This window comes from Euleptes europaea, chromosome 14 (genome assembly GCF_029931775.1).
Source record: "Euleptes europaea isolate rEulEur1 chromosome 14, rEulEur1.hap1, whole genome shotgun sequence".
Lineage (NCBI taxonomy): Eukaryota > Metazoa > Chordata > Lepidosauria > Squamata > Sphaerodactylidae > Euleptes > Euleptes europaea.
Window position 1 is genome coordinate 2,299,056 of NC_079325.1, and position 127,180 is coordinate 2,426,235.

The following is a 127,180-nucleotide window of genomic DNA, read 5'->3' on the forward strand; positions in this document are numbered from 1 at the left end:
GGGGCAGGAAGGCACACTTCCTCCCCTTCTGAGCCCATTTAGGCTCTGCTGTAATTTTTTTAACAGTTGTTCTCTGCAGCAGTTGTGTTTACCTGCAGTATTCAGGCAAATAAAGCAGATTTTATTGCAGGAGGGCAAACAGCTGTGGAAATGAGACAAGGTACCCTTTTATGGACTGTGTAAAAGGTGGGACACACAGGAGGGACGAGGAAATTGCTGAAAGAAGACACAAAAGAGATGGAGCAGTGAGTGAACCCCCCCCCCTCGCAACCCTAATTCAGCTACCTAAAACTTCCCCTAATGCACCTACCTTAATCTTGTTTTTTTTAATTTCCTTTAGGGTCAAAATAACACACATGTCCCATCTCACAAGGGGCAGCAATGCGTCCTGACCTGGTGTGACCCAATGAAATGTGCACAGAAGCTCTGCAGTTTGGAATTTTTATAGTACTTAGCACAGTGGAGAGCGTGGACAGGGGGAGGAGTTTTTCTCCCTCTCTCATAATAGTAGAAAGCGGGGCCATCTGCTGGAGGCTGAGAGGTTGAAAACTGATAAAAGGAAGTATTTCTTCACACAACGCATAGTTAAATTGTGGAATTCCCTGCCCCAGGATGTGGTGATGGCTGCCAACTTGGAAGGCTTTAAGAGGGGAGAGGACATGTTCATGGAGGAGAGGGCTATTCATGGCTGCTAGTCCAAATGGATACTAGTCATGATGCATACCTATTCTCTCCAGGATCAGAGGAGTATGTCTGTTATCTTAGGTGCTGCAGAACACAGGCAGGATGGTGCTGCTGCAGTCGTCTTGTTTGTGGGCTTCCTAGAGGCACCTGGTTGGCCACTGTGTGAACAGACTGCTGGATTTGAAGGACCTTGGTCTGATCCAGCAGGGCCTTTCTTTAGGGTTGCCAACCTCCAGGTACTAAAGTCAAAAGAATCAACCTATGCTGCTATGCTGAATACTAAATCAAAAAACAGCACAAAGGCTCAAACAGCAATATGATTACTTTATGTAGGAACCTGTAGGAATGAGTCAAGATATTTAGCGATAGGTTCCAGGAGGACATTGACTAATACCTTTCCAGTGGACTTGCCATCAATAACCAACAAGTTGAAGAAGCTTACAACGAAACATGTATACCATCTAGAGGACACATACTTATTGGTGTTGCCTATGGAACATTTTGGCCAGTGGAACATTTTGGTATATGCACTCATATATATCCATTTGGATGCACTTTGATAACCTTATTGTGTGTGATAGTCCCTTGGGGCTTTTGGAGTTTGTATTGTATTTCATAGAGTATTAGAATATATGTTGTGTATATACAGGTATAGAGTGCATAGATTTAGATACAAGGATATAAATATACATAAAGTAATCATATTGCTATTTGAGCCTTCGTGCTGTTTTTTGATTTAGTAACCTCCAGGTACTAACTGGAGATCTCCTACTATTACAACTGATCTCCAGCCAATAGAGATCAGTTCACCTGGAGAAAATGGCTGCTTTGGCAATTGGACTCTATGGCATTGAAGTCCCTCCCCTCCCCCAAACCCCATCCTCCTCAGGCTCCACCCCAAAAACCTCCTACCAATGGTGAAGAGGGACCTGACAACCCTACCTTTCTTATGTTCTTATGGATAGTAGTCATGATGCATACCTATTCTCTCCAGTATCAGAGGAACATGCCAAATATATGAGGTGCTTTGGGACATAGGCAGGAGAATGCTGCTGCAGTCATCTTGCTTGTGGGTTTCCTAGAGGCACCTGGTTGGCCACTGTGTGAACCGACTGCTGGACTTGATGGGCCTGGGTCTGATCCACCAGGGTCTTTCTTATGTTCTCATGTCCTCCCCTTGGCAGGGAATGAGATGCCCCTGGAGAGGGCAGCTGGCATTTTCCCACTGGATTGGCAAGGCCCATCCCAGGGCTCAGAGCTTTAGATCTTTTCTGCACACTCCAGTTACTCCTGATTTTCTTGGGAGTCGATCCACAAGCACTGGACTCAGTTTGGGCAGGGTTGTTCCACTTGACTGCCCTCCCTGTGCATTTTACAGTTGTGGAGTCAGTTTATTTTCTTCCACACGTGGCTGAAATAATGAGGATTTTCAAGGGAGAGTGCTGTCACCATCGGAGTCATTATTGGTGGCGTCACAGCACCCTCAATTTTTTTTAAAAAGCCTTAAAATATCCATGTGATTTGATTGTGGGATCCTGCATGGCGGGAGGAGGGTTGGGGTCACTGGGGATGTGGGGGAAGGTTGTTGTTAATTTCCTGCATTGTGCAGGGGGTTGGACTAGATGACCCTGGTGGTCCCTTCCAACTCTATGATTCTATGTGCTGTAATATTGTAATAATAGTTCAATCAGGTTTCCTGATTCCTAAGTTTTCATTAAACAAAAACGTAAATCTCTATCCTTTTTCCTCATGGAGATATACTTTTTTCCTTATATCTCTGTGAGGGAAGGAGCTAGAAACTAAACTTTTTAAAAAAATGAAAGCAAGGGAATTCAGGGAACCTGCTTAAACTATAATTACAACTCTACAGCAATATTTTGATATTTTAGGGCCTTAAAAAAACTTGAAATCACTCGTTTTCAGAGTGGGGGAGAAAGAGTGGTTGACAACCGTCCAATAATTGAAAAGTGGGTTGGAGGTGGGTGAGACAAAGAAAACCAATAGAAACATTACACACCAGGAAAAAGCTGAGTGAAAATCAGCATCCAGAAAAAGATTGGGGTAAAAGTGATCTCAAAAAAGTGGTAGAAAACCAGGGGGGTGGGGACGAAGTGAAGAGGCACAAAAATGTATGTGGAAATGGGATAAACTGAAGCAGTATGGGGCCAGAACCAACAAAAAATGTGAAAAAGAGAAAGAAGCAGGGTGGGCTTTTTCATATCATTACAGAAACAAGAAGCATCTTATTCCATTAAATGAATTAAGGCTGTCTCTTGTGTTTCTTTTATTTACTTCATTTATAACACTCCTTTCTCCCCAGTTGGGACCCAAATCAACTTATTTTGTTCTCCTTTCTTCCATTTTTATCCTGACAACAAACTGTGAGGTAGGTTAGGCTGAGAGTGTGGAACTAAGCCAATGTCTCCCAGTAAGCTTCAATGGCAGAGTGAGGATTCGAACCTGGGTGTCCCCCAGATCCTAGTCCTACACTCTAACCAGTACACCACTCTGGCTCTACAGCATGTTTCTAAGATGCTAGTAGAATGTGATGAGCCTCCAATGAGATGATTCAGCCAAGGAAAAAGGACAAACAGTGGGGGAAACATTAGGGAAAATTACTAAGTGCAAGAATTTTGCTACCCACTTGCACATAAGTAGGCAGCACTGATGACTGGCAATCACCCCTCTTCAGGGACATCTTAACATGCATGGGCTGTTATCACATTCACACTGTATTCTCAATTAAAGACTCTAGAAAGCACAAGGGCTTGTTGGACTTACTCAAGCTGGGCCCAGTACAAAAGCTCAGTAACATGCAATACACATATAAACACAACTCAGAATGTTCACATAATAAAAGGATGGACCTAGTACATTTTGAAAGTTAGCTACAAGGTCAATATGCCTACTATAAGAACTGGATCAAAGTCCTCAGAACCCAGTCAGTCAGGATAGGTTCAGGACTTGGTCACAGTGTTTTAGCGCCCATGAGATAAATTTTGCCACTGTTTCTGTCAGACCCCAAAATGAGATTTGATATATGGAAACTGGCACATTGGGCTGGAAAGGTTGTTATAAACAGAGCTAACATATCAGCTCACCTGGCTGGCCCAGGCTAGCCCGATCTCGGCACATTTCAGAAGCTAAGCAGAGTCACCCCAGGTTAGTACTTGGTTGGGAGACCACCAAGGAAGTCCAGGGTTGCTAGGCAGAGGAAGGCAATGACAAACCACCTCTGAACATCTCTTGTCTTGAAAACCGTCCTGGGTCACCATAAGTCATCTGCAACTTAACGGCACACTTAAATGCACACACAATCTGTAGAGTGGGCTGGAAAGGTAACCTGAAGAGTTGATTGCGTCTAAGACATTGTAACACTTCCCTAACCAGGGTGACGTGTTCATCCATGGTTTTAGAATAAATAAGAATGTCATCTAGATAAACCACCTTTATATAACAAGTCATGTAGTATCTCGTTAATGAGGTGCATGAAGACCCCCGGGGCCCCCTTCAATCCAAAAGGCATCACCAAAAATTCAAACATACCAAAGCAACTGGAAAAGGCTGTTAGAGGCTCGTCGCCTTCTCGGATTCTGATTCTGTAATAGGCTTCGACCAAGTCTAATTTGGTGAAAATGTGTCCCTCCTTTAACTGCCCCAAAAGATCTGAGATCAAAGGAATGGGCTAGGCATTGGTTTGGGTGACTGCATTGAGTTTTCGAAAGTCAATGCACAATCGCAAGTCACTGGTCTTGCGCATGAAGAAAGCAGGGGGTGAATTCGGGGCGGTAGAGGGTCGGATAAAACCTCAAGCCAGATTCTTGTCTAAGAAGTCACGAAGCACTGTTCTTTCAGAAGCGCTCATGGGATAAATCCTGCTTTGGGGCAGTTTCCCCTCCCCCACCACCTCAATAGCACAGTCTGTTCTGCAGTGGGGGGGGGGGTAGCACATCACACTCTTGTACATTAAAGACATCCGGAAAGTCCTGGTATTCAGCAGGTAGTTGGGATGACCCAGGGCATCTGAAGCCAAGGCAGGGGTTGTCAGGAGTACAGTTTTAACAGCCACCTCGTACCGATGCCGTTCGCAACTTGGGCTGGAAAATGATAAAGTCTTGGCCTCCCAGTCAATGGAGGGGCTGTGTCCCCTCAGCCAATTAATTCCCAATACCACAGCATATCGTATATTGGGAGCTATATTGAAGTCGATCTGCTTCCAATGGTGGCCTATGCCCATCGCCACACCCCAAGTGCGACGGTCAACTGGCCCACCTTTAAAGTCACTGCCATCCATCTGGGCGAAATGAACAGGGGTTGGTAGAGGTACTGATTTTACCTTGAGTGCCTTGAAAGTGGCTTCATTGATCAAAGAGTGGGCACATCCAGAGTCTATAAGAGCTTTAACTTGTACCTGGGGTCCCTTTCTATAATGTTGTAATACCACATCTACATATACAGTCTCTCCCACTTCACTCACCATTACAGGAGCCTTGGGTTTGGCAGAAACATCTGCGGAGGTCTGCGGGGCTGCTCCACTCACCGCAGACCCAGTCCGTTTTTTGACAGATTCAGGGGAGATTCTTAGTTCAGGGCAGAATCCCAGTGGCGGTCCTCATCCGACGATGCAGAACCATCCCCCAAGTCTCTGACTGAAGAGGACCCTTGACGGAGTTGTAGTAGGGCAGCCTTGGCCTTCTCCCCTTGGAACGGGTCTTCAAACCGTCATCTTAACTCTCGCATAAACTCGTTGAGAGAGCGAATGGATCGGGCCCGGGTGTCGAACTAGAGGACCATCCAATCCGCGGCCTTTCCCACCAAAAGTGAGGAAATGAACCGTACTCTGCTATTTTCCGTGGGAAAGTTGTGCCCCTGTTCCTTCATATAGCTGTCCACTTGGTGTAGAAAACAGGGCAACGTATCCATGGAGCCGTCATAAGTTACTCGTAGACGGGGCTGGTTCCACTGCACAATCGGGGCCGCCGGAGGTGGTGCCGGTGGTTGTCCAGGGAGTGGTTGGGCCTGTGGCGCCAGGGGTGGCTGGGCTGGTAGCGCTGGTGGCACTTGCGACGGCTGCGCCGGAGGTGCTTGCGGTAGTTGCGCCGGAGTTGTCTGAGTTCGTTGTAGACGGTCATATTCACGCATCAGTAAGTCCATTTGATCCTGCATACAGGCCATACGTTCCGTCAAGTCCCGGTTTTGAAACCGTAGAATATGGATCTCCTCCTCGGATCCCCCAGTACGTCGGGCTTGGCTGGCTCAGATGTTGGTATTCCAGTCGCGTTCCTCTGCATAAAGGTCCTCCTCATCTGAGTATTCCAGCACGTTGGGGGCGAAGGCTAGTCACTGCCTTCGCGCCACCTCTCGAGGCAGGCCACAATCCGGGGAAAACGACCATTCCAGTCTCCTGCCCACCTTTGGTCGCACATCGGCTTTTGCCGTTGTCCGCGCCCGAGCAGCAGCCGCGTCGGCCAACAGTTCCTCCGCCCGCTTCTGGTCAGTGAGAGCCTGATCCTTTTCGAGTTGGACGGCAGCAGCCGCTGTCACGATCGGTAAGGCCTCTTGCTGCAAGAGCAGCTCGATTTCCTTAGGTTGGCCCAACAGCGGTTGGACCCGAGGAGCCAGATCTGCCGAGGCCGAGCCGAACTCGGAGGTCAGCAGTTTCTTGACATTGGCCGCCATCGCCGTCGCCGGTGGCAAGTCCAGAAGAACCATGACCGTCCAGGCTGCCACGTTCTGTGCCTCCCGTTGGCACAGGGTGGGATCTGGAATGGATTGCGGGACAGTTCCCCCCAAAGCTTCCGCCATGGTCAAACAATCGCCTGATTCCTGGATAGGGGCCACTGGTGCCGGTTGTGTCTTGCGGAGCGTCAGTTCTGCCAACAAACAAGTCAATGTCGCCAAGTCCTCTTCCGCCAGCCGGACCTCTTCCAGCAGCACGTCCAGTTGCAGGAGGTCATCCTGGGCACGTTGATCAGCATCCAGAGTCTCCCAGGGGACCACCGCAGCCAGGCGCCGCCACTGGTCACCTACAAACCTAATTAGCCGGGAGGCTTCTGTGACCATTCACAGTGTTTCTTCCAAAACGTCCTGCAACAAATCGGAATCCTCGCCTTGTACCTCAAGCTAGGGAGACGAGTGTCCAGGCAAACCCTCCAGGGCTCCAGCCACGATCTAAGCACTCGGGGAGCATGACCTCTGCTCCGCCCGAGGTCCCGGAGATCCCCTTAGGGCTCCAGCCAGAGACAGTCCACTCGTGGAGCCCGTCCTATGCTCCAACCTGAGTTCCCAGCGATCCCTCCAGGGCTCCAGCCAGGGAGTAAAATCCAGTTAAAAATGGTAAGGGTGATTAGTGCCAAAATGTAAGCACTTGTCCCGTGATAATCCCATAAACAACATCCATAGACAAGTAGTCCAAAAGAGAGTTGATTTATTGGAAAATCCACAGGTTTACAGCAGCTAAGAATCAAGTTGGCACTAATGGGAACTAAAAGCATGGTGCTGGGTATATATGAAAGAGCACAGAACAACTCAGGATGCCAAGGTAACCCCCCTCCCACCGAGGTAAGATTCCCACAAAGTTCAGAGTCAAAATACTTAGTTGGCAGTTGGCAGTTGTTAGAGCTGACCTTGGCCAGCACCTGGAGAAAGCACAACATCCTCTGTCAGACCATGCCTGGCATTCTCTGCACACAGCCCAGGCTAGGCCTGACAGTATCCTGAATAAAAGCTGCCTTTGTTTGACTGATCTTTGATCTGTGGATAACAGCTTCATATACCACAGATTCCTCCTTCTGGCAAAACAAATAGAAAGCAACTTGGGGAGGGGCCGAGAGCCAGCATGGACTGGTATAGTGGTTAAGTGTGGCGGAGGTTAATCTGGTGAACTGGGTTTGATTCCCTGCTCCTCCACATGAAGACTGCTGAGTGGCCTTGGGCAAGTTAGAGCTCTCTTAGAGCTCTCTTAGCCCCACCTACCTCACAAGGTGTCTGTTGTGGGGAGGGGAAGGAAAGGCAATTGCACGACACTTCGAAACTCCTTAAAGGTAGAGAAAAACCAGGGTATAAAAATCAACTCTTCTTCCACTTCTCTGTGAGGCAGGAGCTTCGGAAACCAACATTGTTGTTTCCAACTGGGCATCTTGAGGACATTATGACCCAAAAGCACCGAAAGAGAATCACCGTTCTGTGACTGAAGCTCTTCCATCCTTGACTTTTAGAAGGTGGAATGTCCAGCACTGAAACCTATTCCCAGTACAGGAAACCTTTCTAACAGGTACGTTCTATGATACAGAGTGAATGTGTTTACAGCATAAGATGGAGAGGGACACCCCAACATGTGTGGCTTTCTCTCTGATAGTTATTTACTTGCAATAGAGCTGTAATACGAATGTAGAACGCAGGGCTGCGACACAGGTTTTCCTCTTTCTTCCATTTCTAACAGCTAGAGCTGTTCCTCAGTGGAACAGGCTTCCTCGGAAGGTGGTGAGCTCTTCTTCCCTGGAGGTTTTTAAGAAGAGGCTAGATGGCCATTTGTCAGCAATGCTGATTCTATGACCTTAGGCAGATCATAAGAGTGAGGGCACCTGGACCATCTTCTGGGCATGGAGTAGGGGTCATTGGGGGTGTGGGGGGGAGGTTGTTTGGAATTTCTTGAATTGTGCAGGGAGTTGGACTAGATGACCCTGGTGATCCCTTCCAACTCTATGAATCTATGATTCTATGACCTGCACAATGCAGCAGATGAAAGCTTTCAGAATATCTGCTGTTGTGTGGTAAAAGAGCCAGATGGATCTCTAGCCTCAGTACGTTGACAAGCAAAGTTGGTCTGCCTTATTTGAACCCGAAGACATAGTAGGAACACACAAAGCTGCCTTAAACTGAATCAGACCCTCAGTCCACCAAGGACAGTATTGTCTACTCAGACTGGCAGCTGCTCTCTAGAGTCTCAGACAGAGGTCTTTCACATCACATACTACCTGATCTTTTTATCTGGAGATTCCAGGGATTGAACCTGGGACCTTCTGCATGCCACACTCATGCCTTATCACTGAACCACAGCCCCTCCCCATATAAGGGCAGAAACACATCCCAAAGCAACGGTGACCAAAAGGATTTGAGCTGGCTGTGAAGCAAGATCAGGGAACACTGGAGAGCTATTTGTTAATACCTGAGCTCGTTCATTGATTAAAAACTCTGCCAGAGATCTTTCTTTGGGTGTCTCTAGCTGCCTTCAGAAGGTTGGTAAGTGGTGATTGTAGAAAGGGCCTTCTTGGTGGGAGCACCCAATGGTGAAACACTCTCCCCTCCCCATGCACTCGAAGATTATGCTGGTGCTACCACTAGCATTTTTTATGCCTTGCTAAAGTCCACCCTGTTTCCTTATGCTATTATTTTCCTATTGGAGCTACTGCCTTTTGAAATAGATGGCTTTCTGACTGGTTTTCTCATTACTGGGTTGTTGTTGCTTTTTATATGGGACACGTACTGTTTTGATTGCATTCGAATTTCAGCTTCTTTGAATGTTTCAGAAACTGGAAAAGTGTGATTAAAAAGCCCCTTCAATATATAAAGACTCAGGCAAATACGCTAAAACAGAATCACCGTATCTATTCCTGACCCAAAGTTCAATGTTGCGATATTTAAAATGTGCACTTAAATTAAAACTGGGAAATGGCGGTCAGATTCTGTATGCCGTTCAGTGCCAAATGTTCCTACTCAAGAGTTCCAGGAAGATATCAAGCTCTGGGCTTGGACCCCCAGCAAAAGATAAAACCACCCTTTTAGTTGTGAGTTTTTTTCTGCTTGGCTATATGATAAGATGCATATCAAATTTGTACTAAATCAAGACATCAAAAGATTTGGTAAGGTGCAAACATCATGTGACATTTTGGAGCCTGAGATTTGAGGCTGAGCGCACGAGATTTCTGATGACCACTGTATCTCCTTTCCCAGGAGGGTCAGATCAGGATAAAGTAGCATTACTACTTGGCAGACAGGGATAAACGGAGCTCTCTTCAGGTTGCAAGGTTTGTTGCCGCCATCACGAAGATGATACATGTTGATAGAAGCACAATTTCGACCCTGGAGGTCCTTTCCAACTCTATGATTCCTTAATTGCTCTATCCTGGATTTATTAATTACCTATAGATCTGAATGGTGCATTATAATGGCTTTGGCTTGAGATGTTTTAAATGATTGCTATGCATTTTAATTTCCTTTATGAATTTTTTTTATTGTGATGGAGTCATGGTGGAATTGCTATGGCTGATTGGTTGATGCATTAATTGGTTGATGTGATTAAAGTGATGACATCAGGTATGCCACGTAGCTTAAGTAAATGCATGTGTATGCATACTGGGGAGGAGGGGGCTGTTGAGAGAAGAAGCAAGAAGAAACATTGCTTTAAAATGGATGAGCACAGAAGGACTATTTGTTCAAGAGGGGAAAGAAACCCAGTTAATAAAAAAAGGTAATCTCATCCTGAAGTGAAAAGAAACTAGGACAGTGTGTATTTTCCCCCAAATGCAAAATAAATAAGGAAGAGTAGCAGAAGCAAGAACACCGGGTAAAAACAAGCAAAGCCAGTATGAAGCAGGGCAGCTTCAGCCAAGAGATAAAATTAAGGTCTCTTTCATATGGGCTCTTTAACCCATTTAATGGGTTTTTTAAATAGGTTTCATACACCTTAAGGATAAAAAGCAACAAAGAAAAATAGTTTCAGAGGGCAGGCCATGTTGGTCTGCAGTAGGCCAGCTAGATTCAAGGTATCTGACCAGGGTTGCCAACCTCCAGGTACTAGCTGGAAATCTCCTGCTGTTACAACTGATCTCCAGCCAACAGAGATCAGTTCCCCTGGAGAAAATGGCCACTTTGGCAAGTGGAATCTATGGCATTGAGATCCGTCCCCTCCCCAAACCCTGTCCTCCTCAGGCTCAGCCCCTAAAATCCCTGGTATTTCCCAACCCAGAGCTGGCAACCCTATATCTGATGAAGGGAGCTTTAACTCTTGAAAGTTTCTACCCTGAAAATCTTGTTGGTCTGTATGGTGATCCTGGACTCCAATCTAACAAAGAAAAGAGCACTGGAGCAAAGGAGGCTTTGGAAATCCTGGATTAAAGCTTCATAAAACATGGGGGACAAAATTTTATCTATAAGGTGTGTGAAACCTTTGAAAAAATTGTTTGCCATCTTGCCAATGTTGGTTAAAGAGCCCTTATGAAAAGGAACTAACTTGGATGGAAATTCTCTTTTCCAAATATCTAATGCTATTTTTTTTTTAAAAGGCTCAAATTCTCTGTTTTCAAATTTCTATTCGGGTCCCTCCCCAGGGTCTACCCCCAAATCTCCAGGAGTTTCTCAATCTGAGTCTGGAATCCACTACCCCCACAACCAGTGGCCAGGGGGGATCTGGCAACCCGAAGGAGGAAGGAGAGCAAATGCGTTGCTTGAAAGAGCAGCAGAACTTTGTCTAGTGTTTTTTTTGGGGGGGGGGGACAATCTGGTGCCCAGGGATTTTGTCCCTGTCCTGGATCTCCTGGTCTCAGCAGCTCCGCAGATGTGCCTTGCCGATCATGTCCTTGAGGTTTTTCTAGCAAAAAGTCGCTGACTACCTTTTGCATCTCAAGTGCACAAGGCAATACATGATGTACGTTTTTCAAAACCTCTCTCAACATCCCAGGGTGCTGGGGTTATTTGTCACAGGCCTGGGAGCCCAGTCCTCAGGGACAGCTGTTGTCTCACACAAAGCCAATCGGAGCTGAACAAGCCACCCGGCTCCCTGGGCAGGGACCTTTTTTTGCTTCACAAAACTAGCATCTGTTTCTGGAGCTTAGCTAGGAGGGATTCCCCAAAGGTGTGTTTCTTGGAGAGCTGCCCTGGTTTTGTTCAAACAGCCTCAGACTATTGAGGTATCGAACTGCCTGTAGCTCGAGCTAAGAGTCCTTCTGCGACTGGTGAATGCTGGCAGTCTCTGTGTGTGTGTTAAGTGCCGTCAAGTCGCTTCCGACTCATGGTGATCCTATGAATGAAAGTCCTCCAAAATGTTCTATCTTTGACAGCCTTGCTCAAATCTTGCAAATTGAAGGCTGCGGCTTCCTTTATTGAGTCCATCCATCTCTTGTGGGTCTTCCTCTTTTCCTGCTGCCCTCAACTTTTCATAGCATGACTGTCTTTTCCAGTGACTCTTGTCGTCTCATGACTCTTGTCGTCTCATGACCAAAATAGTCATTTTAGCTTCTAGGGTCAGTTCAGGCTTGATTTGATCTATAACCCACTGATTTGTTTTTTGGCAGTCCACGGAATCCGTAACACTCTCTCCAACACCACATTTCAAAGGAATCTATTTTCTTCCTATCAGCTTTCTTCACTGTCCAGCTTTCACACCCATACATGGTAATAGGGAATACAATGGCATGAATTAATCTAGTCTTGGTGGCCAATGACACATCCTTACACTTCAAAATATTCTCTAGCTCCTTCATGGCTCCCCTTCCCAGTCTCAATCTCCTTCTGATTTCTTGGCTGCAGTCTCCCTTTTGGTTGATGGTGGAGCCAAGGAATAGAAAGTCTTGAACAATTTCAGTTTCCTCATTGTCAACCTTAAAGTTGTGTAATTCTCCTGTAGTCATTACTTTTGTTTTCTTGATGTTCAGCTGTAGTCCTGCTTTGGCACTTTCTCTTTTAACTTTCATCAGTAGTCGTTTCAAATCTTCACTATTTTCTGCCAATAATGTAGTGTCATCAGCATATCTCAAATTATTAATGTTCCTCCCTCCAATTTTCACTCCACCTTCATCTAAATCTAATCCATCTTTCCTAATTATATGTTCTGCATATAGATTGAAGAGATAGGGAGTTAAAATACATCCTTGTCTGACACCTTTGCCAATTGGAAACCATTCCGTTTCTCCAAATTCTGTTCTATCTGTGGCCTCTTGTCCAGAGTACAGGTTGCGCATTAAAATGATCAGATGTAGTGGTACACCCATTTCCTTTAAAACCAGCCATGGCTGGCTGGCAGTCTGGGGGTAAGTTTTTAGCAAGATGTATTTACAGGGTGGCATTTGTTTTGCAAAGTCCTTGTTTGAAGTAACTGCACTCGGAATTGTGTACACACAGCAAGGCTTTTCTGCCTCTCCTTCCTGCTGGAGCCCTTGTGCCATGGCTCAGTGGTAGAGCATCTGCTTGGCATGCAGAAGGCCCCAGGTTCAATCCCCGGCATCTCCAGTTAAAGGGACCAGGCAAGTAGGTGATGTGAAAGACCTCCGCCTGAGACCCTGGAGAGCCGCTGCCAGTCTGAGCAGACAATACTGACTTTGATGGACCACGGGTCTGATTCAGTATAAGGCAGCTTCATGTGTTCAAATAGAGTTGCTAACCTCCAAGTGGTGGCTGGAAATCTCCCAGAATTACAACTGGTCTCCAGACTACAGAGATCGGTTCCCCTGGAGAAAATGGCTGCTTTGGAAGGTGGATTGTATGGCATTATACCCTGCTGAGATAGGGTTGCCAGGTCCCTCTTCGCCACCGATGGGAGGTTTTGGGGGTGGAGCCTGAGGAGGGCAGGGTTTGGGGAGGGTAGGGACTTCAATGCCATAGAGTCCAATTGCCAAAGCGGCCATTTTCTCCAGGGGAACTGATCTCTTTCGGCTGGAGATCAGTTGTAATAGCAGGAGAACTCCAGCTAGTACCTGGAGGTTGGCAACCCTATGCTGAGAGCTCTCCTCTCTAAACCCTTCCCTCCCCAGGCTCCACCCCAAAGTCTCCAGATATTTCCCAACCCATAGATGGCAACCTTACAACAGCGGTCCAATGTGTTGGGGGATCTGACAGAATGGTGTGAGATGGGAGGCTGAGACTGTTAACTGCGTGGGAAGGAGGTGGCGACAGAAAAGGGGGTCCTCCACTTATGTGTGTGAAGCTCCTTAATGTCCATAAAGACAGAAGAAGAAGAAGAAGAAGAAGAAGAAGAAGAAGAAGAAGAAGAAGAAGAAGAAGAGTTGGTTTTTATATGCCGACTTTCTCTACCACTTAGGGGAAACGCAAACTGGCTTACAATCACCTTCCCTTCCCCTCCCCATAACACCCTGTGAGGTGGGTGGGGATGAGAGAACTGTGACTAGCCCCAGGTCACCCAGGTGGCTTCATGTGTAGGAGCAGGGAAACAAATCCAGTTCACCAGATTAGCCCCCACCACTCACATGGAGGAGTGGGGAATCAAACCCGGTTCTTCAGATCAAACTCCATCGCTCCAAACCACTGCTCTTAACCACTATACCACACTGGCACTACACAACACCAAGAACCATGGATGCAAAGAAAAAAATATTAAACTGTGGAGTTGAAAGGTGTTCAGCCTTCTGGACTAAATGATGGTTTTCTGTATAATTCATTACTCCTACTCTGCACTATGCAACATGTATCAGCAGAAAAATACATGATGCAGCAAAAAAAAATCTCTATTCATGTTCCCTGTTAATTAACTCTTCCCATATCTCTAAATATTTGTACATGGGGGGGTCAATATGAGAGGCCAGTCTGTGAAATTCTATACAAAGCTAAAATGCAAACTAGATCAGAATAGTGTTTGTTCACACTTGGCGGTATGACAGTGTCCTGGCTTTGCTATTCTGATTAATTTATTAACTGGCAATGTTTATATCCTGCCTTATCTCCTTAGACTCAAGGCAGTTAACAAACCGGCAACAAGTTTCATACACATTAAAACAACAGAGCATCAACAAAATAAAAACAATACACAACAATCTACTATCTGTGTGTGCATGCAAAGTGCTGTTAAGTCACAGCTGACTTTTGGCGACCCCCCCCCCCCCATAGGGTTTTCAAGGCAAGAGACGTTCAGAGGTGGTTTGCCATTGCCTTCCTCTGCACAGCAACCCTGGACTTCCTCAATGGTCTCCCATCCAAATGCTAACCATGGCTGACCCTGCTTAGCTTCTGAGATCTGATGAGATCTGGGGCCTGGGCTACCCAGAGCATAGTTTACTACAGTAGAAGAGAAATCCATAGCCTCAATTAAGACCCACATGAATCAAATTAAATTTGCTAATAAATCCTAGTTTGGCAAGTTCATAATGGCATCTGAAACTATTTTGCTGCCGATTGGTTATTTTGGGGCAATTAATTACTACCAGGAACAAGTTTCAGAGACACAACTAGATGTGGGGAGAATTTTTCCTTACCCTCCCCCTTTCTCTCGGTCCCTCGTGATTAGCTATCTCTCTGCCTGCTACTTACCAGGAGCAGAGTTCAGAGACTTTAACCTTGCACACAAGCCACTCCTAAACAGCACACACCAAACGTATAAAGTAAATCATGCAGCTTTTTTATTATACTTACAAGGAAATATAAAGCAAAGAGAGAAAGCAATAACTGAATATATATATGACAGCACACACACTGACAGACAAACAGTCAGAGATCTCTGAGGTCTTTCCAAGGAAGAGACAGAAATGGGTGTCTCTCTTAGAAGGACGGACTGGTCATCTTGAAAGCCTTTTTATAGGTTCAACTGTGTGAGAGAGGGTCTCTTTCATGGCTCTTTAATGTACTGTGTAAAAGTTTATTTCTTTATGTCCTCATATACTGTAGCCCTCAACAAACAACATGATGTGTGTTGAAATCAGTGGGCACAGATGTGGAGCAAGCACATGTGCGGGCCCCACCCTTGCCCACATATGATCACCAGCTCATAAAAATAGAGTCTACACATACAGGATGTGTTGCATGCAGCTCCTCTCTCCAAGATTGCTGATGCTGCTTTTGCAAAGCATGAGGAAGGAATCAACATGTGCATACTTCCAATGCTTGTAGTAAACTCCCTGCTCACAAGCCAGGGCCTGGGCCTGGCACATTCACACCCATTGTCCCTCTATACGTATGGATTTCAACATGCCCTGTAAATGTCTGCCCTGGAACGACCCACTGCCTATCAATGACAAAGCGGCTGCAGCCAACAAAGGTTCTGCCAGAATAATATCTGGTTAATCTTTGTAGAGCAACAAGACTCCTGCTTATTCTTACAAGCGCAAGTCTTGGTGGAATGCTTTTCAGCCATACAGTGCAAACCTCAGAAGGATTCCTCATGGGCAACTGTTTCATCTGACAGGATCCTCATTCTGCCCCCACCACTTTCCCAAAAAACAAACAAAATACAAAGTGTCTTGTGGAGGCATCTGCGACTGATCACTGTGTGTGTTTTGGTCCCTGCAGGTGGTTGTAATGGTGTCTTCAGTCACAGCAAACAGACAAAGGGCCTTTTTGGTGGTGGTGGTGGTGACCCTTACTGTGCTCAGCTACCTTCTGCACAGAACAGAGATAAAGGTAAGAGGGACTTTGGCTGTAGAGTGTCCCATGTGCTACATCCCATTTGGCATCTCTGCTGAAAACAGGTCTCCAGTAGCCGGAGATACAGGGGCAGCTGGCCCGGGGCTAAGTCTGCCTCGGGAGGTCACCCTTTCCCCTACTAATAGAATAATCCTCTTTGTAATTGCGTCATCAGTATTACAGAGGCAAGAACTTTTAGTCCAAATACTGCAGTTCTCAGAATGCTGATTTCAAAACTTTCAAACAGAATTCTTTTTGGTGTTAAAATTCCATGGAATTATAAAGAGATTCCTGACTGCTGTGCCCTAAAACATGCAGATGGGATCACTTCCTTGAATGGTCTTGGGTTATTGGTTACAGGCTAGTTCCATCCCGTGGTTTACATCTGCTCTCTGATTGTGTCCCACTGCATGCAAAAGACTTTCCAGTGGTGCATGGCCAGGGCCAGGCTAGCCCAGTCTCATCAGACTTGTACTTGGATTGGAGACCACCAAGGAAGTGCAGGGTTACTATGCAGAGGTAGGCGATGGCAAAGCCACCTCTGAGCATCTCTGGCCTTGCATGTTCTCAGAAGCCTTTTCATGTTTATTCATCCACTTCAGATACCAGGCCTGGCATTCCAAGCAGGTTCTCTGGTTCATATGAAGTCTTGTAGTCATAAATATCTAGGGACTGAAGATTAGTCATCTGTCAGTGGTGAGAATATACCCTTCAAGAAGCTGGCTCCATTTGATGGTCCTTGATCACAGTGAGTGGAAACAACAGATCCTTTTCTGTTTCCTATTGGCCAGAACTATAGAATCATAGAGTTGGAAGGGACCACCAGGGTCATCAAGTCCAAACCCCTGCACAATGAAGGAAATTCACAACTACCTCCCCCCCCCCACACCCCCAGTGACCAGAAGATGGCCAAGATGCCCTCCCTCTCATCATCTGCCTAAGGTCACAGAATCAGCATTGCTGACAGATGGCCATCTAACCTCTTCTTAAAAACCTCCATGGAAGGAGCACTTACCACCTCCCAAGGAAGCCTATCATGCGGAAAAGCCATGAGCCTTGCCAGGCCCTCTGGCATGTCCAATATGGCCCATGCATAGCACACTTCCCACTTCCCACACTGTTCAGGGCATGAGAATGATGCCCTCAGGGTAGCAAAAATAAAAAAGGCTTTCTTGGCAGCAGCCAAATAGTTTGGGAAGCCCAGTTCAAAGCCTCAAATGCAGCTAAGAATGGACGGCTCCTGCTAAAACCAGTTTGCATGCTGAGCAATAACTCCTTCCAGGCTGTTCCAGATGGCGGCTATTTCAGACTGTCTGCAGTAGAACAGCTAGATTTGAGTCCAGTAGGAAAGCTCTGGTATTTGACGAAGGGAGATTTGACTCTCGGAAGCTCATACCCCCAAAATCTTATTGGTCTCTAAGGTGCTACTGGACTCTTATTTAGCTGTCTTACCAGGCTGAAATCTTGGGGTATCTGCCTGGTGGAGTGTAGGCAGGGAAGATTACCAGACTGGATTTGAGGGGTACAGATCGTAACTTCTGTTTCTAATGATTTTTTCTTGTTACATCTTCAAAGATTACAATCTTTGGAAACCACCTGGAATTTTGCAGAAAACAGTCAGGAGAAAATGCTGATGACTTTGGCCATACATTAGCTGAAAACAGAATTTGTCAGGGGGACGAAAGTGCCCTATGTATGGCCAGGGTGCAGCAGAGAAGAAAGCAGCAAGCAGTGGAAGCGATCCTCAAGAACCTGGACCAGCAGATGCCCAGTGTCACGTTCAGGGATGTGAAAACCACCACAAGTGCCAAGAACAGCAAGGCCACCCTACTTAGCCGCAAGGGCTCTTACTGCCTTGGAGACCACTTGATGGTTCGACTGGATGTGTACGATCATTTGGGGAAGAGGAAGGAGTACGGAGGGGACTTCCTCAGAGCCAGGGTCTATTCATCCGGTCTTAAAGCTGGAGTTTCTGGACATGTAGAAGACTACCGGAATGGGACATACTTGGTGAATTTCACCCTATTTTGGGAGGGGGACATCAGAGTTTCCATCTTGCTCATCCACCCCAGTGAAGGAGTTTCTGCCATGTGGGCAGCCAGAAAGAAGGGGTATGAAAAAATAGCCTTCACTGGCAAATTTCTCAATGGAACCTCAGACGTCTTCACTGAATGTGGCTTCAACCTAACTACCAAGGCTGAGCTGTGTGAGTATCTCGATGAGAGAGACCAAGAGGCTTTCTACTGCGTTAAACCGAAGCATGTGCCATGCGAAGCTTTCACCTACCTGAAGTCCAACAACAAACCAGTGTCCTACCTCACGGCCTTGGAAAAGAGTCTTTTCAACAGGTATTCACAGCTCTGTAATTAGGGTTGCCAACTCTGAGTTGGGAACTTCCTGGAGATTTGGGGGCAGAGTAGCGTTGCCAAACTCCAGGTACTAGCTGGAGATCTCCTGCTATTACGACTGATCTCCAGCCAATACAGATCAGTTCACCTGGAGAAAATGGCTGCTTTGGCATTTGGACTCTATGGCATTGAAGTCTCTCCCCTCCCCAAACCCCGCTCTCCTCAGGCTCCATCCCTAAAACCTCCCGCCGGTGGTGAAGAGGGACCTGGCAACCCTACAGCAAAGCCTGGGGAGGTCAAAGTTTGGGGATGAGAGTGCAAAGACCTCGGTGGGGTATAGTTTCACAGAGTCCACCCTCCAAAGCAGCCACCCTTTTCCAAGGGAACTGATCTCTGTTGTCTGGACCACAGCTGACCCGAGAAGCTGGAAGGAATGTTTTTCAAAGGCTAATAGTCACACTACCCTCCCCCCGCACTTCTGTACCATCAGTCCTTTCAGTCTTTGTATTCACTAATTTAGCTTGGAAATTAAAAAAATGTTTTGGAACTAGGGTTGCCAACCTCCAGGTACTAGCTGGAGATCTCCTGCTATTACAACTGATATCCTGCTGATAGAGATCAGTTCACCTATAGAAAATGGCCGCTTTGGCAATTGAAGTCCCTCCCCTCTCCAAACCCCGCTTTCCTCAGGCCCCACCCCCAAAACCTCCCTTCGGAGGCAAAGAGGGACCTGGCAACCCTATTTGGAACATGTGAAGCTGCAATCCATGTACAGTGTGCTCTTGATTTCCCCCCTAAATACGTGCATTGAGTAATTCACATGTTAAATTCAATGCACGTACAGCTGAACTTGTGATACAAACCCCCATTCATCCAGGTAGTGGTCCACAGTTTCAATTACAAAGTGAACATGCGTTGACTCTTTCTTACAAACAGATGTACGCACTTACGGGCAGGATGCACATGTGCTTACAATAACATGTGTACAGGGCTACTGAGTCAGACCACTGTCTATCAAGATCATCATTGTCTCCTCTCAGGCAGGTGACTTTCCCATCACCTCCTACCAGATCCTTTTAACTTGAAAGTTTGGGGATGAAACCTGAGACCTTCTGCATGCAAAGCAGATACTCCACTAATGAACCTCAGTCCCCCAGGAACTGTTATGGACATAAAATTCTGGGATTGCTTCAGAAAACTTCTCAACAGCTCCTTTGCAACAGAGCTGAACCACAGTTCAGAGGTGTGCAGCAGCTAGGGTTGCTCTGTTCACTCATTGCAACCACCATGTTCACTCATTGCAACTGCATGGAGGCCTCCAGGGCCTGCCCCACTGCAACCACCTTCAGCACAAAGCTGAATTCAAAACAACGTTCTTCCTTCTCGCCATCACCACTATTACAGAAGGAAGGGGGACAGTATCTTTCCTTGCTGGAAACCTTCTTTAGACCACGGATTCCCTGGAAAGTACCCTGGTAACCAGCTGCCACCACTCAGGGAACTTCTGAAAACATCTAGACGAAGAAAACATCTCGACCCTCTGAGATGGTATCCTTCTAGAGCAGTGCAAGACCAATAACAAAGTAACTGGGTAGAAACCCTAAAAAATATGTTATAACAAACTGTGTGGCGTTCGTGCCATCTAGCTTGTAGGGAAGAGTTTAACAGTGCAATCCTATGCTGAGTTTCTCCAGTCTAAGCCCATTGTAACTCTTCTTAGGATTGTACTGTAAGAGAACTGTCCCAGAGAAGTAAACTGTACTAAGCGAAGCCAAAAAAAAGTCTTTATAAAAAGGTTTATTACAAAACAAAGAGACAGAGAGAAAGGAAATTCAAAAGGGGGCAGGAAAGGGACAAAACAGAATACAGGAGAAACCACACCAGAACACAACACACTGACTGCCAAATAAAAAGTAATACAGTTGATCTAGTTCAGCTAAGTACACATTACCTGGCTTGTAGCAGGTTCCTCAGAGATTGAGCAGAGTTCTTTGCAGTAACAAGACGTTGGAGGAGCCCTGAGCCTAGATTGAAGGCTGAAGACAAGGGAAAGTCCCAAATGTCTAGATATTTATGGCATTGGACCTAAGCCAGGCTCCTCTCTAATAGCGGCAAGCTGATTTAGCCAGTGCCAGGCAAAGCTCCATCTCTGATGCCAGAACCTACTATTACCAATTAGAAACGTACAGAAAATAGTCCCACCCTCATCAAGCATCTGGTAATGGCCCTGAACTGCCATGACAAATAGGTGTCATGGCCAAAACTGGATTGTCCTTTGTCCAAAAAGGGTTAACTCTGTCAGGATGGTCCAATGTGGAATGGAAATGAATGGATCATTCTAAAGTAGAATCATAGAATCATAGAGTTGGAAGGGACCATTTTTCTGCACAATGCAGAAAATGCACAACTACCTCCCACCTACACCCATGACTCCATGCCCAGAAGATGCCCTCCCTCTCATGATCTGCCTAAGGTAATAGAATCAGCACTGCTGACAGACAACCATCTAGCCTCTGCTTAAACCCCAGGGGTCCAAGGTCCCAGATACTCTGGGTGGCATGAACCATAGTAAAGTTGTAGGGCTCCTATTAGAACCACCACCCGCGATCAAAGAAGAGGTGCAGCATGACATTCTTGAACCCAAGCACAATCTCCATTTCAGCAACCCTACGGGGCATCAGAAACCGATCCAGCAGGGCTCGCAATCTGCCACATCCAAATGGTGATCAGTGCATCCGATTGGGTTGCAGCCAAGAGATCACAACAGATTATCTCTTGGAAGCCAGGCTTGGGTGATTAGCTGTTGCCTCAGCACCTGACATCAAGAGCTTTGGCACCAGCAACCGCAGCACCCTTTAGTAACCTGGACCGAAGCCTGGCTGGCTGTCTCTCTTCGCATGCCATCAGGATACATTCATGCCTCCTGCATCAGAGGATTAGCTGTGAGACGTGAAGGCAAAGTGGCAAAAGATTAGGCCGCCTGCCTGTTTGTTGTAGCTTATAGGTGCAGGTACATCTGCTCATGGAGAAGGGATGGAGGGACGTCTCCCATTCAATATTCCACTCTGCATCTGCCCTGTTCTCCCAGCATCATCTCCACAACAACTTTCTGTTCAAATTCCAGACCTAATGATCCATAGACAATTTGTCGTGGGTGGGGAGGAGGCGGCTTGTCCTAGCAGGAGCAGGAAAGGACAAACATCACTGCAGAGATTTCGAAATGCCGAATTCATGTAACCAAAAGCAAAATGGAAGATTTGCCAGCCATATTGAGAGCTTCGAGTGGTTGCTTATGAATTCTCCAGTTTTGTGCCTTGATTTCAGGGGTGTGAGCATGTCTCCGCTTATGCCAACAGAATGGCAAACAAGGCAGTGACTTTCAGTCATTAGGAATGGCCAGGGTTGTGTTTTAAGACAGTCTTATAGGCAGGCGTTCCTGCAACTGGCCAAAAGTCAAAATGAAATTTTGCAAAACTGGGACCATTTTTTTTCCTTTGAAACTGAAAAGATTTGAACCTCTTGAAATTTTCAACATTGATGTTTAAAATTAGATTGTGAGACAGTTTCATTGTCTGTTCAAGTACATTTTCAGATAATTTTCAGTTGCTAGATGCCAGATTTCTTTTGCACCCTCTTATAAAGTTGTTAGCGTGGATCTCCATCTGGAAGCTATCTCCCAAGCATCCTGCATTTCCTCAATTGCACCCCAAAAAGACTCAGGGATGCTGTAGCTGCACACAGTAAATTCCTTGTCTCCAACAGCTGGGCTTTGGTATTTGGTAACTATCCTAGACCAGGTCCATGCACCTGCTGAAGGGGTGTTTGGTGGGTCCAGCTGTTTGAGGAAGAGAAGAGAAAATTCAGCCCCCTTCCCTTGTTCCTTCAATAGATGATTAGAGGGGCTCAGTGGTAGGGCATCTGCTTGGCATGCAGAAGGTCCCAAGTTCAATCCCCAGCAACTCCAGTTAACAGGACCAGGCAGTAAGTGATGTGAAAGACCTCTTCCTGAGACCTTGAAGAGCTGCTGCCAGTCTGAGTAGGCAATACTGACTTTGATGCACCAATGGTCTGATTCAGCATGTGTGGATTGAAATATATCTCTTCATATGTGTACTGTCAAATCATCTCTTTAGCATGCACACATTCCATTTCTTCCATGTTCATGCACAGCCCAGGGCAAAATAAATGAACGGAACAACATATTTGCAAACAGAATTCACTGTGAGCATTGGGTTTCCAAAATTAGTTTTAACAGCAACCCCCCCTCACACACACACACACACACAGAAGTTCAGCTCATTTGATATCTCTTGCACTGCAAAGCAAGCATTGATTTTCAACCCTATGTGCACATTTACATTTTTTCTTCTTTTTTGAAAGGAACAACATAGGTGTTGAGATTCCACAGACTTTTGGGAACATTCATGTATCATCCTGCAACAGTAAGTTACCATTTTCCCCCTTCCATGAGTCCGTCCTGATGATAAATATGACTTCCCTCTTCCAAATATGTTTTTATCCCACCTTTCCTTCAAGGAGCTCTGGGTGAACAATATACTTCCTTCATTTTGTCTTCACAACAACCCTGTCAGGTGGGTGAGGCCAAGAGACAGTGAGTGGCCCAAGGTCATAGAATCATAGAGTGGGAAGGGACCACCAGGGTCATCCAGTCCAACCCCCTGCACAATGCTGGAAATTAACAGCTACCTCCCTCCCACACACACCCAGTGACCCCAACCCTCCCCCCACTATGCAAGATCCCACAATCAAAGCTCTCCAAACAGATGGCCATCTAGCCTCTACTTAGACCTCCAAAGATGGGGACTCCACCACCCTCTGAGGCAGCACATTCCACCATCGAACAGCCCTCACCGTCAGAAAGTTCTTCCTAATGTTTAGGTGGAATCGCTTTTCTATTAGTTTAATTAGGTCACCCAGTGAACTTCATGACTGAGCAGAGATTTGAACCCAGGTCTTCCCACTCTTTGTCTGACAAGTCTAACCCCTACAGCAAACTGGTTTGCATAGGTAACCATGCTTCTTAACTAGTGTGGGTGTCAATTTGTCTATTCCGCAGAATTATCTGACTCAAGTTCATTGAGCTCAGGGCATTGCTTAAGCTGGGAGTAGAAGCAGGCCCACCACCTCTTACTGTGTGTCCAAATTTCTGGCCAGAATGTTGGTTAGTTAATCAGTGGTGTTTAAGAGGGGGTTTCTGCAGCTCCAAAGGTGCAGAAAGATGAGTTGGACTAACCTTTCACGCCCATTTGAAACCTATGATTTCCCCCCCACACACACAATGCAGTAGAAAAGAGCCAGAGTCCAGTAGCACCTTAAAGACTAATAAAATTTCTGGCAGGGTATGAGCTTCCGTGAGCCACAGCTCACTTCTTCAGAAATTTTGTTAGTAGAGTTTACAATGCTTTTCTATGGAGGAGGAGGTGACCCGTTTGAGGGCCCATAAAATTGGACTCCCTGTCCCAAACTTTACCAAACTTTGGGGTTAATGCAAGGAAATCCCCTTGCAGCTACCCTGGAAATTTGGTAACTCTACCTCGAAAAATGCCCTCCCCAGAGCTCCTAAATTTTCTCATAGGAAAAAGCCTGCAGAAAGCCAAAGCCAAAAAAAGCCAAATACCCATTCAGCTTTTCCGGCGATAGGCTATCAGGCTTAGACTTGATTCCCAGTTTTAATGTTTAGCTGAAATTAAACCCAAAATAAGCCAAAAAGGCCTTTTTCAGTTTTATTTTCAGTTTGGGAAACCCGATAGGCACAGCCCTAGTGGGTTCTTGAGATCCTGCCATTACTAGCATTAATGTTTACACGGCCGGTACCAGTATTGCTGGGGAGCTACAAGCTGTTTTCTGGGGGCATTATTGCATGTTACTGGGTCAAAGCTGAACTGATGCTTCCTTTTGGTTGAAACATTCATGGCATCCAGGAGGTAGAAACTTTCTAGTGGTAATTTCCTGTACTTTCCTGTCTATGAAAATTCCTTTGTGAGAAACTCAAAAACTGGGGCTGAAGCATTCCTTCCAACCAAAGATGCAGGCCCTGATCCAAACAACTGTGCAAGTGCTCGAGTGAGATTTTCTTTGCTTTGTGTGTCTGTAACAGCAGCTCCCCAGTATGAAGGGCAACTGCCTTCACAGCAGGAGAATGAAGGCTATTCTGGATGGCGACAGTAAGTTTAATTTGTAGTTAAGCCAACTCTAAAGTCTTTGCCCAAGCCCTTGGCCCATTGGGAAGCTCTTGATGGTAGCCAGAATTCAAAAGATGCTGTAGAGATTCTAGAATAATGTAAACACAGCTAAAATAGAAGAGCTTGGAAGGAGAAGTAGAGTTGAAGGAGGGTGTCTCTAAATGCAGAAAAGACCAAGAGAGATTGAACAGTATATTTTTATTGGTTCTTGTAGGTTATGCGGGCTGTGTAACCGTGGTCTTGGTATTTTCTTTCCTGACATTTCGCCAGCAGCTGTGGCAGGCATCTTCAGAGGAGTAACACTGAAGGACAGTGTCTCTTCAGTGTTACTCCTCTGAAGATGCCTGCCACAGCTGCTGCCGAAACATCAGGAAAGAAAATACCAAGACCACGGTTACACAGCCCGGATAACCTACAAGAACCAATGAACTTTGACCGTGAAAGCCTTCGACAGTATATTTTTAATTTGTAAGATTCCTTATCCAAAACTGCTTCACCTTCTGCATGCCAGATAACTCATTTCTCCCCCACTCCCATCTCAAAGTCTAAAATTACACACATAAACACATGAAGCTGCTTTATACTGAATCAGACCATCAGTCCATCAAGGTCAGTATTGTCTCCTCAGACCAGCAGCAGATCTCCAGGGTCTCAGGTAGAGGTCTTACACATCAACTACTGCCTGCTCCTTCTAACTGGAGATGCCAGGGATTGAGCCTGGGACCTCCTGCATGCCAAGCAGAGGCTCCTCCATTGAGCCACAGCCCCTCCCTGGGGCATCATCCAAACCATCAGAGGGCCAATATGCTCAAATGTTGGAATTAGGCTTGGATTTTACCATGGCCTGAAGACTGAGGAGAGCAACAAAGGTGGTGAGGGGTCTGGAGACCAAGTCCTATGTAGAAAGGTTGAAGGACCTGGGTATGTTTAGCCTGAAGAGGAGAAGACTGAGAGGGGACACGCTTGGAGCATGAGGCTCCCCCCCTGTTCACCTGCAAACATTCCTCTCCTCCTCTTGTTTGTTAGGGAGCGAAACACGGACCCGGGAAAAATGCAGGACAGGGATGCAGTCACCCCTCCCCAGTGGCTACGTTTTGCAGAATGCTTGGAACTTGGACTTCTGCTCTCTGTCTGATTTTAGCACCTTGGACAAGATCCATGCTTGTCTGAAGAGGAAAATAATTTATCTCATGGGAGATTCGACGTTACGCCAGTGGATTTATTTCCTTAATGAGAAGGTGAAAAGTACGTTCTTCTGGGACCTTTCAGACTCACTCTAGAATATGATTATTGTTCTTCTTTGGCTTTTTGCTTCACAGTCTGCTCACAGAGTTCTTTCCCCCCACTCCATTTCATTGGCCAATCTTTTGCCTGTATGTGTACGCTTCCATTCTGCTCCATAGCTTGTAATAAAACAATACAGTAAATTCTTGATATAGTAAGGTCAATAATAAGAGCCCTTCCAGGCAACGATAAGAATCTGCTACTCTTTAAGCATATCTAAAGCCTACCCAGTTGAACCTGTTTCCACAATGGCCAACCAGTTGCCCTCAGAAGGCCCACAAGCAGACAATGAAGGCAATCTCTCTTTCCCATTTGTCAGATCTCAGGAAAGTGTACATAGTGAGAACGGCTAGCCTCACTCACAATAATGGGCATAAATTACGGGTGGAAAGGTACTGGCTGGACATTAGGAACTTTTTTTTTTTTACAGTAAGAGTAGTTCAGCAGTAGTTCAGGGATTGGCTGCCAAGGAGGTGGTGAGCTCTCCCCCCACTCCACTGACAATCTTCAAGCAACAGCTGGACAAACACTCGTCAGGGATGGCTCTAGGCTGATCCTGCATCGAGCAGGGGGTTGGACTAGACGGCCTCTATGGCCCCTTCCAACTCTATGATTCTATTCTGTGAGTCTATTCTAGGTCTCCAAATGAGTATCATGGCTGATTGAGCCAAACCTGGGTGACCCATTCTATCTTAGCATATCTTGTTTCAGACTCTCAACAGCACACATTTAGACATTGCAAAGGAATTCAAGGGCAGAACAAAAAGAGAGAGATGACGTCCACATCCATACATTTACCCTCAAGTGGGTTTGATTTGCAGGATGTGGAGCCTGCATTTCACATCTCTAGTGAAAGATGTGCTCAGTCCCTTGAACACATGAAGCTGCCTTAAACTAAATCAGATCCTTAGTTCAGTAACGTCAGGATTGTCTACTCTTGCAATCCCCAACGTGGTACCCATAGTTGCCATAAGTGCCCAATGACACTTTTCCTGGTGTCCAACAAGTGTTTTTAGAAAGTGGGGTGGGACCAGGTGGGGGTCCTGCCCAGCAGGGTGTCTGATTGGCCTTTGGAGATCTGACTGGCTGTGCAGATTAAAATAACATTTTGGTGGCATCCAGCGCAGTGCTGTTTTTATTCTCTCTTCCACTCTTCTTTCTTGGTATATTTTTAACAATCATGTCTCTTGTCCGCTGTTCTTGGGCTTATTCTTGTGTGTGTGTGTGTGTGTGTGTGTGTGTCTATCTGCCTCCCATGGTGGCCATTTTGTGGTTGAGCCCACCATTCTGTGTCAGAATTCCAAAGGAGCCAACTGGCTCCAAAAAGGTTGGGGACACCTGGTCAACTCTGACTGGTAGCCAGTGTCCAAAGTCTGTGGTAGAGATCTTTCACATCATCTACTACCTGCTTCTTGTAACTGGAGATGCTGGGGATTGAATCTGGGATCTTTTGTATGCCAACAGATGCTTATCACTGAGCCACAGCCTAACCTCCACTTGGCAGACAATCTGAATTTACTGTTGGCGCCAAGAGATGACCAAATCCTTGCTTTAAACATGACAGCCCAAAGAGTCAATCTTCCCCTTTCAAAGCTCTGCTAATTTATTTTTGCTAGCACTGAAGTTCTTGGACTGCCACGGGAGCGGGGTCTTCAGGACGCACCTGCTTATGGACCCAGAGAGGAATATTTTTGTCCAATGGAAAAAACACAGCCATCCCTTTGTGACACAGCAGTTCTACTCAATGAAAGATGATGATTACGTCCCCCGTGCAATCGACCGAGTGGCCGGGGGTGAAGACACAGTCATTGTCATTACCCTGGGCCAGCATTTCCGACCCTTTCCTATGCACATCTTTGTGAGGAGGTCGCTGAATGTTCGTGAAGCCATCCAGCGCTTACACCTGCGGAGCCCAGGCACAAAAGTCATCATCAAAGGGGAGAATATCCGGGAGATGTACATAGACCCAGAGAGACTGGCTGATGTCCACGGATACCCCCAGAACCTCGTCACAAGGGACATCTTTCGCGGACTGGACATTGGCTTCATTGACATGTGGGACATGACCATCGCCTATGGCACAAGTGACGTTCATCCACCTAATCACGTGGTCTGGAGCCAAATTGTTATGCTTTTAACATTTATTTGTTAGCTGTTTTTTACACCCCAAGGCACAAAAAGATTCAGGGCTCCGGTCCATGTTGCTCTCCCAATAAAGACCTCCATGAGCAGCAGGAAAACACGGAAGGGGAAGAGACGCTAATGGAAACAGTGATGAGGTTGGGGGGGGGGTTAAGTCTCGGTGCCCTCTAATACTTGATAGCTCAGGACAGAACTATTGGTTGAAGTCTGGGTATTCAACCTGCCCCATCCCTCAGTCCCAGGTTATGTTGAATAGAGACTCCAGCTGCAAGGAGCTGGCTGCATCTTGTCTGACTTTGTGTCAGACCTCAGCAGCACGTTGTGTTTCTTGTAAAAGGACTCCACTCCAGACGTTGCAGCGAGTTAGAAGTTTTATTGAGAAAGTCAGCGAGTTCAGCAAGCCATAAAAACTTAAAGCTAGAATACAGGCATGGGGAAAACTCGGTACATATATAGGGTAAATACAATGGGATTGATTAGGTTTGGGATACAAAGAAACATTAAGAAGTTAACTGCCAGTAACGACTTAAGACAACTCATACAGGAAATTAACGTGTGCATTAACTGGCTGATCTTCCCGAGCTCCCGACATTGATCCGCGGGACCTGGTATCAGATGAGCGATTACTCAGGCGGGTCTCCATTGAGGTGCAGATGTCGGGCGGGAGACCGAGTGCAAAACGGGGGGAAACGGAGTGCACAAAAACTCCATTCTGTCTGTGTGGGGAACCATCTTGTTTTTACCCAGGGCCGACAGAGAGCCTAGCTGACACTTTGGCATCTAACCAGGTTTGAACACGAGCCAGGTCCACCCTTCTCTATGTATGTATGTAAGTGCTGTCAAGTCATAATCAACTTCTAGCAACCCTAGCAAGGGGCTTTCAAGGCAAGCTAGTAGCAGAGGTGATTTGCTGGTACCTTCCTCAGCAGAGCCTTCTTTGGTGGTCTCCCATCCAAGGACCAACCCTGATTAGCTTCCGAGATCTGAGGCTATACCAGGCCACCTTTCCTCCCCGCCTTTGTCTAAAGATGCTCAGAAACCTACCCACTTGGGTCACTTCCTGTTTGCCAGTGGTGATCAGACAGGTAATTAATCAACAGGCTGCTGAGTTAGCAATCTATTTGTTTGGATCCACATGAAAAGCCCATTTGTAGCCATCAGAACTGGACTCTGCTTCTTTCCCAGCAGGATATCTGAAGATAGTTCACAGATGGGAGTCAACTTCTGATTGCCTGCTGGGGAAATTTTGCCCTGTCCCGAGCAGAGTTCTTTTTTTGGGGGGGGGGAGCAGGAGCCGACTTCTATTCTCTCTCCCCAGCTTGGCTGGTCAGGAGAAGAGAAACAGTCTCTTTCTCCTCTCCCTTCTGCAGTGGGGAGATAAGAAACGGATCACTTCTGAGCTGTAACTTCAACATGTAGCAATTTTTTCTGAGGGGTGGTGGTGGATCAGAACCCCATTCACAGCTTCTGATTCCCCTTAAGCTTTCCTGTGTCAAAGATCAGTTCTAGGATCAGCTGTGAGTCAACTTCAAACCAAACCGCAGTTGCAAACATGTTTGGCAGCTGTCCAAGGTACTGTCCAAACATATCACTGATTGGCCTAAAATCTGGAAGTGTGTACAGGCAATGGGTCTAGCCAGCATGGTGTAGTGGTTAAGAGTGACAGACTCTAATCTGGAGAAGCAGGTTTGATTCCCCACTCCTCCACATGAGCGGCAGACTCTAATCTAGTCAACCAGGTTGGTTTCCCCAGTCCTCCGCATGAAGCCTGCTGGGTGACCTTGGGCCAGTCACAGTTCTCTCCAAACTCTCTCAGCCCCACCTACCTCACAAGGTGCCTGTTATGGGGTGAGGAGGAGATAATGTTGCTTTGAGACTCCTTAAAGGTAGAGAAAAGCGGGGTATAAAGACCATCTCTTCTTCTTCTGTTCTCCACTCATGCTGCAATCCCTAAAACCACTGAGAGCATCTTATTGGCACAGCCCAGGCCCCAAGTGCCCACAAGGGATGGTCTGAGTGGGTGAGCCAGAAGTCTGGCATTCCCTTCTCTGGGTGACCCCCAAAAATCCAGACCCAGCTTTGGAAATGCAACAAAACCCTTTTATTCCAACTGTCTCCTGATGACCAGGATGAGGCTGGTTGGTGCTGGAGTTTTTGTCAATTGCTTGTGACAGAACCATGTTATAAAATGCACGTCTCTTTCAAAACACTGTGCTTGCTGTGGGCATCCCATGGGTTGTACCCTAGGACTCTGTTCTGCCAACACCAGAGGTTTCTTACACTGTGAAGAGGACTCCAGTATTAGCAGAATTGCCCCATATCGGGGGAGGGGGGAGCTCTTTCAGTAAATTGGTACACATAATCAGAGAAAAGATTAAAACCAGATCTAAATTTCCCTGTATATTCAGATTGCTGTTGCCTACTCCATAAATTCTTCAGAAGGACCCAGTCTTTTTTTTTTTAATCCAGCAAGTACAAAAATATACCAGAAGGTTTGTGAACCTACCAAGGCTGCCAGGAGGTTTAGTTCACTTGTGAATCCTGTAAGTATGTTTGAGGAGGGCAGCCATGTTAATTTGTAGTAGCAGAAATTTGAGTCCAGTAGCACCTTAAAACCAACAAAATTCCCCAGGGTATGAAAATAAACAAGGAGGGAAGACAGCATGGGTATAGTCCGATCTCATCTCATTTTGGAGGCTAAGCAAGATTGGCACTTGGATGGAAGACTGCTGAGGAAGACTCTGCCGAGGAAGGCAGTAGCAAACCACCTCTGTGTCTCATTTGCCTTGAAAGCCCCTTGCTGGGGAGGGGTCAGCATAAGTCGGCTGTGACTTTACACATACATAAGTGTATGCAAGTCAAAGGACACTTCATCATTGTATCTGATGGAGTCCGCTTTGACTCACAAAAGAGTTTACCCTGTGAAAAAAAAGGATGATCTTTATTGTGCTCCTGGGATCGAATTTTGTTCTACTACAACTATGTGGAGAAGTTTCATCTGGCATACACCCACCAACAGTTACTGGCCCTCCTTCTAGTGTCCTTTTTGTGTTTTTAATTATTTTATAAATTAAACTGTATTTTTATTTTTTTCATGTTTGCCGCCTTGTGGACCCTTATTGGGTAGAAAGGCTGCATAAAAATGTTTTAAATAAATAAACTCTGCCCAGGAAATTCTGCTCCACCCAGGAAATTTTGCTCTCCCTTGTGAGAATTTTCTACGATCTCTGAGTAGGCACTCACAGGGGCAAAATATAATATTAATGTAATGATTATGGGTCTAGCCAGCAACAGTCTCCTGAACTCCTGCCCCCCTTTCTCCATCTACCACTGCCATGGATCTGTGGGCGGGTGTGCCAAGTGACCTCCGGTTTCCATTGGCCACACAAATGCAGACCTGGGAACAGCCAGCAGTACCCATGTGCAGAAACACTAATCTTTCATGATCCAGCCCTCAGTGGTAACATATAAACATAAATAAGCTGAGATTCAACATGGCCTTTAAGATAGATTGTCAGTTTCTGGGCCAACAGCTCAGAACCAAGACAAATGTTTAACTTGCAACAACCCCTCAAGTCACTGCAAGGAGGAGCATCTGATAGAAGAGTGTGGTTTGTCCTCAGGCCAACTGGCACCTAGGCGAAGAATAATTTTTGGAAATGCTGTGAACAGGACAGAAAAAGTGACCTCTGTTCATTTTTCAGATTTGTCACCCTCACCATCAGCTGTGTACCCACCCAATTTGATAAGTGTCATTCCTTAGCAAACTGTAGGATTGAGCTAAAACTAGAGCATTTTGTGTATGTTTACAGCATTGTCAATAAAGAACCTCCCTTTTATGCCATCCGTTGCAACTCAATCTGTATTGTTGTTTCAACACTGTTCCTCTTGGATGAACTGTTTCCTCCTTTTCAATTTGATCTAACCAGTTGTCACAACCAATGTGATGTTTTCGATGTGGTCTGGCACGGAGACATCAGAGACGCTTGAATACAGAATCACAAGGGGGATAGCATTGAAGGGTTGCTCAGTTTTTTTCGATAGTTGGTTCGGCTGCGTCAGTTATGCTGATTTTGAGGAGAATATTGGCATGAAAGAATATCTGGCACCACCGTGCTAGTGTGGTGGTTAGGTAATTTCTCAACTGAGAGGTGCAGGGGCTGAATCCATCCTGAAAGCCCCAAATGTTGGGTGTGGAAGGACCATTTTTTGACAGATATAGATTATTCAGTAATGCTTATGAAAATAGGTTACTGCTACTTCAACCATAAAACAGAATAATAGAAATAACTGAGATTCAAAAAATCTATGCTATTCATTGTTTATCATAGTTTGTTTACAACTGATGCATCTTCATAACGGAAATATAGTTATTGTCAGCAATCAAGGTTTATGTTGGTAACAATTTATTAGTTAAGAACAATAGAAGGAGTTTAATTACTAATCAACAATAGTTATTGGAACATTAGTTAAATTTAGAATTAATATAGTAGAGATTACAACAAAGTTAAGACAGATGGTAGAGTTAGCTTGGGCATGGACCAAATAAGAACTGTGAAATTTCCCTTATCTGTCCCTTCCCCCTCTTTTTTCTGTACCCTTCATAAAAAATGAATAAAATTATATTTAAAAGAAATAAAAAGCAATGCTTTCCATAACTACACAAGTAATGGAAATAATTTCTAGAATGACAGGGGGTGGGGGTGGCTTATAATTAAGTTGCTGTTTGAACCAAACTAAGAAGCAGAATTGCAATGAAATGTATGTGAATTAGGAAAATAAAAGTCAAAAGGGCTTTTATAAAAAATGGGACTTCTGGTTCTAATGTTAGAGAACAGCACTAGTTCCATAAAAAGAGCACATATACTCACACACAACTGGGGGGGGGGGGCTGGTATGAAGTACATTGGCAGAATGCTAAGTATACAGAGAAGTGTCAAATTTACTGGTTAAAGACAAAGTTGCTCTTTATTGAATGAACCACCTTTTAGGATCGGAAAGCTGAGAGACAGGGCCTGTAGCTGTCTATCTAGCTAAGGAGGAAGAGAGGGTGTAGAGGGACTTCCGAGAAGGAGGAAATTGTCCTTAAGAGTATTAGTCTAACTCTAAGGAGAGACAAGAGGTGTTAAAAAGGGTGGAAAGGTCTCTAACCTTACAGCCCTATCTAGCTGACCGCTTGCCCGCCCCCTGCTGGGTCTTCTTCTCAGTTCCTTTGCACACTAGACATTGCAACTCTTTCAACAGTACACATTTTGAAGGAGAAGAAATAATAGCTGGGAGTCAGTTGGAGTCTGAACACCTAAAAGCTCTACACGAATGTAGCAAAGTGTCACGTTCAGGGCAATCCTTCCGTACACTTACCTGCTACAGGTAAGCTCTCAATTTAAGAGCCGCAGAACCAAAGTCTCCCTCTGTTGATCTGCTCTACAAACTGCACCTCACTGGTATTTTCTGTTTCCAGGGATCTCACCATCCATACATCTCTCGATGGATTCCACAGCTATTGACACACACACACCCCGGTAATCTTTCTAAAAGCTTGTCGCTTGTTTTCTTTGGCCAGGCAACGTGACCATGCCCAGAGGGAAATGCGCCATTGGGATGAGCTCCCCGACTCCTAGTGGCTTTGTGTGGCAGAGCCAATGGCACCCGGTTTTCTGCACCACATCCAGGCTCAACACCTTGGATCAGATTAACACTTGCTTGAACAGAAAGCTGATTTACTTCATGGGAGACTCGACGGTGCGCCAATGGATGGAGTATCTCACCAAGAGAGTGACAAGTAGGTTCTCCTCTAGGCCCAGAGAACGCCCCTAGCTCTTTGCTCAGATACACATCAGATGCTCACCCTGAGATCCTGCCTCCTTCCCCTATCAACAGCCAAGCACTTCCCTGTCAACTATCGATCTTGGGAATCTTGACGATCAAAGGAGTGGACTTCGCACCCCCCACACATTTTTTTCATGAGGGAAAGTACTCCTAGATATGCCATTACTTCATATAATTAATATTGTCATACTTCTTTTGCATTAACCTGTGTTGATTCTGTGCCTCTTTCCTTGTTAGCCCTAAAGCGCTTTGACATGAATGGCTATGGGAAGCTCCAGAACTTGTTCGCTGTGGACATGGCCAGAAACATTCAGATCCGATGGAAAAAGCACGGCCATCCCATCATCACTGTCTATGATTACACAGTGAAAGATCACAGGTACATCCCTCAGGACCTTGACATGGTGGCAGGCGACCGAGACACGGCTGTTGTCATTTCTCTGGGCCAGCACTTCCGCCCCTTCCCCATGGAGCTTTTCCTTCGACGGATGCTAAACGTTCGAGCAGCCGTCCAGCGCCTCCTCCTGAGGAGCCCGGACACAAAGGTCATTATTAAAGCAGAGAACATCCGGGAGATGAATGCAGACCCAGAGCGATTCGGTGACATCCATGGCTACACCCAATACCTGGCCCTGAGGGACATTTTTCGGGATCTCCGAGTGGGTTTTATTGACGCCTGGGACATGAGTATTGCCTATGCCGTAAACAGTGTCCACCCAGCAGAGGAAGTGGTTGGGAACCAAATTAATATGTTTTTTACTTACATCTGTTAAAATGGGAGGGGAAGTGGAATAGGGCAAAAAACAAAGTTTTAGCCCACGAATGACACGTGCCTTGAGAGTTAAATTTAAGCTGGGCTGCCCCAAAGGAGCTCTGGGCTTCCCTCTTCTGAACAGGAGCTCCTCCATGCACCCACCCACCCCATGCTGCAAAAAACTCTCTTTTGAAAATGAACAGTGAAATTTATAATAATATAATATAATATAATATAATATAATATAATATAATATAATATAATATAATATAATATAATATAATATAATATAATATAATATAATATAATATAATATAATATAGAGGCAGGTTAACTCTGAAAGAGGCTAAACATCAGACATTCCGCTGAGCACACCTAAAGTAGCTCTTTGGATCTGCTGCTCCTGAAATGCGGCTAGGGTTGCCAGGTCCCTCATCGCCACTGGTGGGAGGTTTTTTTGGCGAAGCCTGAGGAGGGAGGGGTTTGGGGAAGGACTTCAATGCCATAGAGTTCAATTGCCTAAGCGGCCATTTTCTCCAGGGGAACAGATCTCGATCGGCTGGAGATCAGATGTAATAGCAGGAGATCTCCAGCTAGCACCTGGAGGTTGGCAACCCTAAAAGTGGCTCTTACCTTTTGTGCCTAATGCTGTCAAGGGAGGGTCATTTTGCACAAAAAAACAGAACAGCTGGAAGCCACTTTGCATGGGCTCTTTGGGTGATCTTGGCCACACTCTTACTTGTCAAATCTCCAAATTGGGGATGGCAATGGGAGCCTGCCTCCCTAACTTGTCATTAGGGAAAAATATATTAAGGAGCTTAGTAAACTGCACACCAGTAGCCTCAGCTGCAGCACACACACACACACAGCTGCTGCTGGCCCACAAGTAGGGTTGCCAGGTCCTCCCTCTCCTCCGGCAGGAGGTTTTTGAGGCAGAGGAAGGAAAAGATTGCGTGGGCACGCGGCTGCACCAATGCGATCACATCACTTCTGGCTTACAACCGGAAGTGCCGCATCACAAGGGGCCTTTTACCACTCAGTGGGACTTTGAGTGGTAAACAGCCCTTGTGATGTGGCGCTTCCGGTTTACAACCAGAAGTGATGTGGCACGGTGGGCAGGCTCACGTGCCCGCGTTGCCCGCCGACCCACAGCTGGTTCGTCGGGCAGCCATGTCAATTGGCAGGGGTTTGCCCACCACCACCTGGCACTTGGCAACCCTACCCACAAGTGAAATGAAAAAGGGCACAGAAGAGCAAAAGCGAAAGAAGAAACCCTGACTGGAAGCAAGGAAGTGGCCATCGCTGTTGGGAAGAGTGGGTTTATTCTGTAGAGTAAGGGTGGGCCTAAATCCAACCAGAAGTGATTCTCCGGCCACAAACGGTTCTCCCAAAGCAAAGAACTGCAGAGGCTTCACGGGCCATAGCTCAAACACAGAACAACGGTTGTATCTGGGACTCAGTCACTCTTAACATCCTTGGGGAAGCCAGGAGGCAGGCAGAAGCCATGTTTTGGATGGGCCGGGAGGCTTTTCTTAAGGAGCTAGGAGGGCTACGAGATCAACTGGTGGAGCTCTCATTGTCACCGTTTTCCACTAGCTTCCTTTTCTTCTCATCTGTTTTCCTCTTGAAGATGCTGTTTCTGTAGAACTGAAGCTCTTTGATGCTCTCCCGGATATCGTCAAGAGCTCTAAAGAGAATTACAGAGAGGGTGTATGTATATGTACGTGTAGGTGCACATAATTAACTTCCATGTACTTATGCCACTAAAAATGGCATCTCAAAGGTGTGTCTTGGCATATTTTGGACCTGAACATCTGCTCACCTGGACTGCTCAATGTCCTTTCTGGGGTGGGGGGAGAGCCAGCGAGCAAGACACCTGGCACTAAGCTTACTATGCTTTCCTTTGTCTCTTCCAGTGTTTTGGGGGTGGGGGGTGGGGAGAGAGTTAAATTGGATTTTATTGTGCTACAGATGGTTTTAATTTAGAATTGTCAGCCATAAGGCAAAGATGTTTCAATAAATGAGTGCTTCACCATGCCCCTTACCACAGCTTTGGAGGAAAAAGGCAGAATGCCACACTACAAGAAGCATTCATTCAAACTGGCCTCGTGAAAACTGCAGGAGGCTTCTTGTAGCACCAGGTGCATCATGCACATACTGACTGCTCTAACTGGTCACATGCTACAGGGATCCAGGTAGGGAAATCTCTCCCTAACAACTTGAACTGCCGAGGCTGCAGATGGACCTGGGACTTTCTGCCGCAGAGCAGGTGGCCCCCTGTGAACTCCAGCTGAGCCCCCTTGGGGGTGGACTCTGCTTGCAGCAGAAGCCAGAGAGAGACCCATTGCTCTGTGCCGGAAAAGGTCATTTTTGTACCAGTCCAGAGAAGCAAGCACAAGAATGTGCTTACATGATAAAATCTTGGAGGAAATCATGATCACAAAGTGAAAAGTGAAAATCAAAGCCCCAACTTTTTACCATAGATAGGGATTTTTCTAAATGGAATGGATCTAACTAACAAAACACACACTTCCATTTTTCAACAGATGCATTTCCTGCAGTTATTTCTGTGTCACCACATGGTGGTGCATTTGTCAAAAAGGAGGAACCACAGAGGACAATACGCAAGTCCTTCACACTGTGGTTTTCATATTTTTAAAAAAGATCCTTTCCAGTGACCCATGTTCCACAAAGGAATGGTTCATTCATCTTTACAAATTTCATTTCTTTGAAAATAGAGGTATTCCCTAGCCTTACAAAAGGAGTCTTGTGCCTTTAAGAGAAAGCCAGGGCCCTATCTGGAAAACCTTACCTGTGAGAAGCCGCCTTCTTCGGAGCAAACTCATATTCCTCTGGGAACCAGCATCTGCACACACAGAGAGAATTTCAAATGTATTGGTCAAGTCTCAATTATCCGCACTCAACTAAGTGCCCAGTGCAGAGGACTGTGGATTTGGAGAAGGGACTGTTGCATTGCAAATATGCCCATTCAGTCCCGAAGTCCCGCAACCCCCTGCTGAAAACTTGGTACCCTTAAACTGTTGATTTTCATATGATAACAAATGAAACACAATTCCACCCTTTGAAGAATCAGCATTTATTTATTTACTTTGTCTGCAAACCGGAATTGCAGAACAAATTACACAAATGTAAGTACGTGCATAGCGATAGAATTCGCACCACTTGAGATGGCAGATTTTGAATCTATTAAAGGAAGTCTCCAGTTCTGACCATAGATGTTCTGGGAACATATCCCATAAAATGCCTGCAAAACCACCGTTATTGGGCATTCTCGGGGAAGGCCTGCCTATCTTCCCAAACTACCAACTGTGTCCTGCTGTTCTCTGCCCCCAAACCCTTCCCGCCTCACCCTTCCATACCCACAACACACATAGCATTCTAATGCTCTGCAGTCAATGGGGCTGCCCAGCCATCAGTTGGAGCAGGGAATCCCCACTCCAAACTGTTCTCCGCCACCACTCCAGTCGGAAGAGGAAAAATTAAAATAAAATAGTAAATACTCACTGATGTCACCTGTGCGATGATGTCACTTCCGAGGAATGACTGGAAACGACAGTGATCACTCTAGGGACTGCTGAAAACTCGATGATAAAGCCATAGAACTGTCAGCGATTCCTACAGCTACTGCCATTGCTTCCGGGTAGTCCCTGTAAGTGATGTCATCATGCTGGTGACCCTGCCTCCCCCCCCCCATACACACTATGTCCTTTCCTCCCCACGGGTTGCCAGCCTCATCCTGGCAAGCCTCGTTGTCACTCACCTGCACAGTTCTTTGATGGTGCTTACATCAATGATTCGGTAGTGAAGATGCTTCATGAACTGTGGCATGTGTCTGTCAAGAAACTTCTTGTCCGCATGGACTGAGTTTCCTAAAACACATGCAAACACACCAGTTCTGTACATGTGCAGTAGGACTGGATGGCAGGTAGTGGAGCTGTCACTTTGACCCCGATCGAGGGACAGCTTCTCTCTCCTACCCATGGACTCCTGGGCTTTGCCCACTATTTTATTTCATATTTCCACAGAGCTGCTGGCTCCCAAAGCCCCTTGACCCAAATTAAACCCCTTGTAGGAAAATCGGAGCAGCTGAGAGTCTGCAGATCCTGAGTATCAGCTCCTCTAAAGAGCCAAGGACATTGGTGGGGTGAAAGACCCTCAAGTTAAAAGAGAGGTGCACTGGCTGGAGGTTTTGGGCCTGGGGGTTCAGCAACGGCTTCACAGTGTTTGCTTTTGGCCACTGATACTACAAGGCCTTGGAGCTCACAGCGCTAAATGCAATGTCACACTGGCAGGCATGAACAGCAGGAGCCTCAGGGATGGTGGCCAAACACCCCAGGGCCCTGAAAGGCTGAAGGCCTCCAATGCACTGATTCACATTGCCTAAGGTTAGTAGACAAAAGGGAAGAGAAGGCAGCATGGTAAAGCCCAATTACATCAGATCTCATAAGTCAAACAGGGTCGGTACTTGGAAGGGAGACCACCAAAGAAGGCAAGGGCAAACCATTTCCCCTCCTCACTTGTCTTGAAAGCCCCTTACTGGGATTGCCATGAGTCGGCTGTGACTTGCGAGCACTTTACAGACACAGTAGACAAAAAGACTGTCCCCATGCAGCCGCTGGTCTTCGTGGCCATGGCTCGTATAGTCCAAGAGGAAGTCTACCCGCCGATCTAATGAACCCACGTTCATGGCTCTTAATGAATGTATCATCATTAACTACTACATAATAAGCAATATAATGCATTTATTACATAAATATTCCACACACTTAACTGCAGCATGTTATCTACTGGCAGCATTTGGGGGAGGATGTTGAAGAAGGGCCCCCAGACTACATTTTGCCCCAGGTGACCCCTCTCTGTGGCCTTGCTGGGCACAGAGTACAAAGCTGAGCTCTCCATGTTATCCATCCCCAGCTGGTAGCTACTGAAGGGCCGATTCGCATAGTTGGCAGCCCTAAGAGTGGGAGGCTGAGCTCCAGTGGCTGCCCCTCTCGGAGCTGCCGCTGTGTCAGGAGACAGAGAGCATAAACCTTCCCACAGATGCCAGGCTCGACCCCTTGCTTTTCCTGCCCCTTGCTCTGGCATGCTGGAGCTGGCTGAAGCGGCCAGTGTGAGGAACCCTCCAGTCAGAGGATTCACATGAACCTGCCCAGATGAAAGAAGGGAGACCACCAAAGAAGGCAAGGGCAAACCATTTCCCCTCCTCACCTGTCTTGAAAGCCCCTTACTGGGATTGCCCTGAGTCAAAAGAAGAAAGAAGCAAAATGTGTACTTCTTCGACAAAGGCACTTTCTACCATGAACTTCGGCTGCTACTAATGTAATTAACCAGGAAAAAGGCAGGGGAAAGGAAGACAGATTAGAAAGAAGAAAGGAAGCAAATAGTTGTACCCCCCCCCCGCCCCCGTTCTGCTCTGTTCAATCTGGAGCCTAGATTTTTCAGACTTCCTGTCCAATGGCAGGTTCCCATTGTGGCCCTTTTAAATATCAACTTCTATCGTTCTTATGTGATTAATTAAAACAGAAAAGTAGAGCAAAAAGGGAAAGGGGCAAAAAGTAGAAGTAGAAAATATTGTCTTCCTATTATCCCTACTTTTATATACCCTGATATTCAACACTGAAGGCTCACGTTCATTTTAGAAAAGGTTACTTAGGTCTTACGGGACAGCTGAACTTGACTCTCACTGATACAGGAAGACAATATCCCACATATACATATCAGGATGTAGTCAATCATCTATGGGAGTCTGCAAAGTAGGCTTTTCCCATTCCCCCCCACCTCCACTGCAGTACACTGAGCCCCCCAACTTGTGTTCCTTGAGGTCAACTGGTGGACGTTTCAGGAGCAGGGATGTTGGGGGGCGGGGCACAGTGGCAGCTGATTTTAGATTATTTTAGGTAGCTCTACAAATCACCAGAAACTTTACAGTAAAACTATAGAGTCTCTGGCAATTCCTAGAACTGCCTGATGTCGCTTCTCGGTTTCTGCAACCACCCCAGAAACAGCACTGGGAGGAAATGGGTGGAAATGACAATTGCATCGCTAGATACATGTCATTAAAGTTACAGCCTGTTCCTCTTGGCAGCTTTCACTGTTTTTCATAACAGTGGAGACAAGGTATGATGAAGAGCAGTCTTCTGCTTCTGCTGATAGTTCTCTCCATTAGGGCTGTTGGAAAAAAAAAATCGGTATAGTTCGGATTTGGCCGAATTCGGCCCGTCTGGATTCGGGATATGCCAAAGTCCGAACTCCCACGCTTCAGGTCATGCAATTCGGCGTGAATTCAAAGTCCAGGAAAAAAATTCGGCCGAATAAAGCCATTAAAAACACAACCGCACCTTTCCTCGGCTCTGGGGGGGGGCATTTTTGGGGTAGAGGTCCCAAACTTTCAGCGGCGCTTCAAAGGACCCTTCTTGCCAGACCCCCCAAGTTTTGTAAAGATTGGGTCAGGGGGGGCTGAGATATGGGCCCCGAAAGGGGTCCCCCAACCCTTAATGTGCATCTCTGAGCAGAGTTTGCCGCCCATGCACAAAGCTCCCAGCCCCGACAAACAGCTGAGCTGCGGGGAGCAAGGGCGGGGCAGGTGCGAAGAAGTTTGCAAAGCAACACAACTGCAAAGCAACACAACTACAAAGCAACACAGCCATGCAAAGCAACACGTTTGCAACCATGCAAAGCAACACCTGACACCTGGGAGTTTGCAAACTATGGAAAGGGACAGAGGCAGCTAGCTATGCATAATGAGCAGGAGGGGGTGGAATTTCCCCTTTTGCATCGGACTCGAGTCGGGACCAGGCAAATGCATTCTTTAAGTCACCATTTGAAAACCAGTTTTGAGCAAGCATCAAAATAGAGACTCGAGGGGGCACACACACCCCAGGCAGAACGGGCGAAAGCCCCCTTTGGCTTCCCCCACCCACCCAAAAAAATGCTCCCTCCCCACACACACACAGACTCTGATTCCCCCCCCACACACACACACACAGGAGAAAAATTATAGATTAAAGCCCCCAAAGGGGTCTTACTGTGGCTGTCTTCTGTTCCATCAGGAGGGGCTGGGAGGAGTGGGTAATCCAATTCGATTCTATTTAAGCACGGGAGGTTTTGCCTTGGATTTATTGCTCTGGAGATGCATACAGGATCGGGTGATCCATTCATCCCAATAGGGAAAAGGGGAAAGCCCATATCTCGGGACCCCCTGACCCAATGTTTACAAAACTTGGGGGGCCTCTTAAGAAGGCTCGTCTGAAGCTATGCTGAATGTTTGGGGGTTGCACCCCCCAAAATGCACCCCCTGCAGCCAAGGAAAGAGAAAAGGGGGGAGCCCATATTTCTGCCCCCACTGAACCCAGCTTTACAAAACTTGGGGGGTCTCTTAAGAAGGCTTGTCTGAATCTATGCTGGAAGTTTGGGGCTGCACCCCCAAAAAAGCGCCCCCTGCAGCCACGGAAATGGAAAAAGGGGGGAGGGAAAAGGGGTGGAGCCCATATCTCGGGACCCCCTGACCCAATGTTTACAAAACTTGGGGGGTCTCTTAAGAAGGCTCGTCTGAAGCTCTGCTGAAAGCTTGGGGTCTCTACCCCCAAAAATGCGCCCCCTGCAGCCATGGAAAGGAGCGAATGTGCACACCCACCCCCCCACGAGGATTTCTCTCTCTTTCTCTCTCCGGCCGGGCCGCGCAGCAGCTGATTCCTCCAGTACTCAATCCTGACTGATTGGCCAGAAGAAGACCCAGCTTGGCCACCGATTGGCCGGGGGAGAATGCTGCTTACTGACGGTTATGCTGCTGCACCCCAAATTTGCCAAATTTATTCGTGAATTCCCGAACTCACTGAATTCGGCTCCCCCGTTTTCCTGAAATTTTTGAGTTCGGTTTGTCCCGAACTAAAAACCGCCGAATCAGGGGAAATTCGGCTGTTTTTTGTTTCGGGCTGAACTGAATCGACAGCCCTACTCACCATATCTCAGGTGAGATAAACCACAGTTTTACATCTGAGTGTCAAAAGTAAATTTTCTGCACAATGAGGAACTAAACATGAGAAATTAATGTACCATTGGGCAATCTTGAAAGTTAATTCCAAGAGGCTGTGCAAATAAAAGATCAAGCAGTGCAGGGAAATCAAGCTTTGGAAGAAATTAAGATCAAATATAAAGAGCTATTTCATAAGGTGGAAGCGCTTCAGCTCAGTTTTAAATTTGTAGATAAAGTTTATAGAAAATAAAATTAAAGGTCAGTGACCAAGAGTTATCGATGGAGCAAATGGATGACAGAAGCAAGAGACATAGGATAAAGATTAGTTGGAAAAATTGCACAGGTACAGGTTGATCACATATTCAAAACATCAATTTGCCTCTTTCATTAGTTCTGAAACTAATAACCTGCCACTGACAAAGGTTTCACATTAATTCGTCAAAAAACTTTAACAGAGAAATCCTTATGATTTTTCAAAATTTGTATTCCAAGGATAATTCAGAATGGGATAAGTCTGAAATCACACACCGAGGGGAAGTTAATTCAATTTTGGTCTTACCTGTATCTCCTGTAACCTTGAAAAAAAGGACATAAATTTCTCAGAGCTGAGGAAAAGAGTACAGAGGGGGATCCCCTTCCAAGCTTACTTTTGAATTCAATCAAAAATTGCTTGTTATTAGCACGAAGGACATCCCCTGTCTTTTCTGAGTGAACTTGAGGTTGACACAAAATTTCCCAAATCTGGTCAAATCTTGTTTCCAGTTCACTCAGAAAGTTTCATGTTTCCTAATACTAACGACTTTGTGGCTATTAGCTCCTTCTTCAAGACTTCCAGGTAGTTTTCTCATAATCGAAATTTGCGTATAAATCCCAATTTGGCTAAATTTAAGATGATATTTAAGACCATCTAATATCTCTTTGGCAAGGAGTATTCTATTTGTCTCTCTCTGAATGTAATAAAGGTTTTAATTTTTAATGCTAAAGGCCTTAGCCACAACATTACAAAGCAAAAGATGTTCCCTTTTTTGGAAAAGCTGAGAGCCCATATTATCTAAGTGCAAGAAACTCGTTATCAAGAAAGAACATGAGAAATATTTGGTGGCAACTAAAGAGATGCTATATGCTTATCAAAATCAAGAGGCAGGGCTACTTTTATTAAATCTACCTTTCTTTATTGCTTCAGAAGGGATAATCAGCTAAGAAAAGATTTACCCTGCTAAATTTTATATTTTTTCCAAGAACTGACAGATTTTGTTGCTAGAGATAAAATATTAGGTCTCTGATGAAAGTTTATTTTTACATGTCTTCCTGCCTAAAGGAAATCAATAGTTTTAGTCAACTGATATATGGAGGTTATACAAACATACACACGCCTGTTATTCATGGCTACATAAACTTAGTTATTGATATTGTCACAGTCTCTGACATAATTATGGTATTTTGTGAACATGTGCAGAATTAATTCCATGTAGAGCTTGAACACAACATACAAACGGAACCACAAACTGAAGATTTGTGTAATGAAAAGCCTGGCAACAGCTTGCAAAATGCAAATGTCCTTAGAACAGGCTGACTGAATTCTCTCAAGGTCTGAATTCTTTCAAGAGCTAACTAACATACCCTGGTCTTGTCCTTGAAGGGAGAAGAACAGAGTTATTCTTCACTATCTGCCAGAAAGGTGTATCTGAAATTACCCTTCCTGATTCAGCTGCCAGCTGCCAGCTGCTCATATCTCAAGAGCAGAAAAGTCCTACTATCCTCGAACCTTGAGAAGATCTACTCAAAGACCTCAAGGCTATAAGTGCAGTAAGCTTCTTGCTTTCCATAACCTTGCTGAAGGCTATGTTTCCTACTGACCAGATGGTTACATGTTACAATGTGAGCAATAATTATGTTTTATGATTTTATATAGTTATATATTGTATTGTAGATTTCTAAATAGTCTCATTTAATGTGTATTGTACTGAAGATGAAAATGGTATGAAAATTGAGTATATGGAGTGATCATGGAGCTCAGAAATGATTGTTTATATTTTAAGCAAAATAAACTGAAAGGAAAGGAAGCCCATATTTGGTCATGGGGAGAAGCTAAAAACCTGAACAGCTGCAACTAAGACATTATTGCACTGCTCATGTTATCTGAAAGTGGGGAGGAAGATATCCCTCCTGAGGGTAAAATCAACACTCTTAATGAGTCTTAAACAGTATAAATACAGCCACAGTAAGCCCAGAGAATCAGAACCTTCCAAAGGCTCTCAAGAAAAGGCTGACTGGTATGTATGGCTTAAATACATTACTCTAGACTTTATGAATTAGATACTTTGAACTGAATCAGAATAATTTGACTGTTATATTTTAGAAGTTGGATTTTGAAACTGAATAGTATGTAAGACTTGCTTGCTTTTACTTCATACATTGTAAATACATACATTGTACTTTGACAAGAGTTTTTATAGAAGTGTTAAAGACTTGATAATCTGCATTTACACATATTTTACTAGAAGTATACCAATAAAAAGACTTGCTTTTTAAAAGTAGGTAAAGTTGTTGAGTCCTGCTTACTCGATGACTGGCTGAATAAGATAACTTCACTTTTCAGTAAATGATACATTCTAAAATCCTGTCATCTGAACAGCACGACCCGCTTCAATATTTCCTTGGACATGTAGTTATCAAATTATTCTCCATGTACTTTAGCTTGGAGGCTTAATTTGGCATTGATGAGTAAGCCAAAAGTTATACATTTGCCAATCCTTAGAGTTTATAGAGATTAATAACATGGGACACATATCTTGGCCAATACTTTAGGACACAGCTAAAGCTTATATTTGTGACTTATCTACCAACACATCTTCTAACTTTATAGTTGCATACAGTGTCTAAAATTAAGCTATTCCAGAACATGCAATGACTTCAAGATGATTGTTAAAAAAAATCCTCAGAAGAAACGATTTTGCTTGATATGCAATAGTCTGAAGAAGCAAGTAGATAAATCCTGATCATGAAATAAGCTAAGAAAAGTAACAATACCAACAAACCACTTGCATATAAATGAACCATAGAACAAAAAAAAGTTATTCTACAAATTTGTAAATTTAATGGAAGAAGATGCTAAAATGACCATGAAAGTGCGGGGCCACACTTTAGTATTATAATACATTACTCCCTTTTAACCAAACAGAAAATCCTTAAGTTATCCAACTAACATACAAAATATCTTAATACCCTTGGAATTCTCAAGAAATCTTATCAGTTTATCACAGCCCTGAAACCTAACAGTTATCCAGCTGAGATTTATAAAACATTCAGTTTGGTCTTATTAAAGTATTCAACTGGGCTGATTAATAATTGTTTGATTTATTTAGCTTTACCTAAAGCTTGGCACTATGACAGAGCATCACCAACATGTAAAAAAGTGAAAGATCCTTCTCAAGATATCTTGCATTGACCAATTTTCTTATTATACAATGATTATGACATCTATAAAGCTATTTTATCTAGAAGACTGAATAATTTACTGTCAATGATATTTAAAAAAAAACCGAGCAGGCTTCATATGTATCCACTACATGTCTGATAACATTAGAAAAATGACGAATCAATTATTTGATTCATCATTTTTCTAATATTTTAGAGATGTTTTTATGGTCTGCTTCTAGCCTCAGGACTGTTCAATTAATATAATTTTGGACTGCTGAGTGAGGTTTTCATGGTTTCTTACAGATAATTTTTCTGCTGTTGTGTTCATGATGTGAATTTGTGAGCTGCTTCAAGAAGGTCTCTGCAGAGATGGCACATAAATTCCCCATACAAATGTATGTTATTTGGGCATGTCTGTGTGAGCGGCATACAGTAACCCTAGCATTACCTTACAATTCCAAATTGGATTTTCTAAGCATGTGTTGAGGGACTAGACAAAGACTGCCTTCCTCTGTGCTATTTTTATTGATTTATAGTGTTTTAATGTGTTTTTATAATCATCATATTGTAAGCTGCCTTGAATTCCGCAAGGGAGAAAGGTGGCTAATAAATTAAACAAACAAATAAATAGTATCATCATCTCTATGGCAGAAAATCATTACAGACTGACTATATGCAGGGTCTAAACATGCAACTTGCTGTTAATTTTCAGTTTAGCTTTGACTGATTTTTTTAAATTAGTCATATAATGATCTGAAGAATTTAGAATGCTTTTTACAAATGTTTTTGTATTTTTATTGGTTTGATCTGTTTACTGCTTGAAGCACCTGTTATGGATCCCTCCCCCCCCCCAGTCATGTTACACTGATTTATGGTGAACCTGTAGGGTTCTTGCTGTCTTGCAATAAAGCTGTAAGAATGTAGCATGCAGGGTTGAGACACAGGTTTTCCTCTTTCTTCCATTTATACATACAACACAGCAGGTGAAAGCTTTAAGAATTAGGGCTGTCGAATCAGTTCGTCCTGAACCGAAAAACCACCGAATTTCCCCCGATTCGGCAGTTTCCGGTTCGGCACGAATTCCCCAACATTGGGGTGTTCGGAAAATAAATTCAGAGTTCGGCGCAGCCGTCAGGCTCCCCCGCCTTCACAGGGCTTCGCTGAAGGCATGGGGGGGCCTTTAAACAGATCTGCGCCTAACAGCTGTTAGGCGCAGATCTGTTTCCCCCCCACGCGCCTTCAGGGGGCTTCCCTGAAGGCCCGCGGTGGGGGAACAGATCTGCGGGAAGGCGGGCTGTGGGTTGTCAAGCCCCTCTGTGCTGCCTGCGTAGACAGCGCAGAGGGGCTTGACAACCCACAGCCCGCCTTCCCGGGACTCCCAGGAAGAGGGGCGGGGGGGTCTTTAAACCCCTCTGCGCTGCCTGCGCAGACAGCGCAGAGGGGCTTGACAACCCACCGCCCGCCTTCCCGGGACTCCCGGGAAGAGGGGCGGGGGGTCTTTAAACCCCTCTGCGCTGCCTGCGCAGACAGCGCAGAGGGGCTTTACAACCCACTGCCCTCCTTCCCGGGACTCCCGGGAAGAGGGGCGGGGTCTTTAAACCCCTCTGCCCCTCTTCCAGCTGGAAGGCGCAGATCTGTTTAAAGGCCCCCCCCCCGCAGAATTTTCCCCTGAACTCCGGATCTCGCCAGAATTTCGGGGATCCGATACGGGGGAGTTCAGACTTTGGCATGGCCCGAATTTAAAAGAGCCGAATTTTGACGAAGCCGAACTTTCCCGAGTTTTTTTTTTCAACAGCCCTAGTAAGAATATCTGCTGTTATGTGGTAAAAGAGCCGGGTGGATCTCTAGCCGCAGTATGGTTGACAAGCAAACTTGATCAGCCTGATTTGAGTCCTGTAAAGGGGGAGGGCGGAATGAGCTTTTGAGAGTCAAAGCTCCCTTTGTCAGATACCTTTGTCAGATGGCATCTGCCAAAGGGAGTTTTGACTCTTGAAAGCTCATACCCAAAATCCTTGCCTCAGTTGTAGAGTCAGATTAAATGTTTGGAGAATGTTTGGCCTCTGTGTGAACAGACTGCTGGACTTGATAGACTTTGATTTGATCCAGCAGGGCCTTTCTTATCTACTCACCCAGGGGCGCGGCGTGGGGCAGGAGAGATTAACTGTTATTATACCTGTGAATCTTCAGGTGTGTCCAAGCAGGTATTTCTTGGGCTCACTGTTCGAAGTATATTTATATATACATAACACCCATGTGTACTTAGCCATGCATGGCTTAATCTTTGAGACATGAATATGCTACTGGCAGGATCAACCAGGAAGGTTTTAAAGGGACAAACCAGCAGCACAGGTCTCCACGTAGTCAAAGTAGAAACCGGGCTAAAGCACAAAATTTTTAACTAATTATGGTTTCAGAGAGTAGTTAGAATGTTCTTTTATGCTTTCAGGCACAAACAGGCTTTTGCTGACCAGCCACTAGGTTGGGTCCTCCCTCGCACATAGGATTCCACCCACACCAGCCTGCCCTTTCCCTAGAGTCTGACTAAATGGTACCATGTCAGCTCATCACCAGAGACAGGCATAACAATTGAACAGCGTTGGCTGTAGTTACCAGTGTGTGAAACCCGTGTCTCTTCCTTGTTGGAAGAAATAAAGTAGCCTATTGTTGAAATTGCCAGGGTCTCCTACGTGCTCACTATCTGGTTAAGAAAATGGGTGTGAGAAGGGGATGGAGCCCCCACACACACACACACAATGGCAGAAGCAACTGAAGCAATTTAGGCAAACATGGAGTGGGCGTGAGGTGAGATTGCCAGGAGAATTCTTATACTATGTTGTGCAACAGTGGTAAAGACTAATCTTCGATGGTTAGACAAGTACTCATGATTCCCATTTTCCTCCTCAGTGGAACAGGGAGGTGGTGAGCTCTCCTTCCCTGGAGGTTTTTAAGCAAAGGCTAGATGGCCATCTGTCAGCAGTGCTGATTCTATGACCTTAAGCAGATGGTGAGAAGGAGGGCATCTAGGCCAACTTCTGGGCATGGAGTGGGGATCACTGGGGGTGTGGGGGAGGTAGTTGTGAATTTCCTGCATTGTGCAGGGGGTTGGACTAGATGACTAGGGTTGTCAGGTCCCTCTTTGCAACCGGCGGGAGGTTTTTGGGGTGGAGCCTGAGGAGGGTGGGGTTTGGGGAGGGGAGGGACTTCAATGCCATAGAGTCCAATGGCCAAAACGGCCATTTTCTCCAGGTGAATTGATCTCTATTGGCTCAGTAGTAGTAGTAGTAATAGCAGGAGATCTCCAGCTGGTACCTGGAGGTTGGCAACCTTATAAATGACCCTGGTGGTCCCTTTTAACTCTATGATTCTATGATCTCTGATTCCCACTTCTCAAGTGGTTTTGATAATTTGACAATTAATTTAGGGTTGCCAACTTCCAGGTAGTAAGTAATCAAAAACAGGCTACAAGTACACAGAGAAGATAAGCAATCAAAGTTATGCACTTGCAAGGCTGGAAATACAAGCACAGACTGAAGTGTAATGCAAAATGGTCTATTCAGAAGAATGACCTGTATATACAAAACACAAACGACAAAACGTGCTCAACAGAGCAACAAACAAGGACTGACCGCAGTACATTTTCAAAGTTACAAGGTACGTATAGGAGTACAATTACAATTTCCCAAAGGTAAGTCTAGGTGTCAAGAAACATCTGCAATTCAGTCAGAAATCCAACAATACAAAAATGCTGCATAGGAAATAGTCCAACATCCAAAATTGGTAAGTATCACAGGGCAACGGAGTAGTTATCAACCGCAACGGGCTTCCGGTAAAATCCCCATTTCACAATCTTTTTCAAGCTTTCAATGTTTCCGTGTGCCAATAGAACCTAAATCAAAGGAAGGAAAATGCAAAAACCTCCAATAACATTATATATACAGTTACAGTCTTAATATCAAGTTTATAAAAAATTTATAAAAAATCCTATTGCATACATACCCTTTTGGGAATAAAGCTTATAAGCTTGCAATAACGTGGACAACTTTCTGAAGAGTCTAAAGTGACTTATGCCAAGTGCTGAATATATCTTTTTTCTCTTGATTCCACAGGTGTCAGTAGTTCGCGATCTTTCATGGTATTACCGTATATTTTGGTGACAAAGCACCATTACAATTTATAGAAAACTTGAAAGATCCATAAAAGAATTTAAGCCATTTGGAATAATAGTATCAAATAAAAAAATAAAGCGAGACTCTTGTTGTGACAATATTCTATCCATGTCCTGGTTTTGAAAAGTCCTCCCTCGGTACTGCCATATAACAAAAAACTGCATTTCTGAGTCAGAATGTTTAAGAGCCTTATAATGCTCCGTGAGTGGTGCCTCCAAATTCATATTTCTAATCCTAGATCTATGCTCCCCGATACGAAGTTTGATAGCCCTCTTCGTCTTGCCCACGTACAAAAGACCACAGGGGCAACGGATTAAATAAATAACGCATTTACTGTTGCAGTTGCTGAAGTGTCTTAATGTAAATGTAAAGCCCGTTCTGATATCCTTGAATTCCTTGACAGGCAGCGCCTGCGCACAAGCACTGCAGTCACCGCATTTAAAATGGCTGGAGATCTCCTGCTATTACAACTGATCTCCAGCCGATAGAGATCAGTTCCCCTGGAGAAAATGGCTGCTTTGGCAATTGGACTCTATGGCGTTGAGGTCCCTCCCCTCCCCAAACCCCGCCCTCCTCAGGCTCCACCCCAAAAACCTCCCACTGGTGGCGAAGAGGAACCTGGCAACCCTACAGTTAATTGATAAGAGGAAGGGAGATGTGATGTATACATGTGAGTACGCCTTTAAGGGAGTCCTCCCAAATGACTTTTTCTTTTTTCCAATATGGGAGGGGCCTCACTCAGTTCTAGTTCAGAGGGTGTTGGTTATAATTGCCACTTTATGTGTGTGTCCGCTGTTGGACGGAATAAAGAAGCCTACTGAGGAAGTCGCCAGAGTCTCCTGTATGCTGACTATCTGGATAGGTAAGCTTATTCTTCCGCACTGGGCCTCAGAGGATACTACAATGCCAAAGCAGGTCAACCCAAGCAGCCCACAATGCCTACTGGCCAGCCCACCCAACCCACGCAGGTGCACCCCAAGTCACTGACCAGCTGAGTGGCTCAGGACTAATTTACCTTCCAATGCTACTAGAGAAAATGGGGGAATTGTGTCAAACCCAAAGCGATGCCACTTCCAAGTGACATTCTAGGAATCCTTGAAATCTCTATGGCAAAAGTCCATAGAGAGTTGCCCAGAAGTGGCGTCATTTCTGGGTTGGATGCGATTATCACCACTTTCTCCTGCTGCATCAGTGGACAAGTGAAGTTGGAGCTGGGAGGCTGTTGACCAGAGCATGCATGTGGCCAGTTGACCAGAGCATGACCAAGCCCCTGGCCATGGCACTGGGGCCAAGGTTGCCTCTGGTGCCCTCCACCCTCTGCTGCCCTAGGCAATAGCACCACACTACCTAGCTGGTGGGCCAGCTCTGCATAGGTTGCCAACCTCCATGTGAGGCTGAAGATCTTCTGGTACTACAATTGCTTTCAATTCCCCTGGAGAAAAGTGCAGCATTGGAGGGTGGACTCCGTGGCATTATACCCTGCTGAGCTCCCGCCCCTCCCCAAACCCCACACTCCCCAAGCACCACCCCCAAAATCTCCTGGAATTTCCAGAGTTGGCAACCTGCACTTTACTATTACTCAAAATCCAGATGTCCAAATGTGATTCTTGAACTGAGGGTGCAGGGGTGAAGGAATCCCCATTTTCCTCCCCAATTTAACCTTGACAGTATCTCTAAGAGAGTATCTCTTGCATCTGCTCAGTCTTGCCTTAGAACACAGAACTCTGAAAAGGTTTCCTGCTTTCATCATTAAACATGACTGTGGAACAGGCCTCTGAACAGCATGATTTAAACATTCTGAATATGGCCTGAAGCAGCAGTGTCGTTCCTGGATTCCAGCCCTGAAGAAGGGAGGGCAGGAGAACGCAAATTTCGAAGAGAATCAAAGAACGATCGAGTTCTCAAGTCAGAGGGGCCCTTCAAAGCTATCTTATCTAACCCTCTGCTCAAGGCAGGAAATCCGCAACTAGAGCCACGGCCAGAACCAACATACCCTCAGGTGGGGCAGCTGCCAGGGGCCAGAGTTTCTGGCAGGACACACCGCTGCTGGCCCACTCACTTGCTAGCACTGCTGCACACAGTGCCTGGTGCCATAGGGGAAAAGTCTGCAGGCATCTGCGAGCATGGCAGCGGGAGGGCTTGTGACCAGAGGAGGGAAGGACACTCGAACAAGTGGGAGGCATGCAGACAGATCAGAGGGAAGGAGGGTGTGAATGTCTGGGGGTGGCAGGGGAAGGGAGGGGGCCCTGGAATTGTCTGCCCCAGCCCCACAAAACCTGCAACCAGCCCTATCCAGAGCAGTCCTGACAGATGTTTGTGTAGCCTCATCTTGAAAAGCTCCAGCACGGGGGGCAGAACACCCACCCTCCCCCAGTTCCGCTGCTAATCCACCTTCACCCCTAACAAGTCTTTCTGAATGTTCGCTCGAAGCCTGCCTCTTGCCCCTGAAGCCCATCAGCTCTTGCTTTGCTCTCTGTAACAGAAGGGAACAGACTTTGCCTTCTGCCACGTGAGAGGAGAAGAAGAAGAGTTGGTTTTTATACCCTGCTTTTCTCTACCTTAAGGAGTCTCAAAGTGTCTTACAATCATTGGTTCTTGTAGGTTATCCGGGCTGTGTGACCGTGGTCTTGGAATTTTCTTTCCTGACGTTTCGCCAGCAGCTGTGGCAGGCATCTTCAGAGTAGTAACACTGAAGGACAGTGTCTCTCAGTGTCAAGGGTGTAGGAAGATGTAGTCAGAAAGGGGTTGGGTTTGAGTCATTGTCCTGCAAAAGTAATGTGCTAGTCATTACTAGCTTACAATCTTACAATTGTGTCTTACAATCACATTGTGAGGTAGGTGGGAGTGAAAGAGCTCTGAGAGAACTGGGACTGGCCCAAAGTCATCCAGCAGGTTTCAGGTGGAGGAGCGGAAATCGAACCTGGTTCTCCAGATTAGAGTCCACCGCTCTTAGCTACTGCACCACTCTGGCTTTTAGGTAGTCAATCAGCTTGACGGCCTCTCCCCTCTGTCTTTACTCCTCCAAGATAAGCAGACCTGGTGCCTTCAATCTTCCCTGCAGAACCTGTTCTCCTGCCTCCTGCCTATTATTCTTAGGAATTTTATTCATACAGCAGTTGGGCCTTTCATGCATGGCTGTTTCCCTCGCCATCGCCCCTCCGATGACTTCGGGTCTTTGTTTTGATTATGCATTCCGTTTCCGACCATCAGAGGTCGCCTCTCTCTCTCCCTGTGCTTCTCTGCATTTTGCCCACGTTTTCAGAGACCTGTTTTATCTTGAATTTGAAAACGTGGGCAAAACGTAGGGAAAAGCTGGGGGAGAGTGAGACGACCTCTGACGGTTGGTGTGGTCTTATCATTGATTTGTCAAGAGCAGAATGGTAGCAGCAGTTTTATTCTCTTTTCCTTGTCTAATTATGGCCAGCATGGAATCTTCTGAGCAGAGAGGAGACCCTGAGGCAAAAGCAGATGGATATGCACAAAGCTTGTGGGGATTTGTTACTTTCTTCATGCTACAGTTACTGCTGCTTGTGTTTGGTCGTTTGGACACATTAAACAAAGCTCTTCAAAAAAGTAATCTACAGTTCCATCAAGCAGAGCTTCTTCTTGCTTCTACATAGGAGAGTACAAAGCAACTGCGCAACAACTTTGAACAGTTCTGGTCACAGACAGTCATGACAGCAAAAGACTTTGATCTAGAGAATCAAGGTGCAGAAAGCCTGCATGACGTGTTGATGCTGGGTGTGATCCTCGTTAGTTTCAATCTCCTAAGGATTTCTACAAGAGATTGTTTTAATGAAGTCATTGGTAATATCTACAGCAGTTTACACAATCGCTTTTCCTCAAATGTGCCCCAACACATGAGCAAAATTGAAAAGTTTGCCATAGGAGAGGATGATAGTGCATACATTCTAAATTTTTACAAAACTGACTTGGATGCTGCCCGACTACAGCTTCATCGGGATATGTTTTTGGATACTGCAAGGGAGAGGAAAGTCAACTTTTAGCTCTTTGTGATGTGATTTGTCTATTCATCAGAGAACAAGGAAAATATCTGCAACAGCTACTACCAGAATTAGCTAAATTTATCAGAATGGCCCTTACCATACCTGTTTCCTCCTGTGCCTCAGAAAGGTCATTCTCATGCCTTATAAAATAAAGATCTTTCTACAGTCAAGCATGAGACTGTCACAGTCTCTGACATCTTACAGCTCATGAACTATGATATTGAGTTGTACATATGCAGAAATAATTCACTATAAAACTAAAACTACACATACAAACAACAAACTAAACTGCAAACTATATAGCAAAGTTTTAGTTACTTTTTAAGAAGGAAAGAAAGCCTGGAAATATTAAACCACAGGCTTATGTTTCTGAAAAATGTTTCAGGGTCAGAGCTGACTGACTTGTTAAGCTTTTCCTGATTTCCTTCCCCAGCTATTTCACAAGAGATGTTCTCCACCCTACACACTACAAGGCTATTCAATGCTAACTAATGATGACACAATACAATATAAGCATTAATTGTGTTTTATGATTTAAACATGTAAACATGATACTATTGATTCATAAATGACTGTAATGAAAGTATATTATGCTGGAGATGAGAATGATGTTAAAATTGAGTATATAGAGTTATTACAAAGCTCAAAATTGATTGTTTATAGTTTAGTAAAATAGACTGGAGGAAAGGAAGCCAATATTAGGTAATAAGAAAAAGGTTACTGAACAGCACAAAGGAAGGCTGTTGAGCAATAACATTTCTAAGAAACATTTCCAATACATGGAAAAGTTTTAAGACAACTCCTTTTTGAATGTGCTTGAAACAGTATAAATACAGGCACAGAAAGGCTAGATTTTCAGATCTCTCTCAGAGGGTCTCGAAGACGGTATTGGTATGTATGGCTTTGAATTTTATTCTAGATATTGTGAATTAGATACTTTGAACTAAATCAGACTTATTTGACTGTTATATTTTAAAAGTTGGATTTTAAATCTGAATAGTATGTAAGGCTTGCTTGCTTTACTGCATACATTGTAACTGAATACATTGTTACTGCATGCATTGTAACAGAGTGTAAAGACTTTGTAACTTGCATTTACACATATTTACTAGAAGTATATCAATAAAAAGACTTGCTTTTTAAAAGTAGGTAAAGTCGTTGAGTCCTGCTTAGTAGGGGACTATCTGAATAAGATAACATATCACTTCTCAGGAAGTGGTCCATTCTAAGAGTATAGTCACTCAAAGGCACGACCCGCTTCAAGACAGGCAAGGCTCAGTCACACGGCTCTTCTTCATGGACATAAACAGATCTCTCAGGAAATTGATCTCCATGTTATAGCTAATGAGTTCATTCAAAGAACATCAATTGGAGAAAACACATTCAGTGTCATAGAAGCATAGAAGCATAGAATCATGGAAGGGACCTCCAGGGTCATCTAGTCCAATTCCCTGCACAATGCAGGAAATTCACAACTACCTCCTCCCCACACCCCCAGTGACCCCTACTCCATGCCCTGAAGATGAAGGGGAAAAAAACCCTCCAGTATCTGTGGCCAATTTGGCCTAGAGGAAACTTGCTTCCTGACCCCAAAATGGCAATTGGCACCACCCTGGCCATGCAAGAAAGGTCCACGAGAGCCAAACACTGACGCAAACCTTCCTGCCCTCCTCTAAGGTCACAGAATCAGCATTGCTGACAGATGGCCATCTAGCCTCTGCTTAAAAACCTCCAGGGAAGGAGGGTTAAGTACAGGTTATTTTGAATTGTTACATCTTAACAAATGAGTTGTAACTCGATGAAGCAATCTGTTTAGGTTTACCACTAAGCATACCAACACATGCCAACTATTGGGGTGGGGAGGTGAAGGGAAATGAGGATGGATAGGTTGGATATGGCAAGAAAGGATGCTTGTGGGAGCAGCAGGAGCAAGTAATAGGGGATTAGGACAATATTTAATTTTACTGTAATTTTAAAAATGTGAATAAAAACAGTTTGCATTGTTAATTAAAAGTTAAAGTTCTATTTCAGCTGTCTGAAGATCATTTGTTGAAGCTCCCCTAAATTTCTGGGAAGCCCTAAGTCCCCCATGGCCCTGCCTCCATAGATAGGGCCCCTCCCTGTGATGTCACTGGCTCCTCCCTATGATGTCATAGCAATATCTCAGGTCCAGCCCCAGCCCCTCCCCACCCAGGAAACTGGAAAGTCCATGCCCCTGGCTGCAGCATGGAGACAGGAGAAATCTCCTGCCCATCAGCTTCATTGGTGGTGTTAGTTCAAAAGCAACAGGGAACCAAAGAGCTCTCTGTGGGCCAGCAAAGGCCTGAGATGCAGAGCAAGGAGAGGGTTAGCCACACATGATAACTTCATGGTATTTGCATTCCCAATTCAATGAATAGCCTTTTCTGATTAAAGTTTTGTAAATAAAAAAATCCCAACAGTAAAATTAGTGATTAGTGAATTCGCTACCACATTTCTGTCTTACTGATATACTGATGGCTTGAGCTTGCAAGAGCTCTTGGTTTAGGAGAGCCCGGCTGCCCGACCCTCGCTTGCTCCTCTCCCTTCCAGCGTTCTTGCCCATGGAATGAGTCTCATCATGCCTCTGAGTTCATTGAAGTCATTGCAGCCATACAAAGCAAGCCTCAGAAGGGTTCCTCATGTGCAATTGTTTCATCTGACAGGATCCTCATTCTGCCCCCACCACTTTCCCCAGAACAAACAGCATAAAACCAAAAAAACAAAGTGTCTTGTGGAGGCATCTGCAACAGATTACCGTGTGTGTTTTGTGTCTCCTTGCAGGTGGTTGTAATGGTGTCTTCAATCACAGCAAACAGACAAAGGGCCTTTTTGGTGGTGGTGCTGGTGGCCCTTACTATGCTCAGCTACCTTCTGCACAGAACAGAGATCAAGGTAAGAGGGACTTTGCCTGCAGAGTGCCCCCGTGCCACGTCCCACGTGGCATCTCTGCTGAAAACAGATCTCCGGTAGCCGGAGACACAGGGCAGATTGCCCGGGGCTAAGTCTGCCTAGGGAGGTCACCCTTTCCCCTGCTAATAGAATAATCCTCTTTGTAATTGTCTCATCGATATTACAGAGGCAAGAACTTTTAGTCCAAATACTGCAGTTCTCGGAATGCTGATTTCAAAGTCTGATGTTCAGTAATCCAAACAGAATTCTTTTTGGTGTCAAAATTACATGGAATTATAAAGAGATTCCTGACAGCTTTACCCTAAAACATGCAGATGGGATCACTTCCTTGAATGGTCTTGGGCTATTGGTTACAGGCAAGTTCCCTCCCGTGGTTTGCATCTGCTCTCTGATTGTGTCCCATTGCATGCAAAATATTTTCCAGTGGTTTATGGCCAGGGCCAGGCTAGCCCCATCTCCTTGTACTTGGATGGGAGACCACCAATGAAGTGCAGGGTTGCTATGCAGAGGTAGGCAATGGCAAAGCCACCTCTGAGCATCTCTGGCCTTGCATGTTCTCAGAAGCCTTGTCATGTTTATTCATCCACTTCAGATACCAGGCCTGGCATTCCAAGCAGGTTCTCTGGCTCATATGAAGTCTTGTAGTCATAAATATCTAGGGACTGAAGATTAGTCATCTGTCAGTGGTGAGAATATACCCCTCGAGAAGCTGGTTTCATTTGATGGTCCTTGATCACAGTGAGTGGAAACAACATATCCTTCTCTGTTTGCTCTTGGCCAAACAGAGTTCAGGCCACTTCCACACTGTTCAGGGCATGAGAATGATGCCCTCAAGGTAGCAAAAATAAAAAAGGCTTTCTTGGCAGCAGCCAAATAGTTTGGGAAGCCCAGTTCAAAGCCTCAAGTGCAGCTAAGAATGGACAGGTCCTGCTAAAACCAGTTTGCATGCTGAGCAATAACTCCTTCCAGGCTGTTCCAGATGGCGGCTATGTCAGACTGTCTGCAGTAGAACTGCTAGATTTCAGTCCTGTAGGAAAGCTCTGGTATCTGACGAAGGGAGATTTGACTCTCGGAAGCTCATACCCCCAAAATCTTATTGGTCTCTAAGGTGCTACAGGACACTTATTTAGCTGTCTTACCAGGCTGAAAACTTGGGGTATCTGCCTGGTAGAGTGTAGCCAGGGAAGATTACCAGACTGGATTTGAGGGCTACAGATCGTAACTTCTGTTTCTAATGATTTTTTTCTTGTTACATCTTCAAAGATTACAATCTTTGGAAACCACCTGGAATGTTGCAGAAAGCGGTCAGAAGAAAATGCTGATGACTTTGGCCATACATTAACTGAAAACAGAATTTGTCAGGGGGACGAAAGTGCCCTATGTATGGCCAGGGTGCAGCAGAGAAGAAAGCAGCAAGCAGTGGAAGCGATCCTCAAGGACCTGGACCAGCAGATGCCCAGTGTCAAGTTCAGGGATGTGAAAACCACCACAAGTGCCAAGAACAGCAAGGCCACCCTACTTAGCCGCAAGGACTCTTACTGCCTTGGAGACCACTTGATGTTTCGACTGGATGTGTACAATTATTTGGGGAAGAGGAAGGAGTACGGAGGGGACTTCCTCAGAGCCAGGGTCTATTCATCCAGTCTTAAAGCTGGAGCTTCTGGACGTGTAGAAGACTACCGGAATGGGACATACTTGGTGAATTTCACCCTATTTTGGGAGGGGGACATCAGAGTTTCCATCTTGCTCATCCATCCCAGTGAAGGGGTTTCTGCCATGTGGGCAGCAAGAAAGAAGGGGTATGAAAAAATAGCCTTCACTGGCAAATTTCTCAATGGAACCTCAGACGTCTTCACTGAATGTGGCTTCAACCTAACCACCAAGGCTGAGCTGTGTGAGTATCTCGATGAGAGAGACCAAGAGGCTTTCTACTGCGTTAAACCGAAGCATGTGCCATGCGAAGCTTTCACCTACCTGAAGTCCAACAACAAACCAGTGTCCTACCTCACGGCCTTGGAAAAGAGTCTTTTCAACAGGTATTCACAGCTCTGTAATTAGGGTTGCCAACTCTGAGTTGGGAACTTCCTGGAGATTTGGGGGCAGAGTAGGGTTGCCAAACTCCAGGTACTAGCTGGAGATCTCCTGCTATTACGACTGATCTCCAGCCAATACAGATCAGTTCACCTGGAGAAAATGGCTGCTTTGGCATTTGGACTCTATGGCATTGAAGTCTCTCCCCTCCCCAAACCCCGCTCTCCTCAGGCTCCATCCCTAAAACCTCCCGCCGGTGGTGAAGAGGGACCTGGCAACCCTACAGCAAAGCCTAGGGAGGTCAAAGTTTGGGGATGAGAGTGCAAAGACCTCGGTGGGGTATAGTTTCACAGAGTCCACCCTCCAAAGCAGCCACCCTTTTCCAGGGGAACTGATCTCTGTAGTCTGGAGATCAGTTCATAATTCTGGGAGGTTTCCAGGCCCCACCTGGAGGTTGGCAATCCTCTCTGTAATAGATCCACACCATATTTTCAGTTCTTCAGATAGGAACACACAATCAGAAAGTGCCAGGGTATTCCTTTGTGTTCTTTTGGCATGTGGAAATACTTTTAGGAAAAGAACCTTTGTTACCTTTTGTGAGCACGTGTGTGAGCATCGCCAGTCTAGGGACCACAGCTGACCCGAGAAGCTGGAAGGAATATTTTTCAAAGGCTAATAGTCACACTAACCCACACACACACACACTTCTGTACAATCAGTCCTTTCAGTCTTTGTATTCAATAATTTAGCTTGGGGAAAAAAAGTTTTGGAACTAGGGTTGCCAACCTCCAGGTACTATCCAAACAACCTCCAGGTACTAGCTGGAGATCTCCTGCTACTACAACTGATCTCCAGCCGATAGAGATCAGTTCACCTGGAGAAAATGGCCGCTTTGGCAATTGAAGTCCCTCCCCTCTCCAAACCCTGCCCTCCTCAGGCCCCGCCCCCCAAACCTCCCTCCGGAGGCAAAGAGGGACCTGGCAACCCTATTTGGAACATGTGAAGCTGCCTTAGAGTAGCCCTGCTGACAAATTACAGTGAATGCACACGCAATCCATGTACAGTGTGCTCTTGATTTTCCTCCTAAATACATGTGTTGAGTAATTCACATGTTACATTCAATGCATGTACAGCTGAACTTGTGATACAAACCCCCCCATTAATCCAGGTAGTGGTCCACAGTTTCAATTACAAAGTGAACATGCATTGACTCTTTCTTACAATCAGATGTACAAACCTACGGGCAGGATGTACGTGTGTTTACAGTAACATGTGAACAGGGCTACTGAGTCAGACCACTGTCTATCAAGATCATCATTGTCTCCTCTCAGGCAGGTGACCTTCCCATCACCCCCTACCTGATCCTTTTAACTGGAAAGTTTTGGGATGAAACCTGAGACCTTCTGCATGCAAAGCAGATACTCCACTAATGAACCTCAGTCCCCCAGGAACTGTTATGGACATAAAATTCTGGGATTGCTTCAGAAAACTTCTCAACAGCTCCTTTGCAGCACAGCTGAGCCACAATTCAGAGGTGTGCGGCAGCTAGGGTTGCTCTGTTCACTCACTGCAACCACCATGTTCACTCATTGCAAGTGCATGGAGGTCTCCAGGGCCTGCCCCACTGCAACCACCTTCAGCACAAAGCTGAATTCCAAACAACATTCTTCCTTCTCTCCATCACCACTATTACAGAAGGAAGGGGGGGACATTATCTTTCCTTGCTGGAAACCTTCTTTAGACCATGGGTTCCCTGGAAAGTACCCTGGTAACCAGCTGCCACCACTCAGGGAACTTCTGAAAACATCTAGATGAAGAAAACATCTCGACCCGCTGAGATGGTATCCTTCTAGGGCAGTGCAAGACCAATAACAAAGTAACTGGGTAGAAACCCTAAAAAATATGTTATAACAAACTGTGTAGCATCCGTGCGATCTAGCTTGTAGGGAAGAGTTTAACAGTGCAATCCTATGCTGAGTTTCTCCAGTCTAAGCCCATTGTAACTCTTTTTAGGATTGTACTGTAAGAGAACTGTCCCAGAGAAGTAAACTGTACTAAGTGAAGCCAAAAAAAGTCTTTATAAAAAGGTTCATTATAAAACAGAGAGACAAACAGAGAGAAAGGAAATTCAAAAAGGGGCAGGAAAGGGCAAAACAGAATACAGGAGAAACCACACCAGAACACAACACACTGACTTCCAAATAAAAAGTAATACAGTTGATCTAGTTCAGCTAAGTACATATTACCTGGCTTGTAGCAGGTTCCTCAGAGATTGAGCAGAGTTCTTTGCAGTAACATGATGCTGGAGGAGCCCTTAGCCCAGACTGAAGACTGAAGACAAGCGAAAGTCCCAAATGTCCAGATATTTATGGCATTGGACCTAAGCCAGGCTCCTCTCTAATAGTGGCAAGCTGATTTAGCCAGTGCCAGGCAAAGCTCCATCTCTGATGCCAGAACCTACTGTTACCAATCAGAAAAGTACAGAAAATAGTCCCACCCTCATCAAGCATCTGGTAATGGCCCTGAACTGCCGTGACAAATAGGTGGTCTGGCCAAAACCGGATTGTCCTTTGTCCAAAAAGGGTTAACTCTGTCAGGATGGTCCAATGTGGAATGGAAATGAATGGATCATTTGAAAGTAGAATCATAGAGTTGGAAGGGACCACCTTTCTGCACAATGCAGAAAATTCACAACTACCCCTACACCCCCAGTGACCCCTACTCCATGCCCAGAAGATGCCCTCCCTCTCATGATCTGCCTAAGGTAATAGAATCAGCATTGCTGACAGATGACCATGTAGCCTCTGCTTAAACCCCAGGGGTCCAAGATCCCAGATGCTCTAGGTGGCATGAACCATAGTAAAGTTGTGGGGCTCCTGTTAGAACCACCCCCCACGATCAAAGAAGAGGTGCAGCATGACATTCTTGAACCCAAGTGCCATCTCCATTTCAGCAACCCTACGGGGCATCAGAAACCGATCCAGCAGGGCTCGCGATCTGCCACAGCCAAATGGTGATCAGTGCATCCGATTGGGTTGCAGCCAAGAGATCACAACAGATTATCTCTTGGAAGCCAGGCATGGGTGATTAGCTGTTGCCTCAGCACCTGACATCAAGAGCTTTGGCACCAGCAACCGCAGCAACCTTTAGTAACCTGGACCGAAGCCTGGCTGGCTGTCTATCTTCGCATGCCATCAGAATACACATGCCTCCTGCAACAGAGGATTAGCTGTGAGACGTGAAGGCAAAGTGGCAAAAGATCAGGCCGCCTGCCTATTTGTTGTAGCTTATAGGTGCAGGTACATCTGCTCATGGAGAAGGGATGGAGGGACGTCTCCCATTCAATATTCCACTCTGCATCTGACCTGTTCTCCCAGCATCATCTCCACAACAACTTTCTGTTCATATTCTAGGCCTAATGATCCATAGACAATTTGTCGTGGGTAGGGAGGAGGCGGCTTGTCCTAGCAGGAGCAGGAAAGGACAAACATCACCGCAGAGATTTCGAAATGCCGAATTCATGTAACCAAAAGCAAAATGGAAGATTCACAAGCCATATTGAGAGCTTCGAGTGGTTGCTTATGAATTCTCCAGTTTTGTGCCTTGATTTCAGGGGTGTGAGCAGCATGTCTCCGCTTATGCCAACAGAATGGCAAACAAGGCAGTGACTTTCAGTCATTAGGAATGGCCAGGGTTGTGTTTTAAGACAGTCTTATAGGCAGGCGTTCCTGCAACTGGCCAAAAGTCAAAATGAAATTTTGCAAAACTGGGACCATTTTTTTTCCTTTGAAATTGAAAAGATTTGAATCTCTTGAAATTTTCAACATTGATGTTTAAAATTAGATTGTGAGACAGTTTCATTGTCTGTGCAAACACATTTTCAGACAATTTTCAGTTGCTAGATGCCAGATTTCATATGCACCGTCTGATAAAGTTGTTAGCGTGGATCTCCATCTGGAAGCTATCTCCCAAGCATCCTGCATTTCCTCAGTTGCACCCCAAAAAGACTCAGGGATGCTGCAGCTGCACACAATAAATTCCTTGTCTCCAACAGCTGGGCTCTGGTATTTGGTAACTATCCTAGACCAGGTCCATGCACGTGCTGAAGGGGTGCTTGGTGGGTCCAGCTGTTTGAGGAAGAGAAGGGCAAAATTCAGCCCCCCTTCCCTTGTTCCTTCAACAGATGATTAGAGGGGCTCAGTGGTAGGTCTTCTGCTTGGCATGCAGAAGGTCCCAAGTTCAATCCCCAGCACCTCCAGTTAACACGACCAGGTAGTAAGTGATGTGAATGACCTCTGCCTGAGACCTTGAAGAGCTGCTGCCAGTCTGAGTAGGCAATACTGACTTTGATGCACCAATGGTATGATTCATTATATGTGGATTGAAATATATCTCTTCATATGTGTACTGTCAAATCCTCTCTTTAGCATGCACACATTCTGTTTCTTCCATGTTCATGTGCAGCCCAGGGCAAAATAAACGAATGGAACAACATATTTGCAAACAGAATTTACTATGAACATTGGGTTTCCAAAATTAGTTTTAACAGCAACTCCCCCCCACACACACACAGACGTTTAGCTCATTTGATATCTCTTGCACTGCAAAGCAAGCATTGATTTTCAACCCTATGTGCGCATTTACATTTTTTTTCTTTTTTGAAAGGAGCAACATAGGTGTTGAGATTCCACAGACTTTTGGGAACATTCATGTATCATCCTGCAACAGTAAGTTACCATTTCCCCCCTTGTATGAGTCCATCCTGATGATGAATATGACTTCACTCTACCAATTATGTTTTTATCCCACCTTTCCTTCAAGGAGCTCTGGGTGAACAATATACTCCCTTAATTTTGTCTTCACAACAACCCTGTCAGGTGGGTGAAGCCGAGACAGTGAGTGGCCCAAGGTCACCCAGTGAACTTCATGGCTGAGCAGAGTTTTGAACCCAGGTCTTCCCACTCTTTGGCTGACAAATCTAACCCCTACACCAAACTGGTTTGCATAGGTAACCATGCTTCTTAGCTTGTGTGGGTGTCAATTTGTCTATTCCGCAGAATTATCTGACTCAAGTCCATTGAGCTCAGGGCATTGCTTAGGCCGGGAGTAGAAGCAGGCCCACCACCTCTTACTGTGTGCCCAAACTTCTGCCAGAACATTGGTTAGTTAATCAGTGGTGTTTAAGAGGGGGTTTCTGCAGCTCCCAAGGTGTAGAAAGATGAGTTGGACTGACCTTTCACGCCCATTTGAAACCTATGACCCCCCCCCCTCAATGCAGTAGAAAAGAGCCAGAGTCCAGTAGCACCAGGGGGATTATTGCATGGTACTGGGTCAAAGCAGACCTGATGCTTCCTTTTGGTTGAAACATTCATGGCATCCAGGAGGTAGAAACTTTCTAGTGGTAATTTCCTGTACTTTCCTGTCTATGGAAATTCCTTTGTGAGAAACTCAATAACTGGGGCTGAAGCATTCCTTCCAACCAAAGATGCAGGCCCTGATCCAAACAACTGTGCAAGTGCTCAAGTGAGATTTGCTTTGCTTTGTGTGTCTGAAACAGCAGCTCCCCAGTATGAAGGGCAACTGCCTTCACAGCAGGAGAATGAAGGTTATTCTGGATGGGGACAGTAAGTTTAATTTGCAGTTGAGCCCAACACTAGGACTTTCCCCAAGCCCTTGGCTCATTGGGAAGCTATTGATGGTAGCCAGAATTCTAAAGATGCTGTAGAGGTTCTAGAATAATGTCTGTAAACACAGCTAAAAGACAAGAGCTTGGAAGGAGAAGTAGAGTTAAAGGAGGGTGTCTCTAAATGCAAAAAAGACCAAGAGAGATTGAACAGTATATTTTTAATTTGTAAGATTCCTTATCTTTTCTGCCAACACCAGAGGTTTCTTACACTGTGAAGAGGACTCCAGTATTAGCAGAATTGCCCCATATCGGGGGTGGGGAGCTCTTTCAGTAAATCGGTACACACAATCAGAGAAAAGATTAAAACCAGATCTAAATTTCCCTGTATATTCAGATTGCTGTTGTCTACCCCATAAATTCTTCAGAAGGACCCAGTCTTTTTTTTAAAAATCCAGCAAGTACAAAAATATACCAGAAGGTTTGTGAACCTACCCAGGCTGCCAGGAGGTTTAGCTCACTTGTGAATCCTGTAAGTATGTTTGAGGAGGGCAGCCATGTTAATTTGTAGTAGTAGAAATTTGAGTCCAGTAGCACCTTAAAACCAACAAAATTCTCCAGGGTATGAGAATAAACAAGGAGGGAAGACAGCATGGGTATAGTCCGATCTCATCTCATTTTGGAAGCTAAGCAAGATTGGCACTTGGATGAGAGACCGCTGAGGAAGACTCTGCCGAGGAAGGCAGTAGCAAACCACCTCTGTGTCTCATTTGCCTTGAAAGCCCCTTGCTGGGGAGGGGTCACCATAAGTCAGCTGTGACTTTACACATACATAAGCGTATGCTGTCAAGAAGTTGAGGTCCCTCAATTTCTTGGATTGCAGGATTTCTTTTGGGTTCAGGCTTAGAAGCCTATGAATGTTGTGTTGTTGGGATTTTAGACCAGCAAAATAAGTTTCCTTTTGAAAACTGCTTCTGTGGAGGGAGTAAGGTAAGCCCCAGCTGGTGCTTGTTAAAGCCTTCTCTCTCCTTTCTGGAATGCAAGGCCGTGCATTGCCATAGTAACAAATCAGTCAGCCATCATGACAATGTTCAGGTGCAGGTAGTTCTGTAAGCTTCCTGATCTGAACACATCAATTAAGGAATCAGCATTTCTGACCAAGCGATTAATTACCAGCTAATTGCTTTCGTTTTCTCAATTGGCTTCTATGAGCTCATCCCTTTGAGAAAACGGATATAAGGACAAACCAGCCCTAAGCAAACTATGCACGCTTTGGGGTACAGCAGGCGAGCTGTGCTGGCGGCATCACAACCCATTTGATTTTGGCCCTTGAGGGGGAAACTCTGGTCAAACTGACCTGCTTGGAGAAACCTTTGGACAATCTTTTGGAACTCTTGAATGCTGGAAGCATCTGTGGAACTTGGTAACTATAAATATGATGCAAGAAACCTTTGCCAATCCTTTTGAATCAAAAAGGCTTTTGAATGTACTAGTTAGCTATGCTAAATAGTTTATTATTTTCTTGCTTGAAACTTCATGAACCTTTTCTTTCCTGTAAACCAGCCTGAATCTTATAATAAATTGTTAGCCTTTAAATGGATTGTGTCTTTTGATTTTGGGATTCCAAGCCTAAATTCTAAGTGCCTTGTTTGAGTGTAAAAACCACCTACCAGAAGAACCTAAGATATTTGGGGAGTGTCATCTTTCCCTGGCAGGCTTCTACCTTGCAAGATAAGCGTTGCACTTAACTTTTGAAGCTTGGCAGGAGTTACTCTGGACCCTGTGCCTGGAGGCTTAACTTTTGGTCCAGAGTTGGTGGCAGCTACTGATTAAACTGGGGGTGGAGACCCGGAGTTTAATGTTTTGTCCCTTTTGGGAAACCTTTGACTAAACCAAAGCAGCTCCAGCTGGTGGAGGCTGGTTGGAGCTCTTTGACATATGCAAGTCAAAGGACACTTCATCAGCATCATTGTATCTGATGGAGTCCGCTTTGACTCACAAAAGAGTATATTCTGTGGAAAAAAAGGATGGTCTTGATGGTGCTCCTGGGATCGAATTTTGTTCTACTATAACTATGTGGATCGAATTTTGTTCTACTATAACTATGTGGAGAAGTTTCATCTGGCATACACCCAGTAACAGTTACTGGCCCTCCTTCTAGTGTCCTTTTTGTGTTTTTAATTATTTTATAAATTAAACTGTATTTTTATTATTTTCATGTTTGCCGCCTTGTGGTCCCTTATTGGGTAGAAAGGCTGCATAAAAATGTTTCAAATAAATAAACTCCGCCCAGGAAATTCTGCTCCACCCAGGAAATTTTGCTCTCCCGTGTGAGAATTTTCTACTCTCTGAGTAGGCACTCACAGGGGCAAAATATAATATTAATGTAATGATTATGGGTCTATCCAGCAACAGTCTCCTGAACTCCTGCCCCCCTTTCTCCATCTACCACTGCCATGGATCTGTGGGCGGGTGTGCCAAGTGAGCTCCAGTTTCCATTGGCCACACAAATGCAGACCTGGGAACAGCCAGCAGTACCCATGTGCAGAAACACTAATCTTTCATGATCCAGCCCTCAGTGGTAACATATAAACATAAATAAGCTGAGATTCAACATGGCCTTTAAGATGGATTGTCAGTTTCTGGGCCAACAGCTCAGAACCAAGACAAATGTTTAACTTGGAACAACCCCTCAAGTCACTGCAAGGAGGAGCATCTGCTAGAAGAGTGTGGTCTGTCCTCAGGCCAATTGGCACCTAGGCTAAGAATAATTTTTGGAAATGCTGTGAACAGGACAGAAAAAGTGACCTCTGTTCGTTTTTCAGATTCGTCACCCTCACCATCAACTGTGTACCCACCCAATTTGATAAGTGTCACTCCTTAGCCAACGCTAGGGTTGAGGTAAAACTAGAGAATTTCATGTATGTTTACAGCGTGGTCAATAAAGCACCTCCCTTTTTTGACATCCATTGCAACTCAATCTGTATTGTTTCAACACCGTTCCTCTTGGTGAAATTGTTTCCTTTTCAATTTGATCTAACCAGTTGTCACAACCAATGTAATGTTTTTGACGAGGTCTGGCAAGGAGACATCAGAGATGCTTGAATACAGAATCACAAGGGGGATAGCATCGAAGGATTGTGAAGTTTCAGCAAGTTGCACAATTTTTCAATAGTTGGTTCGGCTACATCAATTATGCTGATTTTGAGGTGAATATTGGCATGAGATAATATTTGGCACCACCGTGCTAGTGTGGTGGTTAGGTAATTTCTAAACTGAGAGGTGCGGGGGCTCAGTCCATCCTGAAAGCCCCAAATGTTGGGTGTGAAAGGGCTGCAATCATCCATCAGCAAAAAGAATGGTTCGTGCTATTTCACAAATTGTAGGGTTTTGCCTCAGCATGGAAAATAGGTTAAGGGGTTCGTATTAAATCCCAGTTGTTAACCCTTCTCTATGCAAAAGATAGATTTAAAAAATAAAAAAGCAACGCTTTCCAAAGATACACAAGTAACGGAAATAGTTTCTAGAATGACGGGGTGGGCGTGGTTTATAATAAAGTTACTGTTTAAACTAAACTGAGAAGTAGAATTACAATGAAATGTATGTGAATTAGGAAAATAAAAGTCAAACGGACTTTTATGAAAAATATGATTTCTGGTTCTAATGCCAGTGAATGGCACTTTAAAAAAAAGTATTTCACTCATTCCATAAAAAGAACACACACACACACAACTTGGGGGCGGGGCTAGTATAAAGTACATTGGAAGAATGCTAAGTACACAGAGAAGCATTAGACTCACTGATTAAAGATAAAGTTGCTCTTTATTGAATGAACTACCCTTTAGGATAGGAAAGCTGAGAGGTAGGGCCTGTAGCTGTCTATCTAGCTAAGGAGGGTGCAGAAGGACTTCCGAGAAGGAGGAAATTGTCCCTAAGAGTATCAGTCTAAGGAGAGACAAGAGATGTGAAAAAGGGTGGACAGGTCTCTAACCTTACAGCCCTATCTAGCTGACCACTTGCCCGCCCCCTGCTGGGTCTTCTTTGCAGTTCCTTTGCACACTAGACATTGCAACTCTAGGGGGGCACTAAGAGGCAAGAGGGCAGCAGGGGGCGCTGGAGGTGGGCCCCTTCAACTGTGTTATCAGAATTTTTTTCGACTTTGAAGAGCTGGTACCACTGGATCAAGCTCATCAGTTTTGTTGAATAAATTTCAACTAAAAAGTTTTGATTTGATTTTGAATAGGTGTGCAATTACTGGTTACTGTTTTGAAATTTTATTGTTATTATCTTCTTTATTGATTCATGCAAACCCCTATTTTGAATAATGCTTTTTATGGGACGGGGCGCTGGGGTTGAGATTGTGGAACCAAGGGGGTGGTGGCCCAAAACGTTTGGGAACCACTGCTCTACACTGATGTAGCGAAGTGTCACGTTCAGGGCAATCCTTCCGTACACTTTCCTGCTACAGGTAAGCTCTCAATTTATGAGCCGCAGAACCAAAGTCTCCCGCTGTTGGTCAGCTCTACAAACTGCACCTCACAGGTATTTTCTGTTTCCAGGGATCTCACCCTCCATACATCTCTCTATGGATTCCACAGCCATTGACAAACCCCCCACCCCCCGTATTCTTTCTAAAAGCAACAGTCCCAGAATTCTCAGCTGCTTGTCGCTTGTTTTCTTTGGCCAGGCAAAGTGACAATGCCCAGAGGGAAATGCGCCATTGGGATGAGCACCCCGACTCCTAGTGGCTTTGTGTGGCAGAGCCAATGGCACCCGGTTTTCTGCACCACCTCCAGGCTCAACACCTTGGATCAGATTAACACTTGCTTGAACAGAAAGCTGATTTACTTCATGGGAGACTCGACGGTGCGCCAGTGGATGGAGTATCTCACCAAGAGAGTGACAAGTAGGTTCTCCTCTAGGCCCAGAGAAAGCCCCTAGCTCTTTGCTCAGATACACATCAGAAGCTCACCCTGAGATCCTGCCTCCTTCCCCTATCAACAGCCAAGCACTTCCCTGTCAACGTTCGATCTTGGGAATCTTGACAATCAAAGGAGTGGACTTCGCACTAGAAGCGAGGCACAGCGCCGTGTTCCAAGCTGGCCTTCAACTAGAGCGCACCGTCTTCCAGAATTCCATGCAAGCAGGAAAGTGAGAGTGACATCTCCCAAGGGTCTCCACTTCCCATTTCTAGCTCTTATGCCTGCAAAGGCAGTTTGTGGGCAATGCCTACATCCAGGCACACAGGTTCCGGGGCCCCTCCACTTGATGTAATTAAGTAGATTTAAAAAATGCATATATTAACTATTGCAGTAAATTTAAACTGGTTTGGCTTGAATAATGTATTGTTGCCTGCTAGCCATAAGGCCACACCTGCCCGCACCTGCAGCTTATGTGACCTAGACAGAATTGCTGTACAGCCCCTCTGCCTATTCAGCATTAACTGGAGGCAAATTAGTACGTCCTGGAGTTTCCAGCCAGCCCAACTGGCTTGGGCCTTTAGGGATTTGGACTGTGATTCCCTATGGACTGCTGCCCCAGATGCAGAATACTGAGGAGGGTGGTCAAAGGATGTGCTTACATCCAGCATCATGAAACAGCAAATCCATGTTTAGTGTGCCCAGGCTTGGGTCAAATTCAAGCTTGAGAGAACTGACCTTCCTCGTGGAAGAGAGTGAGCAGTTGCCTTCCCCACTAGACCGTCAGAGATTTGCCAGCCTTGTGCTTCAAAAGTTGGCCACCAGCTTGATGTTCCTCCTTCCCCCAGACTGCTTTACGAATCCTTCTTGTCCCCAGTCAAATCCTTGTCACTCAACTGATGGGGATCTGCTAACCCTTTTAAGGGAGACAACCTCCATGACCAGAGGCTGATTTTTTTCCGGATCTCACAGAATGCCAGTGGTGTAGTAGTTATCTCAGTCAGTTGGCAGCTGATGAGACCCAGGTTCAAATTCACCCTCTGCCATGGAAGCTGAGCGACCATGGGCCGGTCTCACAAACTCAGCCTAACCCCCCCACACACACCGTCCCCCCCCACCAATTTTTTTAATGAGGGACAGTACTCCTAGATATGTCATTACCCCATATCATTAATATTGTTATACTTCTTTTGCATTAACTTGCGTTGATTCTGTGCCTCTTTCCTTGTTAGCCCTAAAGCTCTTTGACGTGCATGGCTATGGGAAGCTCCAGAACTTGTTTGCTGTGGATACTGTCAGAAACATTCAGATCCAATGGAAAAAGCACGGCCATCCCTTCATCACTGTCTATGATTATACAGTGAAAGATCACAGGTACGTCCCTCAGGACCTTGACATGGTGGCAGGCGACCGAGACACGGCTGTTGTCATTTCTCTGGGCCAGCACTTCCGCCCCTTCCCCATGGAGCTTTTCCTTCGACGGATGCTAAACGTTCGAGCAGCCGTCCAGCGCCTCCTCCTGAGGAGCCCAGACACAAAGGTCATTATTAAAGCAGAGAACATCCGGGAGATGAATGCAGACCCGGAGCGATTTGGTGACATCCATGGCTACACCCAATACCTGGCCCTGAGGGACATTTTTCGGGATCTCCGAGTGGGTTTTATTGATGCCTGGGACATGAGTATTGCCTATGCCGTAAACAGTGTCCACCCAGCAGAGGAAGTGGTTGGGAATCAAATTAATATGTTTTTTACATACATCTGTTAAAATGGGAGGGGAAGTGGAGTAGGGCAAAAAACAAAGTTTTAGCCCACAAATGACACGTGCCTTGGGAGTTAAATTTAAGCTGGGCTGCCCCACACTCAAAGCTCTGGGCTTCCCTCTTCTGAACAGGAGCTCCTCCATGCACCCACCTACCCCATGCTGCAGAAAAATCTCTTTTGAAAATGAAGAGTGAAATTTATATTATAATATATTATAATATACGAGCATAGCTGTTGGCTACACTTGGGAGTATCCTACGGGAACCAGTGAACTGACCATATGTTGCATGATACTTTATTACTTTGGAAACTTGAATAGAATTGGGGCTGAAGAAATATCCTTGAAATGGCCGTCCCCCATCTTCACCTTCTATTATGAAGATTCAATGATTATTCATACATGTACCTTATGGACTTTTTAAATGAGAATTCCTACAAATATATTAAGAAAACCATAATGCATTGAGACCGCATCGAACGTTGAATGTATATTTTGTATATATTTGTTACAAGTGCTACTTATGTGTATTCCCACTTGCTTGTTTTTGCATGTTTAAACACAATATAGTTGTTATTTTGTACTGCATCGTTCCTGTGCTGATTTCCAAACCTCGCGGTATAAGCACGGAAGTGCTTTGATTTTGGGTTAGTACCTGGAGGTTGACAACCCTAAAAGTGGCTCTTACCTTTTGTGCCTAATGCTGTCAAGGGAGGGTCATTTTGCACAAAAAAACAGAACAGCTGGAAGCCACTTTGCATGGGCTCTTTGGGTGATCTTGGCCACACTCTTACTTGTCAAATCTCCAAATTGGGGATGGCAATGGGGGGCCTGCCTCCCTAATTCGTCATTAGGGAAAATATATTAAGGAGCTTAGTAAACCAGTAGACTCAGCTGCAGCACACACCCACACACAACTGCTGCTGGCCCGTAAGTAGGGTTGCCAGGTCCTCCCTCTCCTCTGGCAGGTTTTTGGGGCAGAGGAAGGAAAAGATTGCATGGGCACGCGGCTGTGCCCATGCAATCGCATCACTTCTGGCTTACAACCAGAAGTGCAGCATCACAAGGGGGCTTTTACCACTCAGTGGGACTTTGAGTGGTAAACAGCCCTTGTGATGTGGCGCTTCCGGTTTACAACCAGAAGTGATGTGGCCCGGTGGGCAGGCTCAGGTGCCCACGTTGCCCGCCGACCCTCAGCTGGTTGTCAGGCAGCCATGTTGATTGGCGGGGGTTTGCCCACCACCACCTGGCACTTGGCAACCCTACCCACAAGTGAAATGAAAAAGGGCACAGAAGAGCAAAAGCGAAAGAAGAAACCCTGACTGGAAGCAAGGAAGTGGCCATCGCTGTTGGGAAGAGTGGGTTTATTCTGTAGAGTAAGGGTGGGTCTAAATCCAACCAGAAGTGATTCTCCGGCCACAAACGGTTCTCCCAAAGCAAAGAACTGCAGAGGCCTCACGGGCCATAGCTCAAACACAGAACAACGGTCATATCTGGGACTCAGTCACTCTTAACATCCTTGGGGAAGCCAGGAGGCAGGCAGAAGCCATGCTTTGGATGGGCCGGGAGGCTTTTCTTAAGGAGCCAGGAGGACTATGAGATCAACTGGTGGAGCTCTCATTGTCACCGTTTTCCACTAGCTTCCTTTTCTTCTCATCTGTTTTCCTCTTGAAGATGCTGTTTCTGTAGAACTGAAGCTCTTTGATGCTCTCCCGGATGTCGTCAAGAGCTCTAAAGAGAATTACAGAGAGGGTGTATGTATATGTAGGTGTAGGTGCACATAATTAACTTACATGTACTTATGCCACTTAAAATGGCATCTCAAAGGTGTGTCTTGGCATATTTTGGACCTGAACATCTGCTCGCCTGGACTGCTCAATGTCCTTTCTGGGGTGGGGGGAGAGCCAGAGAGCCAGACACCTGGCACTAAGCTTACTATGCTTTCCTTTATCACTCCCAGAGTTTTTGGGGGGCGGGGAGGGAGTTAAATTGGATTTTATTGTGCTACAGATGGTTTTAATTTAGAATAAGGGAAAGATAGGGTATAAATGTTTCAATAAATGAGTGCTTCACCATGCCCCTTACCGCAGCTTTGCAGGAAAAGGCAGAATGCCACACTACAAGAAGCATTTATTCAAACTGGCCTCATGAAAACTGCAGGAGGCTTCTTGTAGCACCAGGTGCCTCATGCACATACTGGCTGCTCTAACTGGTCACACGCTACAGGGATCCAGGTAGGGAAATCTCTCCCTAACAACTTGAACTGCCAAGGCTGTGGATGGACCTGGGACTTTCTGCTGCAGAGCAGGTGGCCCCCTATGAACTCCAGCTGAGCCCCCTTGGGGGTGGACTCTGCTTGCAGCAGAAGCCAAAGGGAGACCCATTGCTCTGTGCCGGAAAAGGTCATTTTTGTACCAGTCCAGAGAAGTAAGCACAAGAATGTGCTTACATGATAAAATCTTGGAGGAAAACATGATCACAAAGTGAAAAGTGAAAATCAAAGCCCCATCTTTTTACCATAGATAGGGATTTTTCTAAATGAAATGGATCTAGCTAACAAAACACACACTTCCATTTTTCAACAGATGAATTTCCTGCAGTTATTTCTGTGTCACCACATGGTGGTGCATTTGTCAAAAAGGAGGAACCTCAGAGGACAAATACGCAAGTCCTTCACACTGTGGTTTTCCTATTTTAAAAAAAGATCCTTTCCAGTGACCCATGTTCCACAAAGGAATGGTTCGTTCATCTTTACAAATTTCATTTCTTTGAAAACAGAGGTATTCCCTAGCCTTACAAAAGGAGTCTTGTGCCTTTAAGAGAAAGCCAGGGCCCTATCTGGAAAACCTTACCTGTGAGAAGCCGCCTTCTTCGGAGCAAACTCATAATCCTCTGGGAACCAGCGTCTGCACACACAGAGAGAATTTCAATGTATTGGTCAAGTCTCAATTATCCGCACTCAACTAAGTGCCCAGTGCAGAGGACTGTGGATTTGGAGAAGGGACTGTTGCATTGCAAATATGACCATTCAGTCCCGAAGTCCCCCTGCTGAAAACCTTGGCACCCTTAAACTGTCGATTTTCATATGATAACAAATAAAACATAATTCCACCCTTTGAAGAATCAGCATTTATTTATTTACTTTGTCTGCAAACCGGAATCGCAGAACAAATTATACAAATGTAAGTACGTGCATAGCAATATAATTCGCATCACTTGAGATGGCAGATTTTGAATCTATTAAAGGAAGTCTCCAGTTCTGACCATAGATGTTCTGGGAACATATCCCACAAAATGCCTGCAAGACCAGTGTTGTTGGGCATTCTCGGGGAAGGCCTGCCTATCTTCCCAAACTATCAACTGTGTCCTGCTGTTCTCTGCCCCCAAACCCTTCCCGCCTCACCTTCCATACCCACAACACACATAGCATTCTAATTCAGTCAATGGGGCTGCCCAGCCATCAGCTGGAGCAGGGAATCCCCACTCCAAACTGTTCTCCGCCACCACTCCAGTCGGAAGAGGAAAATTTAAAATAAAATATTAAACACTCACTGATGTCCCCTGTGCGATGATGTCACTTCCAAGGAATGCCTGGAAACGACAGTGATCACTCTAGGGACTGCTGAAAACTCGATGGTAAAGCCATAGAACTGTCAGCGATTCCTACAGCTACTGCCATTGCTTCCGGGTAGTCCCTGTAAGTGATGTCATCATGCTGGTGACACCGCCTCCCCCCCCCATACACACTATGTCCTTTCCTCCCCACGGGTTGACAGCTTCATCCTGGCAAGCCTCGTTGTCACTCACCTGCACAGTTCTTTGATGGTGCTTACATCAATGATTCGGTAGTGAAGATGCTTCATGAACTGTGGCATGTGTTTGTCGAGAAACTTCTTGTCCGCATGTACCGAGTTTCCTAAAACACATGCAAACACACCAGTTCTGTACATGTGCAGTAGGACTGGATGGCAGGTAGTGGAGCTGTCACTTTGACCCCAATCCAGGGACAGCTTCTCCCTCCTACCCATGGACTCCTGGGCTTTGCCCACTATTTTATTTCATATCTCCACAGAGCTGCTGGCTCCCAAAGCCCCTTGACCCAAATTAAACCCCTTGTAGGAACATCGGAGAAGCTGAGAGTCTGCAAATCCTGAGTATCAGCTCCTATAAAGAGTCAAGGACATTGGTGAGGTGAAAGACCCTCAAGTTAAAAGAGAGGTGCACTGGCTAGAGGTTTTGGGCCTGGGGGTTCAGCAACAGCTTCACAGTGTTTGCTTTTGGCCACTGATACTACAAAGCCTTGGAGCTCACAGCGCTAAATGCAATGTCACACTGGCAGGCATGAACAGCAGGAGCCTCAGGGATGGTGGCCAAACACCCCAGGGCCCTGAAAGGCTGAAGGCCTCCAATGCACTGATTCACATTGCCTAAGGTTAGTAGACAAAAGGGAAGAGAAGGCAGCATGGTAAAGCCCAATCACGTCAGATCTCGTAAGACAAACAGGGTAGGTACTTGGAAGTGAGTCCACCAAAGAAGGCAAGGGCAAACCATTTCCCCTCCTCACTTGTCTTGAAAGCCAGTTACTGGGATTGCCATGAGTCGGCTGTGACTTGCGAGCACTTTACACAGTAGACAAAAAGACTGTCCCTGTGCAGCCACTGGTCTTCATGGCCGTGGCTCATATAGTCCAAGAGGAAGTCTACCTGCCAATCTAATGAACCCACGTTCATGGCTCTTAATGAATGTATCGTCATTAACTACTACATAATAAGCAACATAATGCATATATTATATAAATATTCTGCACTCTTCTGCAGCATGTTATCTACTGGCAGCATTTGGGGGAGGATGTTGAAGAAGGGCCCCTAGAATACATTTTGCCCCAGGTGACCCCTCTCTGTGGCCTTGCTGGGCACAGAGTCAGAAGCTGAGCTCTCCATGTTATCCACCCCCAGCTGGTAGCTACTGAAGGGCCGATTCGCATAGCTGGCAGTCCTATGAGTGGGAGGCTGAGCTCCAGTGGCTGCCCCTCTCGGAGCTGCCACTGTGTCGGGAGACAGAGAGCAAAAAATGCTCCCACAGATGCCAGGCTTGACCCCTTGCTTTTCCTGCCCCTTGCTCTGGCATGCTGGAGCCTGGCCAAAGCGGCCAGTGTGAGGAACCCTCCAGTCAGAGGGTTCACATGAACCTGCCCAGATGCGGCATGCCCCTTGAGAAAGAAGCAAAATGTGTACTTCTTCGACAAAGGCACTTTCTACCATGAACTTCGGCTGCTACTAATGTAATTAACCAGGAAAAAAGCAGGGGAAAGGAAGACAGATTAGAAAGAAGAAAGGAAGCAAATAGTGTACTCCCCCCTGCCCCCGTTCTGCTCTGTTCAATCTGGAGCCTAGATTTTTCAGACTTCCTGTCTAATGGCAGGTTCTCATTGTGGCCCTTTTAAATATCAACTTCTATCGTTCTTATGTGATTAATTAAAACAGAAAAGTAGAGCAAAAAGGGAAAGGGCACAAAAAGTAGTAAAAAATATTATCTTCCTATTATCCCTACTTTTATATATCCTGATATTCAACACTGAAGGCTCATGTTCATTTTAGAAAAGGTTACTTAGGTCTTACGGGACAGCTGAACTTGACTCTCACTGATATAGGAAGACAATATCCCACACATACATATTGGGATGTAGTCAATCATCTATGGGAGTCTGCAAAGTAGGCTTTTCCCATTCTTCCCCCCACCCCACTGCAGTACACTGAGCCCCCCAACTTGTGTTCCTTGAGGTCAACTGGTGGACATTTCAGGAGCAGGGACATGGGGAGGGGCAGGGCACAGTGGCAGCTGATTTTAGGTAGCTCTACGAATCACCAGAAACTCTACAGTAAAACTATACAGTCTCTGGTAATTCCTAGAACAGCCTGATGTCACTTCTCGGTTTCTGCAACCACCCCAGAAACAGCACTGGGAGGAAATGGGTGGAAATCACAATTGCATCACTAGATACATGTCATTAAAGTTACAGCCTGTTCCTCTTGGCAGTTTTCACTGTTTTTCGTGACGGTGGACACAAGGCATGATAGAGCAGTCTTCTGCTGATAGTTCTCACCATATCTCAGCTGAGATAAACCAGTTTTACATCTGAGTGTCAAAAGTAAATTTTCTGCACAATGAGAGGAACTAAACACGAGAAATTAATGTATCATTGGGCAATCTTGAAAGTTAATTCCAAGAGGCTGTGCAAATAAAAGATCAAGCGGTGCAGGGAAATCAAGCTTTGGAAGAAATTAAGATCAGACATAAAGAGCTATTTCATAAGGTGGAAGTGCTTCAATTCAGTTTTAAATTTGTAGATATAGTTTGTAGAAATAAAAATTAAAGGCTGGGTGACCAAGAGGATAAAGATTAGTTGGAAAAATTGCACAGGTACAGGTTGATCACATATTCAAAACATCCATTTGCCTCTTTTATTAGTTCTGAACCTAATAACCTGCCACTGACAAAGGTTTCACATTAATTCGTCAAAAAACTTTAACAGAGAAATCCTTATGATTTTTCAAAATTTGTATTCCGAGGATAATTTAGTATGGGATAAGTCTGAAATCACACACCAAGGGGAAGTTAATTCAATTTTGGTCTTACCTGTATCTCCTGTAACCTTGAAGGACATAAATTTCTCAGAGCTGAGGAAAAGAATATAGATGGAGATCCCCTTCCAAGCTTACTTTTGAATTCAATCAAAAATAGCTTGTTATTAAAACGAAGGACATCCCCTGTCTTTTTTGAGTGAACTTGAGGTTGACACAAAATTTCCCAAATCTGGTCAAATCTTGTTTCCAGTTCACTCAGAAAGGTTCATGTTTCCTAATATTAATGACTTTGTGGCTATTAGCTCTTTCTTCAAGGCTTCCAGGTAGTTTTCCCCTAACTGAAATTTGCGTATAAATCCGAATTTGGCTAAATTTAAGATGATATTTAAGACCATCTAATATCTCTTTGTCAAGGAGTATTCTAGTTATCTCTCTCTGAATGTAATAAAGGTTTTAATTTTTAATGCTAAAGGCCTTAGCCACAACATTAAAAAAAAAAAAGATGTTCCGGTTTTTGGAAAAGCTGAGACCCCATATTATCTATCTACAAGAAACTCATATCAAGAAAGAACATGAGAAATATTTGGTGGCAACTAAAGAGATGCTATATGCTTATCAAAATCAAGAGGCATGGCTACTTTTATTAAATCTATCTTTCTTTATTGCTTCAGAAGGGATAATCAGCTAAGATTTACCTTGCTAAATTTTATAATATTTTTTCCAAGAATGGACAGATTTTGTTGCTGGAGATATAATATTAGAAGTTAATTTTAATGCAAATTGACCTCTAAAAAAACATTGTTCTCTGATGCAAGTTTATTTTTACACTTCTTCCTGTCCTAAAGGAAATTAACCGTTTTAGTCAACTGATACATGGAGTTTATACACACACACACACCTGTTATTCATGGCTACATAAACTTAATTATTAATATGTCCTTGGGTATCAAATTATTCTCCATGTACTCATGCTTGGAGGCTTAATTTGGCATTGATGAGTAAGCCAAAATTTATACATTAGCCAATCCTTAGAGTTTATAGAGATGAATAACACGGGATACATCTCCTGACCAAAACTGCGTGACACAGCTAAAGCTTATATTTGTGACTTATTTACCAACATGTCTTTTCACTTTAGAGTTACATATAGTGTCTAAAATTAAGCTATTCCAGAACATACAAAGGCTTCAAGAGGACTGTTAAAAAATCCTCAGAAACGATTTTGCTTGATATGCAATACTCTGATGAAGCAAATAGCTTATTTCATGATCAGGATTGATCTAAGAACAGTAACAAGACCAGCTTGCATAAAATGAGCTAGAGAGCAAAAAAAATATTCTACAAATGGAAGAAGATGCTAAAAACGACAGTGAAACTGTAGTGGAATTTAATACATCTTGTAAGGGACCTTGTTTTTCTATGTTAACAGGAAGAATAAGCACTGACAAGAGGGAACCCATGAGAAACTTACAGGAAAATTCTGTCACTGGTCCTTGCTTTATCATCTGGATTCTGACACACACCCTCAGCCAACTTCCTCTACCCTTTCCCGACAATGCCACCTCCTCCCATTTCCTTACTTTCCCACCACATTCCTCACCCCCTGCCCTAACCCCAAATGTGCAGACAATGGCTTCTCTATTTTTGAATGTTTCAGATTTTTCTGCAAAACTGAGGGAGTCCCCCAAGTTTGGAGAACCATCTCCCTTTGGTCAATGTGGCCCCAAGCAGCAGATTTAAGTATCCACAGATGGGGCGACACTTGAGTATTAGAATATATTATTCCTTTTTAAGCAAACACAATATCCTCAACATAAGTAATATGCAAACGAAATATCCAACTAACATACAAAATGTCTTAATGCCCTTAGATTTCTCAAGGCGTCTTATCAGTTTATCACAGCTCTGAAACCTAACTGTTACCCAGCTGAGATTTATAGAACATTCAGTCTGGTTTTATTAAAGCATTCAACTGGGCTGATTAATAACTGTTTGATTTCTTTAGCTTTACCTAATGCCTGGAACTATGACAGAGCATCACCAACATATAAAAAAGTGAAAGATCCTTCTCCAGATGCCTTGCATTGATTAATTTCCTTATTATATCATTATTATGAGATCTATAAGGCTACCGTATTTTTCACTCCATAAGACGCACCTGACCATAAGACGCACCTAGTTTTTAGAGGAGGAAAACAAGAAAAAATATATTCTGAATCAAATGGTGTACTGCCCCTGGAAGCCCGGCGGGGGAGTCTTTAAACTCCTCCGCGCTGCCATCCCTGGCAGCGCAGAGCACTTTCAAGACCCCCCCCTAATCATTATAAATCCACCAGTTCTATACAAGAAGTACTTAAGTTCCTGACAGCTACAGTATAGTATCTGTATATGAGATCACCCACACACGCACACACAATTTTCTGCCTGCTTTATTTATGGGAACATTCCCATTCCCAGAAGTGCTGTTATCAACTTCTGAATCTTGGTATGCATAGGCAGTTCTCCCTAACATTTTTCCTGGATACACGTGGGAAGTGCTTAACATGCAAGGGGGACACCCCACACGTTGAGGGTCACCCAAAGGCCGTTTGGGTAACCGTTTAATGGGAATCAGTCCTCTCTTATGAAGGTAAAAATATTATCAACCAGAAACATAATTTGGGATAGGCTGTTAATCCTGAGTGATGTTTATGGGTTGACCATTGAATCTGAGTGGTCTTTTTCAAGCAAACTGTGTTCCTTTGATAAATAAAATTCAGTGACTTAAAAAAGGAGCCTTTAGGTAAAAACCAGTGTTATAAAAATAAGCATAGAGCCTTTATTGTTGTTTTCAACACATTAAATCTAAATTGTGACCTTTGATACGTTTTTATAGTTGTTATATTATTTGTAGTTTTAATGTATTTTTACAGTAATTATATTGTGAGCTGCCTTGAGTAATCTCTATGGCAGAAAATGCTCACTGGCTGAATACGTGCAGGGGCGAAACATGCCAATTGAGGTTAATTTTCAGTTGAGCTTTGAGTTTTAAATTAGTCATATTGATTTGTAGAATTTAGAATGCTTTTTACAAATGTTTTTATTTTTATTGGTTTGATCTGTTCACTGCTCGGAGCATCTATTGTGGATATTTTTTTTCCAGTCAAGTCACAGCTGACTTATGGCGAACCTGTAGGTTTTTCAAGGCAAAAGATGTTCAGAGGTAGGTTGCCATTGCCTGCCTCTGCCTAGCAACCCTGGACTTCCTTGGTGGTCTCCCATCCAAAAACTAATCAGAGCTGACCCTGCTTCACTTCTGATATGATGAGATCAGGCTAGCCTGGGCCATCAAGGTCAGGGCATAGGTACAGTACACAATGTTATAAATACATTAATACAAACACATTAAGGTTTTTTTCTTAAAATGAAAAGCTTACCTGCAAGAGGGCAGAGTCCTGGTGGTGTCTGCTGCCGAACAAAAGACAGAAATTCGTACTCTGCTTGGCGTAGAGATATGGTGCTTTCTTTCACCGCCTTGGTAAGGCCCGACTGCAGAGAAGGAATCGGCCAGCATTAGTGCCACACTTTCAAATGCTGCTAGCGATTTAAAAATAAGATGCCAATCAAGGGGGATGCCGGTAAATAACTATCCAAGTAACCTGACAAAAGGGCTTCCAAGGGGCATTGTTTCAAGGGGTGACTTTTTCCACTCTTGTGAATGTGCCCCACATGGAGAAATGAATAATCTAGGACAGCCAAATAGGGGAGGAGCTGTGGCTCAGTGGTAGAGCCTCTGCTTGGCATGCAGAAGGTCCCAGGTTCAATCCTCGACATCTCCAGTTAAAGGGACTGGGCAAGTAGGTGATGTGAAAGACCTCTGCCTGAGACCCTGGAGAGCTGCTGCCGGTCTGAGTAGACAGTACTGACTTTGATGGACTAAGGGTTTAATTCAGTATAAAGCAGCTTCATGTGTTCACGTGCTAACTAGAGAGGTAAGGGATACGAGGAAGAGCAAACCCCACATACACATTTAAGGTAGGGGGCCAGGTGAGTGGCATGCAATGACTGACATCAGCAAGGGGGCCAGATGGAGGCCAGGGTGCATGGCCTCAAGAGCTCCAAAGAGATTGGAATGTAGAGATCAGCTGAGCCAGGAAAGCAGCTCCAGGAAAGAGAAAAAAGAGGCAGGCAGGCCAGTAAGGGCAGGAATCCTCGGCCACCAGAGGAAGATCCTAGACAACATATCAGAACATAATAGACTGCCGCTCAGTCCACTGAGTTCAGCACAGGAAGGGGTGGTCTCCACACAAGTGTCTCTGCTTTGCATGCAGAAGGTCCTGGGTTCAACCCCCAGCATCTCCAATTAAGGGTCATGGTAAGAGGCAATGTGAACGGCCTCTGCCTGAGATCCCGGAGAGCCGCCGGCAACCTTTAGACAGTACTGATCTTGATGGACCAACGGTCTGATTCAGTGTCAGGCTGCTTCCCGTGTGTGATCATGCGTTCTCACTGCCTACTTTGCCAGACAGGGCTCGGCCAGGCCACGGACAGAGAAGAGGTCTTTCCCATCGCCTGTTCCCTGAGAGCCTTTAACGGATACACCAAGGATGCAGCAAAGCTCTGACCCTCCCCAGGAGCAGCCCCGGCATCCTGGTTGGGATGCCAGACTACGGAAGCCCACGCAAGCCTGAAGCTCCCTGGAGGACCTCAGGCCACCTCAGGGGATTTCTGAAAGGACAGGAGGGAAAAAATCACCCCCTTGGAAAAAAGGCAGGAAAAAAATGGAACAGGGATGTAGGTGGACGGAGCAGGGCCGGCATTAGCATACCTTCATGCGGTGCGGCTGCGGGGCCCAGGGCTTCTGGCAGAGCCCACTGCCACTGACCCCTCACCCATGTACCTCTTCCTGCCACCTGGTGTAGAGAGCCAGCATGGTATAGTGGTTAAGAGCGGTGGTTAGGAGTGGTGGACTCTGATTTGGAGAACCGGGTTTGATTCCCCACTCCTCTACAGGAGTGACAGAGGCTAATCTGGTGAACTGGATTTGTTTCCTCACTCCTCCACATGAAGCCAGCTGGGTGACCTTGGGCTAGTCACAGCTCTCTCAGAGCTCTCTCAGCCCCACCTACCTCACAGGGTATCAGTTCTGGGGAGAGGAAGGAGATGGAAAGAATGTTTGATTCTTCCTTAAGTGGAGATAAAGTCGGCATATAAAACCAACTCTTCTTCTTCCACGTGCCCTCCTCTGCCCAACTGCTTGCAAGCACTCCACCACCCGTGCTTCCAGCTCCCTGGCATGGAGGGGGAAGAGCATGAGGGCAGTGCCCAGTTATGGCACTCTGGAGAGCCACGGCAGCTGCACAACAAGGGCATGAATGAGGCAAAGGCGGTGGGAGGGTATCTGAGGGAGGGGCATGCACAATCAGGTGGAGAGGTGGAAGGAAAGGGAGGCATGAGGGGGATCTGTTGGTGGTGGGCATGAGGGTGCCCCTGGGCATTGTCTGCCCAAGGCTCCCAAAACATGGAACCAGCACTATGCAGAGGGATCTAGCCACCACCCCATCTCAACTAGCAAAAGGCCTGGCACTGTGACAGAGAGAATAGGAGCATTTCCAAGACCCTCCCCACCATCAAGGGCACATTTTGCCCCGTAGCTCTGACCCTTCGGGGGCCCCAGTGCCCCAGAGACACAAACTCCTGGCTCCCACGTACCCCACAGATGTGTTCTCTTCCCCAACCCAAGCCCCAGCCAAGGCCTGCAGCCAGTTCTACAAAGCAACACATTAAAGTTACAAGCTGGACAAAATGCCTGAATTCTGCATTGGGAATACTTGAATGCAATGCCAAAAAAAAAAAAAAAAAAGAGGTTAAGCAGCTGAGACAAAATGGCACAACCAGTTAGCACACTTGCATGAATGCAATCAAAGAACACACTTCATTTTGCAGATGACTCTGAGAAGGCAAGAGGAAGGAGGAAACTCAACAGGAAGAAAACCCTGACATTTGGGAGAGCCAAGAGTTTGTACAATCCAAACAGGTGCTTTTAAAGTGTGGGGGAGGCAACGTGGGGACACCCCAGGCCTCCCCCATGATGGGGGCCACACAAACTACTAGGCTCCAGGGTCTTGAGCAATTAAATCCTTTTCCTTCTCCAGCTGATCAGTGAAAATGTAACTCCAAGACTGGGAGAGATTTCATCACAGGGGCTTTGCCCCATGTTCCAATTCCTGCCCCTCTGACATCAGCGGAGGGGTCCCGAGCTTATGGTTCAGCCTGCAACTGTAGCCCACTCCCTCGCCCGTCCCTCAAACCCCAAAGCCCGGCTGATGAACTGGGCAACATATATCCCACCTGCATGGCCCACAGCCAACGGGGACACCTCCTGGCTTAGCCCCAAATTCTGAGTACAACCGATGCATGCCCATCCGGCCATCTTTGACTGAATTTTGGCTCTGACTGTCTTCACCTTGTGAAGAACACAGTGAGCTTGGAATTTTTATTTTAATTCCTGAAGGGCATTAAAGAAAATAACGTTTTGACTATGAATTTTGGGCTGATGGCCAAAGCTAGAAGGGCCCAACCGTTGCACTTCTTTTGAGTGAGAATCCCACTAACTAGATGTCCAAAACCCTACTAAAAATGGAAGGGCCCTGTTTCCTGACAGAGTGCTGTATTTTGCAAATGAATCCCCTGCCCAGTTTATTCTTTGTCTTTCAATGGTTGAGACATAAAATCACAGAACTATATTAAATGTGGATGAAAAGCGTAGATTTTTTAAAAAGATCAAATACATGTTATTTTTTTTCTATCTGGGAAAAAATAATATCGGCTCAGGCTGCAGTAAGAAGGAAGGGGGGCGCTCTAATGAACATTCACACACCACCCCCACAACAGCCTTAAAAAGGGCCCAAAGACCAACCATTTCTCTTAAGAGTGCCAGAAGAAGCCGCAGCACCTTTACCTTCCCATGATGCTCTTTGCACCAATCTGACATGCCATCCAGTAGCTCGTCTGGCTGGTTTATTATCAGGTTGGGACCCTGCCAGAGAAGAAGAGACAAAACAAGAGAGTGGATCAAGGCCCTAAGGTGGAAGAACTGCAGCTTAACCTTGCCTTTAAGCAAGCTCCTTGAGAGCCACCTTTCCCATGTGCAAAGGAATATTTTGAAGTGCTTCTGAGCATGCACAGAGTGTCCTCCTCTGCCACTGAAGTTCTCTAGCCCAGGAGCAGAGGGAGGAAAAGGAGTTTGTGCTGCCTGGAAGACAGTGGGCCCAATCCAAGCAACGGCATCAACTGCTGTCCTTTGCTAGTGGTGTGGGGTTGACAGCAGCACCTCTTTGGTTCCAGCACCGAGCCAAAACCACAGACCCCCGATGCCTGCTGGGCCCCAATGCCTTCACGCCAGCTTGTGTTTGTCACTCCTGGTGAGTAGGGGATTATTTTTTTCCTAGCCATGTCAGAAATCACTCCTTCAAACTTTTAAGCCTAGGGTTTCAAACTACTTCAAGCAGGTTACTGACAGGTCACTTCTCTCTTCTACAAATGATGAAATGGCAATTGGTTTAAATCTGCAAATGATGAAATGGCAAGTGGTCTTCTTTTCTGCAAATGATGAAATGGCATGTGGTTTACATCTCGCAAAGGGCAAGATTTACTTTTATTCGGGCCTGCTTAGATCCAAGCCACAAAGTGAATCGCTAAAAGAAACCAACTGGGAGCCAGGCATCGCTGCAACAGCATGTCGCGGTCAGCTCTAGAATGTAAAGTCATTTCCTGGGCCATAAGCATCTGGAACTTGTATGGCCAGAAAGGGCTTTTAATCAGCCAGCCATTTTGCAGTCCACTCCACGAGCCTGTGCCCCATGCAAAGGCAGACCTTCCCACGGCCAAGGCAACCACCAAGAGGGAGGGAGGGAGCAGGCACTTGGCTGCCACCCATTCAAAACACCACCTACTTCAGCCAAGACATTTAAGTCCGAATCGGTGATGAGGCAGGCCATCTCGATGATCTGGTCTTTCTCGATGTCCAAGCCGGTCATCTGTACCAAAGAGAGAAAGTTAAGAAGCGAAAGAGGTCAGGGAATCTGTTTGTTCTGCCTGCGGGAAAGAAGGTGCATATGAACAAAACTTTATCCCTTTGGAGCACGGCCTGCAGCTGGTAGGTGAAGAAGCCGTTTGCAAAAGCCTCTAAGCAGAGGGGATTTGTCGAGGGGGGGAAAGCCCACTGAGGTGTTACAGGAGGCTCACAAACTGCTCAGAAATTGATGCAGAGAAGCAGCCCCAAAGCCGTTTAATTTTTTTTTGAAAAGCACAGGTGACAGCTACAGAGAGTGCAACGTTTGTGCACCCCACAATCCTAAAATAACACGTCAGCATCAAGACTGTAATTACTGGGAGAATCCACAAGTTGAATGATGGATCCTGCTTCTATGGGACGTTGTGATGGTTGGCAACATTCACAAGGTGGGCAAATGAGAGCCAGCATGGTGTAGTGGTTAAGAGCGGTGGACTCTGATCTGATCTCCCACTCCTCCACATGAGCGGCGGATGCTAATCTGGAGAACCAGGTTGGTTTTCCCACTCCCACATGAAGCCTGCTGGGTGGCCTTGGGCTAGTCACAGCTCTCCAAGAGCTCTCTCAGCCCCACCTCCCTCACAGGGTGTCTGCTGTGGGGAGGGGAAGGTAAGGCGATTGTAAGCCGGTTTGAGTCTTCCTTAAGTGGTGGAGAAAGTCGGCATATAAAAACCAACTCTTCTTCTTCCCCATCAAGCTAACCAAATGCTACAAGTGAAGAAAGGCCAATATACCCTCAACTTCCAGGTACTAGAGATGGGCAACAACATGGTCATCTCCACCATGTTTCACCTGGGGGCCCCCTCTTGATGGCACATAACCAGACGACGGGCTGGATCCCCCAGGTTCCTTCCACCAATGGATATGCTCTCCTTTTACACAGATGTGAGAGTATTACGGCGGGGCAGGCTCCTCCAGCCAGAAGAAAGCCCCACCGCTCGCAGGACAGATCTGTGGGATCCAACCCGAGGTGACTCCTACATCTAGCCAAGCAAGAGGCCCACGTCCCCACTCGGACGGATATTATGGTGATGCGGCAGACGTCTTGAGCCACTGCCTGAGTGCTGCGGCCAAATGGCTAAGAGGGGACAAACCGAGACGGAGTCCTGGCAATCCAGAGGTATAGATCTGAGTGCTGCCAACAGATACTGATGACACCCAATTCCAAAATGATTTATCTGAAGAGTTTGGCATCAAGATTTAATTGCATGGGGAACAGGGCTGTGGAACCCCAGAGGGCAAATCCCACACTGATCCTTACTTCTGCCCTCAAACATCTCCACAAGATGCACCGGCCCAGTGTCAACGGTGTGCGCATTGGTCCCATAATGACAACAAGGCCTTTCTTTACACTCAGTTGGAGACCATCCGTTGAAGCCACCAACACCCGCGTCCATCCCATAGCCTGGCCTGAAACCAGCGAGTACCTGGAAGTTGGCAACCCAACCCATAGGAGATGCTTGAGCCTCCTATGTTGCATTATGGGATGGGGCCAGGGTTACCAACTCCAGGTGAGGAAATTCCTGGAGATTTGAGGGGTGGAGTTCGGAGGTGGGACTTTGGGGACCCTCCAACCTCTTTCCTCCAGAACTGATTTATGTCGGCTGGAGATCAGCTGACCTTCTGAGAGGTCTCCAGCCTCCACCTGGAGGTTGGCAACCCTAGATAAAGCCCCCCCTCCTTGCATTTGGCCAAGGTAGGCAGGCCTCCTGGGCTGCATGATGTGTCCCCCCACAACACCACCACCCCTCCCCCATGGTACACGTGTCTCTTCAGCCATGGCCTGAGTCCGCACCACCCTTGCACACGTGTCCCCTGGCAGATATGATGGGGCGGCGCTCGCAGGCTTCCCTGGGCTGGGCGCCTCCTCACCTCCAGGTCCACCCAGACCATCCTCTGCCCCACCGCGCCGGCCTCCGCCATGGCCGCCCTTCCTGCCCCCGAGAGCCGCCGCTGCACGAGGAGCTGCGCCCACCGCCAGGCCCTTCCGCCGGCGCGCATCGCCGCCCCGCGGGACAGACCTCGCACTACAACTCCCGAGAAGCACCGCGCCGGCGGCCCTCTCGCCCCCGCGGCCTGCTGGGAATCGTAGTTTGCGCGGGGGAGGAACAGGGCTCTCGGAGCGGACGCGGGGCATGCTGGGGGTTGTAGTCTCTTCTTGAACTGCTTCTTGAGCCCAGCTTGAACACATGAAGCTGCCACTTACTGAATCAGACCTTTGGTCCATCAAAGTCAGTCTTGTCTGCTCACACCTGCAGCGGCTCTCCAGGGTCTCAGGCCGAGACCTTTCACATCACCTACTTGCCTGGTCCCTTTAACAGGAGATGCCGGGGATCGAACCTGGGACCTTCTGCATGCCAAGCAGAGGCTCTACCACTGAGCCACGGACCCTCCTCCTTTTTGGAAGCTCACAGGTGCAGCCTCAAGCCCCCCCCCCCCAGAAAGAAAGCCCCCCCTCTCCTGGACAACTGGACAGACCCCCTTAGGTTGCCAACCTCCAGGTAGAATCATAGTTGGACGGGACCACCAGGGTCATCTAGTCCAACCCCCTGCATAATGCAGGAAACCCACAACCACCACCCCACCCACACCCCAGAAGTTGGCCAAGATGCCCTCCCTATCATCTGCCTAAGGTCATAGAATCAGCATTGCTGACAGATGGCCATCTAACCTCTTCTTAAAAACCTCCAGGGAAGGATTCATGGCTATTAGTTAGAATGGATACTAGTCATGCTGCATACCTATTCTCTCTAGTTACTAGAGTCTAGTATCAGAGGAGCATGCCTATTATTTTGGGTGCGGTGGAACACAGGCAGGATGGTGATGTCTGCACTCGTCTTGTTTGTGGGATTCTTAGAGGTACCTGGTTGGGCCACTGTGTGAACAGACTGCTGGACCTGATGGGCCTTGGCCTGATCCAGCATGGCTTTTCTTACGTTCTTATGTTACCACCTCCTGAGGAAGCCTGTTCCACTGAGGAACCGCTCTGTTAGAAAATTCTTCCTAATGTCTAGACGGAAACTCTTGATTTAATTTCAACCCATTGGTTCTGGTCCTACCTTCTTGAGCAACAGAAAACAACTCGGCACCCTCCTCTATATGACAGCCCTTCAAGTACTTGAGCATGGTTATCATATCCCCTCTCAGTCTTCTCCTCTTCAGGCTAAACATACCCAGCTCCTTCAGCCTTTCCTCATAGGACTTGGTCTCCAGACCCCTCACCATCTTCGTTGCCCTCCTCTGGACACGTTCCAGCTTGTCTACATCTTTTTTAAATTGTGGTGCCCAAAACTGAACACAGTACTCTAGTTGAGGTCTATCCAGAGCAGAGTAGTGATACCATCACTTCGCGTGATCTGGACACTATACTTCTGTTGATGCAGCCCAAGACTGCATTTGCCTTTTTAGTTACAGCATCACACTGCTGACTCATGTTCAGTGTTTGGTCTACTAAGACCCCAAGATCCTTTTCACACACACTACTGCTCAAACAAGTCTCCCCCATCCTATAATTATGCATTTGATTTTTCCTACATAAATGCAGAACTTTACATTTGTCTTTGTTGAAGTGCATTTTATTAGTTCTAGCCCATTTCTCCAGCCTGTTAAGATCCTGCATCTTGGCTCTGTCGTCTACCGTATTTGCTACCCCTCCCAATTTAGTATCATCTGCAAATTTAATAAGTATCCCCTCTATTCCTTCATCCAAATCATTTATAAAGATGTTGAACAACACAGGGCCCAGCACAGATCCCTGAGGAACTCCACTAGTCACTTCTCTCCAAGTGGACAAGGAACCATTAACTAGCACTCTTTGGGTACGATCTGTCAACCAGCTGCAGATCCATCTAACAATAATAGGATCTAACCCACATTTTCCCAATTTGTCAACTAGAATACTATGTGGAACCTTGTCAAAAGCCTTACTGAAATCTAGATAAACTGTCTACAGCATTCCCCTGATCCATCAAGGTAGTAACTTTCTCAAAAAAGGAGATAAGATTAGCCTGACATGACTTGTTCTTGAGAAACCCATGCTGGTTCTTAGTGATCAGATCCATCCTTTCTAAATGCTCAAGGTGTTGTGTGTGTGTTAAGTGCCGTCAAGTCGCTTCCAACTCATGGCAACCCTATGAATCAATGTCCTCCAAAATGTCCTATCTTTGACAGCCTTGCTCAGATCTTGCAAATTGAGGGCTGTGGCTTCCTTTATAGAGTCAATCCATCTCTTGTTGGGTCTTCCTCTTTTCCTGATTTGTCTTTTCCAGTGACTCTTCTCTTCTCATAATGTGACCAAAGTACGACAGCCTCAGTTTAGTCATTTGAGCTTCTAGGGTCAGTTCGGGCTTGATTTGATTTATAACCGATTTGTTTTTTGGCAGTCCAAGTATCCGTAACACTCTCCTCCAACACCACATTTCAAAGGAATCTACTTTCTTCCTGTCAGCTTTCTTCATTGTCCAGCTTTCACACCCATACATTAGTAATAGGGAATACGACAGCATGAATTAACTTAATCTTGGTGGCCAGTGACACATCTTTACCTGGAAATATCCCAGGATCACGATTGACCGCCACATTACCAGAAGGGAGGGAGCTCAGTGGGGTATAATACCATCCAGTCTGCCCCTCCGTAGCTGCCGTTTTCTCTAGGGGATTTGATCTTTATTTATAGGGTTGGCAACTGTGAGTTGGCAAATTCCTGGAGGTTTGGGGGTGGATCCTGGGGAAGGGAGGGGTTTGGGGAGGGATTTCAGCAGGGTATAATGTCATACAGCCCACCCTCCAGAGCAGCTATATCTTCCAGCGGAACTGATCTCTCTAGTCTTGAGATCAAGAGTAATAGCGGGAGATCTCCAGGTGCTACCTGGAGGTTGGAAACCTTATTGTTCAAAATGAGTAATAGCTATTTTTAGAAAATCTTTAAATAATGATTAATACAGAGATCAGCTCCCCTGGAGAAAATGGCAGCTTTGGGGGGGCAGATTGTACGGCGTTATAACTCTGCTGAGGTCTCTTCCCTCCCTAACTCCACCCTGCCCAGCCTTCACCCCCAAATCTCCAGACATTTGCCCGCCCAGAGTTGCCAGCCCCACAGCATGCACCAGTACAGGAGGTGGCCAAGCACAGTAGAGAATCCAGATCAGAGTCCACCGCTCCAAACCACTACACCACACTGGCTTCAGGCCAGAAAAATTAAGAATCCTGTTTTGTAGGCAAAAAGCAAACTGCCATTTGTTAAGCAGCCCAATTCCAGACCCACGAAACACAAAAGTTAAAGACATTATTAAATGGACAAACCCCAGGACAGGCAGGGTTAGCGCAGAATCAGGCCCCAGAAATCCTGGTCTCTCAGCCCTCTAATTAGATCAGACTAGAGATCAGTTCTGAAGTCAAGATGTCATTGAGTAACTACATAGCAAAATGCTTGGTAGTACAGCCTCATGCATTTCAGGATGAAGGAAACTGCCATAAAATTATTGTCGAAGGCTTTCACGGTCAGAGTTCATAGGTTCTTGTAGGTTATCCGGGCTTTGTGACCATGGTCTTGACATGGGTCACACAGCCCGGATAACCTACAAGAACCAATGCCATAAAAATTGTTACTGTCTTTCTCCTTTGAATTAAATAAAGAACATATTTCTCCGCTTTGTCATACAAACAGGTTCTTTTATTTTAAATATAGAAAAGGGACACACAGAGGGGATGCAATCATTTCCTGAGATAGTTTAAAATCATTTACATTAGTGGGAAACATTTTGTAAGATACTGCAGGATCATGTAATTTAAAAGTCAAGGGACTCCGAGAAAGCAGCCGGAAAAATTTAACACCTCCTTTAGGACAGATTATCAAGTCATCCAATGAATTTGCTCCGCCCACCCCTCTGAGCAAACTGAATGTTTCTTTAATACAATCAATGTTCAAAAGCAACATTTTTATCCCAGCAGCATAACACTGTCTCCCACATTTCAACAGGCCAGAGAACACCTTGCTCTGTGGAGCCCTGTCACAGAATTGCTACCCGCACCACCAAAGATGCACGCTCTGTTTGCAGGCTACAAAAATACCAAAATCAGTTTGAAAAGGTAACCAACCCGACAGACCTGCTTTCTTTTACTATAAAACTACAATGATTCTTTTCTCTCTCTCTCTTTTTTAAAAATTTGTCTTTTTAAGCGTGGCACCCTGGTTTGATTTTTTTTTAATTTTATTTTTGCCTAAACCCTGAGGGGAAGGTTAATACAACTGTAACAAAGCCACTGCTCTGGGAATCATACTGCGGGTGATATTTAAAAAAAAAATAACGATTTTAAAAAGGTAACTCCTGAAGTTACTGTCTACAGGCTCTCTGTAAAAAACAAAAACAAAAAAATCCCTACTTCTGAAAAGGAAATAAGAACCCAAATTTCCCAAGGGAAGTTATTTAAAATCCACTCAGAATACTCGTTAGTAGCGGGAGGGGCGCCACTTGCCGTCTTTGCCGCTCTCCCTCCGGTTATCATAGTCATGGCTCCAGCCTCCATAGTTCCTGTCGTCGTGGCAATACTCGTCCCGGGCGCCCCTGAAAGGATGCTCGGAGCCACAGTCCCCCAGCCGCTGATGCTCCCGGCTGTAATGCCGGCTGTCGGGCTGATAGGGATGGGAGCTGACCCGGTTCTTGCGCTGCGCCGAGACCCCCTCTGGGCGCCACGGCATTTGGGAGGCCGATGACTGGCTGTAGGAGTAACTCGGTTGGTGCCCTGGCGAAGCGAAGCCTGGCAGTTCTGGGTGTGGAGAGTCGTGCCTTCCGCCGTACTGGGGCTGCTGCCACAGAGCACTGCTCATCTGGAAGGAGAAGCACCGACGTTAGGAAGGAGGTGTCCAGCCAGTTGTCTGGCTGCCCAGTCAGTGCCGGCAAAGCTCGGCTCAGGCAGAGACGCCCGTGGGCACCCCTGACAAGACCACCTTTCCATGAAGCACTAAACACAGGCAAGTTGCTGAAAGATTCCATGTCAAAGCAGAGCAAAGATGGAAGCACCTGAACAAAGCCCAGGTGATCAACCCCCCAGGATCTTCACAATGGCTCACTGTTGGAACAAAAGATCCCCTTATCACTCTTACTCTTCCATTTGGCAGCAGTTTCAAAAAAACCTTAAAAAATCTGAATTCCGGGACATATTTGTACCCCAAGCCAAATTCTAATGTATCTCCATGTAGGAAAATGCCTTAAAAATGTTTATAAAAAGTTTATGCCAGCAGATTACATGTTTTACAATTCCCGAACCCCCCAGAGCCCGAAAACACACTTAAATGCTCATGTAGTTACAAAGAGTTCTCACCACTGCTTGCCTCTGGAGGTTATCGGGAGACGAGAAAGACCTCTGCACAGCTGGCAACCCTGCCGGCACACTATCCACGTTTCTCTCGTACCTGCTGAGCAAAGGCCACAAATCAGTCCTGCAGGAGCCCCCAAGGCACACGGATGGGCTTCTTGCGTGACAACAAGCAGTCAATTTTACTCGCCTAGACCACAAGTCAGGGAAATTAAAATTGGTGACACGAATCAGACCAAGCTTTCGGAATGGCATTTTTATCAGCAAAAGAAGAGCTGCAGATTCCCCTCTCCCACCGCAGACCAACACGTTTATTTTATTTATTTAATGCATTTTTATCCCGCCCTCATTCCCAGAAAGCCAGGCTCAGAGCGGGTCATGTCGCTCCTATGCTGTTCCTGACAATCCGCTGGCACTCAGGAACAATATTTAAGGAGGCTCCAGTGGGTAGCAACAGGGGAGGGACATGGGAAGGTCCTACTAGTTAAAGTCCATGGATGGTGGGAAACGCACCAGCATCTATGACTATTCGTGCGTGGCTGTGATTCCCACCAGAAAAGAACAGGGAACTATTTGGAAACTAGTCAGAGAGAAACAGGCAAACACTGGCATGATGAACTGTAAAATAGGCATTATAATATAGAAGAAAGGAAGGGAGTGACTGTGTGTTTCCTCTTGGGAGTCCGAGCTGAGCGGAGAAAAGAAGGGGAAAAGTTCAGGCATTAATAAATGCCACTTTTCCACACAAAATGTGGAATGGCACGTCGTAGAACTAGTAATCTCCTCTGGTTCAGCGGTGTACTCTAATTAGATCAAATGTCTGAGCTGTCTCAACACCACCTTTCGATTCTAACAGACATCCTGAACAGTCTGTTTCCAGTTGCAATTCTCTGCTTCAATTGCTTTCCTTTGAGGGAGGGGGGTAGCCATGTTAATCAGTTGCAGCTTAAACAATAAAGAATCTTGTGGCTCCTTAAAAACTAGCAACTTCATCATTTGTTTCTCGCACTGTTCATTTTTATATTTCGCATTTTCTTATTGTTATGAAAACACCTTTCAGTAATATAAAAACATGAAAAAAGAGTCAATTCACATCCCATTATCGCTCGTATATGCAGGTTTTGCAACATAACTGGTTCTCTAGGTTTGCCTTCCGGCTTCATTTTGTAATACCCTCTCTCCCCACCCACCCAAGTTCATGCATCAGGTGAAGAGGGCTCTGCCTAATGCAAGCATCTGTCACAACACATTTGTTAGTCTCTAAAATGGTAGGAACCCCGTGGCGCAGAGTGGTAAGCTGAAGTACTGCAGTCAAAAGCTCTGCTCACGAGCTGAGTTCAATCCCAACGGGAGTCGGTTTCAGGTATTTTGGAATGGCACTTGTGAAACTGTGTTTCTCCAGCAGCCTATGGGTAGACAAATTGGTTTCCTTGTGGGAGGGAGGAAGCTGCAGTCCCTTCTCAGAATTTCAGAACCTTCGGAGGTCGGTGAAATGAGTGCCCAGCTTGCTGGGGATGTAAAGTGTAGATGACTGGGGAAGGCGATGGTAAACCCCGTAAACACAGTCTGCCTAGTAAACGTCATGATGTGATGTCATGAGTCATTAATGAACTGGTGCTTGCACCTTTACTCTAAAATGGTAATGCTCCTGCAGTTTAGTAATTGCCACGCTAGTCAAAGCTACACTCAAGCAGCGTTGAGAAGGTTTCTGGCCTGCATCTTGGTTTAGCAAAATTTTGAGAAGGGATTGCAGTTTCCTCCCCGCCCCCAAAGGAAACCAATTTGTCTACCCATATGCCACTTGAGAACAGAGTTTCACAAGTGCCATTCCAAAATCCTCATTATGCAGGTTCACAGAAAGTCATCATCTTTCCTAGCACTAGTCTTGTTCCTCAGGACATTTTCATCCCACTTCGGGGCACAGAAGAATTGTCAAGGCAGAAAAGGTGGCTCACACACACAGGATGCCGACAGCATCCACAGAAGATGCAGCGGACTAAAATGGCTTATCATACCACGAAAACCTACCTGTTACAACTAGGCGGCAGCTGCAATGCACCAGAGGGGCTTCCGTTAGCAGACCCGTGCTGGGAATAAGGTGAGCCACCATCTTGGGAGGCATGACTACTCCCTAAAGATGAAGAACGTTGGTTAAAAAACAACTCAAGACAATATCTTCCCACCCCGATGAAGAAAATGCAAGAAACTAGGTGATGGAAATCAGGGCACATCGCCTAACTGGCTGCAAAGTATCACACCAGGGGACCTCTAAAGCACACCAACTGAGTTCCAAAACAAGTGCGCAACCTCCTGGAATACCCAGTGGTGAAGATGCAATCGAGGTGCAACTCTGCTGGATAGGAAGCCCGGCAGTTAATTGCAATCATGTGCCATAGGGATGAAACCTCCCAAGGTAAAAAGCCTAATATTCCCTTGCGAACCGACTAAATAGTCCCGTTGCAGCAGTAATGAGGGTGTTGCAAAAAGAGGAAATCTGGTAGTTTGAAGGGAATTACTCATGTTCTCAGTGTAAACCAAGGCTCAGCCGCAGAACCTGCTTCAGTGCTGAGGTTCAGTTCAGAAACCATTACAGTAACACAGAATGATTTTGGCCATGCGTAGAGTGCATTTCTTCATCATCGAAGAATTTCAGAACTGTATTCTGTGCTGCTTCTAAGTAAACCAAGTGGGACAGCCTTCCCAAAACAAGTTGTTTTGTTTCAAATGATTTAAAAGCAGCTTCTCCTAAAATGCATTTTAGCACATTCATACAATACGTATATGAGCTGCTTACGTGTTCCATGATTATTTAATCAGCAAAAACTGGTTTTATTTAAGACTGCATTTGGTTAAGTTTAGTAGCAGTTTTAAATTTCAGTTTTAGGTTTTTAATATCTTTTATCTGATGTGTTTTATCTATATTGTTGAAGGCTTTCACGGTCAGAGTTCATCGGTTCTTGTAGGCTGTGTGACTGTGGTCTTGGTATTTTCTTTCCTGACGTTCACAGATCCGTCTTGATTAAAACATTAATGGACCGTGCAAGACGGATCTGTGAAAAACAGTTTCTCAAGGAAGAAATTAATCATCTAAATCACAGACTGCTAGCAAACGGCTATTCCAGAAATGAAATCAGAAGGGCCATTAAACCAAACAAAAATCAGAAAACTCAGGAAAAACAGTCTCCCATAGGAAATGTATTCTTGCCATTTATTAAAAGAGTCACTGATAGGATGGAGAAACTTTTGAAAAGACATAACCTACAAACAGTGTTTAAACCCACCAAGAAAACACATCAGATGCTACGATCAGCAAACGACAAAAGAGACCCCCTCATCTCTGCAGGAGTATATCGTATACCTTGCAGTTGTGAACAAGTTTACATCGGGACCACACAATGCAGCATACAAACAAGGATAAAAGAACATGAAAGATACTGCAGACTTGGCCAACCTGAGAAATCAGCAGTGGCTGAACATGGACTGACACAAACAGGACACAGGGTCTTATTCCAAGACACTGAAAGACTGGACAATTCTACCAACTATTTTGTCAGATTGCACAGAGAAGCCATTGAAATTCATAAACATCAGCACAACTCTAACAGAAGAGAGTAAGAATGAATAAGGCTTGGCTTCCTGTCCTGAAAACCTCCAGACTAACAAAGACTACAGTCCACAATAGCCATGCAGATTAGCTTTGGATTCCACATGTTAACAGATCACTTCAGGATACAATGGTTCCACATTAACATACCACACCCTCATTAGCACATTATCTTGATACTTACAGGACAATGATTAGCATATTACCTTTGATACTTTTGCAGGACAATGACTCAGCTCAAACCCACCCCCCTTCTGACTATATATTACTGTTCCTACACACTTGACACTGAGAGACACTGTCCTTCAGTGTTACTCCTCTGAAGATGACTGCCACAGCTGCTGGCGAAACGTCAGGAAAGAAAATACCAAAACCATAGTCACACAGCCCGGATAACCTACAAGAACCGATGTTTTATCTATGTTTGTAAGCCACCTGGAGCTCTGTAATGAAGAAAGGTGGCTAATAAATATTTTAAATAAATAACATTTTGCACTGATAACACACAGGACAGAATTTTAAACAAAAGACAACAAGCTTGCCCTTTGCAGAGTCCAACTAGGCTGCTTTCAACAATCCACGGATACCTGATCGGAACTGAATTTTGAGAGGTCTCCCAAAAAGTTTGATCCCGTTAAGCAGACTCATGCCATAGGGGACAGATTCTTCGTGTTTGAAATTCACAAATGCAAACTGCTTTGGTTTCCCATCCCTGTCTTTCGGAATCTTTACTTTAATGACTGGGCCTGCCTGCAAAACAAGGAAGAAAACAAAACATTTTTTAAAGGAAGTTTATTTAGCTACATGCACCTGTGTTGAAAAGGAATACTGTTTGCTTGCAAGGTAGGCAGACCATCACAGTTTAAAGGTACTTTCAACAACAATCTGCTCAATCCTTGGTATTTTCTTGGGATTTTATGAACCTTTTCCCAAAACCTAGAGAAAACAGCCATGCCCTCACCACCCGGACAGAAGAGGTGCCGTAACAGACAACACAGGTAAAAGGATATCACCTGAGGTTGGCAAAGTGAGGACAGAAAAGTGCATGCCCCCAGGTGAACCTTAAAACTATGCCTGAAAGCAGATCACGTCCAGCAGTGTCCAGGGGAAACCAGCAGAACCTTGTTGATCCACATGTAGGGGCAGGAACATGCAGCATGGCTAACACATGCTGAAAAGCTCCTTCCACTCGTATCATGCACCCCACCCCAAACAAGGGGGAAACCCTGTCTGCCACCATCGCTTCATGCGCTCCAATTTCGACAATGAAAGGGGATCTAAGTGGTCAGAGTGTCAGATTAGCCTCACAGCTCACAGGCTTTCTACAGCATCTAGTTCATGGCCACCACAATGTGGGGGGGGGAGATGGAGGCAAGGGTCAGATGTTGGAGAGGAAGAGGAAGAGGAGAGGGACCAGGAACCAGAGGAAAAGCCAAGTTCCAGCTGCCGGTCCTGGGGCAACCCTGGGCTAGTTATCCATCCTCAGCCTAACCTACTCAGCAGGGTTATTGCGAAGATAAACTGGGAGAGGAACCCGCAGGAGACTCTGGCTTCCCCTGATGAAAAGAAGGGACACAAATGCAAAATAAAGACATCAGGAATAGATCTAGCAAAACAGCAGTAGTAGCGTTGTGCAGTGGTTAGCGTCAGACTAGGATCTGGGAGACCCAGGTTCGAATCCCCACTCTGCCACGGAAAGCTCACCGGGTGACCTTGGGCCAGCCTCTCTATTTCAGCCTAGCCTACCTCGCAGGGTTGTTGCGATGATGAAATGGAGCAGAGAACGGCGTAACCTGGTTTGGGTCCCCCCTGAGGAGAACGGCGTGATATAAATAAAGCAAAATAAATCAAATAAAAATGAATGGTCACAAAGTGGATCAGGGCAGCCCTGTCGGGTCAGGCCCCGGTTGGCCCCTCGAGCAGCTTGTTGGTGCCTCTGGGAAGGTCACAGGTGAGGCACGAAGGAAGCCGCCGCCCTCCACTGCCTGCTGCAGAGCGCGGGTATTCCAAGGTATTGTGCCTCTGCGCGTGGAGGCTCTACGCCCTCCTCCTCCTCCTCCTCCTCGAATTTCTCCTGGACCAGAGCAAGGAGGGCTCCTCTAGCCCCGCACCCTGCTTCCGGCAGTGCTGTTTGAGCAACGAGCGGCGGCACCAGCGTTCCCCTCCAACCCTGGGCAGTCAGGGGTAGGCTGCCCCTGTCCAGAGAGGCTCCACCTCGAGAAGCAAAAGACCCAAGCCAGCCCCCTCCGTTTCCCTCCCCGCCCCGGGCATTCAAAGTTGCCCGGCCCCCAGGCATGGAGGCTCTCACCCAGCGCCCTCCCGCCCCGGCCTTGGAGCCGCGCCTTGTGGCGGGGAGTTCCGCCAGCTCCCCGGGGCCTTCCGCAGGAGGGGCGCCCCCGGGTCTCCTTCCCGCTTCACACACACACCCCCGACGGGCCGCACCTGGTGGAAGAGCTCGAAGAGCAGCTCCTCCGTGACTCGCGGGTCCAGGTTCCCCACGAACAGGGTCCGGTCCGCCTCGGCCGCCGCGGCGCCCATGGCCTCCGCTGCTCCAACCGCCCCACTGCGCGTGCGCAACGGAGGCGCCGCCCGCCTTCGGGCCGCTTTGTGCCCTCACGCGCCCGTCAGCGCAGGCGCCGACCGGCTCCGGCGTCAGATGCCCGTCCTGCCCTCGCCACCAGGCCTCACTCGTTCGACTGCGCAGGCGCGTCCCCTTGAGCGCCCGTGCTGGGTGCTCGCGCGCGGCGCGCGGGGACGGGACTGCCAATGGGGTTGCCGGCAGGTCCTTCTTCGCCACCCGCGGGAGGTTTTGGGGGCGGAGCCTGAGGAGGGCGGGGTTTGCGAGATGTCCGGGCATGCACGCAGTCCTTTCGCCCCCCCCCCCCCGCCTTCTTCATCAGCATAATTGATAGCCCATCAGAAGACATCCTGATACCAACCATGAGTCCTTCCTCCGGCTATGCAAAGTGACAGATGCTGGCGGCTTTGTGCACGGTCGTTAATCCCATCTGCCAGAAACTCCTGATTATCCTGGAATTGCGCAAATCAATGGAAATAGGATAGTTTACACAAATTGCCCATTGCCGACCATTAGGGTCTTTGTCACCTTTTGTCACGCAGGAATCACGAAGGGGTCATCCAATCACGCCGCCCCCAGAGAACAGTATAACTGGGATCCATACTATCCATACCCTAACCTTAGGTCTTCCCCTCCATACTTGCTGTCATTCTGTCAGAGTGGGCAACCATGCTCAAACACGCAGGGGACACCCCCCGCCCCCTTTCTTTTCCTCTTAGCCTACGGAACTCAGGACAACTCCGCTCCAAGACAGGTGAAGTATTTCCCATCGTCGTAAGCCTGCCACATTGGCAAAAGTCTCTTCCTACCACCTTTTGCTCCTAGGCTCTTTGTATGTTTGTACTGCCGCATTGAATGCTTGAATTACATAAACTCTCTTAATTTGGAATCCTTTGCCTCTGTCATTATTCTAAGGTCACAGATATGGGCTCTGATATACATTCATTGCATCTCGCTATATAAATATTGAAATTGCCATCTGCGCGCTAATTCCCCAATCAAAGCGCATTTCGGCTAACAGAACATTACCTGGTTGCTTGTCATAGAATCATACAGTTGGAAGGCACCACCAGGGTCATCTAGTCCAACCCCCTGCACGATGAAGGAAATTCACAACTACCTCCCCCCCATACACCCAGTGACCCCCCTACTCCATGCACAGAAGATGGCCAAGATGCCCTCCCTCTCATCATCTGCCTAGGGTCATAGAATCAGCATTGCTGACAGTTGGCCATCTAGCCGCTGCTTAAAAACCTCCAAAGAGCTCACCACCTCCTTAGGAAGCCTGTTCCAAAGCCTGTTCCTTAGGAACAGCTCTAAAATTCTTCCTAATGTCTAGATGGAAACTCTTTTGATTTAATTTCAACCCATTGGTTCTGGTCCGACCTTCTGGGGCAGAAAACAACTCAGCACCATCTTCTAAATGACAGCCCTTCAAGTATTTGAAGATGGTTATAATATCCCCTCTCAGTCTTCCCCTCTTCAGGCTAAACATGCCCAGCTCCTTCAACCTTTCCTCATAGGACTTGGTCTCCAGACCCCTCACCATCTTTGTTGCCCTCCTCTGGACACGTTCCAGCTTGTCTACATCCTTCTTAAACTGTGGTTCCCACAACTGAACACAATACTCTAGGTGAGCTTAATGAGGACAAGGAACAGATCTCTCTGCCAGCTGATGTGAGACCCACCTGGCTGCCCCCTATCCTCTTCCTTCCTCAGTCTATAATAGCAACCCAGAGGAAAGGTTGGTTTCCAGATGGCTGAGAGGCCGGACAGTTCTCAGTCTAGAGCTGTTTGGAAGGCCTCAAGAGGAGGGCGTTCCAGAGCACACCAGCAAGAACATGATCCCTCCCTCCTCAAACTGAAAGCTGACTTGCACACTAAAAAGGCCTTGTCACTGCCACAAGGACATTGGCACTCAAATGTGCTGGCAGCTGCATGCTTCCCAAGTGTGCTTGGAACCTCTTTGATCAGAACCATGGCACACATGGGGAATGGGCTTCTGTCTTCCCCTGTGCCATTTCCTTGGCCTGGAATGGTCCCAGGGAGCCAATGTTTGTCCTGCTGGAGACATACTGCCCCTGTACAAATGTATGGCGAGAACACACTTGGAATACTTTGTACAGTTCTGGCCATCACACCTAAAAAAGGATATTGTAGAGCTTGAGAAGATACAGAAAAGAGCAACCAAAATGATCAGGGGGATAGAGGAACTGCCCTATGAGGAGAGGTTGAAATGCTGAGGGCTGTTTAGCTTGGAAAGAAGGCAGTTAAGGGGAGACATGATAGAGGTCTATAAAATTATGCACGGTATGGAGAGAGTGGACAGGGAGGAGCATTTCTCCCTTTCTCGTTATACTAGAACTCGGGGTCATTTGCTGAAGCTGGAGGTGAGAGATTCAAAACAGATAAAAGGAAGTATTTCTTCAAACAGCACATAGTTAAATTGTGGAACTCCCTGCCCCAGGATGTGATGATGGCTGCCAACTTGGAAGGCTTTAAGAGGGGAGTGGGCATGTTCATGGAGCAGAGGGCTATTCATGGCTACTAGTTAAAATGGATACTAGTCATGATGCATACCTGTTCTCTCCATGATCAGAGGAGCATGCCTATTATATTAGGTGCTGTGGAACACTGGCAGGATAATGCTGCTGCAGTAGTCTTGCTTGTGGGCTTCCTAGAGGCCCCTGGTTGGCCACTGTGTGAACAGACTGCTGGACTTGATGGGCCTTGTGGGAATTGGTGTGTGTGTGGGAATTGGAGAGATCTTCATGAGAAAGCATACTTGGTCCGTCAAGTTTAGTACTGTCTACTCACACTGGCAGTGGCTCTCCATGGTCTCAGAGCTCTTTCACACCACCTGCTACTTGGTCCTTTTAACTGGAGATGCCAGGGATTGAACGTGGGACCTTCTGCATGCCAAAATCAGATACTCTTCCACTGAATCACAGCCCTCCTGCTTACAACAATCTCAAGGGGAAATCTCCTAGTTGAAGTTCCAAGAGAGCCAATACCACCCGGGGCAGGCCAGGCCAGACCCAGCGGCAACCTCACACGAAGTTGCCTTCTACTGAATCAGCCCCCCAGTCCATCAAAGTCAGTATTGCCTACTTAGACTGGCAGTGGCTCTCCAGCGTCTCTCTTAGAGGTCTTTCACATCACCTACCGTCCTTTTAACTGGGCATGCTGGGGATTGAACCTGGGACCTTCTGCATACCAAGCAGAAGCTCTTCCACAGAGCCACAGCCCCAGCCCGCAGAAAGCAGCCACAGTGTTGAAGGGGGAGTGAAGGGAGAACCAGGTTTAAGTGAGAAATCAAGAGAAGAGCTCATGGAGAAGAGCTGAGATGCTTTTTGGTTGATGGCGCAACAGAAGGGAAAAGAATAAATGCAATGACTGAGAATGAGAGTTGGAGAGAGGGATGGGGGTGCAGGAGGCAAGAGCCCGCAGATTGAGGACTGGGAGAAGAACTGAAAGGGGAAGAGGAACTGGAATAAAGAAGAGGAAGTGCAGAGGACTGGGGGCCTATTTCCTGCAGTGAACTGGTGTCAGCAAACCTCTTCGCACAGCCTTATTCAAGCACTTAACCACATCACTTCTCACCTGCCGCACCCTTGATTCCGCTTCTTTTGACCGCTCTTGGTTTCTTCTTTTGCCAAATTTATTGCAGATTCTCTGCCAATCAAGTAGCTTTTCCTCACGGATATTTAAGTGGACACTTTGAATTACAAATATTAATTTTTGGCAGTAAAATCATTGTAAATGTATTGGTTCTATCTAAGGGGAAAGATGCAGGATTTCCCATATAGATATAGGAGGGGCTGTGGCTCAGAGGTAGAGCACCTGCTCTGCATGCAGAAGGTCCCAGGTTCATTCCCCATCATCTCCAGTTGAAAAGGACCAGGCTGTAGGTGATATGAAAGGCCTGTGCCTGAGACCTTGGAGACCTGCTGCCACCAGTCTGAGTAGACTCACTGTGATGGACCAAGGGGAGTCTGACTCAGTATAAGGCAGCTTCATGCGTTCATATGCTTTCTTTTCTTTTTCTTAGTAGTGAGTCCAAATTTGCACTAAATGCTTTATATTTATTCAATGTTACATAAATGCCTAAAGATTTAACTGCGTCAAAACTCTGTTTTACTTGCGTTATCCAACAACTTCCATCTATCTCATCTGGCGTCAAATCTACTAACATAGCTTCTGGATTTTATTATTTATTTTATTTATTTGCAAAATTTATATCCCACCTTTCTGCCCTTACAAGGACCACCAAGGCCAAACATTCTTTATATCCAGAGACATTAGAGTAAGCATCTAACACCCATCCCAAAGCTTTACATGATGAAACTATATCTGTTTGAAAGTGTACCATATCATCTGCATACAATCCTATCTTAAATTGAATTGAGTCAACTTTATTGTCAGAGGTTTCCCTGTTAAGGATAGCTAGAAAAAAGGAAGAGTCCAGTAACACCTTAAAGACTAACAAACTTTCTGGCAGGGTATGAGCTTTCGTGGGCCACAGATCACTTCCTCAGCTCACGAAAGCTCATACCCTGCCAGAAAGTTTGTTAGTCTTGAAGGTGCTACTGGACTCCTACTCTTTTCTGCTGCTAGTGACAGACTAACACGGCTGCCCATCATGATCTAAGGATAGCTTGAGGTTCTAACGCAAAGGCATATAAGAGAGCAGATAGGTGACAACCTTGTCTTATCCCCCCTTTCTAATTTCAAAAGCAAATGTCACAATTCAGTTTTACTTTTGAAGAGGCATACATAATTTCAGCCCAATATATAACGTATACACAGAATCCAAAAGTGTTTAAACAAGCTGACCAAAATTTGCTTTCCGACCTATCAATGGCTTTCGCTGCACCTAGAAATGATGAAAACATGCCCTAGTTTCTCTCAATGGAATGGCGTGAGCAAATTTCCGTGCGTGGGCTGACTGAAGCATTTAACCACAACTCTTCTCACCTACAACACCCTGTGCATTTCCCAGGGCCTCATGATGACCAAAAGGGGATTTTGAGCTAAGGATGATGCATTATTCGATATCTGCCTCTTCAGAGACCTGCTGGATAGATAGATAAAGATGTAGATATAGATGATGTAGATATAGATACCCTTCAGTAACAAGCCTGGTTGAAAAGAAATGGGCCACTGTGTGGGAAGGTCTTCACCACTAAAGGACAGGCTGGAGGGTAAAGGACAGCAAACCTCAGGGAGGGGAAGGCATTCCAAAGGTGAGGTGCCACTGATGAAAAAGCCCTGTCACTTAGTCATCACCTGCCTTTTATATACATCTGAACTTTATATGGACATTTCATAGAATGGATTGTGTCCATTTCACACTTTTGACACCCCTCCCCCGCCCACACTAGTTACAGGGTGGTGTATTGGTTAAGAGCCAGCAGGCAACAATACATTATTCAAGTAAAACCAGTTTAAATTTACTGCAATAGTCAATATATGCATTAACATTTGCATGGTGGTTAAGAACGGTGGTTTGGAGCAGTGGACTCTGATCTGGGGAACTTGGGTTTGATTCCCCACTCCTCCACTTGGGCAGCAGAGGCTAATATGGGTGACCTTGGGCAAGTCACACTCTCTCAGCCCCATTCTCTCAGCCCCACCTACCTCACTGGGTGCCTGTTGTGGGGAGGGGAAGGGAAGGTGATTGTAAGCTGGTTTGAGTCTTCCTTAAGTGGTAGAGAAAGTCGGCATATAAAAACCAACTCTTCTTCTTCCATCTGTCTGTCTGTCTGTCTGTCTGTCTGTCTGTCTGTCTGTCTGTCTGTCTTCCTTCCTTTCTTCCATATCAGCTAAATTCATACATCTGAGAAAATGGATTCCAGTCCACAAAATCTCGACAAAATTAATCTATTAGTTGTTAAAGTGACACCAGGTGGTAAATCTTATATGGATACCTTCTCTGGAATTTTCTAATTTTCACAAACAGCCAACAAAGGGATAATAAGCTGTTTACTCAACCAACCCTTCGACATCCCACAACTGGAAATATTTGGAGCCTCCCTGTTATATCTGTCTCTTTCAAGACATTTTCTTTTGATGCCCTCAAATGTGTCATGGGTACTACACATCCTACGCATGATCCTCCCAGTATGCATGGTCATTATTTTGTGTTCACGCAGCAACAGACATCTTTTACATGTGTGTCCATTTTTGGTACACAAATAGAACCTCCAATTTTTGAAGGGATGCATTCTGGCATACCAAAGATGTGCATGCATGAAAAATATGCGGGTTGCCCAGTTCATGCAAATGGCAACTACACATACAGGAGGATTGAGTGTAGCATGTGCTTTTGTTATGCATGGATGGAGTGCCAATGTCAAATGTACACATATTATGGGAAGTTCTCACCACCTGCTGCGTTGATTCCTTCTGAAATAGCTTGTTTCCCATCAGTTTAGAAACCTGAAATGTGACCTTTTGTTTTACTGGTCAAAGACTGCAATAAATTTTATGATATGAAGATCTTCTAGGGAAATAGAATTATCCTGACCGATGTTATCTTCTATCATCACTTCGGCAACCGCAGCAATATGACACGGCAGAAGAGCAACCTGCCCAGCACAGTGCTTCCGACAGGACAAGATGAAGATGCATTAGCACTGGATTTGTAGCACTAGATTTATACTCTACCATAGGGTTGTCAGGTAACTCTTCACAACCAGTGGGAGGTTTTTGGGGGCAGAGCCTGAAAAGGGCGGTGTTTGGTGAGGGGAGGGACTTCAATGCCATAGAGTTCAATTGCCAAAGCAGCCATTTTCTCCAGGTGAACTGATCTCTATCGGCTGGAGATCAGTTGTTATAGCAGGAGATCTCTCCAGCTAATACCTAGAGGTTGTATTGAAAGTTACTCAAATGTAGACAGCCACTATGGCAAAAAAATAAAACATGCACAATGAAACAGTGTCTAAAGTAAAGTATATTGTGTCACAAAATATCTGGTAATCCTACCAGGAAATACTAATACCTCACAGCAACGGAGGCTCTTGCCTTAAAAAATTTGGCACAAAATCATTCTATTGTCATTAAGCCTGCGGATAAGGGCAGGGCCACTGTAATTCTTAGTGCGCAGGACTATGATTGTGAATGCCAGAAACAACTCAGCCAATCACAATTCTACAAAGAGATTACACATGACCCAACAAGGGCCGTAATGAATGTAGTAAAGACGGTAGTGTTTGAAGCTTTGTCTCTCGACTATATTTCTAAAAAAAGAGGCGGATTTCTTGTATAATAAATTTCCGAAAATGCCCATCTTTTACGTGCTGCCTAAAATACACAAGGCGACACGCCCACTGCCCCATAGTATCAGGCATAAATGGAATCTTAGACCCCATCTCTAAATTTTTGGAATTCCATTTGCACCGGTTTGCCATAGACACGCCGTCCTTCATTCTGGACATTAGCCATTTCATACAACAGATTGATGGGAAAATAGTACCGGCAGATACAATTCTGGCAACTTTTGATGTAAATTCACTCTATACGAATGTACCTTTAAATGAGGTAAGAACCATAATTGAGGACAAGCTGATTCACCGTAGTGATAAAAACCCACCCACTCACTTCCTGATGGACCTTTTAGACCTGCCCTTTGAGAATAACTACTTCAGATATCAGGATACTATGTACAAAGGGGGTAGCCATAGGCTCAGCAGTGGTACCATCAGTGGCCAACATTTACATGACTAATTTTGAAAAAATGTACTTGTTTGAAAATTAAGGAACATGTCCTATATTACGGTAGATTTGTGGATGACCTAATTATGCTAATAGATGGGAAAGACAATTTTGAAAACCTCTCACAGATGATGAATATGGTGGATCCTCATATATGTTTTGAATGCAAGATGCATGCATATCAAATTAACTTTTTGGATGTCAATGTAAATAAGGATAACAGGGGCACTATTTGGATTTCGCCCTTTAGAAAACCTACGGACAAAATGGCTTTATTACATTACAACTCTAATCACCCGGGCCATTTACTCCACAATTTACCTTATGGGCAAATGTTAAGGTTAAAAAGGAATTCAACCAAACATGAGGATTATGAGCAAGCATCTGTGCATTTAAAGACCACATTATTACAAAATCATGCCAAAAATCGGGCTGATGCCAAGGAACGAATGGATTTGTTCTCCCGTGTAAACAGATTTAAGAGTGAACTGGTCTCCTCATTTCAATACAGCCTACTTATTGGGAATATTAGGAGAATAATAAACAAACATTGGCATATGATTGCCTCAATACCAGGGTGCTCCGTGCCCCCCCTTTTGGGTTATAGAAGAACGTCCTCCTTGAAAGACAAACTGGTGCATGCGGATAGGACTGGATTCACCGTAAATATTGATGTTAAAGGGCACTACCGATGTGGCTCATGCAGCATGCGTGCCTATGCTTTGCCTGTAAAAAGTTTCACGTGTACAAAAACCGGATTTAAATTTGAACTCTGGTCTTATACTAATTGTAATTCTGTGAATATTATTTATGCCTTGATTTGTCCATGCCAACTGATCTACATAGGAAAGATGAATTGTTCCCTCAAATTACGGATCAGGGAACACAGGTCACGCATAAGAAACAATGTATTAGATGCACCGGTTGTTTCTCATTTTAATCAGTTCAAACACCTAGATACTGATTTAAGATTTTTTGGTTTGTGTCAGTACCAAAAGAAACGGTTTATAAAAGAAAATATTGATAAGATCTTGTGCCAGCAGGAGGCGCACTTTATAACTATGTTTAATACGGTAATTCCGAACGGCCTGAAGGCAATGTGTGATTACTCAGCATTCCTGTAGAAACATGAGTTAGCACTGTTAATTGAACCACTCCCCATTTCTCCTTTAAATGCTGCTTGTAACACTTACTCTGTATCCAACATGATGTAAGTGAAGGCACCTGTTGTGATCCAAATGGCCTGAATGTAATGTGTAATTACTCAGTATTCCTGTAAAAACATGAGTTAGCACAGCTAATTGAACCAGTCCCCATTTCTCCTTTAAATGCTGCTTGTAACCTTTATACTGTATCCAACATGATGTAACTGAAGGTACCTGTTGTGATCATACTCAACCATAAGAATATGAATGGGTAAGTTTCCTTTGAATGATATTTCAATTTATTTTTTCATGCCTTGCACTTTATTATATTGTAATATATTTCTTTAGAATATAAACATTGAAGCTGCACAGACAGCCTGCTGGAGCTACATTGATTATTGTAACAGCTCACAACAAGTAACAATTATGCAATTGCACATTAACCCACTTGCATTGCAACTGCATCAGTTGGTATGGTCCACACTCTCTCCTATATTTGCCAACCCTGGGCTGGGAAATTCCTGGAGGTCTGGGGGTGGAGCTCGGGAAGGGCAGGGTTTGGGGAGGGGAGGAATCTCAGTGGGGTATAATGCCATAGAGTCCACCTACTAAAGCAGCCATTTTCTCCAGGGGAACTGATCTCGGTAGTCTGAGGATCAGTTGTGATTCCGGGAGATCTCCAGCCCCCCACCACCACGTGATGGTTGGCAATGCTGTTCTCTCCACTCTTTTGACTGGATCTCCTTTAATTTCTGCTGTGCATTGCCTTTGGGTAGGTTTCCAAACTCCAGGTGGTGGCTAGAGATCTCCCACTATTACAACTGATCACCAGGCGGCAGAGATCAGTTGACCGGGTGAAAATGGCCACTTTGGAAGAAGGACTCTTTGTCATGTTTTGCCATAGCTGCTGGTTTGAGTTTATTTAATTTATTTTATTTACTGCAGACAAACACGGCTACCCACTGTGGTTTGAGTTAGTTTCTCTCAAACTCTTTCATCTTGTTCACCCTCCCCCCCAACTTTATTTGACCTTAGGGGGGCATAACATAGCAAAAATCTCGACAAAATTAATCTATTAGTTGTTAAAGTGACACCAGGTGGTAAATCTTATATGGATACCTTCTCTGGAATTTTCTAATTTTCACAAACAGCCAACAAAGGGATAATAAGCTGTTTACTCAACCAACCCTTCGACATCCCACAACTGGAAATATTTGGAGCCTCCCTGTTATATCTGTCTCTTTCAAGACATTTTCTTTTGATGCCCTCAAATGTGTCATGGGTACTACACATCCTACGCATGATCCTCCCAGTATGCATGGTCATTATTTTGTGTTCACGCAGCAACAGACATCTTTTACATGTGTGTCCATTTTTGGTACACAAATAGAACCTCCAATTTTTGAAGGGATGCATTCTGGCATACCAAAGATGTGCATGCATGAAAAATATGCGGGTTGCCCAGTTCATGCAAATGGCAACTACACATACAGGAGGATTGAGTGTAGCATGTGCTTTTGTTATGCATGGATGGAGTGCCAATGTCAAATGTACACATATTATGGGAAGTTCTCACCACCTGCTGCGTTGATTCCTTCTGAAATAGCTTGTTTCCCATCAGTTTAGAAACCTGAAATGTGACCTTTTGTTTTACTGGTCAAAGACTGCAATAAATTTTATGATATGAAGATCTTCTAGGGAAATAGAATTATCCTGACCGATGTTATCTTCTATCATCACTTCGGCAACCGCAGCAATATGACACGGCAGAAGAGCAACCTGCCCAGCACAGTGCTTCCGACAGGACAAGATGAAGATGCATTAGCACTGGATTTGTAGCACTAGATTTATACTCTACCATAGGGTTGTCAGGTAACTCTTCACAACCAGTGGGAGGTTTTTGGGGGCAGAGCCTGAAAAGGGCGGTGTTTGGTGAGGGGAGGGACTTCAATGCCATAGAGTTCAATTGCCAAAGCAGCCATTTTCTCCAGGTGAACTGATCTCTATCGGCTGGAGATCAGTTGTTATAGCAGGAGATCTCTCCAGCTAATACCTAGAGGTTGTATTGAAAGTTACTCAAATGTAGACAGCCACTATGGCAAAAAAATAAAACATGCACAATGAAACAGTGTCTAAAGTAAAGTATATTGTGTCACAAAATATCTGGTAATCCTACCAGGAAATACTAATACCTCACAGCAACGGAGGCTCTTGCCTTAAAAAATTTGGCACAAAATCATTCTATTGTCATTAAGCCTGCGGATAAGGGCAGGGCCACTGTAATTCTTAGTGCGCAGGACTATGATTGTGAATGCCAGAAACAACTCAGCCAATCACAATTCTACAAAGAGATTACACATGACCCAACAAGGGCCGTAATGAATGTAGTAAAGACGGTAGTGTTTGAAGCTTTGTCTCTCGACTATATTTCTAAAAAAAGAGGCGGATTTCTTGTATAATAAATTTCCGAAAATGCCCATCTTTTACGTGCTGCCTAAAATACACAAGGCGACACGCCCACTGCCCCATAGTATCAGGCATAAATGGAATCTTAGACCCCATCTCTAAATTTTTGGAATTCCATTTGCACCGGTTTGCCATAGACACGCCGTCCTTCATTCTGGACATTAGCCATTTCATACAACAGATTGATGGGAAAATAGTACCGGCAGATACAATTCTGGCAACTTTTGATGTAAATTCACTCTATACGAATGTACCTTTAAATGAGGTAAGAACCATAATTGAGGACAAGCTGATTCACCGTAGTGATAAAAACCCACCCACTCACTTCCTGATGGACCTTTTAGACCTGCCCTTTGAGAATAACTACTTCAGATATCAGGATACTATGTACAAAGGGGGTAGCCATAGGCTCAGCAGTGGTACCATCAGTGGCCAACATTTACATGACTAATTTTGAAAAAATGTACTTGTTTGAAAATTAAGGAACATGTCCTATATTACGGTAGATTTGTGGATGACCTAATTATGCTAATAGATGGGAAAGACAATTTTGAAAACCTCTCACAGATGATGAATATGGTGGATCCTCATATATGTTTTGAATGCAAGATGCATGCATATCAAATTAACTTTTTGGATGTCAATGTAAATAAGGATAACAGGGGCACTATTTGGATTTCGCCCTTTAGAAAACCTACGGACAAAATGGCTTTATTACATTACAACTCTAATCACCCGGGCCATTTACTCCACAATTTACCTTATGGGCAAATGTTAAGGTTAAAAAGGAATTCAACCAAACATGAGGATTATGAGCAAGCATCTGTGCATTTAAAGACCACATTATTACAAAATCATGCCAAAAATCGGGCTGATGCCAAGGAACGAATGGATTTGTTCTCCCGTGTAAACAGATTTAAGAGTGAACTGGTCTCCTCATTTCAATACAGCCTACTTATTGGGAATATTAGGAGAATAATAAACAAACATTGGCATATGATTGCCTCAATACCAGGGTGCTCCGTGCCCCCCCTTTTGGGTTATAGAAGAACGTCCTCCTTGAAAGACAAACTGGTGCATGCGGATAGGACTGGATTCACCGTAAATATTGATGTTAAAGGGCACTACCGATGTGGCTCATGCAGCATGCGTGCCTATGCTTTGCCTGTAAAAAGTTTCACGTGTACAAAAACCGGATTTAAATTTGAACTCTGGTCTTATACTAATTGTAATTCTGTGAATATTATTTATGCCTTGATTTGTCCATGCCAACTGATCTACATAGGAAAGATGAATTGTTCCCTCAAATTACGGATCAGGGAACACAGGTCACGCATAAGAAACAATGTATTAGATGCACCGGTTGTTTCTCATTTTAATCAGTTCAAACACCTAGATACTGATTTAAGATTTTTTGGTTTGTGTCAGTACCAAAAGAAACGGTTTATAAAAGAAAATATTGATAAGATCTTGTGCCAGCAGGAGGCGCACTTTATAACTATGTTTAATACGGTAATTCCGAACGGCCTGAAGGCAATGTGTGATTACTCAGCATTCCTGTAGAAACATGAGTTAGCACTGTTAATTGAACCACTCCCCATTTCTCCTTTAAATGCTGCTTGTAACACTTACTCTGTATCCAACATGATGTAAGTGAAGGCACCTGTTGTGATCCAAATGGCCTGAATGTAATGTGTAATTACTCAGTATTCCTGTAAAAACATGAGTTAGCACAGCTAATTGAACCAGTCCCCATTTCTCCTTTAAATGCTGCTTGTAACCTTTATACTGTATCCAACATGATGTAACTGAAGGTACCTGTTGTGATCATACTCAACCATAAGAATATGAATGGGTAAGTTTCCTTTGAATGATATTTCAATTTATTTTTTCATGCCTTGCACTTTATTATATTGTAATATATTTCTTTAGAATATAAACATTGAAGCTGCACAGACAGCCTGCTGGAGCTACATTGATTATTGTAACAGCTCACAACAAGTAACAATTATGCAATTGCACATTAACCCACTTGCATTGCAACTGCATCAGTTGGTATGGTCCACACTCTCTCCTATATTTGCCAACCCTGGGCTGGGAAATTCCTGGAGGTCTGGGGGTGGAGCTCGGGAAGGGCAGGGTTTGGGGAGGGGAGGAATCTCAGTGGGGTATAATGCCATAGAGTCCACCTACTAAAGCAGCCATTTTCTCCAGGGGAACTGATCTCGGTAGTCTGAGGATCAGTTGTGATTCCGGGAGATCTCCAGCCCCCCACCACCACGTGATGGTTGGCAATGCTGTTCTCTCCACTCTTTTGACTGGATCTCCTTTAATTTCTGCTGTGCATTGCCTTTGGGTAGGTTTCCAAACTCCAGGTGGTGGCTAGAGATCTCCCACTATTACAACTGATCACCAGGCGGCAGAGATCAGTTGACCGGGTGAAAATGGCCACTTTGGAAGAAGGACTCTTTGTCATGTTTTGCCATAGCTGCTGGTTTGAGTTTATTTAATTTATTTTATTTACTGCAGACAAACACGGCTACCCACTGTGGTTTGAGTTAGTTTCTCTCAAACTCTTTCATCTTGTTCACCCTCCCCCCCAACTTTATTTGACCTTAGGGGGGCATAACATAGCAAAAATCTCGACAAAATTAATCTATTAGTTGTTAAAGTGACACCAGGTGGTAAATCTTATATGGATACCTTCTCTGGAATTTTCTAATTTTCACAAACAGCCAACAAAGGGATAATAAGCTGTTTACTCAACCAACCCTTCGACATCCCACAACTGGAAATATTTGGAGCCTCCCTGTTATATCTGTCTCTTTCAAGACATTTTCTTTTGATGCCCTCAAATGTGTCATGGGTACTACACATCCTACGCATGATCCTCCCAGTATGCATGGTCATTATTTTGTGTTCACGCAGCAACAGACATCTTTTACATGTGTGTCCATTTTTGGTACACAAATAGAACCTCCAATTTTTGAAGGGATGCATTCTGGCATACCAAAGATGTGCATGCATGAAAAATATGCGGGTTGCCCAGTTCATGCAAATGGCAACTACACATACAGGAGGATTGAGTGTAGCATGTGCTTTTGTTATGCATGGATGGAGTGCCAATGTCAAATGTACACATATTATGGGAAGTTCTCACCACCTGCTGCGTTGATTCCTTCTGAAATAGCTTGTTTCCCATCAGTTTAGAAACCTGAAATGTGACCTTTTGTTTTACTGGTCAAAGACTGCAATAAATTTTATGATATGAAGATCTTCTAGGGAAATAGAATTATCCTGACCGATGTTATCTTCTATCATCACTTCGGCAACCGCAGCAATATGACACGGCAGAAGAGCAACCTGCCCAGCACAGTGCTTCCGACAGGACAAGATGAAGATGCATTAGCACTGGATTTGTAGCACTAGATTTATACTCTACCATAGGGTTGTCAGGTAACTCTTCACAACCAGTGGGAGGTTTTTGGGGGCAGAGCCTGAAAAGGGCGGTGTTTGGTGAGGGGAGGGACTTCAATGCCATAGAGTTCAATTGCCAAAGCAGCCATTTTCTCCAGGTGAACTGATCTCTATCGGCTGGAGATCAGTTGTTATAGCAGGAGATCTCTCCAGCTAATACCTAGAGGTTGTATTGAAAGTTACTCAAATGTAGACAGCCACTATGGCAAAAAAATAAAACATGCACAATGAAACAGTGTCTAAAGTAAAGTATATTGTGTCACAAAATATCTGGTAATCCTACCAGGAAATACTAATACCTCACAGCAACGGAGGCTCTTGCCTTAAAAAATTTGGCACAAAATCATTCTATTGTCATTAAGCCTGCGGATAAGGGCAGGGCCACTGTAATTCTTAGTGCGCAGGACTATGATTGTGAATGCCAGAAACAACTCAGCCAATCACAATTCTACAAAGAGATTACACATGACCCAACAAGGGCCGTAATGAATGTAGTAAAGACGGTAGTGTTTGAAGCTTTGTCTCTCGACTATATTTCTAAAAAAAGAGGCGGATTTCTTGTATAATAAATTTCCGAAAATGCCCATCTTTTACGTGCTGCCTAAAATACACAAGGCGACACGCCCACTGCCCCATAGTATCAGGCATAAATGGAATCTTAGACCCCATCTCTAAATTTTTGGAATTCCATTTGCACCGGTTTGCCATAGACACGCCGTCCTTCATTCTGGACATTAGCCATTTCATACAACAGATTGATGGGAAAATAGTACCGGCAGATACAATTCTGGCAACTTTTGATGTAAATTCACTCTATACGAATGTACCTTTAAATGAGGTAAGAACCATAATTGAGGACAAGCTGATTCACCGTAGTGATAAAAACCCACCCACTCACTTCCTGATGGACCTTTTAGACCTGCCCTTTGAGAATAACTACTTCAGATATCAGGATACTATGTACAAAGGGGGTAGCCATAGGCTCAGCAGTGGTACCATCAGTGGCCAACATTTACATGACTAATTTTGAAAAAATGTACTTGTTTGAAAATTAAGGAACATGTCCTATATTACGGTAGATTTGTGGATGACCTAATTATGCTAATAGATGGGAAAGACAATTTTGAAAACCTCTCACAGATGATGAATATGGTGGATCCTCATATATGTTTTGAATGCAAGATGCATGCATATCAAATTAACTTTTTGGATGTCAATGTAAATAAGGATAACAGGGGCACTATTTGGATTTCGCCCTTTAGAAAACCTACGGACAAAATGGCTTTATTACATTACAACTCTAATCACCCGGGCCATTTACTCCACAATTTACCTTATGGGCAAATGTTAAGGTTAAAAAGGAATTCAACCAAACATGAGGATTATGAGCAAGCATCTGTGCATTTAAAGACCACATTATTACAAAATCATGCCAAAAATCGGGCTGATGCCAAGGAACGAATGGATTTGTTCTCCCGTGTAAACAGATTTAAGAGTGAACTGGTCTCCTCATTTCAATACAGCCTACTTATTGGGAATATTAGGAGAATAATAAACAAACATTGGCATATGATTGCCTCAATACCAGGGTGCTCCGTGCCCCCCCTTTTGGGTTATAGAAGAACGTCCTCCTTGAAAGACAAACTGGTGCATGCGGATAGGACTGGATTCACCGTAAATATTGATGTTAAAGGGCACTACCGATGTGGCTCATGCAGCATGCGTGCCTATGCTTTGCCTGTAAAAAGTTTCACGTGTACAAAAACCGGATTTAAATTTGAACTCTGGTCTTATACTAATTGTAATTCTGTGAATATTATTTATGCCTTGATTTGTCCATGCCAACTGATCTACATAGGAAAGATGAATTGTTCCCTCAAATTACGGATCAGGGAACACAGGTCACGCATAAGAAACAATGTATTAGATGCACCGGTTGTTTCTCATTTTAATCAGTTCAAACACCTAGATACTGATTTAAGATTTTTTGGTTTGTGTCAGTACCAAAAGAAACGGTTTATAAAAGAAAATATTGATAAGATCTTGTGCCAGCAGGAGGCGCACTTTATAACTATGTTTAATACGGTAATTCCGAACGGCCTGAAGGCAATGTGTGATTACTCAGCATTCCTGTAGAAACATGAGTTAGCACTGTTAATTGAACCACTCCCCATTTCTCCTTTAAATGCTGCTTGTAACACTTACTCTGTATCCAACATGATGTAAGTGAAGGCACCTGTTGTGATCCAAATGGCCTGAATGTAATGTGTAATTACTCAGTATTCCTGTAAAAACATGAGTTAGCACAGCTAATTGAACCAGTCCCCATTTCTCCTTTAAATGCTGCTTGTAACCTTTATACTGTATCCAACATGATGTAACTGAAGGTACCTGTTGTGATCATACTCAACCATAAGAATATGAATGGGTAAGTTTCCTTTGAATGATATTTCAATTTATTTTTTCATGCCTTGCACTTTATTATATTGTAATATATTTCTTTAGAATATAAACATTGAAGCTGCACAGACAGCCTGCTGGAGCTACATTGATTATTGTAACAGCTCACAACAAGTAACAATTATGCAATTGCACATTAACCCACTTGCATTGCAACTGCATCAGTTGGTATGGTCCACACTCTCTCCTATATTTGCCAACCCTGGGCTGGGAAATTCCTGGAGGTCTGGGGGTGGAGCTCGGGAAGGGCAGGGTTTGGGGAGGGGAGGAATCTCAGTGGGGTATAATGCCATAGAGTCCACCTACTAAAGCAGCCATTTTCTCCAGGGGAACTGATCTCGGTAGTCTGAGGATCAGTTGTGATTCCGGGAGATCTCCAGCCCCCCACCACCACGTGATGGTTGGCAATGCTGTTCTCTCCACTCTTTTGACTGGATCTCCTTTAATTTCTGCTGTGCATTGCCTTTGGGTAGGTTTCCAAACTCCAGGTGGTGGCTAGAGATCTCCCACTATTACAACTGATCACCAGGCGGCAGAGATCAGTTGACCGGGTGAAAATGGCCACTTTGGAAGAAGGACTCTTTGTCATGTTTTGCCATAGCTGCTGGTTTGAGTTTATTTAATTTATTTTATTTACTGCAGACAAACACGGCTACCCACTGTGGTTTGAGTTAGTTTCTCTCAAACTCTTTCATCTTGTTCACCCTCCCCCCCAACTTTATTTGACCTTAGGGGGGCATAACATAGCAATAACAACTATGCATGCCAGCGAAAAGACTGAGCTGGAGTTGTTCTTTCTTTGTGCAGAAGGGTTTGTTTGTTTTATTTGATTTATTCGCTTCTTTTATACCACACTTTTCTCCTCAAAGCAGCTGACATCATTGCATACTTTTTCATTTTAACCTCACAACAACCTGTGAGGCAGGTTAAGCTGAGTGTGCGTGACCTGGTCCCAAGGTCACCCAGCAACTTTCCATACTAGAATAGGGATTTCAATCTAGGTCTCCCAGATGCTAGCCCTAACCACTCTAACCACCAGAGAACACTTGCTGTCTCAATTTGCTGTTTCTTTTTTAATATGAGTTGTCAGTACTGAATCTGAAAGTGGTACAGCCCACACCTACAGGAACTATATCTGTGAGAACTAGGACAGACAGACAGTCCTGTGGTCCCTTAAAGCCTAACAAATCTACTGTATCTGTGTGGTTATACAGTTCTAAAAGTTAAAAATATCTAAAACTTCAAACGTTGTGATTAATACAAGATGCACTTCAATCCTATGCAGTTACTTTCAGTCTAAGTGAAATCAATGCAATAATTAGGAGTAAATCTGCATAGGATTACACAGATAGTCTAGCAAATTATATTTTATTAAGTATAAAAAGGTGTAATAAAAGACACAATCTAGCTAAAGATGGATTGGAGAGCCAGCATGGTGTAGTAGTTAAAAGCGGTGGACTCTTAATCTGGTGAACCGGGTTGGTTTTGTTGTGCCCAAACATGAGGGCTAATACAGCACGCACACACATACGCCATGGATGTTTGGGAAAGTTGGCATCAGAAGACTATAAACCACAACACATATCCTGTCTGGTAGGGCCCCTCGCATGTTAAGCATAGCCATCCTTGGGTTGCCAAATGGATTCTCTTATCTATAGTTAGGAATGTAGTTTCCATTTCCCGCTTACGAACCCAAGCGCTTTCTAGGAATGCCTTCAGGCTACATTATAGGCTATGCTAATTAATGGCTATCATGTATCTAATTGTGTATTGGCTCTTTTGTCTTTTTGTTATTTGAACTGTTTCCTTGTAAGGCAATGTACCTGCCCCGATCCTAAAGCATAAAGGATCCTTCCCTTCCTTTGCTATCTCGTGGTGACTCTCCGCTTTTGTATTAGTGGTTTGCCCACCCGGCTCTTATATTTAGCTAAATAAAGAACTGACTACTTTAATCCTAACCTCCTCCTCATTGTCTGTTTATTGGACTCTATGGACTATTAGGCACTTCAGTTTCTCCACTCCTCCACATGAAGCCTGCTGGGTGACCTTGTGCCAGACACAGTTCCCTCAGAACTTTATCCACCCCACCTACCTCACAAAATGTCTGTTGTGGGGAGGGGAAGGGATTGTGATTGTAAACCACTTTGAGACTCCTTAAGGTATAGAAAAGCAGGATCTTTGTCATCTTCATCTTCTTCTCTCATTGTCCTGAAAGGGAAACAGCATATGCTTAACTTTCCCACTGAAATCACTGGGCAAATTACCATGGACTCCTTACTGAAGGTTTACTCAGAAGTAACCTTCAGTGAGCTCGATGGTGGTTACTTGCCAGTAAATGTGCATAGTTTTAAAGTTTTTAATAGCAATTAATTGCCTGCAGTCGCCAGGGCTGCACAATAAAAATGCAAGACAGACACTCCATCCTCGCACTGCTTGCCAAGAGACTCACTGCCTCTGAACTCTCCACCTTTTTCTCCCTCCATGACCTCCCCAAGATCTCTTTTTCACTTTTCTTTAGAAGATTCAATCCTGCCACCATCTATCCTCAAAAATGGCTGGAATCAATATGTCAAGCCTTGGCTACGAAATCCTCTCCCTTTCCATTTTTGTTCAGTTGAGCCAACAGGATTTCTCCGGGAACCTCCTGCCTAGCCGCTGAGGGGTGGATTTGGTTATTTTCAAACCATGCCAGCTGCAATGGAGAACAACACGAGGCGAGTGCCACCACTTTATCATGCCACGGGGGAAAGAAAGAGCATGTGCCGGGTAGCTTGGCCGTGGTGGTTGCAGGCTTATTTAATTAGAAAATATCAGACATGTATGTGCCCAGTATGTTCTCAGTTTATATACTGGACCATCCAGTCGACACCTGGAAACCCTACCCATGAATGCTTACTTCCATCAAGATATCTGAAAGAGATGCATGGCCCAGAAATGTCCTCCATGGTTCCTCCATGGAAGAAAGATCCAGTATTATTGGGGTATTCTTTTAAGTTAAATGTTTCCCTAACCTTTTGCAACATTGAAGAAGCTCAGCAGTTGTTTGACAGTATAACAAATGTTTGGCAAAGGTCTGCATTGGATTCAGTTCAATATACAGAATACAAAAGACTGCAGATATAAAAGGATAAAGGGTGATTTGTCTTTTTTCTTGGAGTTGTTTGTCTCTTGGTGATAATGGCTAAAACTTTGTTGTTTTTTTCCATTCAACCCTGATCCTATTTAAAAAAAAATCTGATTATGCCTTCTTACAGGAAACACATGTCCAGAAAGGCATAGAGAGATTAATGTAACATGAGATTTGGCACAGTTTGTGTTGCTTGTAACACTGGTAAGAACCAGGGCACAGCCATTATCTCAAGATCTAATTGCTTTTAATAACTGCTGACGATACTCAGAGTGGGGCATGGAGTGGGGAGGGAAGCACTAGGCAAGCGGCCATTTAGAATCTTAGAATCATAGAGTTGGAAGGGACCACCAGGGTCATCTAGTCCAACCCTCTGCACAATGCAGAAATTTAACAACTACATCCCCCCCACACCCCGTGACCCCTACTCCGTGCCCAGAAAATTGCCAAGATGTCCTCCCTCTCATCATCTGCTTAAGGTTATAGAATGAGCATTGCTGACAGATGGCCATCTAGCCTCTGCTTAAAAACCTCCAGGGAAGGAGCACTTACCACCTCCCGAGGAAGCCTGTACAACTGAGTAACCGCTCTAGCTGTTAGAAAATTCTTCCTAATGTCAAGATGGAAACTCTTTTGATTTAATTTTAACCTGTTGGTTCTGGTCCGACCTTCTGGGGCAACAGAAAACAACAGATTATTTACATGGTCCAGAGATTACTGTTGCATATATTTATGGCCCAAATCAGAAACAGTAATTCAGACATTGTCTTCCTAGCAGCTGCTTGTTCACTTACTTCTATCCCATTTGTGATGCAGCTTCTGATAAAAAAGCACCATTAAGAAGACAACATCTAATTGAACAAACGGACTAAATGCTTGAGAAATGACAACTCTCCCCCAGAAATGCAAAGCGCACCTCAGGCTCCACCCCCAAAACTCTGCCCTCCTAAGGCTCCACCCCCAAAATCTCCAGGTATTTCCCCACCCAGAGCTGGCAACCCTAGTCCACATACTAGCTTGACATGACTGGGATTTGTTGCCCTCATTATATTAAACAGGTTTTGCAATACATTGACTGAATGTCTGTTGCCGCGTCTAAGGCTAATCGAGGGATAGTTATAGAAATCCAGAATGCCTGAAGCCACTCAGAATCCCAGATAGGGTTACCAGGTCCCTCTTCACCACCGGTGGGAGGTTTTGGAGCAGAGCCTGAGGAGGGTGAGGTTTGGGGAGGGGAGGTACTTCAACGCCATAGAGTCGAATTGCCAAAGTGGCCATTTTCTCCAGGTGAACTGATCTCTATCAGCAGGAGACCAGTTGTAATAGCAGGAGATCTCCAGCTAGTGCCTGGAGGTTGTTTACCCTAATCCCAGAAGACGGGGCTTCCATGAGCTGGCTGAGGCTCAGCTCCTGTTTCAGAATCTGGCAAGCCAAGGGGAAATGATAACCAAACGGAAAGGGACATCCCGCTATCTCCCTTGTTGCAGGGCTTCCTTTCCCCAAGACAAATTGTTTACAAACACTCCCCATAGGCGGCAAAACATCACCTTCAGTAGTACTGAGAGTGTTTTACTCACCCGAAAGGACAGGCGGCCACATTCCCTTCCACGGTCCTGTTCATTTCGACAGGCGCATCTTGGCTCAGCGGCAGCAACAACACAATGCGGAGGCTTTGTGCGTTATAATTCTCCCCTGCGCTATGAGTAGAAAACAAGCCATGTCCTGTGCGGGGTTTCAGTTCAGCCACAGACCCCATTATACTGATCGTTTCAGAGGGCAGCTGTGCCAGTCTGCAGTAGAACAGCTGGATTCGAGGCCATTAACACTTTAGAGACCAGGGTATGAGCTTTTGAGAGCCTAGATACCTGCTCATCCCCCCCCCCCAAGTGCTCCTGGACTCAAATCTAGCTGTTCCATTATAGTGAGATGAGCAAAGCATAGAATAGGGGTCCCAAGTAGGGTTGCGAGTCTCCAGGTGGTGGCAGGAGATCTCCCACTGCTCCGGTTGATCTCCAGGCAAAAGAGATCAGTTTCCCTGGAGAAAATGGCCACTTTGGAAGGTGGACTCTATGGCATTAGACCCCATTAGATCGCCAGGTATTTCCCATCCCAGAGCTGGCACCCTTTGTCCCTAACCTTTTTGAGCCCGTGAACACATTTGGAATTCTGACACTGCATAGTGGGTGCCAGGAAAGGTACTGGTGTTTGCCGTGGCTCCCATGGGCACCACATTGGGATCCCCTGTCATAGAAGCATCTTCGATTGGAGCGGGGAACCATCAGCATACAGATATCACAACCGGTTAATGGCCTTCTTCCCTGGTTCTGGTGTTGTTTATGTGTTTTAATGGAATTCTATTATAATATTTAATGTTTTTAATTGTTCGACTGTCTTAACATTTTTATGAGTACCTGATCAGGTGGAAAGGCAGCATAAAAATTTCTTACATAAAAGATATTTTTAAAAATGAAATCAGAATTGTGACAAACCAGTTGGAGAGCCGGGATGGTCCTGAGGTGTTGAAAGGAACACTTGGAACAAAAACAGTTGTGAACAAATCCAGAAGGATAAGGAATGCATGGCGGACAACTGCCAGGATAGTGAAGGGTGCTTTACAACATTAGCATTCTCCGCAGGACTGTTTCTGGTAACTGAGGACACCAGAGATGGGACGAAGGAGGAGGAGAAGGAAGAAGAGGAGTTGGTTTTTGTATGCCAACTTCCTCTACCACTAAGGAAGACTCAAACCGGCTTACAATCACCTTCCCTTCCCCTCCCCACAACAGACACCCTGTGAGGTAGGTGGGGCTGAGAGAGCTCTAAGAGAGCTGTGACTTGCCCAAGGTCACCCAGCTGGTTTCATGTGTAGGAGTGGGGAAACCAACCTGGTTCTCCAGATTAGCCTCTGCCACTAATGTGGACGAGTGGGGAATCAAACCTGGTTCTCCAGATTAGATTCCACCTCTCCAAACCACTACACCACACTGGCCAGGTGTCCAAGCCTGCCTTTTCCAGCCAGGAGTTGCCTGATCTAAAATCAGCCAAACAAGGAGAAGGAAATAGCAAGCAAGAATTATGTTTTCCAGCACCCTGTGCTCTCTTCCTCCCTCCCTCCCACCACCACTCCCCAGCCCAGATTCTGCTAGATCCATCATGCAAATTTGACGTTTTGGAAAACCCTGTTCATAGGATCCTGCACCAGTCAGTGGGCTGGGACATAAAAAGAGGGTGTTGACTTCGCTACTTCCCCTCAAGTGTGTTCATGCTGAAGTCAGGCTCGCCTGCAGTCATCTCTTTCCCAGGGGCTTCCAAGCTGAGCCACAGAGAGCTCTTTGAGTCGGGAGAACGACAGAAGATGGAGACCTCCCAGAGAAGCATCCCGACCTATCTAGCCCTGTCCATCTTCAACATGCTCTGCTGCTGCTTCCCACTGGGAATCGCCGCTTTGATCTACTCTCTTCGAGTGAGTCTGCTATTCATTTCCTTGCCTTTCGGGGAGAAGTGGGTTTTTGGGGGGGGGGTGTTGTTGGCCTCTAAACTGTGCTCATCATTTGGAGCCAGTGTGCAGCGCCCTGCACAGATCAGTCCCACATGGCCGCATCCCTCACAATTGCTCCTTTGAGTGGCTTCAGAGGGCTACTGAACACATGGTCTCTTTCTCCATCCGGCGTTTGGGGCTTCTCTGAAAGAGAACTTTTGTTACCCATTTGTGGGGGGGATGAACAGAATGGAAAATAGCATTCATCCTTTGATGTGAGGTCTGGGCGTGGCAACTGTAAGAGGATCGGTGTCTGTGTGTAGTGGGGTTTCTTAGCAGAAGTTCTGGGATAAATGATGCTGTGATTAGTTAAAGATGTTAAAGTTAAAGCAATATGTAGCCAATTAAGGACATCGATCAGTTAAAGATGTTAAAGTTAAAGCAATATGTAGCCAATTAAGGACATCGATCAACTCCAGGGTTATTTTCAGATTGCATAACCTTGCTTGTCATTTTACTTTCTGGAAACCTCCTTGTGGAAGGAGGGGGATAGAGAAGAAGCTATTTTCCAGCCCATTTTTTGCTGTTTGAAATAACTTGCTGTGCCCCTAGGAGAGCCCCCACCCTCCCCAAATGTCATGCTAAACGTTTGTGGTAACAAAAAATCCTAGACCTCTTTCAGGGAAAGTGCTAAGTTGCTTGCCCAGCAGTTTGGAGTTTAGCCTCATGTTCAGGGTACCAGATTGCGAGATGGTACTTCTGGTGACCAAGGGATTCATTCTGGCAAACTACCTCCACTGTAAACTCAGCCGGAGAGTTTAACTGTCTCTGATCTAGTTGCAAACAAGAGATCTGAGTTCGGGCAAACAACTCAAGATGCCAGTTGGAATCCCTCCATCAACACACTGGGGGAAGCATTTCCCAGAAAGCAGGCTCTTCTCTTCTCTCGTTCCCCCTCCTCTTTCTCCTTTATGCCTCCTCCCTTTCCCACCCACTCTGCCCCTCCCGCCATCTCTGTGCATGGGGGGGGCTTCTACTCTTGGATTGGCTGCCTGCAAAATAATTGACTGCAAGGGGGATTGGGGGGGAAGGGGGGGTCTACGGCTTTCTCCTACAATTAAGAGTTTGTCTCTTGATTGATTTTTTTTTTCTCCTTGGGGCGTACAGATCGACAAAAACTTTAACAGCCTATGCCTGCTGCGACCCACTGATGCTGGCATGTAAGAGACTAGCGGGGGGGGGTGTTGTTTTTTGAGGGAGGAGTGGAGAGTGCCCATCATCTCAGAGGACACTAACTGACTTTCCCCCTCCCATGTGTTTTCTGCCTTTCTCGCCTCCATCAGATCAGAAGCAGATGTTTTACTGAGCAAGGATTCTGAATCCCCAACCAGCAGCTTCTCTTGGCATGCTGGCCATTTGTGTGTGTGTGTGTGGGGGGGGGGGGTTCTTCATTCTTCCAAGAACCTGCCATCCGCATCTGCACCTTAGGCAGCCCCTCGCCCTGGTTTCTATTCCTCCCTTCTTTGCATTGCTTTGAGTGGAGCAAGCATGGTGTAATGGTTAAGAGCAGTGGTTTGGAGCGGTGGACTCTGATCTGGAGAGCCGGGTTTGATTCCCCACTCCGCCACATGAGCGGCGGAGGCTAATCTGGTGAACTGGGTTGGTTTCCCCACTCCTACACATAAAGCCAGCTGGGTGACCTTGGGCAAGTTACAGCTCTGTTAGAGCTCTCTCAGCCCCACCTACCTCCCAGGGTGTCTGTTGTGGGGAGGGGAAGGGAAGGTGATTGTAAGCCGATTTGAGTCTCCCTTTAAGTGGTAGAGAAAGTCACAAAAACCAACTCTTCTTCATCATCATCATCATCATCATCTTCTTCTCCTTCTCCTTCTCCTTCTCCTCAGGTGGGATGGGGGCAGGATAAGAAACAGGCAGAGAAGCCTGAGAAACAAGAAACAAGACCCCACCTTTCCATGCTCACTCTCTTCTCTCCAATCTCCTTCCCTCTTGACCTCCCCCACCCCACCCCCATTATGCAATTTAGAGGGCTCCCCGTCTTGCACGGAGCCATTCATGGACTGGGGTGCTTTCTGACAGCTGCTCCTTTAGATAAGGGAGGGAAGAGTGGATGGGCTATCAGCCTGGGACAAAAAAGAGCTGAAGGATCCCAGACACCTCTGGAATGCACCTTTTGAACTCACAGAAAGCAAGGAAGTATGTACTTTAGTGCAAGGCTGTACAATCTTTTCAGATCAATACCGCCGCCCCCACACATTTTTTTTTCAGAAAGGATGAGGTTGAGCTCCCCCTAGTGTACCAAAATGGATAAGTGTATTTACATGCGGTTTAAACCTAAGTTTGTAGCAAGAATAAGGGGAAATGGAGCGGGACAGAATGCTCATTTGTGTTACAAATGTCGCTCTTCTGTTTCTCTTGAACCAATAACACACATGGACATAAATTGGGCAAGAGAGGCTAAATGCCCTAAATGATGACAACCTTGATGAAGTGCTAAGTATAATGAGTGGGAAATAGCAAAAAAGAAAGAAAAAAGAAAGAGCGAGCTGGATCAGCTCAGGGCATATATGATTCCCCCCCTGCTCCTGATGTGAGCTGTGGTGTTTGTACTGACCACATGACCCCAGGGGAGAGCGCCATCTGAAGATTCAGCAAGTTTGACATCTCTGGTTGAGACACCAGTCCCACTGCCCCGCTGCACGACAGGGGGCCTATGCAACCCCTGCTTCCTGATGCCAAGAACGAGAAGCAGCCTGAGATTTCCTAGCAACTGAGGGAGGCAGGAAGCAGCACAAGCCGAGCGACTGGTCCCATATCTATTTCGAGGCCACTTCGGCCAGCCTGCATTTCAGTGGATTTTTTAAATGGCTCTGTGTGCAGATTTGAAATCCGGACAATTGCAGATGCTTTTTAAACATTCTAAATTCCATTTCAAAAGAAAGTGTTGCATTTGGGGAAGCATGCAATAGTTTGGCAACTCCTAGAGGTCATTCTTTAGTCCTCACCCATCCATCCACCCATCAATGATATGTGGCAATGGATTTCAAAACCAGGGGAAGTAGGTAGTCTACGTTTATTATCGAAAACACCTCCTATATAGTTATGCAATCAAACGTTCATTTATTGCCTTTTTTTTTAAAAAAAAAATCTAAACCGCAAATACAAAACTGCTTTGTATATTTGACTCACTGTGTGGAGGATGGCTAGGTTTGTGATGATACAGGCACTAGACAATCAGCACTGGACACAGCTGACTTTTCCTGCAAACTCACAAAACTGTCCTCCCCGCCCGAGTTTCCCTGAGTTCCTACGGGGAAAGGCTGATGAGTCTAGGACTTTTCAGTTTAGAAAAGAGATGACTGACATGATAGAGGCTTAAAAAATTATGAATGGGGTAGAGAGAGCTGACAGAGGGAACTTTTCTCCCTCTCCCAAAATGCTAGAACTCAAGGACATCCAATGAAACTGATGGGCCGTAGATTCAGGACGGACAAAAGGAAACACTTCTTTACACAATGAGTGATTCAAATATGAAATTTGCTGCCAGAGGATGTAGTGATGGCCACAGGCATAGACAGCTTTAAAATGGGGGGTTAGACAGATTCATGGAGGAGAGGTCTATCTGGCTACTAGCCATGGTGATGCAAGGGAACCTCCATGTTCAGAAGCAGTCTACCTCTAAATCCCAGTGCCAGGAGGCAACATCAGGGGAAAGCCTCAGC

The 127,180-nt window shown here is 45.4% G+C and overlaps 5 protein-coding genes across 7 annotated transcripts; 3 read left to right on the top strand and 2 right to left on the bottom strand.

Annotated features, from left to right (window-relative positions):
• Positions 1 to 9,389: 9,389 nt before the first annotated feature.
• On the top strand, positions 9,390 to 28,016 carry LOC130487344 (NXPE family member 1-like). Its single transcript, XM_056860836.1, has 5 exons — positions 9,390 to 9,517; positions 17,733 to 18,377; positions 22,758 to 22,819; positions 25,607 to 25,825; positions 27,481 to 28,016. The coding sequence occupies exons 1-5, from the start codon at positions 9,390 to 9,392 to the stop codon at positions 28,014 to 28,016; spliced, it is 1,590 nt and encodes a 529-aa protein (XP_056716814.1).
• Positions 28,017 to 33,580: 5,564 nt separating this feature from the next.
• LOC130487345 (NXPE family member 1-like) lies at positions 33,581 to 34,608 on the top strand. Its single transcript, XM_056860837.1, has 2 exons — positions 33,581 to 33,788; positions 34,073 to 34,608. Exons 1-2 carry the CDS (start codon positions 33,581 to 33,583, stop codon positions 34,606 to 34,608), a joined length of 744 nt encoding a protein of 247 aa, XP_056716815.1.
• Positions 34,609 to 48,788: 14,180 nt separating this feature from the next.
• LOC130487107 (NXPE family member 4-like) lies at positions 48,789 to 71,447 on the top strand. The gene is made up of 5 exons (XM_056860501.1): positions 48,789 to 48,799; positions 58,510 to 59,142; positions 63,803 to 63,864; positions 69,448 to 69,666; positions 70,912 to 71,447. Exons 1-5 carry the CDS (start codon positions 48,789 to 48,791, stop codon positions 71,445 to 71,447), a joined length of 1,461 nt encoding a protein of 486 aa, XP_056716479.1.
• A 1,584-nt stretch (positions 71,448 to 73,031) lies between these two features.
• On the bottom strand, positions 73,032 to 88,079 carry REXO2 (RNA exonuclease 2). Its single transcript, XM_056860502.1, has 7 exons — positions 87,951 to 88,079; positions 85,960 to 86,043; positions 84,966 to 85,043; positions 81,442 to 81,553; positions 75,249 to 75,357; positions 74,294 to 74,347; positions 73,032 to 73,172 (listed from the first exon to the last, which is right to left on the bottom strand). Exons 1-7 carry the CDS (start codon positions 88,077 to 88,079, stop codon positions 73,043 to 73,045), a joined length of 696 nt encoding a protein of 231 aa, XP_056716480.1. The 3' UTR covers positions 73,032 to 73,042.
• A 4,388-nt stretch (positions 88,080 to 92,467) lies between these two features.
• On the bottom strand, positions 92,468 to 99,543 carry RBM7 (RNA binding motif protein 7). 3 transcript variants are annotated; one of them, XM_056860698.1, is made up of 5 exons: positions 99,439 to 99,543; positions 97,584 to 97,746; positions 95,421 to 95,523; positions 93,399 to 93,492; positions 92,468 to 92,904 (listed from the first exon to the last, which is right to left on the bottom strand). In XM_056860698.1, the coding sequence occupies exons 1-5, from the start codon at positions 99,532 to 99,534 to the stop codon at positions 92,527 to 92,529; spliced, it is 834 nt and encodes a 277-aa protein (XP_056716676.1). In that variant the 5' UTR covers positions 99,535 to 99,543; the 3' UTR covers positions 92,468 to 92,526. The 3 variants fall into 3 exon arrangements, with proteins under 3 accessions (XP_056716676.1, XP_056716675.1, XP_056716674.1); XM_056860697.1 differs by having other exon boundaries at positions 93,399 to 93,489; positions 95,445 to 95,523; positions 99,439 to 99,538; XM_056860696.1 differs by having other exon boundaries at positions 93,399 to 93,489; positions 99,439 to 99,538.
• Positions 99,544 to 127,180: the final 27,637 nt, after the last annotated feature.

What these genes read in the sequence shown, in the direction of transcription:
- LOC130487344 (XM_056860836.1), top strand. Translation starts at nt 9,390, where the DNA reads ATGTTCCTACTCAAGAGTTCCAGGAAGATATCAAGCTCTGGGCTTGGA. An exon ending in GAAAAGAGTCTTTTCAACAG is followed by an intron (nt 18,378 to 22,757) that starts GTATTCACAGCT and finishes CTTTTTTGAAAG; the next exon opens with GAACAACATAGGTGTTGAGA. An exon ending in CCTTAATGAGAAGGTGAAAA is followed by an intron (nt 25,826 to 27,480) that starts GTACGTTCTTCT and finishes TATTTTTGCTAG; the next exon opens with CACTGAAGTTCTTGGACTGC.
- LOC130487345 (XM_056860837.1), top strand. Translation starts at nt 33,581, where the DNA reads ATGCCCAGAGGGAAATGCGCCATTGGGATGAGCTCCCCGACTCCTAGT. An exon ending in TCTCACCAAGAGAGTGACAA is followed by an intron (nt 33,789 to 34,072) that starts GTAGGTTCTCCT and finishes TTTCCTTGTTAG; the next exon opens with CCCTAAAGCGCTTTGACATG.
- LOC130487107 (XM_056860501.1), top strand. An exon ending in GAAAAGAGTCTTTTCAACAG is followed by an intron (nt 59,143 to 63,802) that starts GTATTCACAGCT and finishes CTTTTTTGAAAG; the next exon opens with GAGCAACATAGGTGTTGAGA. An exon ending in TCTCACCAAGAGAGTGACAA is followed by an intron (nt 69,667 to 70,911) that starts GTAGGTTCTCCT and finishes TTTCCTTGTTAG; the next exon opens with CCCTAAAGCTCTTTGACGTG.
- REXO2 (XM_056860502.1), bottom strand. Translation starts at nt 88,079, where the DNA reads ATGCGCGCCGGCGGAAGGGCCTGGCGGTGGGCGCAGCTCCTCGTGCAG. An exon ending in ACTTAAATGTCTTGGCTGAA is followed by an intron (nt 85,044 to 85,959) that starts GTAGGTGGTGTT and finishes CTTCTCTGGCAG; the next exon opens with GGTCCCAACCTGATAATAAA. An exon ending in AGGACTCTGCCCTCTTGCAG is followed by an intron (nt 75,358 to 81,441) that starts GTAAGCTTTTCA and finishes CATGTGTTTTAG; the next exon opens with GAAACTCGGTACATGCGGAC.
- RBM7 (XM_056860698.1), bottom strand. Translation starts at nt 99,534, where the DNA reads ATGGGCGCCGCGGCGGCCGAGGCGGACCGGACCCTGTTCGTGGGGAAC. An exon ending in TCTTCGAGCTCTTCCACCAG is followed by an intron (nt 97,747 to 99,438) that starts GTGCGGCCCGTC and finishes CTTGTTTTGCAG; the next exon opens with GCAGGCCCAGTCATTAAAGT. An exon ending in CTGCCGCCTAGTTGTAACAG is followed by an intron (nt 93,493 to 95,420) that starts GTAGGTTTTCGT and finishes GCCTTTGCTCAG; the next exon opens with CAGGTACGAGAGAAACGTGG.